The sequence below is a fragment of the Lissotriton vulgaris genome, chromosome 12 (assembly GCF_964263255.1).
Source record: "Lissotriton vulgaris chromosome 12, aLisVul1.2, whole genome shotgun sequence".
NCBI classification, from domain to species: Eukaryota; Metazoa; Chordata; class Amphibia; order Caudata; family Salamandridae; genus Lissotriton; species Lissotriton vulgaris.
The window spans coordinates 709,152,943-709,297,121 of record NC_141700.1 but is presented as its reverse complement, the minus strand read 5'-3'; the positions used below and the strand labels follow the sequence as shown (position 1 = coordinate 709,297,121).

Below are 144,179 nucleotides of genomic sequence, written 5' to 3'. Positions count from 1 at the left end.
GAAACATATGTCAATGGCCGTTATATTAGCACCTCCGAGGCCGTGTGGCGGCTTCTTGAGTTTAACAGCTATGTAAGTGTTAGACCTGCACACCTTTAGTGTATGAATCATTAAATTGTTTATTCAACTGATCGTAATCCCTTTGGGGAGCTGCCCTGCTGAAGGTTGTGCCCACAACCAAATCTATAAACTGCCCTGTTGAGACCTAGACACAACTAAGTCTGCAAGGCGCTCACCCTATAAGTCCCTAAGGTTTCTAGTGTATTATGTTCATTTAATCACATTTTTGACGTAGTACTCATTTGAATAAGGTGAGTAGACAAAGTGTTTGCTTCATAAGTATATCTTATTGTATCATCATTACGCAGTATCTTAAAACAAACCACGGGAATACAACAAAGTGTGAACATTGGTACAATGTTCTGTGAATAAGTTACGATGATATTGAATCGTAGCCGTATAAGTAACAAAGCATAGTGGGACCAGATGTTGTTACCGGAAGGACTATTGTCGACAGAGGTCAACATACGCGGGTCAAGAAAGGTAGGCTTTAATGGCGATGCGTTCAGATAGAATAGTTTGAAAAGCCAATATCAATGTATCTAAGACCCACTATATTACTTGTTTGTTGCAGTGTTTATCACCTAATTGAATTAAGAATCGGCGCGGGGACAGCGGTTTTTATAATCGGGGAGAGCGTTAAAGACATTAGGTAAGCGAAGATAAGCTTGCGCTTTGATTCTTACTTTGCAAACTACCTAGCTTGTGAGCTTATTAAGATTTTGTCTGTTTGTTACAGGTATGGGCACTGAGTGTTGCTATAAAGTTGACAGGGTCCATTGAACATCGGTCCGGTCGAGCTTAAAAGTTTTCTGGTTGGGGTAAGATATGACGAAGCATATAATAAACACACACAGTGTGAATTTAAAGAGCAAGGGTTTCAGGCGAATTGTCTTTGTTTTTCCCAGATCTGGAATCGGCAGTGAGAAAGGGTCAAACAGTCAAGAGTAAAAAACTTTTAACTCGCACAGAAGCCCGGCCCCACACACACTAGGCTATGTAACCTCTTCCCGCCCTTTCCCCCACTGTGATGGACAGCTCACTCGAGGGACCTCGGCGCCTATGGGCGCGGTGGCAAAGTTACAGACACACAGGGTCACTGAAGACAACTCTTCTGGGCCTTTACGCAGTTGTAGTGCAGGAAAAGCACGATACATTTACCCAACAAGGTGGCACTTACTGCTTTCTCCTCATTTGAGGCTCTGATCGGTCTCTGACCCTTTATAAACAAGAGGCATGTGAACCCGCACAGAAGCCCGGCCCCACACACACTAGGCTATGCAACCTCTTCCCACCCTTTCCCCCACTGTGATGGACAGCTCGCTCGAGGTACCTCGGTGCCTATGGGCGCGGTGGCAAAGTTACAGACACACAGGGTCACTGAAGACAACTCTTCTGGGCCTTTACGCAGTTGTAGTGCAGGAAAAGCACGATACATTTACCCAACAAGGTAGCACTTACTGCTTTCTCCTCATTTGAGGCTCTGATCGGTCTCTGACCCTTTATAAACAAGAGGCATGTGAACTCGCACAGAAGCCCGGCCCCACACACACTAGGCTATGCAACCTCTTCCCACCCTTTCCCCCACTGTGATGGACAGCTCACTCGAGGGACCTCAGCGCCTATGGGCGAGGTGGTAAAGTTACAGACACACGTGGTCACTGAAGACAACTCTTCCGGGCCTTTACGCAGCTGTAGTGCAGGAAAAGCACGATACATTTACCCAACGAGATAGCACTTACTGATTAGCCAGTAGAAAGTACTCCAGTTGAGTATAGTGCAATTGCCAAAAAATCCACGATTTCGCAGGGAAATCTGCGAATTCGCAGATTTTTTTGCGAATTCGTGAACCGCGAATTCGCTAAATTCGCCCATACCAGCCTATAAAGAACTCGGTCTTATTGAAGACGGCGAACATTGGAAGCATACGTTGGCAGATGCTGCACTTTCTGATTCTCCATCAAAACTATGTGAGTTGTTTGTCACTATTCTGCTATTTTGTCACCCATCGGATCCTATGGTTTTATGGGAAGAATTTAAAGATAATCTATGTGAAGATATACTACACAGTATGCGTCAACACTCGCATAATAACTCTACGCCAATCACCAATGAAACCATTAACCAGGGACTAATCCAAACTGAAGACACGCTGTATCTATTAAGCGAAAAATCCTTAACTGATTTCAGCCTGCCAGCAACTGTCAGGACAAACCTGCGTCCATACCACAATACAGATAACGGGGATAATATCCACAACCTACGTGAATACCTTGCTCAGCACTTGCCTAAATTAGTTCCCGATCACACACTCGCCTACAACACCATAGTTCATAGTGTAGAGAACAACGAAGGAAAATTATTATTCTTAGACGCCCTGTGGGGGACTGGAAAAACGTTCCTAATAAACAGCATACTAGCTAAGATTCGCTCTTCCGGATTATTGGCTTTTGCTGTAGCCTCTTCTGGAATAGCTGTAACTTTGGTCACTGGAGCGAAAACCGCACATTAAACCTTTAAGCTACCTTTAACTGTTTCCCTTGAAAAGGATTCTATCTGCTCAATAGGAAAAAACTGACCTTAAGGCATGCTTCTTCAGAATGTGTCTCTTATCATGTGGGACGAATGTACCATGACACACCGCTCACATATAGACGAAGTCGACAAAACTCTAAAAGACATCGAAATTCAGCGAAAATCATGGGTGGCAATACTTTTGTGTTTGCTGGTGACTTTCGCCAAACTCTTCCTGTGGTGCCGAGAGGAACGCGTGCTGATATACTGACAGCATGCTTAAAAGCATCACACCTATGGAACTCTGTACAATCTATCACCTTATGCACAAACATGAGGACACATTTAAGAGGTGGAGATACACAATTTGCAAATCTTCTACTACAACTGGGTAATGGAGAAATACCTAACACAAATGGCATAATTAACATACAGGACTTAGGTAAGCCACTCCATACCTTACATGACCTCATACACCATGTATACCCAGACATTCAGCATATTCTAACAAAGGAATACAAATGGATTTGCGAAAGAGTGATAGTTGCACCACAAAACTCTACTGTAAACCAGATCAATGAACACATCCTACAACAAATCCCGGGAGAAAACAAAATCTATAACTCCATTGATACAGTATTAGATACTCAGGACGCCGTGCATTATCCTCAGGAATTCTTCAACTCACTTAACCCTTCAGGACTTCTCCCTCATACACTCCAAATTAAGGTTGGAGTTCCTGTCATGTTATTAAGAAACCTACATCCACCTAATCTCTGCAATGGGATGTGCCTCCTTGTCAAAAGTCTTTTGCCATATGTCATTAAGGCAACTATTCTCTCTGGCCCTGCTGCAGGACAGTTAGCTCATATTTCATGAATACCCATGATCCCTACTGATCTACCTTTTTAATTTAAACAGTTGCAGTTCCCTATTAACATTGCGTTTGCTTCCACCATAAACAAATCACAAGGTCAAACATACAAAGTCATTGGGATAGACTTACGAGAGGACTGCTTCACTCATGGCCAGTTATATGTCGGCCTCTCTAGGTCGGGGAATGTCGAAAACCAATTTATTCTCAATCCCGAGTCTCATGAAACAAGAAATGTAGTATACCATGAAGTTTTACAATAAATTTGACTTGCCTATTCAAACTATTGCAGACAATCAGTTTCATACGTCTTTATTTCGAATGATTTATCATAAAAGACAAACATTAAAATACACCTTGTCCTCTTAAAAACACATCTCGATGAATTTAAAACATTTCAGTAATACAATAAATGCATACAAAGCAGTACATATCAAATGGTAGTGCAAAGTGAAAAATTTATAAAATACAAAAAGTGCAGAAAGGGTGCGGCTATCAGTGAAAAACAGCAGCTAGATTCTATAAAGGGTTAATGGTAGACTCAAGAGATGTTTTTCAACAGCTCAAACAAATATTATTTTAAACCTTATCTTTATGGTTTGCTCTAATAATCCACATCCAACCCAGGAACTTTGCTACTGCAATTACTACTGGTTCCCTAGTGTCAGTCCTAATAATCCTTAATGCCTCCAGCCCCACCCGCGTACCCATATTTTTACAAACCGGTTTAAGCCGTTTAGTTCGGGGTGCTAGATATGCAGGACATACAAAGAATATATGGCAAATTGTCTCCCTCTGGTCCTAACACCAGGGGCAAGAATCATTCATCTGTCCTTTCCAGTTTTTAGTGAATGATCTTAGCCAACCCTCAACTGGTGGTAAAGCTTCCTGTCACTGCTCTTATTAATAATGTCCCAGTAATCTTCCAGGGACGGATCGATTTTGTGTTCCAGGAACCTACCCGACAGAGAAGAGGTGTTTATCTGGTTAAAATATTTTTGCCAAACAGTAAGCCAGTATAATTCCTTAAAAACCTTCTTTGGAGGGAAAGGGTTGTTAGCGGGATCGGTCCACAGGTTGCTCAGCCCCATATTCTCTAAAAGCAGTCTTACTTTTTTGAACCACTGTACCCGTGCCCACCAAGGATCTAACATCAAGAATTTCTTTGGCAAAAAGTGCCAGTTCGGGGGTAGTCCAAATTCTCCTCCATAAAGCCACTGGTCTATAATGTGCCACGTCATCTATTGCGTGGCAACCCAAATAAAATAAAAGTGGCTTCAAGGGGCTCGAACAAGGGAGACCTACTAAGTTTCTAAAAAATTTGTTTTGAAGTCTAACTAACTGCAAAAGGTCCGCAAATGCCCAGAGGTCCGCACCGTACAAAATCGCTGAACTTATCTTGGCGTTATAAATTTTCATGGCAGGACCTATCCTTTTAGTTAGAGAGGATCTCTGTTCTTTAATTAAACACCCCGATAACTGTGCAAACTTAAGAGAAAGAAGATCGATCTGGGGTTTCCAGCTAAGCCTTTTTTCCAAAACAACCCCTAGATAAGTCATAACATTAACCTGCTCTAATTTAGAGCCATTCATTGTAACACGTCCAACCACAGGTCTATTTTTGGTTAGAACCATTAATTTAGTTTTTGATACATTGACCTGTAAATCAGTAATTTGGCAAAATTCCTCAAATTTATTTAGGGCAGCCTGGAGGCCCTTCTGAGTTTTTGACAGTAAAAGGGTGTCGTCTGCGAACATGAGTAGCGGAAACCTGATACCACCCAAAACTGGGGCATCGGTTGCAAATGATTCGAAGTACTGCACGACCCTGTTTATGAACAACAAAAACAGTGCCGGTGCTAGTACACACCCTTGGCGCACACCACGAGTCACAGGAAATCTCTCCGTGGCCTGCCCCTGTTTGCCCCACCGGACCTGTGCAAAATTTGCTTCATATAACTTTATCACTATGTCTAGGAGTTCCAGTGGCATCCCCATATTTCTTAATGCCCCATAACTTAGCTCTGGGCACTAAATTGAAAGCAGACCTGAGGTCTACAGAGGCGGCATATATAGTGCCACCCCCCAAACTAACAACCCTCCAGTAAATTAAAAGAAATCTAAAAACCTGCTCAATCGTACTGATACAGGGTCTGAACCCGGCCTGTAGGAGAGACAAAACATCCTCAAGTTCCATCCAGCTCTGAATTTTTACAAGCACCATCCTTGCAACTATTTTCTGGATCGCATCTATCAAGCTTATTACAGAGCGGTCTCCCTTTTTGAATATGGGCAAGATCTAAGCACCATGCCAAAACTCAGGAACACGTGCCCCCCTCGCAATGGCATTAGCAAAAAAGTAATATAGGGCACCCAGTTAGTTAAGTCATATTTAAAAAGATCTGCAGGAATGCAGTCCATGCCTGGGGCTTTTCCACCTTGTACCTTTCCTAATGCATCCTCTACATCTTTCTTGACAAGGTATGACGGGGGGCATTGGCACGGGAGAAATATCACCAGGGGGGGTATCTATGTCTGCTTATAATCCTCTAAACTGAGACTGAAAGTACTCAACCCAATCCGCAGGCGTCACATTATTATCAGGGACTTGAGAGTAGGCAGAGTTTCCCCATTTAACTATATACCAGAACTTAGTCTGTTTTTTTAACCTACTATCCTCTAGGAGTTCCTGCCAGTGCTGGTCATCCCAATCCTTTTTGGCCTTGCTTTGGACTTTACGATAGGCCAGCCTTGCCTTCCTAATATCCAAGATATTTCGAGATTTTATAGCTAACACCAACAAGCCATAAGTTTCTCGACATAATTTGTTATACCAGGATTTCCCTGGCATTTGAGGCGGCAGCTTAGTGGATTTACTACTTTTAGTAAAATAAGATTTCAACTCCACGAAAAGCTGTTCATGGAGTACAGTTTTTGCTTCGTCACAGAGGACAGACTCCCTTGAGTTTTGTATTGATTGTTTAATCGTTGTTTGTTAATTCAACAAGTTCATTTACATGCAACATTCGTTGGAAGAATATTTCATTTCATATCCTCATTTCATAATATCCAATTCACATTTATGTAAAAAAACATAAATGTGAATTGGATATTATGAAATGAGGATATGAAATGAAATATTCTTCCAACGAATGTCGCATGTAAATGAACTTGTTGAATTAACAAACAACGATTAAACATCAATACAAAACTCAAGGGAGTCTGTCCTCTGTGACGAACCAAAAGGTGTGCCTAATTTCAGGGAGGTTCTAGTCAGATACATACAATCAGGCAGGGGGCGCGAAGAGGCACACAGCTGAACGGTGTTACGGGGCTGCTGGTCCTCGCAGTCCCGTCCCGTCAGTCCACTCGCCACTGCAATAGCAAGCTTTCCAGAGCCCAGAGCCTCACAGGGCACGAGTTTGCAGCAACCAAATGAAAGTTTTAAATTCCAAAGTCAGGGAACAACCTCTGCGAGCGGTTCCCACGGAGCGGGGCCGCGAGAGGTAAAATACACTTCCAGGCAATAAGGCAGGGGCGGGAAGAGGCACACAGCTGAAAGGTGTTACGGGGCTGCTGGTCCTCGCAGTCCCGTCACGTCAGTCCACTCGCAACAGCAACAGCAAGCTTTCCAGAGCCCAGAGCCTCACAGGGCATGAGTTTGCAGCAACTAAATGAAAGTTTTAAAATCCAAAGTCAGGGAACAACCTCTGTGAGCGGCCCCCGCGGAGCGAGGGCCGTGAGAGGTAAAATACACTTCTAGGCAATCAGGCAGGGGCAGTAAGAGGCACACAACTGAACGGTGTTACGGGGCTGCTGGTCCTCGCAGTCCCGTACGGTCAGTCCACTCGCCACAGCAACAGCAAGCTTTCCAGAGCCCAGAGCCTCACAGGGCATGAGTTTGCAGCAACCAAATGAAAGTTTTAAAATCCAAAGTCAGGGAACAACCTCTGCGAACAATCTTTTTCATACCCGGACAACGTCGGGACGGGCCGCTAGTTATTACTAAAATAAGTGCTTTAAAATTCCTTTTCTAATATTTATAAAGCTTAATACTCATACTGTGACCTCCTAGCATCAAAATTTAAGTTGTGTTTTACCACATAATGAGGATATTTGCATATGGAATTTCAGGCGTAAAAAACTCATTTTTATAACAGTATATATGATTATTTTTGATTTCTCACTCCTGGACTGTCTAGAGAACATTTTGAGGATGACTTTTATACAAATAAATTATAGGATATTCATTTTTAAGTGCCCCAAATATCAAAGTCGAAATTGGGCAAAATTAACTATTTAAACATCATTTTTTCCCATTTAAATTAGCATTTAAAGTGCTTTAGGCTTCAGTCAATGAATACATTTAGGAATAATACAAATAGCTGACTGCTATATTGTTAGACAAGTATATTACCCACTGCTTACAATTGAAAATATGTATAAAAAACCAGCAGAAGTTATTAAACTGACAAACAGGGTAATGGGTCAGCTTTCTGTTTTCAGGGTGACTTTGAATAGGGAAAGCTGCATTGAAAATTTGCACATAGAATAGGACAGCTGGGAAGAGTTAAATGTCAGTTCTATATTTAGAAGCATAGCATGGCTACCAGAGTAAAGTTTGCTTTCAGATTTTGACATCTGAAACTTTTGGAAAGACAAGATGGCAGCGCAGGGAAAGAAGAAGGAGTTGTGCTTATTTATTTTTGTAGGCAAAAGCAAGTTTTATGCACTCATATGAATATACCACAATACAATTGTATATGTGAGCTTGACCATATATACAGCACTAATGCTTTTAGTTTGGTGCTTACTAGGGCTGAGCTAATGGGATTTAGTTTGAATTCATGTGCCCTTATGTTACATTTGTACATTTTCTAAAAGGATTGGGGTTTGGGTATTCATATTCTTTACCTCCTCAAAAGTGCTATGTACCTCCTATAACTTTTTTTATGGCCAGTTGATACAAATAGGGGTTGATAGTGTTGACAGAAGTGAAACCTGTATCAGGTTTCCTACTGTCAAAATGGGGGAAGGAGGCTAGCTCCTCTACAAAATAATGCTAGGTAATATGTATGTTGATCTCTCCTTTTCTCAATTATTTTTAGCCTGTCTAAATTGTCTGTGAAATAGCAATGAGACACTTAATTGACTATTCAGTAATACTGTTTTAAACATTGTTAGCATTAATAAAATAAATAAAATATATATGTTATGTTACTACCCGTCTTGTTTGATGAAATTATGACAGGATCAGTAGTCTAGATTGTTGTTCCCTTATTTGACCTTTAAGTGGAGCTAGATGTGGGTAGTTTTTGTTCTAAAATTCATAGGTGATAACACCATTATTGTATGTTATTCCATCGTACATAGTTTTGCAAGGGCATTGCTAGCTTTTTTATTAGCTAGTCCGTGTAAATAAACTGTCAGTCCTTATTAGAGCTGATGTTGCATAGTTTGGATCATGAAAAGTAGAAGGTAGGGAAGATGCCCATGTGATCCTTAGCAAAAAAATTTTTTGAAGAAAATGTTGTTTTATAGATAAGAAACCCTGTTAAATTAGCAGTTTTAGATTTTCCTGCTGCTCCTCTAACATGAGAGCATGGTCCTAAAACGTACAATGGAGGTGCCTTTTATTAAGAAGAAGAATTTTAGAAGTGTCTGCAGTCCTGTACAAGTAATATAAAGTTTATGAGCAAAAGTGTAGAACATTTCCTTTTTTTTAGGGTTTTCAGATTAGCACACAGGAATACACCAATGTAAGGATTTAGAGTATGTCTGTGTTGTTTTTCTCTTTCCTCACAATTTAGAAAATGAATACAGACTTCCTTGGCTGCTTGGGATTGGGTGATGTATTAATCTTGTTAGTTCACCAAAGAGTTCCTTTTATACCTGCCAATAGGTCCAGGCTGTTTTTTTTGGTTACTCTCTCATAAATAAGATGAAAGTGGTTCTAGGGGTCCCTTGAGAATATATGGGGCGTCCCAAGACTAGGAAGTATTCTTACACTTTCCTCTCTGTTGATAGACTGTTTCTGTGCCTTGTCTAAAGACCTTGTGTTCTGTCCACCAATTTATATTTTCTGCCTTACAACCATTGCCAGAGGGGCCCGGACATCAGATTCAGCCTGGAGAGTCAGCGTCAGCATCAGTCCAGCTTGAAGCCAAAATGAAGGTAACCAGCATAGGCATTGCTGGCATCTAGGACCTCAGTGAAGGCGGAAGCCCTGTGATCAAGTGTGTACCCCTGCCACTGTCTTGGGTGAAAGACAGGGTCACAAATCATAAAGGAGAAATGGTATTTGATGACCAGCTGAGAGTCACAGACCGACCAGAATGGCGAGGAGGCTTTGCTTGAGGTGACCCCTTTTGAAGCAAGGGTTGCTTCAGAAATCCTAGCATCAGGCCTCTGAATCCTGGTCCTAAAGTGAATACAAGTTTGCTCCTTTGTTTGTTGGTCAAGAGGTGCCTGAGCACACTGGATGCAATGTTTTGCCCCAACGAATGTGCAGTGCGCTAGCAGAGCAATGCAGGAGTTAGGGAAGGACTTGAGATTAGGGTACAGGTGCTGTGTCTTTGATGCCTGTTAGATTGAAGTGAAGAAAACTGGTGCACTGCCTGAGACACTGGACAGGATCGCTAAGAGCATTTGCCTGGTGGGTGACTGCCCTATCCTGAAAGAAGAGACTTTTTTCCTTGAAACTGGGCTTTGATTCTTGAGTTGCGAGTTGTGCAGCTCCACCGTGGAAACAACAAGAGCCTGCCTGTGAGGCTCAAATGGACACAGGGAGAAGACACCCCTCTGGTTGGTTGTACAGCGGCTTCAATTTCCCCAAGGACTTCTTCTTTTTGTCAATAATGTACCCCTTTAGTCATCCCATTTTTGAGGAGGGGCAGCCCTTTGCAGCTCTTCGTCCTAATTCCTATGGCCCTATGTGGTCCCAGATATGATTGATGTTCTAGCCCTCATAAAAGGAAAATGTAACAAGTCAATTGGAAAATGTTTTTTTTTTTAGTCCTCATCATGCAAAGTTTCAAATACTAGAGTGTTTATAGCAAGTTAAACCACCGAGAGAGACCTTTCTGGCTAACTGTATCTTCCATGTCCCTTCCCCTGCACTAGGATCACTCCTTAATTCTCCTGGGGAATCCTTCCGGCTTATTGGGCATCTCTTAAGCAGCTTGCCCACTCCATTCGCAGACCATAACCTGGACCCACTACTCGAAACTATTGATGTAATTATTCATTGGACCTCTTAGTTTGCCGAATCATGGTTTCTTATGCTCTTTCCGCGCAGTACTCTTCCCAGTTATTCCAAAACTCCAGCCTTTTACTGTGTTTTCCTTCTTTATCCAATTTATTTATTCTAATAAGTAAATTTAACCACTCTTCTACTGTGGGGGGGAGGGGGTTAACCCATTTTATGCAAATTTCACGTCTAGCTGCTAACACCATCATAAATAGTAGATTCCTAAGCCTTTTATTAAGGCTACAAACCCCCGGATCCTCTAGTTTCACCCCAAAAATAATCAAATGGGCACTCACCTGTATTTCTTATTTGAGGACCTCGCAGAGGATCTTACCTACATTATCCCAGTAGGATCAGAGGTGCGGGCACTGCCAGAACATAAGGATATCATCCACTCTCTCTTCACTGCATTTGGGCCAACTCCTTATTCTACCTTTGTTGATTTTCGATAGCCTCTTGGGTGTCCAATACGCTCTATGCAGAGTGTACAAGAAGTTTTTTTCCAATGGTGCAGTTTTAATCACATCCCCACATGCAGCCACAGATACATGCCATAGTGCTGCAACATCCTGCAACGGCAGCGCCTTCCCCCATATCTTGTTTGGTAGGGTGAAATCCTCTCGTCCCTCTTTGATACGCACCCAGTACCAGTAGGCTACTTCTTTCTTCTCAAATCTTTGTCGGATCTTGGCCTCTAATTCTACATTTCCTGGTCCATCTCTTCCTAGGGTGTTTGCCCAGCTTGCTAACTGGTAGTACTTACATTTTGATAAGCTTCCATTTTTTAAGTCTACATGTTTTTCCCACTCAATAATATACAATCCAGTTAGTACTTGTCCCCATTCCACTATTCCATTTTCTTTAGATGGAGCTGATAGCACATCCTTTAAGCATTCGGGCGTGCCGTCAGAATCCCAAAATCGGGCACAGCTACTATAATAGGTGATCTTCTATAGGTGTCTTATCTGGACCCATAGTCTAATGGCTGTTCCCAGGATTTTCAGTTTAATCATTTTGAAGTATTTTGTTTGACCAAATTTGTACAGAAAGTATTCCCCTTCTGGACCTGTCATTGCTTGCATGTAGTCTGGAAAGCAGTTAAGTGTTTTAAACAGCACTCTAATATTCTTAAAATGGAACGCCCTATAATATTGAAGAAGGTCTGGGCTAGCTACCCCTCCATGTTCCTGTTTCATCTTCAGCTTCTTCCCTGAGAGTCTGGCTCCCTTGGAGGCCCAAATAAAGGTAGTGATTTTGCCCTCTATTTTAGCTATCAAGTCTTTTTTTAACTCTAATGGTATTGAGTTGAAGAGGTAGGTAAATTTAGGTAAGATCATCATTTTGACCAGATTGGAACGACCTATAAATGACAGAGGGAGAGCACTCCAAGCATTAAACATTTTTTTTGACCTAGGACTGTACCTTATTAAGGTTTATCTGTGCAATCCTATTGATCTCCTTCACAATTAAAATCCCTAAGTATCTGATTTGAAGTTTTTCCAAAGGATAATTAGCCTGTGTGTTCCAGGACATTATCTATGTCTTTTGATGGTTAATTTGGTAGCCTGATATGCATCCAAACTGCTGTAGTGTACCTATTATTTCGAAAAGAGAGCCTGTCAGGTTGTTTGTATAGATCATTAAGTCATCTGCGTAAAGCGCGACTTTCTTTTCCCATTTCCTACAGATAAAAAGAGATATGCGTGGGTTGGATCTTAAGGCACAAGCCAGGGGCTCAATATAAAGATTAAATAGTATAAGAGATAACGGGCACGCCTGCCTAGTACATCTTTATATGTATATTTTCTCTGTTAGGGACCCGTTAACCAACACACATGAGGTTGGGGAGCTGTAAATAGCTCTAACTGCTCATGAGAAATTGTTGCCCAGGTTATAGGCTTCTAGTGTGTTGTGTAGGAAACTCCACTTGACCCTATCAAAGGCCTTGGCAGCATCAAAGGTAACAATCGATTGGGGAGATTTTTCTTCTGTAGCAAGATATATGGCTCCTATCAGCTCATGTGTAAGTTCCTGAATCTGCCTGCCCCTTCTAAACCCTTTCTGATCTGTGTGAATCAGATGACCTGCACATGTTCCTAATCTCTTTGCCAACAGTTGCGTAAAGATCTTATAATCACAGTTTAACATAGAAATCGGCCTATAGGACTCACAGCGTTTAGGATCTTTCCCTGGTTTCAGTATTATACAGATGTTAGCTTCGCTCCATGATTTAGGAGGTATTTGTCCTGTTAAAAAAATATCATTAAACAGGTTGGTAAGTTCTGGGACCAACACCCCTCGCAATGCTTTATAGAGTTCATTGGGCAAGGCGTCAGGCCCCGCTGCCTTTGCGCTTTTTAGACCTTTAATCGCCTCTTCGACTTCAGATTCCGTAAATTCTACATTTAGTTTCTCCTTTTGATCTTCTGACAGAGTTTGTTTCACCCATTTCCTGAGGTATTCTTGAGTTAGGGCCTCGTTATTCATTGTATCGTCCCTATGTAGTTCTGAAAAGAATTCGAAGAAGGCGTTCTTGATATCTACTTCTTCCACCAAGGGTCTAATACTGTTTGCCTCTTGAATGCTTGAAATTTTGTTTTTAGTTAGGTCGGTCTTTGTTTTCCAAGCTAAGAGCTTGCCACACCCCTCCCCATATTGATAGTGTGCTAACTTACTCGCTTCCCACCTCTCCTTGATTCTAGAATCTAAAACATTTATTAGATTATTTTTTGCTTTTGTCAGTTCCTTCCTAAATGTGTCTATTCTTTCAGCCGATGTTTCCTCTTTAATATTCTATTCCCCCTGTGTATTTCCTCCTCTAACCTCTCTATTTCCTTCTTTTTTATTTTGTTTCTGTGAGCCGTTATGCTGATCATTTTGCCTCTAAGCACCGCTTTGAGGGCCTCCCATCTAGTCTGGCTCGAGGTCTGTTCCTGGTTTAATTGGAAATATGATAAAGTTTTATCACTAAGGACCTCTACTATTTTGTCCTCTAAAAGTATTACTTTATCTAAAGTCCACCTTGGCTGAGTCCGAAGTTTATCAAACTCAATTACCAAAGTTACCGCAGAATGGTCTGAGAGATGCTCAGGTAAATGTCTAAGTTTTTTAACTTCCCCTAATAGTGCTTTATCTATTAAAAAGTAATCGATTCTAGAAGAATGTCCCAATCTTTTATTTTTGTATGTGAACGGTTGGTTTATATTTTCTCCCTTAACTCTCCATACATCCAATAACCCCAAATCTTCTTGATAAGTTTTAAGCCACCTCCTTATATTAGGCAAAGTGTGTCTGTTTTTTGGAGGACTCCTATCCAATACCGGATCTAACAAGATGCTAAAATCGCCCGAGGATAATAGGCCCTGGTGCATCTAACAGGTGTGCATAAAGCTCCTGCAGAGCTATGGGATCATCGATATTGGGCCCGTAATACCCTTCAATCACCAGTGTTCTACCACCTATACGTGTATTTACAGCTACCCATCTCCCTTTTACATCAGCTTTGTAAGCTTCCATAGTCGCTTTTGCAGATTTTGTTAAAATAATGATTACACCTTTAACACAACATGTTTGTTTCGCACATATATAAAAATCTACCCAACGGCATCCTTTTCATTATTCCTTCCCATTCAGATAACAAGATGAAGAATAATTATGTCCCACTCCTTATTTTTGAGGTATGATAAGATCCTCTGCTTTCTTGTTCCAACTCTCAAACCATTTAAGTTCCATGAAAGAATTTTAATTCCCATGGATTAAGGTGGAAGGGCACTTGCTCTATTGGCTTTGCGTGATTCGGACCAATATTTTTTAAATGTTTTCCCTAATATGTTCCCACGCCCTGTGCACCATATTTTATACAATGACCGTGTCCCCCCTCTCCTCCCCAATGTATCCCCCCCCTGGAGAACCCTCCCTTTACTCTTCGGCAGGCCTGTCCTACCTATTCGAGAACCCTACCCCATGGGCAGAAAATCTACATATTTTACAGTCCGGCTTTTCGTACCTTAATCGTATCTATCAGTGCTTCTACCTCTTGTGTCTCTTTCAGGTTATACATATGGTTATCCCACATAATCCTCAGTATTGCAGGGAATTTCATTTGCACATTGTCCCCTAGGGATTTTAACTCCTGCATGTATTGACCTAACTGCCACTGGCGATCTTGTGTTGTTTTAGAAGTATCAGATCTTATTCTGACTGACCACTCACCCTTTTTGTAAGATCCTGCACTTATTACCTCCTTAAGAATTCTTTCTTTTAGTGCATAAGTTTGAAAGTTTACAAGAATCTTCCTAGGGTTTGTCCTGTGTTTATTTTTCGTGAAAGGGTCTCTGTGAATCCTTTGTATATCATCGGAGAGCTCTTTAGTTTTAATCCAAGGAAAAAACTCTTTTAGAAGATTTATCACAAAGTTCTTTATGTCACCAGTCTCTTGGCCCTCTGGAACAAGTTATTTCGTCTAGCCTGGTTTTCGAATGACTCAATTTTGTTTCGAAGTTCTTTTTCACTAGTCTACAAAACCCCTGTGTTTTTTTCGTTACGGGTGAGCCTCCTATCTAGCTCCTCCACATTAGTTTCCAGAGTAGTGACCCGTTCCATCATAGAGTTCATCTTGGTCTCCATTGTCTCACATACCCCCTGAATTCTAAGATGGTTTATTTCTGATTTTGCAAAGCTCGACCTCATTTCCGTGATCAGAATTTCCATTAATTGATCCGCATTTTGGGCCCTTTCTTTTTTCTCCTTTAAGGCTGGGGGCTATATACTTTCCTGCATATTATCCTCACTTCCCACTTCCTTATCGTGCTCTGATGCCACCAACTCACTAAAACGGTTGGGGCTATGCGGGATACCTGCCGTTAGATTTCCCTCGGCCATTGTGGGCAATTCTTTTTCAGATTGAGTGGTCAAACTCTCTTTTTCTGGGCTTTGATCTCTTAATTCCTTTGGGAGGGTGTGTTTTACCTTAAAGTACGTACGAAGAGAGGGAGTAATTTTAACCTTTTGTGTTATGGCTTTAGACCGTATTGGAACTATTTATGACTCCAGGATTTGTGGAGGCGACACTACTATGGTTTTTCCTTTGATTTTCTCCCTTTTCTCCTTTTCCTTTTGTAGTGTTTCAGAGTTTATTGCGCCTCCCGAAAAGTTCCTACTCCTTAAACAATATCTTTTCCCTCTTTTAGGCAGACTGTCTACAAGGTCAGTAACACTGGCAATAACCAAGTTATCAATGGCAGTAGCCGAGGTTCTACCCCCTTCCACACCCTCCTTTACAGGCAACTCCCCTACCTTTACTATGGTACTACCCAGAAAATAATCAGACTTATCACTTACTTGAGTGGCCACAGGGGCCTTCTTTGATATTTTCGAGGTCTTATTCCGTGAGGGATTAGCAGCCCTGCTGCACTTTGATATTTCTCTTCTGCCTGTCAGTTCTTCCTTTGTCTCCTCCTTTTCAATGGCCCCCTTCTCTGCATGAGTACCAACCCCCTTGCTCCACAGTGTGTCCCAGGGTCTCTCCACCCCCCCCGAGGGTTGCCACAGGGATTTTGCCCGGAGCATGGAGCCGAGCCAACTCCACTATTGCTCCACGAAAGCCGTCTCAAGAGGCACTGCGGCCCCCCTCTGCATCCTGCGCCGGTCACAGCCGAGTCAGGGATCAAAGCCGACTCCCGGAAGCGGGCACGAGAGAAAACACACTGCGAAGCCAAACCCGAGCAACTAAGCCTCCAGAGGACAGACTGCGTAAGTTTCCTTCCCTGCGCTATATATGCTATTTTCCGCTACGCTAAACTGCACCGTTACTGCCGAACCATCATTTTCACTGCCGTTCTGCTATCTGCCCATGCGAGCCCGGGAGCTCCCGACCGGCGTCTCTATCCGGCGGCCATGTTCTCCCTATGGAAAATGTTTTTATTAGAGATGTCCTGTTATCTATTTTAAAATGGATGGTCACTGCAATGTATAGAAGCCCTGAAAATGCTTACTAGATGATTTTAGGATTTGCTTGTGCTTAGGACTAGAAAGATGATAATTCTGTTTGTAATAGTGGTCATTACTCTCTCCTGCAATCTGTATGTTAAGTATGACCTGATGCTCTGTTCCCTTTGTATTCCTGCTTATTCCCGCTTAATGAAATGTTTAGAATGGAAAATGCCCACCTAGCAATGAATTAGGATATTGATAAATTTATGAAAATTAATATGCAAATATTTTCTATGTTCCTACTGGATCATAGGAATGTCTTTAGCTCATGCTAAAAGGATCATCTGTTAAATATTGGAGGGATTTGTTAGCATGAGCTAAAAGCCATTTTGTATTTCTAGCAGCCATTTTATTTTGCCATGTGCTGCCGTGTGCTCACCATGTGCTCTGTCCTCCCTCAGTATTGACTGCTCTTCTAATCTGCCTAGAAACGAACTATATTCAGCATCTTCCAAATTCGCACATGCTCAGTTGAGATTGTAGCTGTCCTTGCAACTGTTCCTAGTATGTAAAAGTCAGGATGTGTTTACCAAAAACAGCCACTGTTAGCTCCTCCCACTTTGTTGAGTAATACACAAGCTAGCAGAGGCAGGCTGGATGGTTAGGCAAGAAAATACCTACTTTCTAAAAGTGGTATTTTCAAACACAGAATGTTAAAACCGACTTCACTAAAAGAATATATTTTATCATTTTGAGTTCAGGCATACTAAATTTGAATTTCTATAATTTTCCCTGAATCAGTTAGTATTATGAGATGTTATTATCAAACTGCCCATTCTGGTCTATGGGGAACAGGTAGCCTTGCAATAGTGAAAAACATAAATGGCTGTAATTCACTATTAAGACAAGCCACACACACCAGGGCATGTCCTACCTTATAGTTACAATGCACCCTGCCCTTTGGCCTACCTTAGGGGTGTCTGATATGAAGCAAAGTGACTGTTTAGGGACTGGCAAGTGGGTGCACTTACCAAGTCGACATGGCAGTACTAGACTGCCCATAGGCTCTGCAGTGGCAGGTCTGAGACACACTTTTACAAGCTGCTTCTGTGGGGGGCACAACTAGTGCTGCAAGCCCACCAGCAGCATTTGAGTAACAAGCCCTGGGCACACATGGTGCAGTGTAATAGGGTCTGACAAGTACATCAAATAACCAAGTCATGGAGTCACTAATCAATACATCAATTTAGCATAGGAAGCACTTGCACTGTCGCACTGAATAGCAGTGGTGCAGTGCCCAAAGCATCTAAACCAGCAAAACAGATCAAAAACAGAGGAGGCAATCCATAAAAAATGGAAGGGAGATTCACACCAATGATACCAGGTCTAAAACATGCCCCTCCAGCTGAAATGTGGGGAGGACTACCCTTCCCCTTGGGAGTTCTCTTCACTAAGGCTGAAAAATGTGGACAGACCATCAGCATTGGCGTGTTCTGTACCAGGGCGGTGTTTCACTGTAAAGTCCATTCCCTGTAGGGCAATGGACCATCTTAACAACTTTGGGCTCTCACCCCTCATCTGCATCAACCATCTGAGGGGCCTGTGGTCTGTCTGAACCTGGAAGTGAGTCCCAAACAGGTATGGTCTCAACTTCTTCAGTGGCCGGACCACAGCAAATGCCTCACACTCAATTTTACTCCACCTCTGTTCCTGTGGAAATAACCTCCTACTTATGAAGGCTACAGGTTGGTCTAGGCCCTTCTCATTAATCTGTGAAAGAACAGCCCCAACACCGTGCTCGGAAGCGTCTGTTTGAACAATAAATTCCTTAGAGAAGTTGGGAGCCTGAAGCGGGTGCTGTGCACATGGCAGTCTTCAGGGCTTCAAAAGCCTTCTGACAGGTGTCAGTCCAGTTCACTTTCTTGGGCTGCTTTCTGGAAGTCAGCTCAGTCAAGGGTGCAACAATATTGCCATACCCCTTGACAAACCTCCTGTAGTACCCCGTGAGTCCTAACAAGGCTCTCACCTGTGTCTGAGTCATTGGGGGTTCCCATGCCAGGATGGTATCAATCTTGGGTTTTAGGAGCGCCACCTGGTCGCTCCCCACCTGGTGCCCCAAGTACACCACGGAACCCTGCCCGATCTGGTATTTACTCACCTTGATTGTGAGCTTTGCCTTTCGCAGGGCCATAAACACTTCTCAGAGGTGGCGCAGATGTTCTTCCCAACTGGTGCTGAACACTGCAATGTCATCCAGGTAGGCGGCACTGAAATCCTCCAGTCCAGCCAACTCCTGTTTGGCCAACCTCTGAAAGGTGGCAGGAGTATTCTTCATCCCAAAGGGCATAACCCAGAATTGGTAGTGCCCATCTGGTGTGGAGAATGCTGACCTCTCTTTGGCCCCATCAGTCAAGGCGATTTGCCAGTACCTAGACATCAAATCAAACGTGCTGAGGTACTGTGCATCTCCTAACCGATCAATGAGCTCATCAGCTCTGGGGTTGGGGTGTGCGTCAGTCCTGGTGACTGAATTGAGCCCTCAGTAGTCCACACAGAACCGTAGTACAGGTGTGGCACCAGGCGCTGCAGCTTTTGAGATCAAAACCACTAGGCTGGCCCAAGGACTGTTGGAGGACTCAATCACCCCTAAGGCAAACATCTTGTAGACCTCCTCCTTGATGTAAACTTTGACCCTGTCAGTCACTCTGTAAGCTGTGTGCTTCACAAGAGGACTGTCCCCAGTGTCCACATCATGGATGCACCACTCAGTGATACCAGGAACCAGAGAAAACAAATCAGAGAATTGCCCCAACAATTGGCGACAATCTTGCTGCTGTTCAGGGGTCAGTGTGGCAGAGAGGCTGACACCATCCACAGACCCATCTTGCTCTGTTGCAGACAGGAGGTCAGGAAGAGGCTCTGTCTCCTCATCCATTCCATCATCTGTTGCTAGGAGCATGTCCACTTCGGACCTTTCTAAGTGGGGCTTCAGGCGGCTAACATGCAGGACCCGCAAAGGATTCCTAGGAGACCGCAAGTTCACCAAATAGGTGACATCACTCTTACGCTCCACCACCTCAAATGGTCCGGTCCACCTGTCCTGGAGTGCACCAGGCTGCACAGGGGCCATGATCCAAACTTTCTGTCCCGGTTGAAGCTCAATCAGAGTGGCATTCTGATTGTACCACCACTTCATTTCCTCTTGGCTGGCTTCCAGATTCACCTGGGCGAGTTGTCTAAATCGCCGAGTCTGGTTCCTGAAGACCAGCATGTAACTGTATACATCCTGGGGAGGTTTCCTGGGACATTGCTCCCAGTCTTCCTTGACCAGACTCAAAGGTCCTCTTACCAGGTGTCCATACATCAGTTCAAAGGGGCTGAACCCTAGGGACTTCTGTGGCACCTCACAGTAAGCAACAAGAAGGCATGGCAAGAGGATGTCCCACTTGGGCCTCATAGGTTCTTCAAGACCCATAATTATGCCTTTAAGTGTCTGGTTGAATCTCTCAACCAGCCCATTACCTTTGGAGTGGTAAAGAGTGGTGAACTTGTATGTAACACTGCACTCCTGCCATGGGGACTTCATATAATCAGATATGAAGTTGGTACCACGGTCTGACACCACCTCTCTGGGGAACTCCACACAGGAGAAAATCCCCATCAGTGCAAGTCCCACCACGGGGGCCGTCACAGCCCTGAGCAGGATGGCTTCCAGGTACAGGGTATCATGGTCCCCCAAGACCAGGATAAACCTGTTGCCCATGGCTGTTTTGGGGTCCAGTGGCCCACAATGTCAATGCCCACCTGTTCAAAGGGAGTACTGACTATAGGGAAAGGTTTGAGAGGAGATTTTGTCTTCCTTCCACTTTTCCCACTTTCCTGGCAAGTTTGATATGTCCGACAATGAGTGTCTGAACTTGTCCGCATCTGGGGCCAATAAAAGTGGGAGAGAAGCTTTCAAAGGTCTTGTCCTGCCCCAGATGTCCAGCTAAAGTCACATCATGAGCCAAACCCAGTAGAAAGGCTCTGAAGCGCTGGGGTACCACCAGCACATGGGCTAACCCAGGCTCAGCATCCTTAGGCTCGCTATACACGAGGTTGTTCTCTCAGTAGATACAATGTGATCCAGACTGATTACCTGCTGCCTGGTTTGTGGCCTGTTGCCCCAAACCCTCAAGGGAAGGGCACTTCCTCTGCTCTGCACAGCATTCCTCCCTGGAGGGGCCTACTTGCTGCCAATGGGTCATCTCAAGTAGGTCCCCCAGTTCAGCAACTTGCTCCCCTGTAGGTTCCAGGGAATCCCTCTCAAGGTCTGCCTCCTCCCGGACCACGGGAACAATGGGGGCTTGTTTGCCATGCCCCCTACCTCTTCTCTTTAAAGCTGGTACCTGGGCCATACATTCAGGCTCCAGGATCTCTTGCACACCCTTACTGGCTGTCATAGACCGAGTGGTTACACACGCCCACTCAGGCAGACCCAACATCTCCAAATCAGCCTTCTTCTCCACCTTATCCCCAGGGGAGCTTTCTAAATCATTGCCCATTAGACAATCAACAGACATGGCTGACCTCACAGCTACTTGGAGAGTACCTGAGACCCCCACCATTCAAAGGGAACCTGAGCCACCTTGCAGTGGCTCTCTGTGTTGTCACCGGCAACAACTGGGGAAAATACATTGGGGACCACCTGCTCTTCAGACACCAAGTGACACCTGATAGCTGTCACAATGGCGTTGGTGTCCCTAAGAGCCTCCACTCTATGGCCATTGATGGTCACCCACTGCATTTTTTAGTGTCAGGCAGTTGAGCTTAGGGACCATCTCAAAGTCTCCAAAAGAGGCAAGGGGCATTTCTGTGGGATCCCACTCACCTTGGGCACCCATCTCCTCCCCCCCAGGGCTACACTCAACATCTGACAAGGTGGTACATGTGGTGGCACATACTGACCCTTTTGGGGACACTGGGGATCATACCAACGGTGTCCCACTTGCTTACACTGGAAGCATGTAGTGGACCCTCTGTGAACAAGTTTACCTGTCGGGGCTCTGACTTTTTTTATCAGGGGGAGGCTTGGAAATTACTTTAGGCCATTTCTGGAACTCCCTCTGTTTACCCTTGTCCCCCCTTCCTTCTGCTGGGGACTCTGCCCACCTTTGGCAAAGTCTCCTACATGACCCTTGTGGACACTGGTACTGACCCAGCGGTCCGCCTCCTCAGCAACCTTCCTAGGTTTAGTCAATTTGCTATCAATAAGGCTCTGGCGTAGCTCTGGAAAACAATTAGCAGACACGTGCTCCCATGCAAGCAAATGATAGAGCGCTTCAAAAGTATCCACTTTGCTACCCTTCACCCAACCATCCATAGCTCTGCAAAAGAAGGATACATATTCTACTCAAGTGGTTCCCTCCAGCTTCTTACAATGCCAGAATCTCTTTCTATAGAGTTCTGGGGTCAAACCATACCTTGTGATCAGGTCTTCTTTCATGTGGGCATGAGACATCCTATTTTCACTGGGCAGGTCTAACAAAGTATCCCTCCCCTCACTCACAAAGCGGCCCCACAACCCAGCTCCCCAATCCTTCTCAGGGACCCGGTGGACCAACATTGCTATCTCATAGGCTGCAAACCACTGCCCAATATCTTCATGTTTATGGAAATCTTTGATAACATCTTTGGGGATACATACCCTGCCTTCTAAAGGCACTGATGCTACGCTGCCACCAGAGGGATTGATCTATAAGCCCTTTGCCTTGATCTCTAATTCCCTCAACATCCTCTAATGCTCCAATCTCATTCTCTCAATTTCCTAGGACAATCTGTTATTCTCTAGTTCCCTCTGACTCTCCATCTTAAGCTTAGCCATCTCCAGGGTGTGCACCCTGTTTCTGTCCCTGTTTTCCAGCTCTCTGGGGGACAGGCCTTTTGAAGAGATGCTACTGCCAGAAGGGGACTGTACCCCTTCCCCAGCTTGAAACACTGGCCTATCCAGTTGCTCATCTGCATTCCCAGCTGGCCCCACCACCAGTTCAGGGGCATTTCTTGCTTCGACCCAGGCCCTCGGCGCCTTTTGGTAGTTATCCTTTTTGGAAATGCCTGTGGTAGCAACTTTCAGTTTTCTGCAGAGATGCTTGAGCTGTTTCAAATTGCAAGTTTCCAACCTCTCTTCCTCAAAATCGAGATTCATAAATGCAACAGATGCTAATTTTCTCATGGCAGTAATACCTGGCAGTTCTCAGGGAAAATAACAGTCCAAGGAAAAACAATTCTACCAAAAAAAGTATGTGGTTGCGTTTGGTCTGCACTCACTAGTAGTGTATACCAATCACTGTATATGATTCACAAATGCAAGTCCAAAATCCTTACCGCTGCCCACCAAGGTTAGAACTGGGGGTCTCTAGTTGGCAATGGTATACACCTTTGACCAAATAGGGACCCTTGCTTCTAAGTCATGGAAAGAAGAATACACTACTGGATAACCCCTGCTCACCCCTTGGTAGCTTGGCATGAGCGATAAGCTTATCTTTGAGGCAGTGTATTAAGCATTTGTGAACACATACAGTAATACAGTGAAAACACAACAGATGGAACCGACACAGGTTTTATAAAAATAGGTTTTTCTTTATATAGACTTATCACAAGACCATAAACGGCAAAAACCCACAATACTGTACTCAATAATAATTCTTCAAGATGGTAGAAATAGTTTAAAAATAAACCACTTAAAAGCAGTCTTTAGCTACAGATAACCACAACAGGAGTTATCACGACGTCAAGGTCAAAAGAAATCCCAAAGTACGGTGCCGGCCGTGAGGTGTGCGGCGTCGGACCCCGAGTCAAAACAGACACACAAAGAACAATATCTGGGAAACATGAAAACAAAGACAGCTCACGGCATCAGGGAGGTGCAGCGTTGTTGGCGCATTGCGATGTCGGTTCTTTGCTTCAGGGGAGGTGATGCGTTGGTGTCCTGGATGCTTGCACAGGCTGGGTTCCTGACCGGAGAGGAGCTGATGTCACGATTGCGCCGAAACCATGTTTCCTTGCAATGTCAATGGATTCTTGACCACCCATGCTGATGATCGGCTCCGCGATGATGTCGGCTTCGGAGTTGATGCGGCACAGCAGCAGGAGTCGTGCCGGCATCGCAAGTCGAAGCAGTGCTCACGGCTATGGCAGGTTTACGATGTCGTTCACTGGCGTCAATGTTGCACGGCGGTCAGCGTCGGGTCTAGGTTGCAAGTCGGAGCAGTGCTAGCGGCTTTGATGCAGATGACGGCTTTGCTCGCCGGCGTCGGTGTTTCAGTATTCCTTCTGTAGCAACTAGAACAGCAAGTTCCAGATGCTGGCAAACAGAAGGGGTGAAGTCTGGCATCCCTGAGACTCCAGTCAGGAGGCAAGCTCAAATCAAGCCCAGAGTAATATTCTGCAAGATGATGAAATTCCTTTAGAAGTTCCTTCTCCTCTCCTTGGCACTAAAGACACCACTGCAGGCCAGCCCAGCAACACAGCACACTGGCGGGGGGACAGTACAACTCCTACAGCTTCCTTGGTTCTTCTCCTTGGCAGAGCTTCGTCTTGTTCTTCCAGAAGTGATCTAAAGTCTAGGGGTCTGGGTACCCATATTTATGCTAGCAAATCCTTTGTCCTCTGAACGAGGCAGAAGGTCATGTACCCAGTCCAAACCAGTTCTTTGCAGTCCTGGAGCACTTTGTTTACATGACTCCTGCTTTCCTTTAGTGGGGGAGGCCCGGTTCATCGGACACACCACCGGAGGTGGAGCCAGCATTGTAGAAGGCAGGCACAGCCCTATTCAGACCCAGGTACTACTTCTCCCACCCATCTGCATTCAGATAGGTCTATTCAGCCTTGTGTTGACTCACCCTGTCTCCTGGAATCCCGCAGCCTCTGTCACTCACAAAACCAGACACAAAACACACAAGCTAGCAGAGGCAGGCTGGATGGTAAGTCAATTTTATCATTCTGTGTTCAGGTATACTAAATTCGAATTTCTACCATGCTCCCTGTGTCAGTTAGGATTATAAGATGTTATAATGAAACTGCTCATTCTGGCCTACAGAGAACAGGTAGCCTTGCAATAGTGAAACATGAAAATGGCTGTAATTCACTATTAGGACATGCCACACACAAGAGAGCATGCTTACCTTATACTTACAATGCACCCTTCCCTTGAACCTACCTTTGGGGTGGGTGATATGAAAAAAGGTTGGGTTTAGGGACTTGCAAGTGGGTGCACTTACCAGGTTGCCATGGCAGTACTAGACTGCCCACAGGCACTGCAGTGGCAGACCTGAGACAAGCTGCTTCTCTGGGTGGCACAACCAGTGCTGCAAGCCCACCAGCAGCATTTGATTTACAAGCCCCGGGCACACATGGTGCACTGTACTAGGGTCTGACAAGTAAATAAAAAAACCAATCATGGAGTCACTAATCCATACATCAATTTAACATAGGGAGCATTTGCCCTGTGGCACGGAATAGCAGTGGCACCGTGCTCAAAGCATCTAAACCAGCAAAACAGATTAAAAACAGAGGAGGCAATCATTAGAAAATGGAAGGGAGACTCACGCCAATGCTACCAGGTCTAACACGGAGTATTTGTTGAGCTATATAATCCCTACTTAATAAAATAAATAAATGAAAATATAATTTGAGATGAAACATTTTCAAGGAAATTAGCAAGGAAAGAAGGTATGAGCATAAAGCTCAACCATTAAAACTGTTTACTATGTTAGCAGCCTTTTGCACTGTTTTTGTAATTGCATTTTAAGTTATTTATTGTATATTGTGCACTGATGCTTTTTTACATGTAAGGAAAAAAGAGATACAAGCAAAAGAATGAAATGGAAGATGTGGCGGACCAGCTCCTTTAGAGAGCAATGGCAACAAAATAGGCTAAGCAAAGCTTTCTCTAATGTCCTAATTGTTTCTGTGCCTTTCATTGAATTTGTGATTTGAGCATTGTGGACAGAACACCATGGTGCGACAAAAGTCCAGTTTCAACTTCCGATCAAGTCCAACCTGCCTCACTCCCTCTAGGTGGGCAACATGGTGCTAAATTTCTAAATAATAAAGCTGCCTGGATCAGAAGGATTCAGAACACAAAACAATGAACTACCGTACACTCCTACTACTCATGGAGTACCGAACAGTCAACTCTTTTATCTGTCCGAATGAAATTTTTAGCAGACCATTCCTGTTTCTTTAAAAGTTAATCAAAATAATTTTTTGGGAACTGAAAAAGAAACATAGATTCACACATGAATTTACATGTATATACAATTCACAATAACATACACTTAAAGACAAAAATGGACTTAGACACTGTGAAAAAATTATTAGCAACAGCTTGCAACATGACAAAATCAGGAAATCAATTCATACATTAATCAAATGCAAAACACATTTTTAGAAAAATTTACATCATATACCAAATTAAGTAATAAACCTAAACATATCCAATGTTATAAATCACATATGTTATTCCAGCTCCAGCATCTAAAGTGTATCTGAATAGTGTATCAATTCTTTCTCCAATAGCTTCCTTCAACACTCTCCACATTCAGAATTAACTAAATGCCTCCCAAAATGCCAACGCGTTTCAAGACCCAGGCGAATAGCACTGGGACTATCATCAGGGCTTCATATAAATGGACCAGATATTCTGTTTTCTAGAGTTGGAGCAGCCGCTCCAGCTCGTTTACTCCAAGAGTTTTGGGGTTTTCTGCCACTGGACTCATTTATGTTACTGCCTATGAAGAAGCTCCCTTAACTTTGCCAGTATACATTTCTTCACCAATTCAAAACTCTGGGTGCTATGAACTATCCTTTGCTCAAATACAGGCGTGCTTTCCCTCACGGGAATTATTTTTCACTCAAAAACGAGAAGGAATATTCAACTCGTGCACCATGCTGGTTGTGACTAAACTCGGCATCTCGAACCAGAGCACTTCCTGTTTGGAGAGCTATTGTTCAGAAGGATGGCAGTGCAGCCCTACATTGCTGAATTTAGTAGCCCTTGCTTTCTGTTATTTTCTGACATAGCACCTGGTCAACACCATGCAAGCACACAGCAGATGAGTAGCTTGGCAGCTTTGTTTCTTCTTTGCTCTTGCAGGCTCATCTGCACATGACCCTGTCCATGCTCTTTGCTGTGGAGGAAGTTGTGTTGGCAGGGTGTTGTTTTCTTTTGGCTTGAGTGTGAGTTGATTAAATTCCTTTCCTGACTGTCCCCTCAGAATCCCCCCCAAACATAATTTGAGCTTTCTGAGCCAAATGGATTATTGGTATTAAGGACTACTATTGAAGTTAGTATACAATTCCTCGCCATGCCTCCATTCACTCGTATTCCATGAGGGTGGAGGGCCAGCCTGGGAGTGCAGTGTGTCTGGTCCCAGCAGCAGTGGCAGAGAGCACACAGTAATAAAAGAGCTGGCCAGCCAGCCTTTGCCCTGACAATGGACCTGAGTCTAAGAGAGACATAGAGATCACAACCTTCCTGCATATCAGCATGACAATGCCACCAGCATCTAACAGGCAGACAGGCAGACAGGCAGACAGAACTGGCCTTACAGTAGAGCAGTCTTGTGACACAGCCCTGTAACCAGACCAGAAGTTCAGTCTAAGAGCAGGCTTCTTCACTGGCAAGCACCAAGCTCATCCTGCCTGCTGTCAGCACAGTACAGGGCAGAACAATATGCAGTGGCCAACAGAGTGAGAAACCGCTAAGGAAAATGGGGTAAAGGGGAAAAGAGGAGTGATTAAGACACTAAATATGGCTACCCCTTCCACAGACCTAGAATTATTTCAATTCAATTCACAGGTCAATATTTTCAGAATTGAGGCATTTGCAATTCTAAGTATTAATAAAATCATTGTTGTTATTCATTGATCTGATTCTGCTTATAATCATTGGTGCATCAATAGACCTGGCTTGCTTTAGATGTATGTGTATTGCTTCACGATGTCTGGATACAGTGAAAAACTCACAGCGAGAGACACACAAACACTGGTCATTGCTTTGATTTACTAATGAGAAAGTGTCACACATTTGACAGTAGAATGACGCTCATAGACAAATAGAAACCATAGAAATGTCATATAAGCGTCTTGAAGACTTGCCTGTTATGAACTGACCATTTCCAGAGAAATCTTACTGCCATTTGGATGCCAAAGACTTTTCTCTCAATTTTTATCACCCTGAGGAAGTCAGTTAGAGATGGGGAAATGGAGAACAGCTGTAAACTACCAAGACCAGGTTACTCCAGTTCATATAAAGACAGGAAACTGCCATTTTTCTAGGGGTGGAGCCACAGTCTACTTCACCAATGGAAATCCTTGACCCAAAGGTTCATACACCAAAAGGAGAGCCAGTTCACAGTTGCCGTTTCTATGTCCTATTTATGGCAAGGCAATAATCAATAAAAACCCACCAGGTAAGCAGAAATGTAGAAGGACAACATGAAGGCTGTCTGCTATTAGGGTGCAGAGGTTAAATCCTCTACCAAACCAGCATTCTTATGGGCTACCCACCAGAAGGAAACATGACTACATCTTAAATTTGTGTGCAAAGATATGTTTTCTGTGGCAGAAACTCAGATAGTTGAATCCATCCAAGTGACCAGAACCTGTGTAGAAGCCCCTGACAAAGTGGCAACTCTTGTGTTGAGAGGTGTGAAGTTCTATATAACCTTGACTTAGAAGATCATTCTCTTCTGAAAAAAATCTGATTATAATAATTTTGTGGGCAATATTTTCTGTGTCGCTATGAGCCACTGCTATAGTTTGTGCAAAAGTTATTTTACCTTAATGCCAGTTCAATGGCAATCAAAAATATAATATATCAAACAACAAGAGAGTGTTAACACAAGCATCAGAAACAGTAGGCAAGCAAGATTCTGTTCAAAGCCCAACTGAACCTTAGAAAGGACTGTTATTCCAGCAGGAAAATAGAGTGCACGTGCTCAGAGGTCTAGCTAAAAGGACCCTCAGGCCCCAGTATAACACTGGTAGCCAGTTGTCTTCATCGGGTCCTCCTTAGTTGCTAGCAACTAAGGAGTCCTCCTAGCAGCAACTGCTGGAATAACAGTCCTTTCTAAGGTTCAGTTGGGCTTTGAACAGAATCTTGCTTGCCTACTGTTTCTGATGCTTGTATTAACACTCTCTTGTTGTTTGATATATGGATTTATAAGGGGCATGAGAGTGTTTCTTCTGACCCTTGCTCTCTTTTTGTTGGAATTAATCAAAAATATAATGCACCTGTCAAAAGGCATTACAAAACACCATATATATTTGATAAGCTCTAGAAGTAGGTATGAGATTCTTCAAAATATTTTACACCATTTGATATGGGCAATACATTTTTCAGAAATCTTGTTCCTTTTGATTGCATATTCTCTTGTCTGAGAATGAAATGTGTCAGTATTTTGCCTGAGCAAGAATTGCTTCAAGAGACCTCTTCTGTACATCACAGACCATCTCTGAATCAGTCTGGAATATTTAGAAAAGAAGATGTGATCTGAAGCTATATGAAGTTGGATAAACCTAACACACATTTCAAAATAACATTTGTAATACAAAAAAAGGTTTAAGAGGGGAGTGATTCATCTATTATCTAATTATAGATCAGTGTTTGGATAGAATTGATTATTTTAGTTTATTTCTAGTATTTCAGATCCATGAGTGTTACATAGAAAGTTCAAATCCAAGGTCCACAAAAGGACGGGCTCCTGCACACTGAGTCCCTTCCTGAGAGTTTGTTTATGGGTGGGAATGTGCTAAATGTGCAGGCAGTGATTTCCCCACATTCAATTTGTGCTTAGATAAACACTCGGGCATAACACAGGCCCTGCACCTCCTAAGGGGAAGTAGTCTCCCTCTTTAAATAGGAACTCCCTCAGCCCAGGGCCCATGAATACCCATGCAGTATATGTTACTCTCAGGGCCCCTAACTGCATTCTACATGGTGGACCCATATTTTAGCTTTTCTTCACTGGATAAAAGTGATATTATTGTAGACGAGATCCTGTTTTCCCCATTTAAAGGTGAAAAATAGCACCAGCTTTTATTGCATAAAGACTGGGTCTATTTTCCACCTTTAAATTTGGAAAAAGTGGTAGGAATTACATTTCTGCATTGTGTTCTCCATTTAATTCTGAATTCACTATTATTTCATTATTACTAGTTGTGGTAAAGCAATTATCAGAATGTGACCTGCAATCTGTCAATGGGGGTTGCACATTTCTAGTATGGGTTCAATTGGCTGATGTCAGTGACTGAAGCTTCCCCTTCAAATAATTTCTGCTGTTCAGGTCAGGCCGGATGACAATGATGTAACACTTGGGAAGAAATATGCAAACTACAATTCCCATTGAGGATGAGATGATAGCGAAGACCTCCACAGCAACCATGTACTTCCCTTTGGTGTTCTGATAGGATGGAAGGAACAGTGTCCAGACGGTTAAGAAGGTCACCATGCTGAATGTGATGAGCTGAGCCTCATTGAAGCTGTCAGGCAACTTTCTCGCTTTAAATGCAACCAGAAAACTGGTGAGGGCCAGAAGCGCCATGTACCCCAGGACACACCAGAAGGCTGTGGGAGAGCCTTCATTACATTCAATCAGAACCTTCCCTGTCTGGGACTTCATATTCTGTTCAGCATAGGGATGGGATGAGGACAACCAGACTGTGCAGATCAGTGTTTGAATAAGTGTGCAAACAAAGACTATCATTGTTGGTATCTTTGCGCCAAGTCCACTTCTCAAGGGCGTGTTTGGATGGGTGGCTTGGAACGCCATCAGCACCAGGACAGTTTTGGCCAGCAAGCATGAAATGCACATGACAAAGAGGATGCTGAATGTGACCTGGCGAAGCATGCAGGTGATGTCAGTAGGACGTCCTAGGAAGAGAAATGTGCTTAGAAGGCAGAGTGACAAGCTAATTAGAAGAAGGTAGCTCAGGCCCCGATTATTTGCCTTGACTATTGGGGTTTCTCTGTTATTGAAAAAGATGGCAAATATTGTGATGACTACAATGGTACTGGATGTGGCCACAGAAAGCAAGATGAAACCCAAGAGCTCTTGGAAGGAGAGGAACTCCACATATTTCAGGACGCAGCGATCCCTTTTCTCGCTGGACCACTGGTCATCTGGGCACTTTATGCAGTCAGGTGAATCTAGAACAAGAGACAGAAATTCATGAAACAGGATCAGACACACCAGCTTGAGTTTTTTGGTTGCGGGTTGGAGTGGAAACATTTTACAGTCATCCTTCCATTATGGTACAGTTAAACTGTTGCCAACATCTGATTATCTGAGTGAAGAGGCATGTGGAAGACTTTCGATCCATGCCATAGTTCGAGCTGCATGGCAAAACATACGGACGAGAGGTCAACATTTTTTACATAAATAGAAAACAGTTAACATCTTTTACATAAATGGCATTTGTGTACTACAGCAGGCTTCAACAATGAGTAGCTTGTGAGATACAGGTAGCTCCTCAGTTACCTATAAATAGCTCTTCTGTATGTAGATCAGCCCACTAAGTTAGAAGCTGTGGAGTTTTTTAATTAATATATGCATACCATAATTAAAAAGAGTGTATTAGAAATTATTGTTGAAGAAAATGGTTGAATTTCCAACAGATAATCAAAGCCAATATTTGAACGACAAGTCATGTGGCATTGAAGACTTATTACTCGTATTATTACCTTTGTACCAGGGGCCTTGTAGCTGTGGCTGATATGTGTTACCCATGTAGAGGCATTTCAGATTGATAAAACCCTTTAAATATTACTACTGGCAAGCCTTCCTGATGCACTGAGGTGGTCACTGCTAACAATATTGCATGGATGGCCACCAGTATTTATATCGAGCAGCTGGATGTACGTGGACCCACCAGCACTTATTTTTGGGGACCAGCAGTTATTTTTCCTCAAAAGATTTTGATACAAGGCAAGAGAGAGAAAAGCACAACAGGGAGAAATAATGATAAGTAAGAATATGTTAAAACAGTGACAGAGAGAAAGCAGAGATGAAAAGGACCAACAAGTGTGAAATAAATGTGCAGGGAATGGCAGGTGATGGATTAAAAAGAAATGAGGTGGAATTAGGACTACAGAGCCCTAGCATTCGGGTAACAAACCTTTGAAACTACCAGTCATGGGCTTCTGAGCAAGAGTTTGGGCTCCACACTTTTTCTTTTACAAATGAGGAACTGGTGGTGTTGAAGATTTTTATGTGTTCATACTTTTATGCATCATTTACTGTGTGCAGAATGCATTTTCACACTCACTTTCCCATATATTCCTACAAACAACTGTTCTTACAATACGAAACAGGCTCAAGCATGCTTGCGATCACTGAATGGAGATGTTATTTCTGACCACGCATAACGGTCGCCAGTAGGTAGTTATAGTTAGAACCTTGTTTCTATTCAAAAAGCATTTTTTCTTTTGCTAATTTCTTTGGGCTGTTTGACGAATCTTCACAAAATTTTCAAAAGAAATGGCCCACTCAGGTTAGCTTGTGTCTTGAAAGTTTCGGGGTGATTCGTCAAGTGGGGGCCAAGAAAAAAGGGGGTCCCAAAACATGTTAATCTCTATAGGAAACTTTAGACACGGATACAGCCCGAACTGCTGAACGGAAAGACGCCAAATTTGGCAAAAGGTAGCTTTTGGTCCAAAAAGCACGCTTTTTTAAATGGTGTAAATCCGTTCAGTAGTTTTTTAAAAACTTAGACATTTACAGATATTGATATTTGAGAATTATGAGATCTGATTGGCTGAACCCTCCTGACCACTAGCTTGACTCTGATTGGTTGCCAACACTTCAAACCAGGAAGTGTTGGCAGCCATCTTGTGACTCGGTAGAACCGAGTCACTAGAAAAAAGATAAACAAAGGATAAACAAAAAGAAAAGGGGGCAGGGTAGGAACACCCTGTCCTCCTATGCCTGGTCAGGGGGTCCCATAAGAAATTCCAGGGCCCAAAAAAGCATTTTTGTAAAAATATTTTCAGCGGGATTCCTGAATCCTGCAGAGATAAAAAAATAAAACGCGGTCTACCGTGCTGCTTTTCTTTTAATCCCCTGGGTGGGCCTGGTCCTGGTGGTAATGTGCAACTGTTACGCAGGAATCCATGGGGGCCCCCGTAGCCCCGGGGACCACCGCCTCGCTGGGGCTTTTATTTATTTTGGTTTGGGGGCTTCATGACCCCCCAAGTCTTGGGGACCACCACCTCCCTGGGGCTTTTATGTATTTTGGTTGAGGGGCCTCGCAGACCCCCCCAAGCCCCGGGAACCGCCACCTCCCCAGAGCTTCAAATATTATTAGAAAGTGGGGGGCTTGTGTCCTCACACACTGCCTCAGGGGTCACCACCTCCTCGGGGCACTCATTATTCAAATATGGGGGTCCATTGCGGACCCCAAGGGACCACCACCTCCCAGGGGCTACATACATGTTGAGAGAGGGGCTGCGCGGCCCCCCTCCTGGAGCCCTCCGTGGCCTTGGGGACTGCAACCCCCTAGGGCTAGCTTCAGCAGTGTCCCAGGATACCCACCCCAAGACAATGCTCTTTGCTCATGGAAGCGAGAGCAGGAAACTGTTTGAGATTGTAGCTTTTAGTGATTTTTAGTCCAAGTGTAAGGTTGCTGTTGCTTGGCCAAGTGAGAAACCTGCTAGGGTTGGGCATAAGAGTACGCCTTCTAATGTGGTGGCTGACACATACAAGCAGGAGATAGAGCTTTTGAAAAAGAAGGTGTCAGAGAGACATTAACTGTGCAAACATATCAAGATCCTACCAAGAGCAGAAAGAACCAGTACCTGCCTACTATGAGACACTTATGCAGATCTTTAAGTAGCATAGCAGAGTCGAAGATCCTGAGAAAGATGGAGCTGTTGGATTTGTTTCTGCTTTTATCATGGGTTTGCGTCCTGGGCATAGTTCTCATATTTAACGTCTGTGAGCTGCTTAACAAAAAGTATAGATGAAATTCTGAAATTTGCCAAATACAGCAGTAATTAGTTGGATGCATAGTGGGCAATGCAAATACAGAAGCTGATGGATGCCCAGACTAAGCAGTATGAGAGAAATGGTAGGAATCAGTTGATGGGTTCTGACTTGGGTTATGTTCAATACAATTCTGGAATGGATGTATAGTCCTCAATGCAAAGTGTGAGAATGGGAAGTGGAGTGACGCAAGTGCAAGGTCATGGAAGAGGGATGGTGAATAATTTTGGAATAAATGCTATTGTTGAGATGCTGACAGAAAAGGCAGGTAAAAAGCCCAGACAAATGCTCTCAGACATCGAGAATTTGATGTCACTAGCAGCACGAACCAGGCTATGGTAGAGTGGTGTGAAAAAGATATTATTAAACATCAAAGCCAGTCTGTCATCATACAAAAGGGTGAATGAAGATATATTGAAAAAATTGCAGGACAGTTTGTCTATGCCTTCTAAGGCAACACTATCCACATAGGAGGCTAACACTTGACTGCTTTCTGAGGGCTTGGAAAGCCCTCAAATATGGCTCTCTAAAAGATCTGTGCCCCTAAATTAATTAATGGCAGGAGCTGCTATTATCAACCCTGCTGCTAATTCAATACTTAGTGCTTCATTAGAGACTGCCACTGATCCCAGCTCTTGGAAGCAGGCAAATATTCCACCACTTGTGAAAAAGCCATTGGCGGATCCTACTGTCCCAGCTAACCATAGGCAGCTTTCCTTGCTGCCTGCTCTATCTAAAATACTGGAAAACATTTGAACAAAACAGATCTCCAACCATCCAGAAGTCAACAATCTGCTACACTTGAACCAGTCAGGATCCAGACCCCATATTAGTACTGAGAGAGTATTGGTTGAGGTGTTAGAACATATCAAAGGCGTTGTTGATATTGGGGGAAATGCTGTATTAATCATGTTAGATATATCACCAGCATTTGACACCATTCCCCATGCTATGCTGTTGTACAGGCTTCAGACTATTGGGGTAACAGAACTGGCCATGGACTGGCTTGCATCTTTTCTGTCAAACAGGAGCCAACATGTTTGGATTCCCCCATGTCACTCCTTACAAATTGTCTGTGGGAGCCCTAAAGCAATACTCTCATTATCATTCTTCTGGTCAAACAAGCACAAGACCTGGAAGCCAAAGTGATCTCCTATGTGGATGATACACAACTGCTGTTCTTGTGGGGCAAGGGAGAGGAACTGATGGGCATACAGATTAAAACATGTTTTACAGTTGTCTTCCACTGGCTAGCATCCTCCCAACTCAAATGCAAGAAAAAGAAAACATGAATGCTCTTCTTTGGTAATATCACTTCATACTTCTAATGGACTTTCTGACCTGATGATGCCACTCCCCAGGACTTCAGAATGGCCCAGTCCTTTGAGCTGCAAGTCAAAGAGTTGGTAGAAACCTGTTTCGGCATCATGCGGCCCCTAAATACATTTGTTCCTCTGCTGTCGCTAACAAACTTTTCATTCAGACACTGATTATTTCAAGAATCAACTATAGCAACGCCTTGAACTTTGGGTTCCCAGAATAGCAATTGGACAAACTCCAAGTGGTCCAATATGCAGCCGCCAGCCTTTTGTTAAATGTACTGGTGAGAACACAGACTGCACCCTACTTGCAGACCCTTCACTGGCTGCCCATTAGGAGGAGAGTTACATTTAACGCTCTCGCCCTAGTGCATGATACCTTATATAAATCTGGGGCTTCTTGCCTCAGAGCCAGATTTGGGTTCTACAATCCTCCCAGAAAGCTGAGATATGGCAACAAACTTCTGTCAGCAATCCCTAAAATTCAGTGAGTAAGGACGGGTGGTCCCTCAAGTAACCGGGCTCAGGTGCATTGAAACGGCTTCCCCTTGAGATGCTTGCAGTGAGCAATGCTGCAATGTTTAAGAAAAAGCTTAAAACCTGGCTTTTTGTGGCGGACTAATTCAGCTGTTCTTTCTGACCTATGCTTCTCGCACCAGGACACTCCTTTAAGTAGCTGTGCGCACTATATATTACTGTCATCATCATCTGAAGAAAAGCATTGCTTGTCATTTCTGTGATAAAATCAGGCCTGGAAGAGGGATTGTCGACAAAATCCAGATCATATTCCATTTGATTTTCTTCCTTTGCTCACATACAGAGAAATGTACAGTCAATGGTCCAAGTTTCACCTACTCCTGTGCAGACCATGCATGACCCGAAACACGTTTATATAATTATGCCAATAGCCCCAGTGTTGCAGCCAAATAATACAAATAAAATGACATATAATCCAGGGTACCAACAGAATCCATTGATCCTGAGTAACTATTTTCCTCAGTTTTCTCCTGAAAATAATTACCAATAATGGTGCCTGAGGGTGGAGGGGGGGGATTGATTACTTGGAGCATTGCTGGAGGTAGACCAAAGTAGCAAATACATTGATGAAGTCAATGGACATTCTGTTTCTATGATGATGACTACAGGGCTACCTATTCCACAGTTTGTTCTGTGGAAGCTGTTCCAGACCCATCCCTCGTGGGAAGAGAAATCCAAGTTGTAGGAATCAGTAATAAACAGGTTACTGATCAGGTCAAAGTAGATGTTCATGGTAAATATTATCAATGGAAAAAAAATAGTTCATTATGTATGAATCAATTTGTAAACTTGTTGGGCAGAGACTTGCTTTGTAAGATGAATTGTATGAAATATTGAACACCGGATGGTGCTGCAATTGAAACCAAGGATGAAGATTCTACCTATAAAATTAAGTACAAAAATTCAAGAATTAAGCTGTTCCCAGTTCTGAATAAAGATGATGCATGTCTGGATTTAAACACTGCTATCAGAAGAAGATCTGTGAGAGAAGAAATGAAGCATGTTATTGAAAAAATAAGTGAAGAAGGAATTAATTAGGAAGTTCTTGGTAGCCCTTGCAACTCTCCTGTGATGGAAATTAAGAAATTTAGGGCCAGATGTAGGTACATTCAAATTTGCGAGTCCTTAATAGTGAATTTTACTGATTCGCTAATAAGGGCTCGCAAAATTGAATGTAGGTAGGAATCGCTAAAATATTAGCGATTCCTTAACATTCCTTAATAACGAATCACTAATTGAGATTCGTTAATGAGGAATACCTACCCATTCATTCCAATGGGCTAGGAGGCCCATAGGAATTAATGGGAAGATATTCACTATTTGCGATTCGGTATTAAAGAATCGCAAATAGCGGGTGCTAGGGTGTCAAAAGGACACCCTATTGTGCCCCTGAAATGTGCATGTGTGCACATGTGGCGCACATATATGCCCTAAAGGCCACATGCACTTTTAAAAAAGCAAACAAAGGAAATCGCTAATTACCACCAACTTGAAGTTGGTGGTAATTAGCGATTCCTTAAGGCTGAGGTACACTTTTTTTGTGCTACTTACTTTGCATTTAGGGAATCGCAATTTCTGATTCCTTAAATGCAAGAGTAAAATAAGGAATCGCAATTTTGCGATTCCTTATTTTGCAAGTAGGTTTAAGCTCACCTACATTGCTCTCAGCCAAATACCGGTTGAGAATTTCTGCGTTACCGCTTGGTATTTGACCACTCACATCTGGCCCTATGGCCCTATCTTGTAAATAAATAAATAAATGTGTTGTCAGTCAATCAATAATTCTTTATTTTGCTACATTTTCATAGCATGTAAAGCCCATAAAACATGTTTGACATTATACATTATATTTGGGCTAAAAAACATGATTAAGACCATTGTTAAAAGAAATTATTAATAGTACATTAAAAGCCCTCCGACATCCTATTTGTAAAGAAGTCATCCAGACACAGTGAATATAATTTAGTAGTATCCTTTAATGGAACCTGTACATCAGCTTCCATGTTCATCCTAGTACATCAATTGAACCCCCTCTGTGCATTCCTTAATCCTTAACATTCTTTTAGAACTAATGGCATCATATACACATTATTACATTCTCCCCCCTCCCCTCTAAAACAAATAAAACAAAAATAAATGATGTAGAAAAAGTAAATAGATCAACATTGTTCAATTATTCTTTCCGGTCTTCTTGACATTCTTTCTGATTTTCTCCGTATCCATTCATCTTGTCGATCATTTGAGTGTATAATTCCTTGTTTAATATTTGGTGTAACTTTTCTAAAAAACATACTTGTTTCTTGTTATTGTTCTATTATCATTTCCTGCAGTCATTGCTGTACCTTGTATTCTTGTAATTTCCAAAGGTGTAGGGTGAAATCTGGTCTGTGATTTTTTTACTTGACTTTGATACTTTTTCCTTTTTCTGCGTAATATTTAATTTTTTCTTTTGCTTCTTTGTCCTTTTCTAGCACTTCGTTGTGCACTTTTGGAGGGATTGAGGGTAAATTTGGTTAACAAGTTCACCTTGATTGCCCAAACATTAAATCTGAAGGGCACTTTCCAGTTGATACATGTGGAGTATATCTCTTAAAACTTGACATAACGCTTGATTTATTGAAATCTGTGAAAGTTTCGCTCTTTGTACTGCTTTTTTATTTCATCAGTGTTTCTACTATTCCATTCGCTCTAGGCCACATTGGAGTTACCTTTCTATGTATTATTTCAAAATAATTCATACATTTTCGGAATTCTTCTCCGCTAAACGGTGGTCCATTGTCGAGAATATTTAATCTAATACTGGAAGTACCATTGAAGTGGATGTAGAAGATATTAATTTTACAATCGGAAAATGAGAATACTCATCTACTAATGCTAGCAAATAATATCCAGAGTCTAATGGCCCATAACAATCTGCTGCTACATTTGACCATACAGCATCTGGTTGATCTGACATATGTAATTCTTCATCTTCTTTTTCTTTTACAGTGCATTGACAGACATAACAAGATTGAAAAATTTCTTCTACTTCTTTATCCAGCCTTGGAAACCATCCTTTTTCTCTTAGAACAGTTTTTGTTGCTGAGACACCTCAATGACTTTCGTGAGCCAAATCTATCACACGACGTTGAACACTCTCTGGTATTATTATTTTAGTTCCTCTGAGTTGTTTTCCTGATGAAGTTACAGACAGTTCTGAACTTGTGTTTTTGAACACTAATATATCATTTTGTTTTACATTCCTTTGAAACTGACTTTCATTGGTTATCAATCTCCACTTGTTTTCTCTCAGAATGCTCTGATTCAGGTTAACTCCTTTCCTTCTCTATATTTAATGCCACAATAAGATAGGTGCTAAGCGAACAATATTTGAGAGGTATGGAGCATCAAGTTCAGTGTGACAGTTATAGTTTTAACTGCTTTGAGGGAGTGCTAACATCCTTTTATAAAAACCATCTTCTATACGCTGCAGGTAGCCTATTTCCACCATTTGCCAGACCCTTGCCCCATAGGTAGCAATGGAAATTGCTTTAGCCATATACACATTTGTTATTACCTCGATGGACTTGGACACAAGCATCTTAATGAAACTAAATATGTCCATGATACATTTTTCCAATAAAAGAGCTCTGTTAACTATCAAGTCATTCCATGTATGTTTTCTGTTGAAATGAATCCCTAAATAAGATAATGTATCTACCACCTCCACCCTACGGGTATCTATGTGGAATACTGGGATTTTTTAAGGACGAGGCCCTGCCATGAGGTTGAAAGATTTTGCTACAATTACACAAAGATCCAGACTTTTCATAAATCTGGTATATGCCTCCATGAGTTTCTGCAGCACCATCCCAGTTCTAGCTATTAGCACAGCAGCATCTGTATAGAGGAGTATTGACAAGGGAACTGAATTTGAAAAGGGCACATCTTTAGTGGATCCAGTCAGAGCAGCCTCCATCACATTGGTATCATCAACAGTTCGGGATCAGAATTGGGAGCTAGGTAGATCAGTACCTCTGTCAGCTTTTTGGTGACAATCAATGGGACAAACGTCTCCTTGTTAACCTTATTCCACTTTAAAATAAAAACATTACTCCATTCTAATAGTGGCTTTGGGACTTTATCCACTAAAAGCTTATATTTATCATCCCATTTAATGGAGCAAAAAAGGGTGGCATGATTGCTGAAGTTTGATGTTTCATTCTACGTGGGTAATCTACCCACAAAGAATTTCAGATGCCACAATGAAATTGATTATCAATCTGTTATCCATAATCCCAAATGTATTTGCTAATAGTACTTTATGGGGATCTACCTTATTAATTATTTCAAAGTTTCTGGTTATTAGCAGCCTTTTAAGTGCATATCCATACTCATTGTGTGTAAAGTGGGGATACTTCCTCCTCTCCATCAGCTAGTTCACACACTGGCTTTGGCATCTTCTTGCAGCTGTGAGCATTAAAATCACCCAATCATAGTAATTAAGAGTGTTAGGGTGTACTGCACAGATAGAATCGGTCTCCTTTTCTGGGGGTAGGTATCTTGCAGTGGCCAGAGCAGCTGCCTCCAGAGCATGAGGGTCACCGCTTGAACCCTGGCGCCGGCAGCAGCTCAGCTCAGCTCAGCTCAGCATCATGTGACTCTGGGCAATAGCTCACTTAATATCACCGAGGGCTCCCAACTCCTTGAAACTGTAATGGGTGATATGTTAACGCTTTACCAGTATGGATTTATTTATTTTGAATAATCCAGACACCAAGGCCATATTCTCCCCAAAGTTGTTGTTATAATTGATGAAAATCCAGTCTCAATCATTAAGGCCTTTGCACAAGACAATGCGGTAATGTGGAGACTTTTTCTTTAAACTTTATAACCTTTAATCTTACTATATTCACTAGCAGGGTTAAAATACTACCTCTTGTTCTACCGGGCATGTAGGGAACAGCTGGGTTTTGATATGAACAGTAACCATCCATGTAAATCTGGCCTGTTTCCCAAGCTTCCTGGTAACACAGGATGTCCTAGTCCCCTACCAATCTCATCCAATCTGGATTTCCCAGGATCTGCCTTAAGCCTGCTACATTCCAAGTAATATTTTTAGCAAGTGTGTATCCTCCTCCAATAACTCTACCCCATTATGTGTCTTAGTTTCACGTAACTTATTTGTGTATCAAACCATATATCTGTTACCCAATCAATCACAAGATTCCAAGCCCTCCAGAGGGCCAAACCAATTATTTACCCTTGCTTCAAACGTAACAGGCCGGTACTATGCTGAGAAAAAGGATGATGGGTAACAATTCTACCCCATTCAGACTCAGGGGCCTTAGGAGTTTGTAGAAGACCGCAATTGGAGGGCAAAAATCAATGAATCAGATGAGAAGGTATTAGGGATCAACAGTCATTACAATTTACACCTATACAATCACCCCCTATTGTTTAGGGTCCATGCCCACCCAAGTCACCGTCCTTGCCATGATAATATGTCTGCTGAATTTGTGCCCCCCTAGCAAATCTGGTCAAACAATGAAGGCCTTTTCCATAAGCTGCTCTGTTTTCTCTGTTGGAGACCGACTCAACTCAGGGGTATTTGCTAGTATTAACTTTTGGGTCATCTTGCCCCCTCATCGCATCTGTGTCCTATCACCCTCAAGCTCTCCATCTCACTCGCCCATGCCCCACTGACAACATCTGTCAAATCTGGAGGTCTAGGAGCTGCTGTCACCCATGCCAATGTACTGTCTATAGCTGGATTACCCTGTCTCTGTAGGGGACGCGTTGGTTGAATGAGCCATAGTGGTTCCCTTTGGGTAGCAGCGTGTCGGGGTGGGGTAATAAAGCACCCCTCCCCCTTATCACCATACATTAATATAATTTTCCTCTGCATCTGAAGGTGGGGAAGGGTTCTATCACTCCCCCAAGTCCACCCTCTGTTCTCAATACACTATATTCTGGCACTGATATTAATGGAGTCATCAAAAGATACTCTTTATCCTCACCCTGTCCCTATCCGGTCCTTGTATTTGATTTCACCTCAACATGATTGTCAACCCCGCTATTAGTGAGGGAGGATAAGCTCTCTTCAATTTTGTTCAATCGACAATAACTCGACCTCTCACGCCCAAATCCGAAAGGAATTTTCTCTATCTTCCCAGCACTGGATCATGAGTGCAAGATTCATCATTTACAGCCTAAAAACAAAACTAGCCCGCTCCAACACTTTAAAGAGCTGTATATGGTCATTGTTCAGCAATCCGGCCACATCATGGAGCAAATATTTGACCTTCTGTCTGGAAACTTTAAAGGCTAATGATATATGGTCAATTTCACTGCCCATAGAGGCAAAAATCAAACTTTTAACTAAACAAGCAAAAATTATTTTCTACGACCACGATGCAAGATTAATATTAAAGCTATTCCATGGCAGCTGGGCCTCTAAACTCTACACCCCAAAAATATTGCCGCTTTATCTCTCATCGTCTATGAAACCCTATGTAAAACATCAATTAATGAGACTACATTTTGGCCTAATCCCACTGATGACATACAAGTTCTGCCAAGGATATAAGAAGGCCGCCTCCACCAAATGCCGCTTTTGCAACCAGGAGGAGGAAAACCTGATTCACATTTTGTGCATTTGCAGATGCTTACTAGCCCAAAGAACTTTTTGGCTCCGCCTGATTTGGATTTTTCTCAACATCAGGACATGCCAAGAAGCATTGGAAGCATGTATGAGGGGCGACTCACCCCAGATGGCAACGCGCTTTGTAACATTTATATCTGAAATCAACCTTTTGCTACCACCAGATGATCAAGAATGAACTCTAATTCCTGAAAATTGATCTCTTTTCTTTTATCCTATGTGTCTATTGTTTCTTTATTAGAATTGATTAGTGTATCTCACTAACCTTTTAACTATGACTGTGCAAATTGCAATGATTTTAATTAATTGTGCAAATAAAACATTTTCTTACCTACTTACTTGCCAGTCTATGAAGCATATTATAGTTACAATTGGATCTACTATTCCTTCTTAAAGATTTTGTACCCAAAGTCTTAGCTGCTTTTGTGGCCTTATTATTAATATTGTTTGCCCCTTCCCTTTTTTTCTTAACTGGGCGGTGTATTGGGGAAGGTAAATAAGCACCACAGGGACTTGAGGGATGAATACATGACCTAATGGGTGAACCCACTTGCCTTGCTGGAACAGCAGAGTTCAATGAGTCTGATGTTTGGGGCATCATGTTAGCATCCACAAATATTCCTACCTAGTCTAGGTAAAGGCGACGTTCACCTAATTTGATCTCTTTAGTCAACACATTGGCAGCCCTCATCAAGAACAATTCAAAAGTGTTAATTTTGCCCCATGTTCAGGTTGTTTAGCTTTCCCTTTATCCAGTTGTTCTTCCTTGCACCAATTCCAGCAGCATAGAGGTGGGGCCTTGCCTGGCCTTTTATGGCTGCAGATAGGCGTGGACGCGCTTGCCCTTGGCTTTGCCTGAGCACACGCATGTTCGACTCCACAGGTTGGCATTGCGCTTAAACGCGTATGGCAACTTCACAGGGGATGATGGAAAGTATAGTGTTTTCCCAATTGAGCGAGTAGTCTTTGGCGGTACACCTTTTCCCCCTTTCTCCAACAAGCAAGGCAACTTCATTGCTGCTGGTTTGTGTAGCGCTTAAATGCATGTGGCAACTTCGCAGGGGATGATGGAAAGCATAGTTTTACCCCTGCGGTGGAAGCAGTCTTTGTGGCACACCTTTTCCCCCTTTCTCCAACAGGCAAATAGCCAGATATTATGTACTTGAAAATGAGAAAGTGGTTCAAGAAACAGAAGGATATTATATGATAAACACAGAAGATGTAAGTTGTTACTTGTTTAGTCTTTTTTTTTACTGAATTGAGATCTAGGCGGAGGCTCCAGAAGCCAATCAAAGAAAATTGGAAATGTTAGGTTACAGGATAAATTATCAGGTTTTATATGTCACTCCTTGGTACAAATATGTACTGCCTAACACAAGGTTGAATCCCATGGGCAAGTATTTGCACAATTACATGCTGTGAGATGTTGCATGGTAGGAATGTTTAATAAGTTTTGTGTAAATGCATAATTTAGAAATGTTACTGAGGATTTGTATAGTCTCCTTTTTACATGTCAAAAAATAATCAAGGACATAAGAATAGCATTTTAATGAGTCATGCTGCCAATTCAGAAGGTACAATTCAAGACTTCAAGCAGATTTTGTTGAAATGTCAGTTTAAAAGGGTCCTCAATACGTTCTTGTGATTCTCTGCTGCTTTGTATATGGATGGAGGCATATTCTACCTGGAGATCCAGCAATCTGACAGTTGCCAAACTTTTTGAGAGAATTAATACCAAGGTTTGACTTGCCAATCTATAGTGAGACAGATCGAGGCTCACACTTTAAACTGTTGATTTTGCTATTGATTTATACAGCTTTCCATATTGATCAGATGCTCTATTTTAGGTATTGTCTTCAATTTTCAGGAGTTATTAGAGAGCAAATGGAACCATTAAAAACCAACTGGCCAAAGTACGTACTTCCACTGGTTTGAATTGGCCAGATTATTTTCCTCTTGTTTAGATAAGCATCAGGAGTACAGTACTCCTGTCAAAGAAACATGTCCATTACCCATGAAGTATTGATGGATGGAGCAACAAGATTGGCTTATCCTTTTTGAGGTTGACTTTCAATCACTGACCGCATCATTTTAGATTATTGTAAGGGTCTGGCTGATGTGAAATCCAATTCTCACCAGGTGAACTTGGCAACAGCACTGACAGAAGGGACTAAATGACACACATTGAACCCAGGTGACTGGATTGGTATCAAAATACAGGTTTGTAAGTTTTGCAGTGAGGAAAGGTGGTGTTACACCTTAGTAAATCATATTGGTGATTAACAATGCTCTCAAGTGTGCAGACATTCTACAGTGGGGCCAAAGTACTCAGACAAAAAGAATAAAGGCGGTGGGTGAAGAAGGGGTGAAAACAACCTCTTACTCTCAGCATCCAGCTCACAATTACAGCATGGATCTGGAAGGGGTGAGAAAGAAGTTGAAAGTGAACCCAGTGAAGACACTGATATCGAAGTCCTTATTAACGGGAGTGAAGATACTGGTGAAGGGACCAGCAGTGGTGTCAAGTCTCAAACTAAGGACCAGACGGAATAGCAGTTACAACGTCAAAGTCATAGGCATGAGTGCAACAAGAAGTAGTCTCTGATTCTATCAGTGATAGGCTCCAGTTGAAAAAAGAGTCACAAGTACCCCTAAAGGAAGAAAACTGTTCACAATGAATGGTGTTACTGATGTTGATCAAAGTTCAAGTCTATTCGTGAGTGGAAAAGATTCAGCTGTAGTCACAAGTAAAGACAAAAGGCCAGATATAAAGAAGCTGCGGATAAGAACCTGCAGCAGAAAGCACTGGCCGAATGAGAGACGAAAGCCAAGTCATGAAGAAACTGAAGGAATTGAAGTTGATTCAGGGAACAGCGAAAGTGTATCACCAGCTGCTCCAAGAACAGCAAGAAAGAGAATTCCAAATGGAAAGTAAGCTTCATCACAGTGGCTGTATCTAGCATCAATATCTGAGGAAGAAGGAGAAACAGAAATAGAGATCTATAGTGCAATACATCTTTGCCAACACATCTTTGAAATTGAACCTGAAAGTGATCGCAAACAAGAAGAACCCCCTTGAAAAATCTTGGGAGACTGTCAAAAACTTTTTTAAAAGTGAGAATTTCCAAACAAAATATAGAAGGAGAAAATGGTTTCTTTGAGAGCATGACCTGGATGAATAAAAACCTGAAAAAAGAGAAAATACCCCTTTGAAGTTTATTTTTAATTATTGTTTTCATAGAAATAAGAAGAAAGGAAGACATTTTTATTATATTTTTAAAGAAATGTTTTGAAAACTCTTGGACTCTCATGATAAAATGTTGTACTTAGTCGTAATAGAAATTGGTAAGGAGAAAAATTATTAGTTTGATTACCTTTGTAACAATACTATTGTTTTAGTTATTATGTTGTACCGCCTCCTGTCTCCAGTGGGATATGACTTCACAAAGTTGAATTAACTAAAGTACATTATGAAAAAAAACATAGCAAACTAACATGTAGGGAAAGTTTTGTTAGTTTATTTCATGATATTATGTATACTACAATATTGAATGAGTATAAGTTGAAATTATAGATGTTAAACACTGGTATGTGTCTACGTTTCTGCACTCTTCTGCAGGTAAAGGTGCTACTTACTTACAACTGCCAATGGCTTACAGTTTATCATGCAATATGTTTGCTAGCATTTTTTAAAACATGACTTTTTGTCTCATCTGTCGGATCTCAATATCTCACTCGAAGATCTACCTGTTTTTTAAAATGAAAATACTAATAAGGGTCTTAAAGAACAAATGACTTACCTTCAGTAAAGCCTTGTCTAGTAGAGACTCAGATTACTTAGCTTAGAATTATCCCCAGACAGCAGACTGGATCTGGAAATTCTTCTTGAGCTGTACCCCTGCGTGCCAATAGGTGGCATTGTTCAGCTCTTTATGGTATTGTTGGCATCATCCCCGCTGGAAGTGACATTTGCGGTGCCTACATAGGTGCCACCTACGCACACTAATGTCAGTCACTTTTTGCAACTTTCAATGCATGAAGCGCGGAGTCACAAAGTACACTGACCATTAGTGTAGAAAACTAGATCTCCGAAAGGGGAAAGCCCTGGCCCTATAAATATGTTCACAAAGTGTAGAGTATAGATGGTTTGGTTGATTTCCAGGACCAGAACTCCACGAGCTAAAGAAGTTGTACCAGCTTTGGCTCTGGTGGAATAAGCACACAAACCCTCAGAGGAGTGCTTTTTAGCCAATGCGTAGCAGATTTTTATACATTGTGAGATGGTCCTTTTCTGTCCCTTCTTCACTCCGACATACCCCACAAAGAGTTGATCATCCAGCCAGTACTCTTTTGTGCAGTCAAGGCAGAATGACAATGCTCTTTAAGAGTCCAGACAGTGTAGTAGCTCCTCTTCTTTGAAAGGAGATGGATGAGCATAAAAAGTAGGCAAGGTGATGAATTGGCATATATGAAATGAAGTTAACACTTTTGGAAGAAAGTAGGCTCTTGTGCGAAACACCAGCTTGTCAGGATAAATGGTGATGTAAGGAGACTTGGATTACAAGGTCTCAAGCTCACTGACCCTTTGGACAGATGTTATTGCAACCAAGAAGGCTGTCTTATTGGTTAGGAGCCTGAAGAAGACAATTGTGCAGAGGCTCAAAGGGAGCGCATACAAGGAAAATGAGGACTAGATTGAGGTCTCACTGAGACATGACAAATGGAGAAGGTGTAAACAAGTCTTGTATACCTTTCAGAAACTCATGTACAATAGAGTATTTGAAGAGAGATGGGTTATCAAGCAGCCTTAAAATGCAGAAGTGGCAGAGAGATAGGAGTGCCCGGAGCAGAACCCTACTGGGCAAGGGAAAGGATGACTAGGAGAACCAGAGAAAGGTGGCAGAAAGAGGATTAATTTGTCTTTTTGTACACTATGCCAAAAACTTTGTCCAATGGCAGGTGCAAACCGTCTTATAGGAGGGATGCCTGGCTGCCAAGATAAATCAGGGTAAGGAATGGCTACAAGGGATTTTGTTCATAAACTTAGTACATATGGTTTAACATGTATCACTCATGGGTTGATTAAGTAATTGAACCCTATGGTATCCACAGGATATTAATTCATTATTGTCTTATTCCAAAACATTCAATGAAAATAAACTGGAGAGAAGAAAAGAATGAAGTAAGCACACAGCAAATTAATTTTATCTGAACATTTTTAGTATTGAATTGATCAAAGAGTACAAATCATGGGGATAAAAGGAAACATATCCAATATTGGCAGTTATGAATGGATGTACATACAAATCAACAAATCGATTCATAACATATCAGCAACTCCATAGATAAAAGAAGAAGACCAAGTACACTGGTATACAGAGGTGTCCTTCAAGCATTAATGCTGTGGAAATGGTGATTAGGTCGACGTTACGGTCTTGCTTGTTGGCATCAATAAGACTATCATCAGGACTAATTTTTCAAGAAAAGCACTTTGGAAAACAGGGCGGGATTAAAACCTGGTCGCCAACTTCAGTATATTTCAACTGGAAGATCTGCTGTGACTTACGATGGTAGCTGTAACTGCGGATAAGATATTTCTGCTAGAAGCCTTGTCTGGGTAGACAGATATTTCGTGGTATTAATCTCACAAACGTGGATCTCCTGCTCTTTAAACCTTCACTGTAACGGGTACAAGTGTATCCTCACTGAGACATGACAAATGGAGAAGGTGTAAACAAGTGTTGTATACCTTTCAGAAACCCATGTACAATAGGGGATTTGAAGAGAGATGGCTTATCAGGCAGCCTTAAAAAGCAGAAGTGGCAGAGAGATAGGAGTTCCCAGAGCAGAACCCTACTGGGCAAGGCAAAGAATGAATAGGAGAACCAGAGAAAGGTGGCAGAAAGAGGATTAATTTGTCTTTTTGTACACTTTATTTTTCGTGAGAGCAAGACTTACCCAGGTGGCAAGATGACCATGACCTCAGACTTTACAACTGCTCCTCAACAGGGATCTCTATTGTTGCGGTGACACATGTCGAGATGCTAGAAGCTTAAGGGAGAGCTCCCTCAAGGCTTTTGGATTCATGGTGTGGTAGTCAGGACAGGCCTTCAGGTCAAAATCCCATTCAAGGCACTAAAGGCAAAAAATATGCAGGTCCGTCATCAACATCTGCCAGTGACAGACGACGCAGGGCTCGAAGCTGGACATTTTTGATTACGTATCTGCCAAACCAGGAGGTACACTTCAAAATACTTCAACAAAATGTTGAAAAAAAATTTAGGGCCTGCTTTACATTTCGTCAGAGGGGTTACTCTGTCACAACGGTGATGGAAAACTTGTTTCAGGAAATATAAATCCCATTATATCCTATGGGATTTATAATTCGGCAGACAGGTTATCTGTCACTGGTGTGATGGAATAACTCACCCGCTGAGATTTGAATCAGACCCAAAGTCAAAAAATGACTGAGGTGTGACTCTTCCCTATTCTGACTGGTGCAGAAAAAAAAGAAGTGATTTCAGCACACCTGAGTGGCACCTATACAGGAATCACAGCCATCACTGCCAGTTTGGACGATGCCAAAACGCCACGTGAAGCCGGTTAAGATCACCTACCGGCGTGCCGGAGTACTGCTCAGGAAAAATGTCTGGATCCATTCTAACAACTAGGGATAATTAAATGGTAAGGAATCTGTGACTAGAAGTCTCTATCAGATTATGGTTGTCTTTTAAATACAATTGCATGAATTAAGAATCAATTAAAAGTACTAAACAGGAGTATGTGTATTTTGAATAATGAAGAGCATGAATTTTGTTAAAAAGAATACAATGGGGAGGGTTAAAGGTGGGAGAGATTGGAGAAATCAAATAAAGATAAGAGAGCCGATTAAAGCTGAAGAATTTAGATTCAGAAATTTGCATCCTAAATTGAGAATGGAGCATGAGAGAAATTGTGAGCTATGTATGATGTGTTGTGAACCCGATAGGATTGGGAGAATTGACTATGGGGTAAAAGTGAATGTGAGAAAAGGTATGATGTAAATGATGGTTTTCTGGTTTGTAAAAACAAAAGCCGATTCTGAGAAGGATCTATTATGTGTGTGGTAAAACTTATTTTTTCAATTTGCTGTGCAATTGGTTTGGATCTTTCTATCTTGCTTTATTGTTTCAAAGAGTCTATCTTGTGAGTGGAGTAAATGATGCAGTTGGTTCGAAGAGTGTGAAACAACAATTTGGACAGATAGTATTAGATATATGAGGAACTATTAATCCACCAAAGGTATAGCTATTAATGACATGAATTTTAGATGTATGTCTACGCCTGTGGACTGGCTTGCTTCTAATACCATTAGAGCTTGGACTCAAATTAATTCTTAGCTAACTGTAATGCGGACCATAATTATGTCAAAACGCATAGTGCTAGATATCTGTCTTGTGAAGTAAGGCATTGTTTGCAAAGTATACAGTGTAAAAGCATGTTGCCCATTCCTACCTGATAACAGCAGGATTATTACTGCTTATGTACAAAACGGTACTGACATTTATTGTGACATTCAAGCTTTAGAAGTCCACAGCATGTGGGAAATTGTAGGTTCCCGGGTTAGTGAGATAGGGAAGAGTTTTAGCAAGGTTGGTGATTGGATTTATAATTTGGCAGAGGGAACATTGAGACTAATCCTAAACCTAAAATGGAGAATGTTAAGGATTGTGTTCACAGCCAATGGAAAAATCTACCAAGAAGAAACAGAAAGTGGCGCAAGCTGTGCTGTAATTTGTGGTTGTATTAACTATATTATTTGAATGTTGTCGTGATTTTGAAATAATCAGAGGGTGAAGTTGTAGAATATTTTTATGTGCTCATATTGTTGTGCATCATTCACAATATACTCAATGCATTTTCATAATCGGTTTCTCTTGTACACTTTTATATACTTATATAGCGTTGTTGCTTTGAATCAAATCTTCTATGATACCTAGAAATATGTTTTTCTGATATATGTTAACCGCCTCAGTTTAAATACAAAAAGCATCCTTTACCCAATGGAAGCTAGCCATGTCACTCACGCATCTCCCCCCTGCCCACCTTCTCTCATAGCAAACTCTGCAGTGAAGCTGACATTTTCTGATTTATTTCCACTGTTATGGTTATTATGCTCTCAATGAACTCTCCTCAGTTCAATCACAGCTCAAAACATTCCTCAGGGTCTTTCTGTTGGTTTACTATGCCTATTAACACATATAACCCATTATTGTTAATGTACCTAGTTACGTCTAGCATTTCTGGATGACATTAGCTAAGAGGGTTCGTGTGAGGAAAGTGGTTTATTATGTGGTGTGGTCATGGGACTTCACTGTGTAATGAAGACACAGATGCATATAGTCCGGTCAGGTTAGTTTCAAAAACCGTAGCTCAACCATCAGTATTAGAGCAGTAAGGCTTTATAATTGGAATAAGTGTAAAGCATTAAGAAGTAGCAAAACAGCTGAAGAAGAAGAAAATACAACACAATCAACTCTGACACCAATTTATAAAAATAGAATGCCCAACACAATAAATCATTGTAATCTACTGCAACTCACGGTTTAGGGTTATCCACAACATATAAAATAAAAAAGACTATAAAGTAACTCTTCTGGTGACTTTTTCAAGAGAGAGCAAGTCGCTGTTGAGTAAAACAATGAAGTTGAATTGAACAGTTACAATGCTGCTGATAATAACAGTTGCATCGCATCTTAAGCAGTTTCCAGTTCAATTCCCAGCTCTACGGGGGAACCTCCATAGACTTTAATGGAGTGGTCCTGATGCATGGAGTACAGGACACTTAGGATGCAGAGGATACTGAGAATGTGATGAGAGTCTTTCTGAGGCAACTGCTAGGTCCGTAAATATAGTGGTTGACTTTGGCCACAGAGCATGATGTTCCTCCAAGTCTGAGTAAAACCTAGTGAAAAAACAGTTGCCACTCATCTACTGTTCTCCAGTTAAAGCAGAACCACCATCTCCCTTTAACTGGTTTTACCTTCCTTGATGGATTACAAGACTGATCTCTGACAACTCTCCTGGATCTAGCAGACGGGTGCAACTTTTGAGAGTTGAGAGGATCTCCTAGTCTGTGCTTCGGTGGTCAGTGACGATCAGGCTTTCTTGACTACCAACTCTCCAATGCATGATTCTTCAGCTTGTGTGGCCCTCTAGAGACAGGAACACTGCCAACTGACTCTTGGAGTCAGTTCTGTCTTAGGCCCGGGGACAACTTTTCCTCCAGCAGGGCACCACAGGCACCGTCTTCTCTTTACCTGTCCAAAAAGCAGCAGGTGCAATCCAGTCTTAGGTGCAGCCTCTTCTTGCTGGGTCCAAGAAAAAGCAGGTTAGTACTTCTTTGGTCCTTTCTCTAGTTCAGAGGTAATCTGACAGTTGGGTGCCAAGCTGCCACTTTTATGCCCAGATTGTGCCCTTGTGATGCAGCAACTACTAGCCAATGGGCTACTAGGTCTCCCCCCACCTTGTGACAACTTCTTGTAAAGTGTGGCATCTAGCTAGCACAGAATGCCCCTTTTGTCACCTCCCAAATCAAAGAACACTTCTCTTGGTGTTTGGAGCTCCTTAGCTTATCCCAAAGGTGTGGCTACCTAGGGGTAACATGCTGAAGGGAAAACCAGTTTGGCAGGATTTTCCCCTACTCTGTCCCTGATGCCAGTCTGTCTGCAAAAACAAGAGAGCAGCCACTCTTGTGTATGTCCACCATTTGCCATTCAATGTCGACTACCTCTTTGAAGCTGGCCTTTTGAGCTCCCAGTTTGTTTGGCCTTTCTTCCAGGGAGATGTCACACTTCTTCCAAGGGCAGGTCCTTTTTGTTCTCTTGTGATAGTCGGTCACATACACCCCAACCCACAAAGGAGAGAAGGCTGTCTCTTGGCCCACAATCAAAAATAGTCACTGAAATACTTTGAGCAACAAAGTGGCAAACTTATAAAGTTACCATTTGTTCAAATGTTCCATTAAATTAAACTTGATCATCAAGTCTGGATTAATGTCAGTCAGTCAGATTAATGATAGGATACTTTTGCTATCTAAAAGTATCATATTTAGTAGTCCCATCTTGAAGTTAGCATTGATGAGTTGTCAGTGTTTAACACTGTACTTGCCAGTAGGGCTACTGGCGTTTCCACAAAAAAGTGACAGTGAAGGGATTTTACTGCAAGGATAAGTAAAGTTAGAAAACATTTGTCCAACTTTTTTAAATAATGCACCTTGCCTTTAGGGCTCAATAGGCTTGTCTTAGGGGGTGACGCATAGATATTGAAAAGGAGTGCTTGAGGTTTGCTTTGCTTTAATTGGCAAAGTCAAGTTTGCAGTTTAAAAACACTCTGCCAGCTAGCAAATGTGGGCTTGGAGTCATGCTTTGCTTTTTCACTCTCATTGTGGCACAATACATGCTGTAGTCCACGAGAGACACCTTAACTTACTTGGCTCTGGGGAACCCCTGGTACCACATAACAGGGACATATAAATAAGTTAGCTTATTCCAATTGTGGGTCAGCCAATAATACATACACATTTTAAGGTTCAGAGCACTGGCACTGAGGCCTGTTATGCAGACTCAGTGCACCTTCAGATTTGAACAACCAGCAGCAGCAATCCAATAATTTAGGAGCTGATGAGGCAAAAAGATGCATTTCCTTAAAGTGCTGTATAAATATACATGGAGTGGGTTAGTGCTTAGGAGATAAGACAATGCAACTTTTGTTCATGTGCTCTGATTTAGTGATGAAATGCTGCTTTTGCTCATACCACAGTGAGTCTGTAGATTCTGTAATTTCATAAGCCAAAACAATTTATGAAAACTCTTATATTTTGGAGATGAGCCAGAAGACTTTTTTTTTCTAGTAGGGATGCTGTCCATTACTCTCCCAATTTTTGCTGTCCACTGGTACTAATAATAATTATTTGTTTTTGAATTCTCTGTATAACTATATATTTTTTTCTGACTTTGATACATAGATGGTTCCTTAATTTGGGTTTACATTGCCCAGTGAAATTTGGGTTGAACACTGTCTCTGATCCAGTAAATGTGAGTACTCTGATTGAGGTACATTTTGAGGTATGTAAATGTTGGTGTACGGTTTTGCTCCCATAGTGGCAACTAACTAAGGCCCCCATTAGGATAGCGGGTGGAAAATCACCCCAACCGCCATCCAACCGGCGTCCAAATTAGGATCAACCGCCACAAAAGACCGACTGCGGCGGTAGCGGGCCTACCAAAACCGCCCGACGCGGGGAGGTGACACAAAAAACGGACAGCGGAGGTTGAAAAATCAGCGGAAAAGCAACAACGTGCCTCAAGGATAGCGGATACACCGCACGTGAAAATAGGATATCCCCGAGGGTCCCGCGGTCGGAACCGCTGTTTCCGACCGCCACGGTCGCACACAGGAGTGAATGGGAGAGATAGCGGAAGAGCTGCTGCATAGCCACCGCTGCGGAAGATACAATAAAAAAATGGCAGACTGCAGTGATGTCAAACATTGCACAAATCAAAGTAGCCATGCCCCCCAAATACATTATAAAAATACAAATGAAATAAATGAATAAATACAAAAACAAAAAAAAAAGCACAGGACAACTCCCACAACACACCTGAAAGCCAAATTCCACGTGGACACACCGACATACCTGAGTATAAAACCAGCCCCTTCGCTGACCACAATCCTTTGCAACACTCCAGAAGAGAAGGCCATACACCACATCTGACAGGAGAGGCAACAGAGCACAGCACACTAAGCATGGGCTGAAAATTCGTTCCACTCGCGGAATTTGCGGATTTTCAGCGATTTCGCGATCCGCGAATCTCGCCAAATCGCGGTAAAATCCCCGAATCAGCGGGACAAATTTTCAGCCAAGCATTTACAGGGTTACAGCAGCAGGTGCAAAAGTTGAAGCTAATTTTTTGTAACCTTTTACAAAAGGGTTACAAAGAAATTAACTTCAACTTGGGCACCTGCTGCTGTAAGCCTGTAAGTGCTTCCTGGCGCCTCGTTGCCTACTTGCAACTATTCTCTGACCCTGCTCTGACCCTTGAAGCAGGGTCAGAGAATAGTTACAAGTTGGCAATGAGGCGCCTGTCACGAAAATTAAACCTCAACAGGAAGCACTGACAGATATAAAAACAAGCATTTGCAATGCAATAGGTCTCGCATTAGGAAAGTTTGAGGTATTGGTCTTGTAAATGACAATTTTTTTTATTTATGTGTTGGTTTTGAAAATAGCTAAATTATTAGCTTTGTCATTTAAAATGCCAATAGTTATAACTTTCGCAAATGTGACACCTATAGCATTTGTAATGCAACATGTTTTGTATTTACGTGACTTAGATGTATTGATACTGCAAATTACAATGGCTTTTAATGTTTTAAATAATTAATACTTAAATAAAAGTGATTTTAATTTATAATGGCAATAGCTAAACATTTGTAAATAACTTTTGTGAAGATTATGTTCAGTGTATTTTATTCTGACGAAAATACAAGAACAGCAGTGAAATATTAACATCTTTTTGTGACATTTGTAATAAAGCTTGAAACATTGAGAGAACATATGTGAACCAGTTGTTGAATGGTTGCGCAGATTGATGCTGGGGTGGCGCTGAGTGGTGCTGTGGTGGTGCTGAGTGGTGCTGTGGTGATGCTGAGTGGTGCTGTGGTGGTGCTGAGTGATACTGGGATGGTGCTGAGTGATGCTGGGGTGGTGCTGAGTGGTGCTGTGGTGGTGCTGAGTGATGCTGTTGTGGTGCTGAGTGATGCTGTGGTGGTGCTGAGTGGTGCTGTGGTGGTGCTGAGTGATAATCTGGTGGTGCTGAGTGTTTCTGTGATGGTGCTGAGTGAAGCTGTGGTGGCGCTGAGTGGTGCTGTGGTGGCGCTGAGTGGTGCTGTGGTGGTGCTGTGGTGGTGCTGAGTGATGCTGTGGTAGTGCTGAGTGATGCTGTGGTGGTGCTGAGTGGTGCTGTGGTGGTGCTGAGTGATAATGTGGTGGCCCTGAGTGATGCTGTGGTGGCGCTGAGTGATTCTGTGGTGGCGCTGAGTGGTGCTGTGGTGGTGCTGAGTGGTGCTGTGGTGGTGCTTAGTGATGCTGTGGTAGTGCTGAGTGATGCTGTGGTAGTGCTGAGTGATGCTGTGGTGGTGCTGAGTGATGCTGTGGTGGTGCTGAGTGGTGCTGTGGTGGTGCTGAGTGATAATGTGGTGGTGCTGAGTGATGCTGTGGTGGTGCTGAGTGGTGCTGTGGTGGTGCTGAGTGATAATGTGGTGGTGCTGAGTGATAATGTGGTGGTGCTGAGTGATGCTGGGGTAGCGCTGAGTGATGATGTGGTGATGCAGAGGGCAGAAAGGCACACAAAGCAGTATAACAAAGGGCAGAAAAACAAGGGAAAAACGAGTCTAACAGAGGGAAGAAGGGCACAAAAACAAGTCTAACAGGGGGCAGAAAGGCTCAAAAACGAGTCTAACAGAGGGCAGAAGGGCACAAAAAACGAGTCTAACAGAGGGCAGAAGGGAAGAAAAACAAGGGAATAACAGAGGGTAGAAGGGCACAAAAAACGAGTCTAACAGAGGGCAGAAGGGTAGAAAAACAAGGGAAAAAGAGTCTAACAGAGGGCAGAAGGGCACAAAAAACGAGTCTAACAGGGGGCAGAAGGGCAGAAAAACAAGGGGAAAACGAGTCTAACAGAGGGCAGAAGGGCACAAAAACAAGGGAAAAACGAGTCTAACAGAGGGCAGAAGGGCACAAAAAATGAGTCTAACAGGGGGTAGAATGAATCCCACCCTGCGTGTTTGTCCACGAAGATGCCACCGTTTTATGCAATACCTCTACCCAACTGGAGTACTTTCTACTGTCTAATCAGTAAGTGCTCCCTCGTTGGCTAAATGTATAGGGGCAGATTTACAATAACTGGCGCATCCCCAGGGATGCACCAGTTATTGTGCGCCGCAGCTCCGCCACCCATGGTCCGCCGCATTTACAATGAGCGCTGCCACCTGATCCAGTCTCCCTTCCTGATTCGACCCGACTCACTTTCCTGACGTGTGATTGATACAACAGCCTGAAGATAATTGATATTCTCGCCGTAGAAGTGGACGCTTCCCGCCACCTATCGGCATTTGCCCCGCCTGGACTTCCAGCCATTCCAAGTAATTCGCTGTTCTCCACGTGCTGCCCGGATCTGGACCTTATCTGGCCTCACCCCAAGTTAACCCCTTCTTATTGATCAGATAATCAATGATCAATGCACTGTACCCAGCCCTGTATGTCCTGAAGATGATCCTCATTCAACCGGATCGAAACGTCGTCGACTAAACAGCCAGACTCTAGGCGCCCCCTTACAGTGGTTCTCCTTAGAAAGATTAAATTAGGACACCATAATTGAACTGGAAACCATTGTATTTTCACTGTATATATTTGCACCTTGCACCCTGCGCCGCTCACGCTGTATCTCTTGTCACTTGCGCTGCCGTAGTGTCACTCAGATGCGTCACGTTGTTAATACCCAGCACCATGGCGCATCTTTTGTGCTGCCACTGCGTCACAAAAGTGACGCAACTGCGGCGCAAAAGAGGTGCAAGCGGCTTGTAAATCTGCCCCATAGTGCTTTTACTACACTGTAGCTGCGTAAAGGGCCAGAAGATGTGTCTCCAGTGACCATGTGTGCCTGTGCCTGTGTTACAGGCACACATGGTCACTGGAGACACATCTTCTGGCCCTTTACGCAGCTGCAGTGTAGTAAAAGCACTATACATTTACCCAATGAGGGAGCACTTACTGGATTAGCCAGTAGAAAGTACTCCAGGGCAAATCGCAAAAAAATCTGCGATTTCGCCCAAAAATTTGCGAATTCGTGGATTTTTTTGCGATTTTGCGGGGAAATCCACGAATTCGCGGAATGCGAATTCGCAAATTTTGCCCATGCTTACAGCACACACACACAACCACCACCACCATCACTACCACCATCACACCAGCACAAACAATCCCCCAGCACACAACACACCTCACACACCAACACCACAACCGCCACCCACACACCTGCACCAACAAACACTTCAACCACCACACACCATGACCTCACAGAGGATGCCCAAATTCACAGAGGGTGAGTTGACAGTCATGGTCAATGAGATTGTCAGAGTAGAGCCACAACTGTTTGGTAGCCTGGTCCAACAGACCCCATTAGCCACAAGGACACAAATGTGGGAAAGGATAGTACAAAGGGTCAATGCAGTAGGGACCACCCCAAGATCCAAGAAGGAGATCATGAAGCGGTGGCATGATCTCAAGAGGGTTGTCAAGGAGAAGAGGAGCAAGAACTGGGAGCTGGTGAACGTGACTGGAAGTGGCCTTCCCATCCCACTGAAAACATTCTCACCATGGGAGGAGAAGGTGCTTGCCATACTGCATCCTGAGAGTCTCACAGGAGTACCCAGGGGAACGGAGGCTGGTAAGTACAAACAAATGCCAAACGACACACTGATAAGTACTTCCTTTCACAACCCAAACACCATTGCACTGTTCACCCTCACCTAACAGGTAGCCAGCCATATTCACTGTGAGGCCTGTTTGGGGGAGGAAGGCCTGTACTGCCACTCCCAGCATTCCCCTAATTCACACTCCAGCAGCATGGAGGCCTCACCCACCCATTAGCATGAGTCAGCCAATGCACTGTCCACCCTCACCTAACAGGTAGGTAGCCATCTTGTTTGTGATGTTTGTCCAACTTCCTTGGGAGGCCTGTTTGGGGGAGGGAGGCCTGTATCACTACTCCCAGCATGCCCCTGTCCCACACTCCAGCAGCATGGAGGCCTCACCCACCCAGGAGCATTTGTCAGCCATTGCACTGTTCTCCCTCAGCTAACAGGTAGGTAGCCATCTTATATTGGAGGACTGTTTGGGGGTGGGAGGCCTGTATCACTACTCCTAGCATGCCTCCTGGCCCACACCCCAGCTGCATGGAGCACTCCCTCCCACCCAGGAGCATGTGTCAGCCATTGCACTGTTCTCCCTCAGCTAACATTTAGGTTGCCATCTTGTATTGGAGGACTGTTTGGGGGTGGGAGGCTTGTATCACTACTCCCAGCATGCCCCCCTGGCCCACACCCCAACTGCATGGAGCACTCCCTCCCACCCAGGAGCATGTGCCAGCCATTGCACTGTTCTCCCTCAGCTAACAGGTAGGTAGCCATCTTGTATTGGAGGACTGTTTGGGGGTGGGAGGCCTGTATCACTACTCCCAGCATGCCCCCCGTCCCACACTCCAGCTGCATGGAGGCCTCAGCCACCCAGGAGCATGTGTCAGCCATTGCACTGTCCATCCTCACCTAACAGGTAGGTAGCCATCTTGGCTTGTGATGTTTGTCCAACTTGCTTGGGAGGCCTGTTTGGGGGTGGGAGGCCTGTATCACTACTCCCAGAATGCCCTCTGTCCCACACTCCAGCTGCATGGAGGCCTCACCCACACAGGAGCATGTGTCAGCCATTGCACTGTCCACCCTCACCTAACAGGTAGCCAGCCATCTTCACTGTGAGGCCTGTTTGGGGAAGGGAGGCCTGCACTACCACTTCCAGCATGCCCCTAATTCACACTCCAGCTGCATGGAGGCCTCACCCACCCAGTAGCATGTGTCAGCCATTGCAATTTTCTCCCTCAGCTAACAGGTAGGTAGCCATCTTCACTCTTCTTGATGTGTGTGTGTTGGACCTGCATCCCTACACACAGCAACAATTGCATGCAATGCATTGACACCTGACATGTATGAGTAAAAGATGTTGCTCTCCGCCATGAAATTAAACAGTGTTACAATGAATAACACTAGTGCTGACTTCACAATTGTGTAGTGTACAGACAGTTGATGACATGCAGTTGACACAATACTTGCACAGTGCCCAACACTGACCATTACCAATCTAATCCACAGGTGATGAAGAACTCACTGCTGAGGACCACAACAACGACCAGCAGAGCCAGCCTCCACCCCCAGTGCATGGACTCTTGGATGTTGACTCCCTGGACAGTTTGGACGATGAGCTCCAGGCTGGCCCATCTGGTGTGCCACAGGCCCAGAGGTCCCAAGACCCATCCTCCCCACCACCACGTCTGCTTCAACAACAACAGCACAGCAGACCCCTGCAGTCACGGCCTCTGCCTCCACCTCTGCCACTACCACCACCACCAGTACCACCAGTATCACCTGCAGCACCCTCCCTGTCCCAGGGGATGACCAGGCCACACCAACAACTGGGGAGGGCAGGGAAAGTGTGTGTGTACCCAGAGTGGCGAGGCAACAGGTCCTTGACAGCAGGGCAGGTGGGAGGACCAGGGTCACCACCAGACCTCAGGAGGAGTGGAAACCATTCCTGGATCACTTTACCAGAGGGGTGGAGGCATACCAGCAGGTCCAGGGACAAAGTGGCCGGTCTGATGAACTATTACGGGAGCTCATCCTGCTGATGAGGCCCATCGACAACCGCCTAGGCCAGATGGTGGACCTCATGGGCCAGCAAGTGGCTTTACTGAGGGACAGGCCAACGTCCCAAATAACACCTCTACCCCCCTTTGTTGTGCCACAGGATGACAGTGCACCATCCTCCTCTGTGGCCACAGAGAGGGGTGAGTCCTCAGACGCCGCTGGCCAAGCAGCAGCACCCCCCCAGAGATCAAGGGGGCGTCCAAAGAAGAGCCTGGGAGTCTCTGGAGGCAAAGCACCAGCCACACACCAGTCACGGAGCCAGCCCTGATGGCAACCCTCTTCCCCACTGCATTGACTCTTTGAACTGTCCTTCCCCGCAGTGCCTTGTGAATGGCAAATGTCTGTTGGACTGGGTCACCACATCCATGCGGTCTCTACTCTTGTATCTCATCTACCATGACTGTCAACTCACTGCTCCATCACCACCTACATGTGAAAATGCCCGCACCACTCACATGACAGCTTTGTAAATAAAACACCTTACTCACTACAATTTGTGCAGTCTGGTCTTTAGTGCTATTTTCACTGTCTCCAAAATGACCATGATGTATACAAAAGATGTACATTATGTAGGCCAGGATGACTCCGTAGCACCTATGGAGACACAACAGAACAACAGTCACTGGCGGCAGTCTGCTATCACAGACATAACACAACACCAAACATCAACATAACTGTACAGGCAGACAACACAATGTGCAGCAAGTATCAACAAACAGAGTCCGGCATATGGTCACATGTGAAATTTCACTGACACATTTTGGCACACAGGTCACTCCACATGTGCCTGTCTATTACGTCCGCGCATAGCCCTTCACAACAACAGCAACCACACCAGACAATGTACAAGTCATACCACATCACCCACCTTCAAGTGAAGTAGCGGTCGATGAGCTGTTGGGGCAGGTCAACTCCTTCCTGCTCTCCGCTGTCCTCATTACTGGATTCAGGTCCTTGAGCAGGCGGTGGCCTTGGTTCCTCACCATCGTCCATGAGCAGGGAGATCCCCTTGTGGATGGCCAGGTTGTGCAGCATACAGCATGCCACAACAATCTTGCAGACCTTCCCAGGCGAGTATGCCAGTGCACCTCCTGTCCTGTCAAGTCAGCGGAATCTTGACTTCAGCACGCCAAAAGTCCGCTCGATTACACGTCGGGTCCTGCCATGGGCCTCATTGTACCAGACGTCACCCGGGGTCCTGAGATTCCTTAGCAGGCTCAACAGCCATGGCCGACTGGGATATGCTGAGTCACCTGTGAATTACAAACACCCATTGCAATGTTGCACAGCCAGAGTGCAGCAGGTAACACACAGCACGCCATATCAGTAGGCATACTCAGCCACAATCCAAGCACGCTCTGGATGCAGATTCTCCATCATCCGGGGCACCATGATGTTCCTCATGATGTACGAATCATGTGCAGAGGCAGGAAATCTTGCACACACATGGGAAATGGTCATGTCCGCAAGACACACCACCTGCACATTGATAGAATGATATGTTTACGATTTCTAAAAATGTGCTCAGTTGCCTGTGGTGTAACCAGACCTATATGGGTGCAATCGATGGCACCAACAACATGGAGGATGCGCCCAAGGGGATAGAAGTCACCCTTCACACCGGACAATTCTGCTCCCCTAGGGAAATGAATGTAGCGATTCTTATATTGCATCATGGCTGCAAGAACATCCCTCAGCACCTGGCTGAACATGGGCTGCGACATCCCTCCTGCTCTGGCCATGGTCTCCTGGAAGGAACCAGTTGCAAAAAAGTGGAGGGCTGCCATCACCTTGTATGTGGGTGGGAATGCTGTTGGATAGTGGCGGCGAGGCTGCAGGTGTGGCTTCCTTCAAAAGATCACACAGGGTCTTCAGTGTTGGTCTGTCGAGGTGGAATTTCCGAATGATTGCTACATTTTCCATGTCCTCGAGCACTGTCAGGTGACGTAGGAGATTTGGCCTCCTCCTAGTTGAGATATGTAAATGTGCAAATGTCAGTGACAACCATCATGAGATGGCCACAGCATTCACCATCAACGATGTCATGGCAAAACAAAGACTGCCCAGAGAGATGCATGGCACACCAGGTTACATGGGTGGCCAGTTGAGACACACAGAGGGCACACCTCTCCACTAACAATACACAAGTGCCGCTAACAACACATAAGTCAATGTGAATTCTCACATACTGAACCACACATTTCACATTTGCACGTCCGGTGCTGTACCATCCGCCAATGTGTCTAAAATGACCATGACTGTATCATACCCATCCTCTGTAACTGTCACACCTCAATGCATCATGTACACTCTACACACATCCACAATACAATGATCACAGTAGACTGAAAAATTTTAGTTGTGTGCATGAGCTTATGTGAAAGCACAAGTCTGGTTCGATACCATACAGTGAGACAAGCCTTGACAAGCTCAGCACTGACCCACAACACATTGATTTCTTCAACATCATTGACACCAGCTTAAGAGTGTCAAGAATCATCAACCATCAAATGCATAAGTGATATGGCAGGGATCCCAGACCAAAGTGCGTCACACAGAACGTGCGTCCACATGTGGATGATATGGAAGAATGGCATTGTGTGTACAAGGATGTGCCCTTCACCATGTTGCTGCTGTGTACTGATGCAGTGTTCACAGTGTACATGGCCAGTAAATGTTACTAAAATGGCGGTATCTACCACGTGGCCCCGGCGGCATGACACCAGCACCACCCCCTTCACAAGTGCGGTAGCCATTGGCATGGAGACATGTGTAGATGGCTGTGGGCATGATCCACCACCCAAATGGCGGTAGCTACCGCCTGGCCCCGGCGGTGTGACACCAGCACCATCCCCTTCACAAGTGCGGTAGCCATTGTCAGGGAGACATGAGAAGGTGGCTGTGGGCATGATCCGCCACCCAAATGGTGGCAGCTACCGCCTGACCCCGGCGGTGTGACACCAGCACCACCCCCTTCACAAGTGCGGTAGCCATTGGCATGGAGACATGTGTAGATGGCTGTGGGCATGTACCGCCACCCAAATAGTGGTAGCTACCGCTTTGGCCCCGGCGGTGTGACACCAGCACCACCCCCGTCACAAGTGTGGTAGCCATTGGCAGGGAGACATGTGTAGATGGCTTTGGGCATGATCCGCCACCCAAATGGCAGTAGCTACCGCCTGGCCCCAGAGGTGCGACACCGCCATGGAGAATTGCCTACAGCCAATGGCAGCGATTATCGCGGTGGCATGATGCAGATTTGAAAATCGCGGAAGGTGTGCACCGCCACCGCGGAGGTGGTTATTGGATGCTTTTGAAAGATGCACCATCGTAGTAGCGCAGCCCGGGCCCCGGCGGTGCATCACCACCATGGAGCATTGCCTACAGCCAATGGCAGCGATCATCGCGGTGGCATGATGCAGATTTGAAAATCGCGGAAGGTGTGCACCGCCACCGCGAAGGCGGTCATTGAATGCTTTTGAAGGAGGCAGACCTGGAAAACCAATTGTAGCAGCTTTTCAACTTACAAACGAGCCCAGGGTGCTATAAATCTGGTGGAGTGTGCCTCACATTTCCACTGCTCACAGAGCCTGCTGCCTGGGACCCTCTCCTGCAGCTGCCTCAAAAGCCTGCTGCCTGGGACCCTCTCCTGCTGTTGCCTCAAGAGCCTGCTGCCTGGGACCCTCTCCTGCTGCTGCCTCAAGAGCCTGCTGCCTGGGACCCCTCACCACTCACTTCTACCACAGGTGTTCCATGTCCACAGGGATGGCAAGGACAGAGAAGATCTGTGCCAGTCCATTCACAAGTGAGGAGCAGGAGGTCCTTGTAGCCGAGGTGCTGGCACAGTACCCAAGGCGGTTTGGTGGTCCCAATGTAGTGGTAAGTCACCATGAAGGTAGCTGTAGGGCAGGGGGGTGTCAGACGTGTAGTTGTGCAGCTGCAGTATATGCCTGGGGGTGTGGAGTTGTGTCAAACACTGAAAGACAAGCTGTCTCCAGGGCGAAGGACTATGTGTACCCCAAAGTCACTCTTTTCCATGCCTGTACTTGTATGTGTGAGTGGGGTGTGTTACACTGACAGCCATACAGAGCCACCGGATGTTAGCAATGTAGGTGCCAGGTAAGTAATTGGTTGTGTGAAAATTTCAGTGTGCCCCTGTTGTCTGACTCAGTGTGACCCAGGGAGTAGGTCCAGTGCCTGCCCACCCAAACGGGAAACATCACCAGACTAACATGCTCCTTGCTCCAGTTCCTTCAAAGTGAATAGTAGATATGGCCCATCTGTGTCCTGTATAATTGCACACTTACACACTTCTGTTGATGCATATTGTGTTGATGCATCCTGCATTTGTGAGATTGTCATGGACCCTCAATGCCCCAATGTGTGCATGCAATCACATCTGTTTGGGCCATGCAGAGTGCCCTTGTGAGGTATGCCCCAGTTTTGGGCTGAGGGAGGTTACAATTGGTCCTGAGTCTGTCTTGCTACTGTACTGATAGATGTTGGTACCTGCCACTGTGTGACTGGTCATTTCCCCTTCTTTTCTCTCATACCTGCAGCTCAAGGTACACCAGCTTAAGGCCATGTGGAGGGCCATTGCAGCAAAGGTGCGAGCTCTGGGGGTATCGAACAGGCGACGCACCCACTGTCACAAGAGGTGGGACGACATCAGCCGGCTGGCAAAGCAAGTGGCAGAGATGGCCTTGGGGATGTTACCACGCACAGGGCGTTTGGCACGGCGCAGCATGACTCCACTGATGGGCCGCATCCTGGCAGTGACTCAGCCAGACCTGGATGCACGTCTGACGGAGCATCGCCAGCAAGGCAGGGGTGGTGAGTATCTGGGGAGGGTGCCTTTTGCTGGGAGTGGATGCATGTGTACTGTGCCTGTGGCAGCAGGGACCCATGTGATATGCGTGTGTTGCTGTGCTGTGCTGTGTCATGTGAGTGCTGCTGGGATGTGTGCTTGTATGAGGCATTGGGCCACCCTGGCCCTAATGAGCTGATCCTCCCTGCTGTACTTTTGCATTGCCAGATGTGTTAGGCTCCACATGGTCATTCATCATTGGGATAGTGTGGGAAATCTATTATAGGGTGAACAGCAGTGTTCACTTTCTGAGTGTGACTTCATTAATGCCTACTTTACATGCACCATCATCGTTGAGGCCCACACATCTGAAAACAATGTGCCCCAGATTACCACATGGTGCTTGCTATGGCCTACTTGGCATTGTGGACTGTAATGTCATTATAGGTGTGTGTGTTGTCCCCTCCGGTTCCGTGAAGGTATGTCAGTACCAACATCATGTCCATAGTTGAGGGCAGGGCAAGTTGTGTGTGTGGTGCACTACATCTATGGGCATGGTGTAGTGCTGTGTGGCATCAACATGGCTCACTCATGGCATATATTCTGCGTTACAGGCACTGTTGTGGTCTATGTTGTGTGTTGCTGCACAGTGATTGCAGGGTGTGGTGGTTACCATGTAGATTTGGGCCTCTCCTGTAGTGCATTGATTTGAATTCGTATGACCAGATGATGACACTTACACAACCCTGTATCTCTCTCTCATGCAGATTGACAAGAGACCACTGAGAAACATGAGCCAGAAACCAGTGGTGGCGAGAGTAGCAGAACAGCTGCAGCGGAGTCCAGTGATACAGAGCCCACCAGCGCATCTGAGGGGGACCGAAGTATGCAGAAGGAATCCGTGGCTGAGACACAGAGTACCACATCATCTGATGCCAGCATGGATGCATCCATGTTGGCAGGCACAGGGGATGGGGAGTCTGCATCATCATCTACCACCCAGCGGCCAGTGCCCAGCCTCCCATCCACTTCCTCTGGTGCTGCCCGTATCCGTGTCACTAAGAGGGGAGGGGATGAGTCACATTCACACCTGGCACCGCTGCCCCTGCACCTGTCTCCCCTGCTGCCCTCAATGCAGAGTGTGTGGAGCTCCTACGCCAGCTTTCTGTGGGCCAGACAGCTCCGCTCAATGCCTTCAGTGACCATGACAAGAAATTAGGCCAGGTGGTTGCAGACATGGAGGGCATACACTCTGACGTGGGTATGCTACACCGTACAGTCCAGGCGTTGTCATCCACAGTGACGTCTGCCTTTCAACAGGCACATGCTCCCATTGCAGCTCAGGTGCCTTTGTCCACCCCCCAGTCAGTGGCAACATCAGATGACAGTGACCACGGTTCACCAGCATCACCAAAACGTTAAAGCACAAGGAGCACACAACAGACACAACCCAAGCACACTCACCCACAGACACCATCCCCACTGAAGAGCAGGGCCAGCCCAGAATGCACAGACAAGAGCCAGTCAGGGAAAAGCAAGGCCATAAGAACAATGAGGCAGACATCAGGCTCAGATAGCGCAGAGGCATCACAAGCAAAAGACTCTCCTGTCACTGAGAAAACACACAGACCTACCCATGCAGTGTCTATGCCCACTGAAGAGGTGTGGCATATCAGGGGTACACCTAGGAAGAGCACAGGGACACATCCACCCACCACATCAACTCCAATTCCAAGTCCAATGAAGCAGGGGGAGGAGGGCTCTGTAGAGGCCACCCCTGGCAAAAAGGGAAAGGAGGGCACTGTAGAGACCACCCCTGGCAAAAAGGGAAATGAGGGCACTGGAGAGACTACCCCTGGCAAAAAGGAAAAGGAGGGTACTGTAAAGATCACTCCTGGCAAAAAGGGAAAGGAGGGTACTGTAGAGACTACCCCTGGCATAAAGGGAAAGGAGGGCACTGTAGGGTGTACACCTGGCAAAGAGGGTAAGGTGGTCCAGAGGCGTTGCCATACCAAGCGTTCTGCAGGATCCCGCATATCACCAGAGGTAGTGCCAGTGTCTGCACCTGATGTGGGACAGTTGGTGTGTGTGCGCCTGTTGTGTCATCACCACTTCCCATCAACCCCAAGACAGGGAAGCCATTTCATATTCCCAAGAAGTGGAAGGGCACCCCTCAAACCTCTCCCACCCACACTGTTTCAGAGGTCTGCATGACTCCACCTCCATGTGCCACTATGCCACCTGGTCCGCACAGCCCTCCAGCTTGCCATGCCACTGTTAGCCCCACATCACCTGGGGCTCTGTCACCTCAGTCAAGTGAGCCTGCTGTCCCCGACACACAACCAGGTCCAAGTCCGCATGACAGCCAGCAGTGAGTTGACATCCCCCTCATACGCCTGTGCCTCATACAGGTGTGCTACTCCTGACCATTGTTTACAACCTGGGTGTGTTGCTGGCCCTGTTGCTCTGCTGTGCTGTACTCTCCCCCATGCAGCCTCTCATGTACTTGTTGTCTCACCTGTGCCATGGACACTGGCCCTGTTGCTCTGCTGTGTTGGGCTCTCACCTTGTGCTATGGACACTGGCCCTATTGCTCTGCTGTGTTGGGCTCTCCACTTATGCTGTGGACACTGGCCCTGTTGCTCTGCTGTGTTTGGGTCTCCCCTTGTGCTATGGACACTGGCCTTCTCGTTTGTATTTAACCTGTGCATGGTATCTTGCATATGATCATCATGTTGTGCCTTGCTGTTGTCTACCATTGTTTTACTGCTACAGCTGTGCAATATGTGAATAAATACAGTTACTCATGTTGTGTGTTTTGTCAGTGTCCTTGCTGATTAAAGTTATTTTTGTGTTTGCATTTGATTGGCTGTGCCCCATGCTCTATGTATCACTTCAACATTGCAAAGCTCTTTGCAAACATCAGATTTCTAGACAGGGGTGACAGCGTCTTCTGTCCGATCTGAACCTGATAATAGTGTAATCTGTGATGACTATTTTACCTGCCATGCAGTTTTCTTCTTGGTGATTTGCTATTGTTGGCTACACTGTTCACATGGAAGGTTGGGGGACACTGCCAGCACAAGGTGTGATGCTGTGCAAAGGTTTGGAAGCAGGCTGGGATATGTAATGAGGTATGTGTGCAGATTCCTTTATGTGTGCCCAGCCGTGTATGTGTATGGTCATCTTGTGTTGGCCCTTAGCCCTGGTACCACGGCCTACATGAGATGCGTGGTCTTGGGTGTAGCAGAGGTGTGCAGTGTGAACGGTGTAAGTTTGTAGTGGATGTGTGTGTGCCCCGGGGTTGTGAGAGACACACATGTGTCACCCAGGATGTGTGTGCCTGTTGTTTGTTTTGTCTTGCCCTGTGTATGAGATAGTATGCACTGATCTGTTTGTTGTTCACTGTGCTGTGTGTTGGTGTCTTCATGCTGTTGTGTGTGACTCCTTCTTGTTGTGATGGTAAGTTAGAAGTGTGCAAAGTGTGTGAGTTGCACATCAGTGTTGTGTTTGTTTGATCCTCTATGTGTCTTGGGTGTGTTTGTGTAGACTGTGTGATCCAGCAGCTCTACACTGGCATTGTGTTTGTATTTGTCATGCATTGCAGGCACATGGTGGCTTTTCTACTCCTGTATGGCATGGTATGTGTGTTGTTCATTAATCCCCTATGTGTGCCACTTGTGCCTGGCCATTGTGGGTCTTCCCTCCCTCTATTTGTGTGTGGTACACCCCTTGCACGTCTGCTATTGACATGCAGGGTATTTCACTTAGATGTTAGCTGTCCCCTTGGTTTCCATTTGTGTGTGCCTCCCCATCACTTCATTAGTGATCTTGTGCTTTGTGGTGCAGTTCTTGGGCCATGTGTGCTGTCCTTGTGATATTGGTCATTCTACGGTGGTCATGTGCACTTCAGCTGTGTGTGCTGCCCAGTGCTCTGGTGGTGATGGCTTGGCTCTTGTATCCCACAGTGGTGCATGTGTAGTTGTTTAGTTGGATGTGTGTGTGTGTTGCTGTGGTATTGCTTCACTTCCTGGGTGTGCTGTTGTATTTGTGATGTGCTGGTTTGTGGTGTGTTTATGAGGTTGTGTCAATCATGTCTGTGTGTGGCTATTGTGCTTGTTAGGCACACACTGCTTGATGTGCATGCAGTGCTGTGTGTATGTGGTCTTGGCATTGCCTGATGTGGATTCTCTGCTGTCCTGTGATGTTTGTTGATTAGTGTTTCCTGTGCATCTGTGGTTGGTTTGATGTGGCAGTGTGGGTTTGTCCTGATGCAATTCTTGTGTGATATGTGTTATTGTGTGTGTGTTTTGTTCCTGAGTGATGATGTTGTGAACTTCTGTTTTGTCTGTGCTCCCATTGCCTTTCCCCAGTTTGGCTGACAGGGTATGTCTGTTTTTGTTGGTGTTAAACATGTGTTCCTGCAGTGTTTGTGTGTTATTCTTGTGCAGGCATCTGTTGAGGCATCCCTGTGTCTGTGTTGTGTTTGTGGCTACACTCAGGGTGTGTTTTTGCTTGTGTTTTTGTTTGTGTGTGTATGTGCTGGCAAGGATTGTGGGCCTTCAGTGTGTGTCGCACTGGTGTTGTTTGTTCCTTGTCAGCCACTCATGTAGTGGCTCTCTCCCTGGTTGTGTGTTGTCTGGTGCAGGGATTTTATTGTGCTTGCTTGCTGCAGTGCTTGTTGGTATACATGGGGGTGCACAGGATAGGCACCTGGCCTGTGACTTGATGGGATGTGTTGCTGTGTGGTTTGGGGTGGTGTGGCCCTGTGGTGGCTGTGCCCTGCCCATGCCTTGGAGTGGCCCTACATTCTGCATAGTGCGCATGTGTTGACCACGGCGGTGACGTGAACAGGAGCGGGACTTTGCTGCTGGTTGGCGGTCGATGTGTGTTCTGGCTACTTGCCTTGTTGTCAGGTGGGTCATGTGTGGGTGCCCTTGTGGATGTGTTGTGACCCCCAGCAGGGTGTCTGTGTGGTGATTGGACCCTGTGTTAGCCTGTGTGTTGTATTTGTGTAGTTGAGTACCTGCGGCGGCATCCGCGGCAGACCATCTGAAGGTAGTGTTGTAGGAGGTACATCACCGGATGCATATGGAGGGCTGGGTCCATGGCGTTCATGACAGGGTCTCGGCTATCTTGCGCCACTATCGAGTTTCCACCAGCTCAGGTTGGGCGGTGTCTACGCTGCGGTCCGTCTGCTTGTTTGGGCAATCCTAATTTGTTGAGTGGGCGGACGTCATTCCGCACGGCGGAGAGTCTCGATTGGCTCATACTGCCGCGGTTGCAGGCGCACTTTGATGGTGTTGTGCGGCGCTCCGTGGCGGATGGGAAATGACCTATGTTTTGATATCCTAATGTGGCGGACGCGAGTACCGCTGCTCGCGGGCGGAAAAAACTGTTTTCGACACCCGCCACCACTGCGGTGGTGCCACTGCCCGACATCCTAATGGGCCCCTAAATGTTGACTGATGTGGTCCCTATTACAACACTAATAATATTAGTGCCTTAGGGTGATTTTCATTGAACATAAGTAGCTCTCATTACAGAAAAGGTAGTAGAACCCTAATGTAGGGGGTCTATTAGTGTGAGCAAATGTCTCTCTGTGAGTAGGAAATAACCAAGGTGGTCGCTGGTAAAGAGAATCACAGAAGAGCAAATCCAAGTCCTAGAAATACATAGTAGTTTAATTCACAGAAATGCGACAGTTGAGCACACCTTCTAGTCCATGAGAAACAAGCATCTATAAACAGATAACCTGATAACTCCAGAATACCTGCTAACATTCCAAGTATTGTACAAAGACATTAAATGCACAGTAAGCATTGCATAAGATATTGTGGGGATGCTACACTCCATTATTCGTGATGTGGATTAAAACTGAAGACAGTTTCTATACCTTACCTTAGTAAACCTGCCTGCTAGGAAGCACCCAAACTTTTCCATTAAGATTAAATGCAAAGGTTAATTGTTTTAACTATCACATTTTTATTGCAAGCATTTGCTGCCACTTTTAGGTTGTGGCATATTTTCTTTTGTTTGTTTTTGTGGCATATGTTTACAATAAATAATTAAAAAAATATTTTTAGCACCAGCTGTCCATGGCCTTCCATATTGGCATTGTCAATGTTTGATTAAAATTGCATCTATATTTGTCTTTCTGTTTTTGTTTGCAGCCACTTCTAAGGAAAAACTTCACATATTTCAAAGTCACCCCTCTGCCTGTATCATTTGACAGATTAAAGCTCATTCTTAAATGAGTGGAAAGTTCCAAATGTCTACGTTACAGTGGGAGTCTGGGAATTTTCAATTGAATGCAGCTGGAATTTCAGTTGCAGACCAATAATACACCTGGTACCGAATCAAAATTTGGAAAGGGCACCAACAACATTCCTCTTCCAAACTGCAAATCAGTATCCAGTCATAAGCCCATATTTTCAAGTTCATAAAACAGCCACCCTTATAAGATGTTTTTTAAACTGTAGATTCCTTATAAAATCTCACTCAGGAAAATCTCTCTGTCACAGGAAGGATGTGTAGAATGCATAATTCTGGCCGTGACTGGGCCCCACTAAACTCACTGGTGTGATTGGAAATCTCCCCCTCAGAGCATGGGATGCAGTCGTAGCAGCAGACTCCTTGGCCTTCTCGAGTGGATTTTCTAAATCCAACTGTGCACATTTCACTGCAGGAGGACTGAGGAATCTGGTAGGATAGAAAGACATCACTTGAAATGACATGAGAATGTACAGTTAAATTTGAATGTGGTTTATACAGTGTCTTCTGCTGAGACCATGATTATGGTTCATGTTTCATCTTTGGTTTTTCCATAGAAACAAGCTTGTGTAAACCTCTCTTCTACAGCAAGAATAATGTGTGTGCATTCAGCGACTATCTTATCAGCACTTGTCAAGGAATGTTGTAAAGAGTCTTTGGCCCAGCTTAAGCCCACTGTCAAGCACTTTTGCAAGTCAATGCAACTCAATTTATTACTGTGTACATGTGCCTTTAAAATGGTGAGTAAACTGATGCTGTCTTTTGCATCACAAATTAAGACATGCGATTACCCAGGCAAATTGTTAGTAAAGGTGTACTCTCTTGGGAATGTATTGATAAACTGCATTTTGTAGTACTTTTAGTAGAAGTACTCAACCACTCACATACTTTGAAAATGCAATTCTCAAACCTACATGTGTAGGTCCAAGCCTCCGCCTCTCCTATCTCTTCTATGTAGATATCTCCACCACGACTGAAGAGATCTCAGCACAGGTATACCTTCATCTTTTAAGTGAATAATGAAGGGAGAGGGAGGAGGAGGGGTTTAGGAAGGGAAAAACACCCACCTATAAAATAGTAATAGACCCTCAGCACCCCACTTGAAAACCCATTTGTACTGAAACATCTTCCATAGCAAAATTGGAGGCAGGGGCTTGGAGCTTATTGGAAATAATGCTAAATATGCATTTTTAATTAATGCAAACAAAATGATATTTAAGTACAAAATAAATATTATGTTACTATTAACTATTGTAATAATCATTTTCATTTGAAAAATAAATGGAAGTATTTTTTTTAAATAATTAAATGCATTTAAATTAATTCGATATATAGCTTCTAGTAATATTGACTCCATGATAAATATCAACATTATGGGGCCGATTCCGATTCGGGAAAATGCCTCCCGAATAGCCATACGGAGCTTTTTTCCTGTACGATTCGTATGGAGAACCATACCCGTACGTAGGACCTAGTATGATGTGTACCCAAAGCAGTTCTCCGTACGAATCGTACTGAAGACCATACAACTCACTGATCCATACGAATTGCTTTCGGAATGCGCAGTATGCGATGTTCGTACGGATCAAAGCTGTATTTTCCGACCCAGCAAGTACGAATCGTATCGACAACACTCTGTACGACTCTTTTTCTACGGAAGCTTAAAACATCTGTAAAAGCAGATTTTGCCTCGAAATGCGTACGAAACTGACCCCCGGGGTACGGTGCGTACATCCCTGGATTTCAGGGATACGGTGCGTATGTCCCCGTGCATACACCCAATGACTGTTGTCGTACGGCGCATAGGGGTACGGTTCAAACCCTCCAAGGCCATAGGTGTACGGTGCATACACCCCGTGCGTATACCCCTTGCGATTAGGGGTACGGTGCGTATGTGAATGTGTGGCTCTCCGTACGAATTGCCTATATGCGACGTGTTCCATAGAATCACGTATTCATTACCCGGTCCGGATCGTACTTGGTGGGTCATACGGCATGTTTACAAATCGTACGGTTCAGTGTGAGAGTCTAATTAGTACGGATTTAGATTTGTTTTTCGTACGGTTCGCACGGATTTGGACGTATTTCTATCCTACGGATCGTACTACGCGATTCGGACAGATTTGTACGATTCGTACGGAAACGGCTTCAAATACGAATCGCTGTATGGATTCGTTTCCGGAATCGGAATCAGCCCCTATATGTGGATTTAAAGAAAATAAATCTTAAATTATTTAAATATACTTTAATATATCTAAATTAATTAAATATTTAAATTCAAAATTAAGTAAAAAGTGCTGTAGCATTTTGGGTTTTTGTTTTACATTTAATACAAATATACACCATCCATTGACATTATTATTTAACATAAATACATCTTTCATATTTATTTAAAATGTAATGTACTTTATTCAGCAAGATTTTTTTGAGGATTTAAGAACAAACAGACAAAAAAAATAATTGAACAACGTAAACATGTAGGTGGCAGAAGCTAATCATGAGTAAATAATTCCTACATCTTTGACTTTCCTACAGGAGCAGCAGGAAACTGATAGTATTAGGTTGTACATCAATAGTTTTCATGAATATTTTCGATAATAAAATAGAAACAAAATCCAGCAATTTTGGCAGGAGAAACTCAGCCAATAAAGTGTGATGTCAAGGAATCTTGATGCATCATGGCTGTATAAAGAGAGAAAAACCAGAAGAGACAGTGTGGGAGAAAGAGAGACAGGTAAGGGGAATAGGGCAATAGGGGACAGACAAGACCAAAGGAGTTGTTTGTCACCAGGGTACGAGGAGAGAGTGAGTTAGACGATCAGTCCAAACCAGAAGAAGCAGCAGTATTTTGATTGTCTTGTAAAATAGATCTAAAGTGTTACAAATGTTCTGAGAGATGGTGGGGTGGTCTGTGAAATTTTATTAGGAGATGTGGGTATTACATATGTATGTTACTCAAGTTCACCACCAGGTGTGGAAAGAGACAGGCTTGGACAATTTAAACTGTCAGTATAGCAGTATGACTCTTTGATTAATTGTTAATAGTCAAGGACTGCAAAATCAACATCCAAAAGGTCCAAACAGGGTGAAGCTGCATGCGATCACAAGAACATAATAAGGAATATCAGGTTTAAACTTCCATTTAGCAAATATATAAATTAATATTTAATACAAACATATGAATACTACTGTTTTTAATTTGGCATAATTGACAAAAGAAATCCTATACTTTACCATAGGGAGGTCCTCATTCCAGTGCCAAAGGACACAAGTGAAAAGTTACTGGTAATAACTTTACACTGATAAATTTGGTTCCAGTGAGGTGTACATGATGGCTGTTTGTTCCACACTCTCAGCACAAGATGACATTTGGTGAGGATCCCAAATCTTTTGAAGGCCATAAAAACATTTGCCTCTCAAAGTAATTATAAGCAACAATTTATTCACTTAGGGACCTGTTGACATATTTGGAAAATGGTCTTTTGCTGTAATGAACTTCGTATTACAAACAGGAAATGTAACTAAGCAGCCATTAACAGTAATTGCAATAAACTGTAGTCAAAAGTAGATTGAAAAAATAGATATAATCAAATTAAGCATCTACATATGTGCAACACTATTAAGCAGTCCACCAGAAGTTGCAATATTTGCCTCCATTTAAAATATAGGCCCTGATTACGATTAACCCCGGATGCAGTGTGCGTAGCGAGGCTACGCGGAGGTCCAGAGAGTTGAAAACAAACTCTGCTACGCTATGCTACCCGCCTCCACCCCTCCAATTATAAAAAGTAATTAAACATGATTAAAAAATAAACTAAAAACCACTTACCTGGCTTGCAGTGTCCCTGGGCTGCCCTCCTGCTCTTCTTCGCCATCTCCCTAATCCTTGTGAGCGCTGTGCATGCCCGCGAGCCTGTGCATTTCTTGCAAGAAATACGCGGGTGCAAGCGTCTGCGCAGTTTTCACAAGGATTACCAATAGGACAAAGAAGAGGGGAGGGCAGCCCAGGGACGCAGCCTGCCAGCAGGGGCTGGCCAACTCCGCTCCACTGCAGAGTGTGAGAAGAATTGCCTTCTCCGCAGAGAAGGTAAATCTCCGCACATTCGGCGGGCGAAGCAGAGGTCTCCGCCCGGGGTTAATTATGATGCCCATTGGTTGCGCGTGAGACCAACATTGCTTCAGAATGGAAGCAGACTGACTAGTAGTCGGCAGTTCCATCTCACAAATTGGGATGCGACCGCCCATGAAGCGGTCGGAACCATACATTTTTCCGATGCATGTTGCACTACAGCCTCAAAAGGGATGCAGCACAAGACACATTGGAAAAAAGGATGTTTGCAAACATGCATGCACCTTGTGACAGGAACCATGTGGTGTCTGGTGCACAGGGTATGGATGTTTGGGGGGGACCACAAGTGCCCCCCGGTCTCATAGTGGAAACCGCGGAAGGACGGTGCTAAGGGCCCCCAAAGTAGGCTTCCGACAGTTGTTCAATGGCAGTCCCTCCACCCGCTGCCTAAGACCACCGTGCATCATAATGTGGGGGTCAAACTGTGCCACCAAATGTCAGTTGGACGGCAACCATCGGCCTGTCAGTTGCGATCCAACTGGCATCATAATGAGGCCCTAAGTTTCTGAATTGTTTCTGAATGTTTAGTGGTTAAAATGTATTTCACAAACTCCATCATATTTGATCATATCTTACAGAGATCACAACCTTAAATGGGGGAGGCGTTTACCGTATTTGCCCCAAAAGATGTTTTGACAAATGTAACTGCTAATAAGATCATGGAATGTTCGGAGCTCTATTTTAGACAATTAAGTAGCTACGGGCTTATAATGGCCGGTATAAACCGGGCGCAAAAACATTCCAATGTTTGTCTTCATGTTTCTTCTTTTTTAATTAAGAACAATCTGCCCTAAGTGGGTAGAATGTTCCAATAGCCTTATAGGGCTTCTGCCTCGGGCCGTACTACTTGTTAAAGGCCCTCTCCCTCGGTATAGCCTTTCATCTGCAGCTTGGACCTATAACTAGGGTTCAGGGCCTTTACCAACTGGTACTGCCCCCAGCAGTGGGTTAAAAGGCTATATTGTGCATCTTTCAATATTGTAATTAGGTACAAAAAAATAAAAAAAAATTGCTTCGTAGATATATATATATACAATATTCTTCCTTTTCCTATACACAACTAAACAGTCATTCTAATACTCTTACAATATTTGTTATATTTGTCCTGTCGTACACTCAAAACTGATGCAGATTACCTCTCTGAACCCCAGCTTGTAAGGCAGAATGGAAAGAAGGGAGGGGAGGAAATGGGAGGTAACAGGGACAAGGCATTTGGCCTAGGCTTCTCCACACCCCGAAAGCACACATTGGGGGCTACTAGGCTACTATGTAAAATGATTAACAATGGCCTGCCGGTGATCTACACTTAGGGCGATTATCAGTTTGGGAGTGTGGTGGTGGGACTGTCCCGCTGCCGCACCTCCAAGCCCGCGCGAGGACCACCCATCGTATTATGATTTTTTTAGTCCCTTGCAGGCATTCCCATTGGAGTACCTTTACAATAGGCACCACAATGGGAACGTCAAAGGAAGTTCCAGCATGATATGGACAGTGTTGTGCACCACTTCTAACATCCACATGGAGTGAGGTGCTAGTGGGCCTTGTAAACTCCCTTTTCTTTTCTCACCGCCATTATTTTCATGGAGGAAAGATCTCGATCAAATTAGTGGCAGTGTGGAAATTTCTAATATGCTTGGCGGGACTGCGTCGGTCCCGGCATGCTTAAACTGCCTCAAGACCATTGCACCACTGCCAGGGAATAGTGGTGCTATGGTGGAGTCAGCAGGCCAAGTGTAGCATGACCGCCACGGTCATATTATGGTGGTTGGAAGACCGTCACCACCCCCTCACTAGGAACCTGGCAGTCCGAGGACTACCAGACTCATAATTAGACCCTAAGTGTTCTTTTTCTTTCCTTTCTTTATGTTGCCTATCGCATGTGTGAATGTCTTGAGTATGAGGAAGCACCAAATATACAAATTACAGAGTGCACCCTGTTTTCAGGAGGTTGTAGGAGAAACATATATAAACAATGACGAAGACAATACATAACATGGTGCTAGTAACCAGGTCTGGACACGAGTTTCAATGCTTGAAACCTGTTTCTACAATATCATAGCTGAAAGATCATGAACTCCGTATCTCAGCTCCATTCTCTGAAAGGTTGTTAACACGTAATGCTCCATTGGATGATTATTCCTTTGCTTTCACTCATTGGAAGTCTCACAAGCATTAGCAATGTATTAAAAATAATAATGCTGAAAGAACAATGTTGAATATTCCACATGAAGGCCTCACGAAGCGTTCTGGGCTAAATACACGTTGGGTGTAAAGTCCTGTTTCTGATGGGATGCAAATTAGGAGTAATGTAGTAAACTACAGATTATTACTTCTACAAGTTGCAATATTATCTAATCAAATGATCCAGCAAATTCACCTTGAGGGACTAAAGGACATTAACATAATATAGTAAATTTAAAATGTTGATATTTCTTTATGAAAGCACATCAGTATGGTAAGGTTGAGCGCCCTGACTACACTTTGGCGAAATCACTTCGACCGCAACTGGAAAGTGACTACATATCAGTGTTCACCCTTGAGGGCGGCGTATGATACTCAGACAGAGAGGACATCCTGGCAGAGTTGCTGTGATACTATACTCAGCTCTATACCTCCAGATACTTCAAGGAGGATAATAGTCTGACAGACTATCTATTTAAAATTGCCATGGCTTGGTTGTCTCCAACACAGCAACAGTTCCTTAGTGAACCAATTTCAGCTGAAGAGATGTATCTGCAAGGCTGCATAATCCTTGGAAACAGTGGGCTCCCTCCCACGCTACGAGAGGCAATCAGGGTCCTGCTGTTCAAGCCTGGCAGGGAACCACTGCATTGTCAGTCTTATAGACCACTGTCCTTATTGAATTTTAATAATACAATTCTTGCGAATGTATTGACAGGTAGACTTTCACTCCTCCTTGAAACCATTATCTCCCCACTCCAGTTGGGTTTCGTCCCCCACCACTCTACCTCTATAAATGTACTTACACTGATCTCGGGGCGTAGAGTATCCCCTGATGTCCTTGTAGGTATGGCCTTACTCAATGCGCAGAAGGCTTTTGATTCTCTTGAGTGGCTTTTTCTGTGGGTAACGCTTTGGTAACTCAGTCTCCCATGCTACTTTACATCTCTAATTCAGCTTCTTTATTCTCTTCCAATGGTCTGCATTCAAGGAAGACACTGACGAACATGTGGTCTCAAAACTGTATCGTACGTGTTTAGAATTGTTGCCCAATGCCGATGGCCGAATGCTGGAGGCTCAATCGCAAGACCTACAATGTTTCATGCTAGAAGACATTCGGTTTTACTGTCGTTCACAGACTAAGCTGGTCTCCCCAATTATAGACACAAACTGCTACCCTTAAAAATATAAAGACATCAGTTGAAACTCAAGTTAAAGCAAATATTGAGAAAGAAAATAGAAAAAGAATAGTAAATCTGTTATACATGAAATGATTAGGAACGATTAGGTCAATCAGGGAGGTTGGGGAACTTCTTGCTGAGTGGGCAACAAATGAAACGATTTTTTAGCAGAGGCGTCAAGGTACGTTGTTATAGGGAGCCATAAAACAGTGCGTTTCATCGCTAATTGAGGAGGAAAAACAAAGGCAGTATCTAATCTATGGTTGTGACAGACATTATACCACCATGCTTTAATCGATATCTTCGTAAAATCTTTCCAATTAGCAGTAATTTGTTGGAATGCAACTGCTATCAGTAAATCAATAATTCGTATATCAAAAGTAACCTGGTCCCAGCACGGAGAGAGACTACCAAGAAAAATATGAGTAAAAGTAAAAGGGACTTGGGTATGAAAAATATCATTGATTTGGGACCAAATCCGCTTCCAGAAGTCCTGAATAATAGTGCAGGAGAAAAGCATAGTAAATATTTGCTCAATATTTGCTTTAACTTGAGTTTCAACTGATGTATATATTTATTGTATTTCTTTTTTTAAAAAATTTTTTATTTGATTATGTATGCAAAGATTCTCCAGCTCATTTTGCTCCTCTTCAGGATTATTTGTTTTATTGTATTGACACCTTTTTATCTTCAATAAATTTTATTCTGAACTTAAAAATATAAAGACATTGATAGATGGCTAAGATTGACTCCACCTGCCCATCGACCTGCCCCAAGTGTCATGCTGCTGATGCGGACCTTCTACAATTGGCTTGGTTGTGCCCCCACATAGGTAATTACTGGACTTATATCTTTACACACATTTCCCAGATGGTGGACACGACATTGTTGCCAGACCCCCGGCTAGCGCTACAGGGCTGCGTGCATGTTATCCTAAAGTGGACCCGATTGTTTGTTGCAATCTCACTCCTTTTTGCAAAGTGCGAGGTTGCCATTCATTGCAGAAGTACACAATCCCCTACTATAGTACAATGGCTTAAGAGCCTTGGCTTTTGTGATGCAACCAGTGAACTGCATGCCCAGACGCAACTGCCAACGTGGCATTCTTGAGATGCTTGACAGCCCCTACACACGTATCTACTCGACGCCAATACGACTGACAGCAACTGACACCACAAGACATAGGCCTTTGCAATGTGTACATGTAACCAATGCCACTATTGTGTACCCCAACAACCGGTGCAATGTCTAGAGCACTCCCCCTCTAAATCCGCCATGGTCGTTGCCATACCTAGATGTTTCATAAATATTACATGAAAACTCAGCCAACAGAAATCCCCTCACAGATAATGATTTGGACAGCATTGCATATTATGATTTCTCATTATACTGTATAAATGTATAATTGTACAAGTGTTTCAGTTAATTTTAGCCACAATTGCGATATGTACGAATTGTCAATATATATGGTGTGCATACTATATTGAAAATTATAAATAAAAGTTTACAAATTAAGATATTCTATGATAGCTTTGGTCAAGAAGTGCTTCCAATGTTTTTTGCAGTACCTTAATTGCCTTTTGCCTGATTAATTCACATCATGTTCTTAAGGGGATATTGCTTAACACTGCAGTAAGTATATATTCAAATGTATATTATTATTACTAAGGTATTTATAAATAATATTTTAAACTCCTGGTTTTTTTGTTGTTCCATGCATTTCTTGCCTTACAATAAAGCAGTCTACATTTGTTACCTTTTAACTAAATTAGGTACACCTATGTTCAACGTATTTCTATTTATAAAGAAGTAGCGTATGATAAATTTAATTTGTATTTTTTTTTCGTTTCCTCCTTTTTACTTAACTTTTGTCTTCAGCTGTCACATTATAGAATATGGCAAGGGGATGTTCAACATATATGTGTGTAAAAAGTGTTTAATTCAAATGGGTACACAATCTGGACCTCAACAATGTTGTACATGCAAAAATTGTTGAATATCGTACCTTGTAGAAAAGTTAAAAACATGGAAGTTGCAAATAGCAAAATATACATGTTGAAGTTACTCAGTCTGAATAAGGCATTATAACCACAGTAAAAAGATGGGCGCTCGTATAGTCTTCTCAATATAAAAACTGTATAAAAACTTTGGATGCTTGTTTTTGTAAATTGTGGCACTGCGAGTTCCTTACAAACACATCCTTCCCAATAAAGGCATCTTAAAGAAATCAATATGGGCAGAAATACGAATTGATGCAACCAGTGGACTCATCTGTGATTTTTAAAATTGATGTATATATAATGCTTGGAAATAATTTGACATTTTCATCATGTAATAATTTTATTATCTTTGATTAGACTGTTGGCAAGTGTATTTGCAGGGCATTACTGTCAATGACTCTAAAAGTTAATTCAAAATGTTCTAGATTCCTTTCAGTATATTCCGGAGAGTCACCATCTCATCAGTATATATCTTGTGCATTATTCACAGGATCATATAGTATCTCACTGACTAGCAATGTTGTCTTTTGTTTACTGTGATTCAATTTTGCATTGCATTCATTAGGTCGAATGTTGTAAACATAAAGTTAGCTGCAAGCACTAAATTGATCGTAATAGATTCACTAAATTAGCAATTTACTGATTTTGTCATTGAACCAGACAAGGGTTTCGGGCACAGATATAATCTAAACATGTTAACCCCTTAGCTGCAGGGCAAATTCTGCCGCGGTGCGAGGGGGGAAGGGGGGCGGGGTTGGGCGTGGCGCTGTGGTGCTCATGACAGCTCCCGGCCATCATAAATCACGGTGGGCGTGTGCTCATGACGGCCTGGAGCTGTCCGAACTCCACCGACTGATTAATTCTCTCGCACAGGCGGGGAATTAATACCGCGTGGGTGGAGGTGACTCATGACGGCCGGTAGCCGTCATGACCACTCAAGAAGTTAAACTAAAGTACACATACATCTAAAACATCCACTAAGGATTGATCACTCTGTTCACCTGGTCATATCCGCCCAGCTTGATTAGGCTCTTGTTCAAGGTCAGCACTGGCTCTGATGTATGTCCTGGCTGATAAGTTCCCACCACTATACTCTCTGCCACTGCTTCTGCATTTAATTTCCAGTTCACTATTTCGTAGGCTGGTGGTGGGTTTCCACTGGCATCAAAAAACACATCATCACCTGTTGTGCTCCGGAAGTGAACTTTTCTGACATAATGAAGCAACTGTGAAGAAAAAAAGAACACCTTAAACCTTGGTATCCACATTGCAAGATGAGTTTACCAAAGCTTCACAAACAAGTTCACAGAAACATAACCTCCCCTGTGTATGTCACTCTGCTTTTGAGTTCAGCATTTTCCATGCTCAAAGATCTTTGTGGTTGCAGGTGCTTGCAGACAAAACATTATAGTTTTCTATCTGCCCATTATTTATCTTCACTTTGGGTGTATAATAATAATAATAATAATAAAGGGATCTTGTCATGCGCGGACTTAGCCCAATGGGCATCAAGGCGTGTATATTATGGGGGCAGGTAAGTAACGGCCAATATTGACTTGTCGGTAAAGAGCACAAGTTATCTTGGTTTGGTCAGTGAGATGACTGCACTCTTAGGGCAAATGCATTATATTTCCTGATTAACAAAGCCTATAATTGCTTTACATGATGTCTGCAGGCATTGCATTTAACCGTGATGTCACTTTTCTCTGTGTTTTATTGTGAGCTGAGCTGTTTTACATTACTGCCCTCTTCTCCTTGTTTCATGCCAGAGGGCCTCCTGCGAGTTCTCTTCTAATGATTTGTCTCAGATGAAAAAAACTAGTTTTACTGCCCTCAAAGTAAATATAGATACCTATGCCCAGAATTACTAAGATTTTGCATTGCATTGTATCACTTTTGCAGAACAGCTCCAATAAAAATCCTTTTTGACGTTTACTAAGCCATTCAGAGTCACTCTGTGTGGCTTTGCATGGTTTAGTAAATATAAAGTAATGCAGGACATAGCACTGACTTGCGTTACTCTGCATTCGGTAGGTATTGCATGGGTGGAGCATAGGCATTTCAGTGCACTCACCCATGTATCTGATGCAAACCCAGATTTACAAAGTCTTGTAAACCTTGGTGTGTGCCACAGTGGTGTGCCTAATTGACAGATGTGAAACAAGGGGAAATTTCTTTATTTCTTTTTTTTACTTCCTCTTTCCATGTGCGCTGCATTCTGGAGCAGAAATAGACAGAGAAATATACTTCTAAGAATAGTTTTTGAGCAGAAAAGTATTCCTCCTTGCACAAAAACAATCCTGAGGGTTACACAAGCACACTTGGACCATGCAAGGATGCCCGCATTGAACTAGGCAGCACACACTAAGATATGGAGCAGAAGTGCTGCATGTCTTAGTAGGTACGAACGAGAGGCGTATTGCTAACTGAGTGGATTATGGCATACGAAAGAGGCTGGATCTATTTTGCTGAGAACTTTTGTACTATTTACGGCATACCGTTTCGCATATTAAAGACTTGACATAAAATCAGATAGCCGAGTCTGGTCAAGTTTACTCACTTCCCACTCACCTTCGCCTTACTCAGAACCACCTAGCATTCAGAAAGCGACTTAAAACTTGGTATTCGACAAGTAATGCCCCACCCTTCCCCAAGCGCCTTGAGACCCTATGGGTATGTAGCGCGCTATATAAATTTCTTGACTTGACTTGACTTGACTAACCGAGGGGGTAGGTGCAGGAGTTCGATTTTCCTTGATTTCGAGAGGTAGAGGACGATATTGTCATCCTTTGTACTAAGAAGTGTAACAAAACCTAATGTTGGTAATTTTGTACTTGTTGCCCAAAGTCCTGAGAAGGCCTTAAATTGTTTTGATAGACCGAAATGCGTAGACATCTACCATTATCCGACACCATATAAATGTGGAATTGATTGTGAAAAATTCTACAAGAACTTGTCAAAAAAACAAAAAAAAGAAGCATAAAGTTATTTCAGCTTCCTAGGCTCTATGGCTGAATGGTGATTGTGAAAAAGGAATTAAGGCTAAAAAAGATTATGCCATGAACTTCCTTATGTAAAAGATTGGGCTTCATTTCAACCCAGGATAACAAGGGTTTAAAAAGTGTGATTTTCATGCGTATTTTTTATGTCTTGTTGTACAGTGTATATTATGTGGATTGACATTTGACGTCTGGATAACCTAGTGTAAAAAAATCTGGTTGACTAAAATAAGTAACCTAAACCAATTTCTTGTGTGTGTGTATAATTTTGTTGGTATAATGTTTTCTGATACCGAATAGATGAACAAAGAATATTAGGTGGTAGATTTTTTCTGTGTGTAAATTAATACCCCTGGAAAGACAATTTGTAGTATCTATCCTTTGACTAGAAGGTTCTTAAGAAGAATTACCAGAGGCATCACTGTATTTATTATTATTTTTTTTTTTTGTCTTAGTAGATACGGCACACTTATTTAGTCTCTTTCATGCAATGCAGTTGCCTTGCTGTGTTGCACTGCAAGAAAGAATAGTAATTCTAGCCCATAGTTTGTGCTTATTGAAAAACATATTCACTGCTCAAAGCAGCATGTCTATATTAATCGTGAGTTACAATTTCCATTGGTGATTAGTTTGATTGTTGTTTGTATAGTTGACCTTTTTGGAAAGGTAACATAACTATGGAAATATTTGTAACCGTTTTTAGAGTCTTTATTCCTGCCCACCTTCACTCAACATGGAAATTGAACTATCACAAATTCTATCCGTCCTCTCAATCATTTTTACCCTAATTAAAGATGTTTTCCAGCGTAAGTGCATTCATGGGTATTGAGGTGAAAATGGGGGAACCAAAATTTGAGGACGAGTGCAGCAAAGATGACAATTTAAATGCCTCCAAACGAAACAAGCCCTTGAGTCTGCCCGCTCATCTGGAAATTGAACTTTTCATTTTTAACATTGTTGCTATCTACAAATATCTTCTTTTACTTCTAAATTGGTAGGCAGAGCATTACAACGGAATGCTGAATACACCCTAGCTTGTCTTCCCATATCGCTTTTTGTGATAGGATCAAGAAAAAGTGTCATATGACTTTGGGCCTTATTATGAGTTTGGTGGTCCATAAAAATGCCTTACCTGCGGTCCAACCACAGTGAAATCGGTGGTCCAACCACCATATTACAAGATGGGGGGTTGCTATTACAAAGATCGCAGCTGAACCGCTACCACTGCCAGCACGACATATCAACGGGGTCACCGATGGGGAAAACCAGATGCTGTAGGGCAGTACAGAGGAGTTCCAATGACACCCATATTACAAGTTGCTGGTCTGACAAGCCAACCACGGCAGTGTGACCCCCAGCTTCAAGTCGGCAGAAACAAAGGATTTGGGGTGAATACTCACCCCTCTCCTGTTCTACCCATCAAAGTTTGCTTGAATTCCTCTCTCTAGGTCCCCCCTTCACTGCAGCATCTTCACCCCGAAGAATATGACCCTGTTTGTGGTGGAATACAGGTTAAGTCCATTTTGTACCATATACCTATTGCCTGGACTGGTCACATATGGGCCAGCCTCTGGCAATCACTAGTTTGTATTTTTCCACATGTATCATGCATAATTGTACATTTGACACATGTGCAGTCGAAATGTACACACAGGCATCGATAGATATGGAAAACCATTTCCCACCACCGCAAGACTGTCCAAGCCAGACCCCGGATCCCCGCAGTCAACCCATAATACGTCAGTCAGAGGACCCCCTGTGTCATGGTCCTCTAGCAGCAGTGGCCACAGTGTTCAGGCGGTCAGACCACCAAACTCATAAGGTTAAAGGCTGTGTAAAGTCACGTCTGCTTGTATGGTCCTTTGACATCACAATAGGCTACTTCACTGGAGTTTTGTAAGCCCTTCTTAGCAATTTAGGGCCTCATTATGATGACGGTCGGAAAGCATTCCGATCAACTCTGTCTTGGAATCGTTTCTGACCGAATTGCATTCTGGGAATCCGACAGAGTAATGCTGACGCTTCCGAACACCATTCGTTGGGACTCCCGTTGACTTTAATGGAATCTTGTGCTCCAACCGACAACACAGGCTCCCATTGAATAAAGGGGCGGTTGTGGAAAACCTTTACCCCTGTGGCAGGCACCACATGGTGCCTGCCACACTGTGCATGGTTGGTAGGAGGGGACCGAGGCCACAACCAGAAGCCTCCAGGTGAAGAGGGGACCGCTACAGGCCCCCAAATTCAGATTCCGACAGCCGATCCATCTCAGACAAACCACATTGGAAAGGCTGTCTGAATCCAACAATGTAATGCGTCGGTCATGAATGCGGTCCATAGAGCCGTACGGGTTGGTTCAGTCTGACTCGGTTTCTCTGAATGACGGTCAGAACCAAGTCGGAATGACCGAACGGTTACCTAACATCCTAATTAGTCGGTCGAAAATGTTTTAGAGTCAATCAGAAACAAGGCTTCCAACACGGATTCAGACTAACCAGAGCCTTTCTGACCAACATTGTAGTTGGCCCAATAGTTTCACTCAGAGCTATGGTTATGCTTAGAATCTAGCTTGTAAGAAAGCCTCTTATCAGTTTAATTGTGAATATTCCATTATCTGTTTTCTAATCGTGCATGCTCAATGCAGACATTTTGATTTCATTTCTGAAATTATTTTTGTATCAGTTCTGTTGAACTCGACTGCTCCTCAAAGAGCGAGTTAATGAAATGGTGCTGCTGAGGATCAATGTAGTCATCACTGTTTAAGTCTGGCTTGAGAGCACAGCAGTTGCTAGACATTATGGGGCTTATTACGATGTTTCCGTAATTGCCTCTGACCAACTCCGTCTTATTCTCGGGACTGACCAACCTAGGGTCTGCGGTTCCGACCTCCTGATTACGATGTGACTGAACACTGTATGGTTGGATTCTCACTGTTCTCTACAGGATCTTGCGTTACTGCTGTAAAACGGCCTTAATACAGGGTCCTATAAAGAACTGGGGGTCGGGGGGTGTAAAACCCTGCACTGTCACAGAGTGCATTGTTTTACAGGGGGCTACCCAAGGTACCACATCGACCACCGACCATAGATCGACTAGGCAAGGGAGCCTTGCTTGAGGCACTCAAAGTCGCGTTCCGACAGCCTTTCCATGTCGGAAAGGCCGGCATGAAAAGGCAGTGCCATACAGACATCGTAATCCCAACAGTGGGAACACTGGCCATTGGGGGTTATGGTGCGATTTCGTTTGACAGAAAGCTCAGAGAGCCAGTCGGAATGACCGGCCAGTTTATGTTCCGACCACCGATGTCTTAATTGGCCGGTTGGACCACAAACCGACAGAGTCGGTCGGAAGGCCTGCAACTGTGGTCGGAATTTTGTAGGGTGGTAGGGTTTTTACTGTAATGATTCTTGTTAGGCCTTCTGGAACAAGATTATAATGTTGGAAAGCTCTATTTTCTACATATTTTTACTTTTATAATAGTATGCAAGAGGTTTGCCAGTTTGGCTCACTAACAAAATATTGCCTCTGAAATTATAGCCCTACTAAAACATAATGACATAAATATTGTTGTCAAAAGTATCATCATTGTATACTTGTAATGCAAATAAAAAATATATCGGAAAACAATATTGTTGTCACTAATATTATACAAAATACTGATTTTCAAATACATATAAATATTATACATTAAATATATTAAAAAAGTAACATTAATTTAATACAAATTAAATATATTTAATTAATAAATCAATAGAAAATAACTGATATACTTATAAAAAGCACACACATATATTACCTACTGGCGGTCGCCAGTAGGTAGTTATAGTTAGGACCTAGTTTCCATAGGAAATCCGCAGCATTCTATTTGGACTAACTTTGGCGCCGGTGGATGAATCTTTGCGAATTTCTCAAAGAAGATGGCCCGCTCCGCTCCTTCCCTGAAAGTTTGGGGGGGATTAGTCAAGTGGGGGCTGAGATAAAACGGGGGTCCCAAAACGTGTTTTCCCCATGTTATTTTCCAAAGGACGATTAGACACGGCTACAGCACGAACAGCTGAACGGAATTATAAGAAATTTGGCAAAAAGGTAGAATCTGGTTCGCAGATCACGCTTTTCTTTAAATGGTGTAAATCCCTTCAGTAATTGCTGAGAAAATTAAAGTTGAAATCAATGATATATCTATAAGCGCGCACCCGTGATGGCACACACCTGTGCGCGAGCGGAATTTTAATTTGCTGTTTTACGGTTGTCAACATTCGATTCGGAGGAAATCAGGAAGTGTTGACCGCCATTTTGTCAGTGCGAGTCAACATATTGTAGAGAACAAAGGGGCAGAACGTGGTAAGGGGGCAGGGTGGAGACTCCCTGCCCCCATAGGTTTTCTCAGGGGGTCCATTAGGGACCCCCAAGGCCAAAAGAAATATTTTATTTTATTTTTACAAAATCGCGCGGTGCGCGCACCCGGTCGCGCACCTCGATGTACAAGAGTGTGAGAAACTATAGTGGAGATCGTGGAAAGGGGGCAAGGTAGAGACTCCCTGACCCCCTAGGTTTTCTCAGGGGGTCCATTAAGGACCCCCAAGGCCAAAAAAAACATTTTTTTTCTAAAAAGTTGCGAGGTGCGCGCACCCGGTCGCGCACCTCGATTTACAAGAGTGTGAAAAACTATAGTGGAGATCGTGGAAAGAGGGCAAGGTAGAGACTCCCTGATCCCCTAGGATTTCTCAGGAGGTCCCTGAAGGACCCCAACGGGCAAAAAAAAAAAAATTTCAGAAGAAATACTGCGAGGTGCGCGCACGTCAACAAACAAACACAAAAAAAATATAGTTAAATAACATGTTTGAGAGTTTAGATGTTGGTTGGCTCTAAAAAGAGCCGTTGTGTTTATAAAGTGTTTTGATACCTACAAGTAAGTACTGATGCAGAGTCGTAAATTCAAAAGAAAGACTCTGTTCCCGTCATCTGTGAAAGGTAAACCATCTCTTCTATAAATGCCTTGCATGTTGTAACGCAAGTTGTTGTGGTATATAGAACCCATTCCATAATCTCTGAGGAAAGCAGAAACAGACTTTTTCACATGTTTCCTTGCTTTCTCAATCTGTGGACAATATTGGTTGGACCTATTCCATTTTTGTCTTTGGCATATATTTGAATATACCAAGGCAGTTTGTGGAAAAAGTGACATCAATTGCCCAAAGGTTTCCTTTAAAAGCATTTCCAGACCTACCCCAGTCAAAGTGCCCAGGTCATTTCCACCACAGTGCACAACAATGAGGTCAGGGTGTGGCAGATGTAAAAAGGATTTTACCAATGGCATCAATTGGTGACATTTTAATTCTCTCTGGCCAATCCACATAATATCCACATTTGGTAAATCAAGGTTGAGAAAGTATCTATTTTCTGCATATCTTTTACTCCAGAAAATATATGTATGTCCTATAACCCAAACTTTTAGCATTTTGAAGGCAGATCCAGTAGTACTCAGATGGGCTCTGGAAGTGAAATGACAGTTAGAAGCTGAGAGTTTAGAAAAGAACGTGGATGAGGTTCAGTGCAATTGAAAAAATAGAAATGATTGGTTGTTTCTTACAATTCAAGATTGAAAAGTAGGGTGCATGCTAATGTTTTTTTAAAGGAAAAATGATATTGGTTGAGAAAAAATCATCATAACTAACAAAGCAGTGGATAAGCAGGTGTATTTGAAGGTCAAACAGCCTTGCTGGTTTTTTTTTTTGCAACATTGAGGTATGAACTTCTGACCTGTGTCTTCAGCCAGGTACAGTATGAGGTGTTACCAGGGTAACAGGCAGAGAGGGCAGAGGGGGATGGTTGAACTGTATGTGACTTTGAAAATATTGAAAGGTAGAACCAATTGAAATGTTAGTTTTTTGAATTTGTGTGGGAAGAAATGTGATTGGTTATGTACATGAATGGGGGTCTGAAATGAGAGGGAATCTGTGCTATTATTCTGAGGCTGCAGTGACAGAAGCATTATTCAGAGATTCTGCATAAGAAAATTCTGGTTTGTGACTGCCACTGTTCTAAATCTTCAAAAGCATTTTTTAAAGGTGAGCCTCTAACTCTTTTTCACTGTATTTCTCCTTTTATTTTGCCTTAGTCACTATAACTGTTTCACTCCCTCACAGTCTGTCACTATCCTTATTTTTCTCTCACTGTTTTCTTTTCTTTCCACTACTCTTCCTTTTCTTTCCTCTCTGTTTCTATAAATGATTTTGTCTCACTTACTACTTTTTACTTTCTCTTATTATGTTTTTTTCCTCACTCCTCTTCCCTCATCCTGATGTCTAATCCCTCACTGTTACTGCTTTTCATTCACTCTCAGTACTTTTTCCTTATTCTCTTTCCTCACTTTCTTTCCTTCAACTCTCTTTCCTGACTTCCTCACTTCATCTCAGTTATTCCTTTTCATTTATTCGTTCTCTTTACTTTTTCCCTCTTTTTCTTCCTTACAACTGTTAGAATTGTCAGATTGTCACCTTGTAGTTTTGCAACCATTTTTTAGTATACTGTAGAAATGCCATAGAAAATGTTTTAAGAGTAGATAGTAATTATTTTAATGATTTGCAATCAATAGTATCATGTGTCTAGGATCACACTGTGAGTGAAGCTTGATTTTAAATGAATCTGGGTGAATAATTTCTTTAGTTGATGTGTTTAAAAATATGGGAATACATGTATTCTTGAAGTCAGTTAGGCTTTAGGATATGTACTGCTAGAGAATCTTAGGCAGCATGTCTGTCAGGCCTCTTAGTTCCCAAGTAGGCTCTATGCTGTGCAATAAAAATTCAGGGTGTGCTGTTGAAATGAAAAATGAATGTTATGTCTTGCTTATATATATATATGGCCTGTTTTTGCTAGTAGAGACAGTGAGATGGTATGAGCAGAGACACACATAGTGGAAGCAGAGACAGACATGGTAGATTACATGCAACATCCTGGGCATGTGTCTAAGATCACACTGTGAGCGAAGCTTGATTTTAAATGAAACTGGTTTGAGTGTTTTGATGTTGTATTTATATTCATAATAAAAAACATAGATTTTCACACATATTTTATTTAGGGGTTAGCATTTAAAAAACCTTGCAAATTCACTAAAAAAACATAGGTTTCACACATGTTATAGTTAGGAATTAGCATTTAAAAAACCTTGCAAATTCACAGAAAAAACCATAGGTTTCACACACGTTATAGTTAGGAATTAGCATTTAAAAAACTTTGCAAATTCATTTAAAAAACCTTAGGTTTCATATCAGTTATAGTTAGCCGGACAATTTACTCATACAAAACCATTGAAATTCCCACGTTATAGTTAGTTGTACTCACTATAACTGGCGCGCCCGCAATGCACTGCTATTGACGTCACATATTACATCACTCATGACATAGTCAGTGACATCACTCATGACATCACTGATGACATCTCAAATGACATCACTGATGACATCATCCTTGTGAAAGACTGGCAGACCCTCTCACAGTGTAATATAAGTTTGAAAACACACATTGAAAAATAGAATCAAAAAATTAAAAAACAATGGAGAAACTAATTCCAGTTAGAACAACCTATTCAAAAATTGAAAAATCTACATACACATTTACTCATTCACCAACATTTCTATATAGTTACTCATACACATACTCAATCATCATATGTACTCATTCACCTATACATTTTGTTACACACCGACACTCATCCTTAGAGTTACTCACACACATACTCACACATGCAAATAAATTATAAAACAACCATTCACTTTTTTATACAGCTATACATACACCACTACTCTAACTTCTACAAAAACGTACACATACTTTTTTTCTAAAACAATCACTTATAGGAACAAAAACCTATTTATTCAGGAACTCTTACAATCTCTCACTCTCACACATACTTACCTATATGCATCAATTCTCACATATACTAATTTAAAACATATGTAGTTACTCATAAAGATATGATTGAGACAGTCATTCACTCACTAACACACCCATACAGACACTCATGCAACCATAAAGTCCTGCACACATGCTGTCTTCAAAACATATACAAACAGTAAGCCACTCATTCATTCATCTATGCACAATGTAATACCCCCCACCAAACCATACAGACACTCATACTAATACTCAAAAAACAAACTAATAACCCATACAGACACTCATGTAGGTACTCACCAACCCAAGCAGCCATCTATAGATAAAGTGAGACCGTGATACAGATATTTACAAATTTAAACAATAATTTCTAATACATGTATTTAGTAAGATACACTTAATAAGTCAGTTATACAATCAATTAAAAAAAAACATCCATTTGGACACTTATTTAACCGTTTGTTCTTCCATCGACGTTTAGGTACACATATATAAAACATATTTTTTTCAGAAAGACACACATTCACTGGATGATGTCATCAGTGATGTCATCAGGGATGTCATTTGAGATGTCATCAGTGATGTCATTAGCAGTGCATTGCGGGCGCGCCAGTTATAGTGAGTACAACTAACTATAACGTGGGAATTTCAATGGTTTTGTATGAGTAAATTGTCCAGCTAACTATAACTGATATGAAACCTATGATTTTTTAAATGAATTTGCAAAGTTTTTAAACGCTAATTCCTAACTATAACGTGTGTGAAACCTATGGTTTTTTTCAGTGAATTAGTATATATAATTACATAGATATATAATTAATAATATTAGTAAACAAATATTTCAGTTCATATTATACCGTAATAATTCATTTAAAATGTAATAAAAAATACCCCCCCAAAAACAAATATATAGATAACCAGTAACCTCAAAATATTTTAAAACATGCAAATGTAATTACAAATATTAAAATAAATAACACACAATAATTACAATTTATTAAAAATATATTAGAGATTAAAAAATGATACTTATAAATATTATTATTTAAAATACACAAAAACAATAATATGATTTAAGTAAACAGAAACTAAACTTTCAAAATCTACAAATTATAAATATACTATTCAACTATTCACTCTCCAATTTAAACAACACCACAAAAGGAGGGTTAAAATGTAATATTCCCGGGGGTGTGGTTTCGGTGCCGCTTCAAGATGGCGGGCCTGCACTGAGCTCCGATGGGCAGGAGATCTTATCCGATGTCGGAGACCACTCCAGCGCTCGCTGAGGGATGCGACTTTACAGCGTCTCTCCCTCTTCACATGGTGAGTCGCTGGAGTTCTGCAATATCACAGTCGCCACAGAGGAGAGGTCGTGTTCGCCATTTTGAATAGTGGGTGCGTTCCCCTTTTCTCTTTTGAAACGATCTAAATATACCGTGCTCATGTTTCTAAGAGCTATTGGAACAACACTATGCTTCAGGTCTCATGAATTTCTAATCTTTCTCTTCCCTTTTTGTAATTTTTGGAGTGACCCTGTGCAATAAAGCCTTATTCTTTATGTTTCCGAGTGACTTTTACTCTTATTTGCTCTATGGAAAATTTTCTTAATTACATTTAATAGATTAATGGCACCAAGTTTATAGACACTGCAGACATTTTTTGATACCTCATTATATTACTTGAGAGAGAGGCTGTCCTGCGGTTTTCTCTTTTTATATTCTCCTAACTGCTAAAGTTAATAATCCTCATCGCAGGATTGAGTTTGCTTTGCAATATTGCAGATTCTATTTTTTGATCTTCAACATATATAGTGCTTCATATAGGTTCCTCCTCCAGTATAAGGGGAAATTCAGGAATCTTAAGTGATTATTTTCTTCCAAACTCATTACACTTTCAGACTCTGACTCTAATGACAGCGACATGGAAGACAACCCTCATCACAAACCTGAATCTTTATCAGGTACCACTTCATTCAAAATTGCACCTTTCAACTAAAACGCCTGTGAGCTCCCCCAAATGAACAAAAAAGACCCTTGTCTCTAGTGCATTCTCTGTTTCTATGGATCTGATTCTTGAAGAAATGTGTGCATTAAAACCCTTCACAGAGGAAAATATTAAGACTGCAACTCCTGGATAACAAACGGTCTTCTCTGGAATCACATGTTATCATTATAGGACAATCTATGAAATCTGCTCTCGCATTTCCTCGCTGGAGTCAGAATTAGCTCTTCTCAAGAAAACACACTAAAGTCTTGGAAAATCGAAATCACAGGAATAACCATCTTATTTATGGTCTCCCTGAAAATATTGAGGGTTCTAACCTGACATTTTATTTTCAATCTTTTATACCTAAGCTTCTGGACAAGTCTACCTCTGTCCCACTTAACATACAATGGGCTCACAGGCTTGGCCCCAGAGTTCCAACAATACCTTGTGGTGTCATCCTGTTCTTCTTGCAATATACTGATCTGCTACAAGTCATGTCGGCTGTTAAATCCCAACAACTAATTTTTTGGGAGGGTCATCATTTGTTCTTCTCACATGATGTAGTTAAAGCCACTGCAGATTGCCGGAAAAAAATCTTGATCTCCGTCCTCAACTAAGAACCATAAATGCCAGATTATGGCCTAATCCAACCTTGTCTTTTTAATGTCACTTACAAAGAAAAGACCACCACTTACGAGGATCCAGCAGCTTGAAAGATTTTCTTCTACAACTTGGAGCAGATGGCATGGGCACTACGAAAACTACTTCATTGTAATTTTGTTAGTTTTTTGCCTGCTCTCTTTTATGTATAATTCTCTGAATGATATTATGTTGGAAGCTGGGTTTCTGTTGCAGTAACCCCCTACTTTTTGCCATACTACTGATGCACTCCGACTTGATGTGCCCTGGGTTTCTGCCAATGAAGTTCTCAGGGCCTGTGTTCCTTCCCCAAAACTGTACCTTGACTCCCAATTGGCACCTCTCTGGCCACATGTCAGTCCCCTGTAAAAGGTAACATGGGTACCATGGGCACTGTGACTAGCGAAGGCCTCTAAGCCCTGCAGCACTAATTGGGCCACCCTTAGAGGCCATGTACCTTTATACATACACACTGCCATTGCAGGCTACGTGTTTTGTTGCAGAACAAAGTGAAAAGTCGACATAGCACACATCCCTGTGTGCCATGCCTACAACCCACTACCATTGCATAGGTCAGCCACCCCTCTAGCTGGGTCCACTATACCAGTGGTGTGGGTACAGGTGCATGAGCCTGGTACCCCTACAGTGTCTAAGCAAATTCTAGGACATTGGAAGTACAGTAATGCCATTAAGAGTATATGGTGCTGGGAGTTTGTCATTATGAACTCCACAGCACCGTAATGGCTTTATTTAAAACTGGGAAGTTTGGTATCAAACTTCTAAGCACATTAAACCCACACTGATGCCAGTGTGGGATTTAATGAAAAATGCACTCAGAGGGCATCTTAGAGATGACCCCTGAAAAATTACCAGCCACTGGTGGGTTACCTGACTTGTACACCCCAGGCTGCCACCACAAGACATGTTTCTGAACCCCTATGGTGGGAGGCTTCGCTCCCTGAGCCCAGAAACAAAGCCTTTCCTGGGTGAAGTGTTAACACCTCCCCCAGGCCAGGAAGAGCCATTTGTGGCAGGGAAACCTCAAAGGCTTTTCAACCTTTGTAATGCTACCCCAGCCTCTCCTGCTATCAGGAGCAGGCCCCCATCCTGTCTCCTCTCCTTTTCGGCAGGAAGACAGGTGGAAAAAATTAGCCAGCCCAAAAGGTGTGCCCATCTCTGCCAACTCCACCACTGTGTAGTCACCTTAAGACAGTAGCCCATTGGCTACTTAACTCGGGACCCCTCAAAATACCCCCTAGATACAGTATTTAGGGGGCAGCCTTGAACCAAGAAGTTAGACAAGGAACCAAAAGAAGAAAAAAAGAAGAAGGACTGAACAGACATGCTGAAGCTAACAAGAGGAGACTCCCACTGACTTGGCCCAAGCCCTACCAGCCTGTCCCCACCTCAAGCCTGCGGAAGTGAAACTCCAGTGTGCCCTGCAGCCAGCAGCCTCAAGATCCATGAGGACCTGCCAAGCCTCCAAAAGAAAAGTCTCTGTCTCCCGTGAACATCGGATTTGTTCACCAACAGATTCCAGGTCCAGCAATTTCTGTGAGTCTGCACCACTCTGCACTCGAAACCCACAGCCCAAGTTTGAGTGGCCCAACACCACAAGGAGGTCTCCCTGGTGATCCTGACCCATGATCCTGTGACCCCTAACCTGCCTCAAGCCTCCAGCTGATGCCTGCAGCCTCAAACCGGAAGGTCCACCCAACTGCGAACAGGAGCTGGTAAGAAGTTCTGACCCTAAAAGGCACCCCTACACCCGATGCCCCACGGCCTTAGGGTGGCACAACCAACGGTGCCTAACCTTCCCCATGCATCCCAACTTACCTCTCCAAGCTGTGGTCACACCCAAAAGAACTTTGTTCCCGAGCCTGCAGTGTGTTTGCATACAGGAGACTCCCCATTGAAAGCTACAGGTGCTTGATGCCAAAACAGCACTCTGCACCCAGCCGCCCCAGTACGGCTGGGGGTGTACCTTTTGTGCTGGCTTGAACCCACATTTGCCCTGGACCTAAATCCAGGAGCGTTGCTACCACAACCCAGTGGCCTGCTTGTAAGCAGCCATCAACCAGAGGCCCTCTATCCCCAATTGGATAACACTGGGTCTAGGCACTCTGCCCGACCACCCTAGTGCAGCTGAGGGTGTAACAAGAGTGCATCCTTGACCTGGGGGACCTCTGAGTCTACCCCCAGAATACCAACCAACTCAACCGAATACTTACCTTTGAACCGATAACCCTATTTTCCTCCATAGGATAACATTGAATATATGAGGTTACAATGTAAACAATTACAATGCCTGCCTTCACAATGCAGTTTTTACATCGCAACTACCATTACAAAGCACGATTTTGCAACACATGTCATTACAATGCATTTTTAGAAAGTACCATTACAACACATACCATTACAACGCCTACCAATACAACGCATACCATTACAACGCATAACACTTTTGGTGCAACAGTATGGTAAGTGTTGGATAGTGTAGGGGTAAACATTACTATTCCCATTCCAGTGAGTGCTTCAGAAGGGTAAGTGTTAGATAGTGTGGGGGTAAAAATACTGTCCCCATGTACCCCAAAACCAATACCTACCCTAAAACTTTACTTACCTTATAATACGTTGTAATGGCATGCGTTGTAGTGGCATGCGTTGTAATAGCATGCGTTGTAATGGCATGCAATGTAAAGGCAGTAGCGTTGTAACAGGTGCGTTGTAAAGGTAGTGCATTGTAATGACTGCATTGTAATGGTTGTTTCCGATAATAGTGACTGTTTTTCTGTGAAGGTTTTCTAAGTGTGGAATTGGTAACTAAATACCAAAAACGCATTTACTTACCTGTTTACAGGAAATGTCCCAGTGCAGTCTCCAGGTATAGCGCACTGTGTAAGAGAAGTAATCTGTAAAGTAATCTACTTGACATTCTACTAAAAAGTCAATACAAAGTATATGTACAGTATATCAAAAGCATTGCATTACTAGTGGCACTACTGTAATCAAATCAAAGTGCATATACAATGGCAATTCAAACTGTTTACAAACTGCATTACTACTGTAAAGTATTTATTGCTTACCAGTGCCAGGCTTACTTGGCCCAAGAAAATAAAATAACTAAAAGAATATTTTTTTTCAAAACCAATTGGTCTGAAGTTCAGTCTTTGGGTGTGTGATATTATTTGCTAATTGAGTGTATACAACACATGCTTAACACTACCATCTGATAAAGCCTCACTGCTCGTCCACACTCCCACAAATAGAGAGTAAGGTGCTATCTACTTTTACCTCTGCCTCCCTTTGGGGTTCCACTGGACTCTGTGAACACTATACCTCACTTTGGTATGGTATATACAGAGCCAGCTTCCTACGTGTTGTATTCTAGTTACATTTTGATGTTGTACTTTCTCATATTATATTGTCTCTCTTACTTCTAATTACAGGTGCATCTCTCCCTCCTTTTTCCTCATATGGCCTCATCAATATGTTGATGTCCTTATTCAATCCAAAGCTGCCCTGTCATCCGATGGGGCTTGAATGTTGTCGTGGTCGTTGCATGGTGTCACCACCCCCCTTTAGCTTTGTGTTTTGTAGGTATGTTTTTCAGTCGTCATTTGTATGACCGTATTGTCTTTTTGTTTCTTGTTGCATTTTCCCTTTTTTAATGTTTCTTTATAGGGTCCCCCTTTATCTTTTCTTCTTTCTTTTAATTACTCCATTGTTCCCTTTCTCCTTTTTCTTCATATCAAACAAAAGTCCTATCTCTATCTTTTTACCTTTTCATATTTGTTGTATCCTAATATTAATTTACCACTGTAAGCTTATTGGTTGTTCATGTTATTGTCTTCATGTTACATTCCGAGTTACTACTTGGAATATTAAAAGGCTAGTTAACCCTATTAAAAGACTATGGGTGTTATCTCATTTAGCTAAATTGAAAACTAATATTGCATTACTTTAGGAATCACATCTTGCTGAATCTGAAGCTTCCAAGTTGAAGACATGGTGGGTAGGTAATGTGTTCACCTCTTCGGCTGTAGGTAAGAAAACTGGAGTCTTTCAGTTTTTCATCATGAATCTGACTCTGAACGTCATTGGGTTATTGTTAAGCTTCTTATTGATAATGTACCCTTAGTTATTTTTAATGGATATGGTGCAGTCTCTGTTGATAAGGTATTTTGTATAACAATTTCTGACAAACTGCTTTTATATGATGATAACTAAGTTATATGTGGTGGTGACTGCAATCAAATTCATGACCCCATATTAGACAGACACTCAACAGTTAAGTTTGTTCATACTAAAATGCATTCACAATTCACTTCCACAATGCGCCGAAAATCATTAGTCGATATTTAGAGACTCTGCCACCCAGACCTTCAGGAGTATAGATTTACTCAGCCCCACACAACTCACAATCCCGTATAGATGACCTATTTCTGAGTAAATAATTACCTCAACATGTTCTTCAGTCTATAATAGGTTCTATTTTAAAATCCGATCATGCCCCAGTTTATGTTGATATTGAACTGATACCATTCGCTCCACATGCAGGTAGATGGCGCTTTAATAGTTCATTACTCTTGGACCCGAAATTCTCCAGCCAATTCAGTTCTTTTGCTTCTGTATTCTTTGCCATTAACTTAACACCAGACTATTCTCCTCTAATGATCTGAGACTCTTTTAAAGCTGCCACTAGAGGTTTTATATTACATTTTGTTTCACAAAAGAAAAACATCTTTTGCTATTTTGATATTGCTATTCAACTACTTAATACAAGTAAACAGCTAGAATATACTTATTATCATTCCAACAATGAATCTTCCTTGAAAAACCTTATCAAAGCTAAACTTACTTTTAACAGACTATCTACGGAAGCTGCTTCTTCCTATTTACTGAAAGGCAACATTCGCTATTATGGAGGTCAAAATTAGTTGGGGAAATTATTGACTAGTTATTAAAAAATAAGGAGAGACAGAACTAGAATAGGAACTTTACAGGGTAATGCTGGAGTTCCTCTTTTTAAAGACAACAATATCTTAAATGAATTTCCTTCTTTTTATAAAAATATTTATACCCAAGAAACACAACCAGTACATCAGATTTGTTCTCTTAATTCCAATCCATTACCTCTTCTCCCTCCCACCACTTTGATCTTGACTCGTTGGGAACCGATATTTCCCTAGGGGAAATTACTCATGCAGTCTCAATGCTATGGCGAGGGAAGGCTCTTTGGCCTGATGGGTTTACTATTGAGTTCTCTGACAACTTTGCTAATCTCCTCCTTCCCAATCTTCTACTTTTTATTTTTTTTTAATACCAATGGTGCATCTTAAGGTACTTTCCAGGAAGCCATGATATGTTTAATTCCAAAGGATAATAAAGACCTTTCTTTATGTAAGAATTATAATCCCATCGCCTTAGTCAATACTGATTACAAGATCTTTGCCAAAATTCTAGCATTACGCATTGACCCTGTCCTACCTGATCTTAGAGGTCCTGAACAATCCGACTTTGTTAAGGGACGACTAACCTCTGACAACTCTTGAGTCTATTCTAATATCCTCAGCAAGGCGTCTTCTTTAAATGATCCTAATACTTTGGACCCAGAAAAAGATTTGATAGGATTAGATGGGATTTTATGTTTCATGCTTTAAGTTAAGGTTGGTTTTCCACATAAACTGATTGCTTCAATTTCCCTAATATATTCAGGTCCCAGGGCCTCAATTTTTGTTAATGGAAAAGTTTTGGATTACTTTTCTATTCTGACAGGGTGTCCTCTATCACTTTTATTGTTTGTCATAGCATTGAAACCCTTTCTAACTAAAATCAGAAAGGATGTTCGTATCACTGGTTTTAATTTGGTCCTCATCAGGTTAAAATGTCTGTATACGGTGATGCTATTCTTTCATATTGTTTTAATTCAGTAACCTCCCTCCCTCCTTTCCTTCAACAAGTTGGTACATTTTCTTAGTTATCAAGCTATCAGCCTAATACTGATAAGTGTAAAATCTTACCTCTAAATGTTCTATGTCAGAATTTTTTTATAATCACACTGGTTTTTCCTGGCAACCTTCAACACTAAAACACTTCCGGTTCTCTCTGACTATCCCTGAGACTAAAAATTACACTTTGATCACATTATCAAAACTTTAAATGATACTATTGCACTTTGGCACCCTCTTTTCCTCTCTTGGTGAGGGCAAAATGATTCAAATAAAATGAAGCTCTCCCCTCTAATGTTATATATTATTTTCATGATTCCTGTTCATGTTCCTGGATATTATTTTAAGAAAATGGACTCACTCTTAACAAAATTTCTTTGGAAGGATAAACCTCCTCGAATAGCTTTATACTCCCTAAAAAAAGACAAGCCCAATGGAGGTCTTAAGGCCCTGATTTGAAAACTTATCACTCTGCTTTTTCCCTAAAACAGGCTACCAATGGCTCTCTTCTAAGCTCCCTTTGCATCCTCAATTTTGGATAAATATAGAGATATTGTTCATCTCCCGCTTTCATTTTCAGGAAATCCTTGCTTTCACTAATAATATCTCTTCATTGCGCTCCCCCACCCCCATTATATCCCATACTCATAAGCTTTTAGGTCCTTCTTTCACCATCTTCATACCCTTCTGTTATTTCCCTCATCAGCAACCCATTTAGTACAATAAACCATTACAAATTATGAACTGTACAATATATTGGAGATCTGGGAGATCTAAGGGCTTACTTTGGTCATCTGAACTCTTGAATGAGAAACAACCCTTATCATTTACTGATCTCCAAACAAAATGTTTACTGCCTGCTACCTTCAGTTCACAATATGACCTTCTACTTCCCTCCCTCAATCAATATCTTCTTGCACTACCAAACACTCCCAATCCCCTATAGCATGCACTACACTTTTTCCTATAGAAGATACTTCCCCCTCCGCATCAACTATATATAAGTGCTTACTACTACCCTCAGGTAAACTCAAGTCGAAGACTGAATTGGCCTGGGAAAAAGACTCAATACAATGCTGGCGAACTTGCTACATGGGATAAATAATGGCTTAAGCTTAATAAGACCTCACTAGCTGCAAACACTGCACAGATCCTTTATTTTGTTTATCAGCGCTTGTTGGTTTCTCCTGAGACATTAGCATCTTTCTCACCAAATATATCTTATACATGTTGGTCCTTTTCCTGCTCTATTACTGATTTAAAACACATGTTAATTGAGTGCCCTAATATTCACCAGTTTTGGCAGTTAGTTTGGTCCCAAATTCAAATGATTTTTAAAGTTAATATACCCTTTTCTTTACTCAATATTTTCGTAGACTCCTTGTCACCCCAATGGCCTCATTCAACCTCAAAGCTGTTAGATTTACTGTTAGCTGTTGCTTTTAACTTAATAACCTCAAATTGGAAACAAGCAGATAAAGTTATTTTTAGATCTTGGTGGAAAGCTGTGTGTTTTCATCATAGTCTAGACACTAATTATGTTTCCCCTATGTTTTAGCGATTAAAAGAGACATTTTATGGCTATCACTAACTACATATTTATCTTTATCTGCTTCTTCTGCTGTAAAAGTTATTACTGTATCAGATGATGTACGTAAGCCACGGTAACTTCACCATGTTGTCTTTTTTTAGAATATTAGAAGCTGTTTTATGCTTAGATATTCATTATTTCGAATTGAATAGAAAAATGACTTTATTTCGCCAGTTGATAAAAAACAGCATACAAAGTATTCTACATAGAATAAAACAGGACTAAAAATGAGAATACAAGTAAAGCTATAAAATAGTTAACATAGTACAAAAGGAACAGGGTTTGCAATGTAATAATTACAATTAGCGCTTGTGTCTCTTTATAGCAGATTTAAGAGACAGAGCCAAATAGTAGCAGTAGCAGTTAAACGGATCAGTTAGCTATTTTAAAAAATAAAGGGCTGGTCGACAGTACTTCAGCCCACATGTACGCAGGATTGGGCAAACAAATCTCTTCCTCTCCTCACTATAACATTTATAAAAAAATATCAAGTGAAGATCACATTGAATAGATGAGGAGTTGCATGGGCAGGGGGACAAGGCATTAATGGAATACATTTTGGCAGGATAGCCAAGCATTAGGACTATATAATTTATTTGAAACCTCATTAACAAAAATCTATAGTAATGGCTAGTCACAAAGGATGAATAGTTAAGGCCATGTGAGTTTATTTTGCGGTCTAAATGCTATTATCTCACCCTTGGTTTAGAACAGTTGGCTTCCCATCTCATTTCTCTCTGTTTTATAATTAAGTGTTTTTTTTTTTTATTTGAAGCCTACAGATGATGGTACAAGTCATTGGGTCATCAAAAAGCTTGGGAAGCCAATAGCATACAGACTGGTCTTAACAAATTGCAACCATTTTATTCTGTGTGCGCCATCTAATCAGAGTTTCCCTCCTCTATTCTGAGTGCCACAAAAGGGAGGGGGTAACATAAATCTGGTGCAAGATATAAGGGACATCTAATTCAATATGGCAGTTGAAGGATGAGCAGGATTGGGGAATGCTGCTTGGAGACTAAATACATATGCTACTCCCCCACTGCTGCTCCATATGTTGCAAGTGAGACTGTTTTCGCTTAATATATATTTTTTATGGTGTCTATCGGTTTAGACTCCAGTTTGGTAATTAAGCTAAAAATTGCCCCTATGCTTTTTTTCCATCATAAGGCCTCTATTATCCACCATATTGTGCCATTTATTTTTTTAATTAAAAAGCACCCCTAAGTAAGAGAATGATTCAACTACTTCCAATTTCCTCCCTCCTATGTTTCAGTTGGGTAGTTTTCTTGATCTAGCTCCTGTCACAAGCACAAACAGCTTTGTTTCATTGACTTTCTGATCTAAATTATTCATGAATCTTGCATTGGTGTCTATAAGTGTCTGCAACGCATTGCCAGTCCGGGCCAGCAATACTGCATCATCTGCATGAAGGAGCAGTAGCACATGAACAAAATTAATAATGGGAACATCAGTGGTGGACCCCCTCCAATGCAGCCTCCACACCATTCGTGTACAGGGAGAGTAGAAAGGGGGCAAGAAAACACACCTGCCTGACACCGGAAGCGAGGGGTAATGGTCTGGAACACCACCCCCTCCCCCCTTTCTACCCATATGCACGCAGGCCATGGCAGAGGAGTACAGCTCCCAGATAAAATTAATTATTGTTTTATCTACGCCCTTATTGTCCATTATGGACCATATCTTCATATGGGCCGCTCGGTCAAAAGCGGCCGACAGGTCCATAAAAGCCATGTAAAGATGGCCTTCTTTAGCTGCTGTATATTTGGCAATCAATGCGTTTAAATTAAGGCACTGATCCACTGTCCCTTTGTTATTTCTAAAGCCGTACTGGTTTGAATTAGTATCCTATTTTCCTCAGCCCAAGCCTCTAGCCTATTTAACAAAAGACGAGAAATTCATTTTACTGTACTATCTAACAACCATATTGGGCAGTAATATTTTGCTGGTGCTCTGTCCTCCTTTTTTATAGATTGGTATGATCCCAAACTTTTTCCAGGAGAGGGGGACAGAAGTTCTACAGCGTTGAAGACATTAGTGGGTAGCGGTACCCAGAGCTCGTGATTCATTAAAAAGAAGTCTATTGGCACCCCGTCAGACCCAGCTGATATTTATATTATATTTTTTAAATGGTTGTACTATTATGCCTACAGTGTTTAATCTCTTATCTCTTTTACTCTCTTTTTTTGTGGAGTAATGATATATTTTTCCCTTCTCTTCTCCCCGTCCTTCCCCCCCCTTTCCCTTTTATAGTCCTATATCGAATATATTTTCCTTTGCACACAGCAGGTTAGCAATAACCATTGTATACCCGAGTTTTTATTTATGATCTCTATGTTAATTAGGATTTATTATATTTAATATATTGCTGTTCATTTTTTAAATTTAATATTCACACTCCAGTGAGTATAAGAGTAGAGAAAGTTTTGGATTAAAGAAGGGTAATATTTACTATTCCAACTCCAGTCAATGAAAGAGTGGAGAAAATGTGGGATTGCCAATGCGTAAAATTTACTTTCCCCAGTCCTGTCAGTGGAAAAGAAAGACAAATGTTGATTGTGGAGGGGTAAAATGTACTATTCCCACTCCAGTCAGTGCAAAAGTAGAGAATGTATTGGATTACGGAGGCGTAACATTTACTATTCCCACTCCAGTCAATGCAACAGTAGGGAAAGTGTTGGATTGCGGAGGGGTAATATTTACTAATAATACTCCAGTCAGTGGGAAAGTAGGGAAACTGTTGGATTGCAGATAGGTAAAATGTACTATTCCCACTCCAGTCACTGCAACAGTACTGAAAGTGGTGGAATGCTGATGGGTAAAACTTACTATTCCCACTCCAATCAGTGCAAAAGTAGGGAAATTGTTGGATTGTAAAGGGGAACATTTACAACTCCCACTGCACTCTGTGCAATATTACAAACAGACTTATTCACTTCAACAACTTAAAATAATTTTAAAAGTATAATAAAAAAATAATTATAAATATAAAAACATATATATCATTGTTTAAAAAAAATAACTAATTACCTATTTTGTACAATCTTAATACATATCATAAATTAAGACAAGTACTATGTTTATTAAAATACCAAACTCTATTTTCAAATTATTAACAAGCAATAAACATAATGGTATTTACAATTAAAAATAACAATACAATTAACACATACAATAATACATTCCATAAATTAATAAAAATATGTACCTGTTTTTATATTTTATATAATCTCCTACAGCTCAACAAACTATGCAATACACATAAAAAATGCTTGTTTCAATTTATATTGTTTTCAATTTTATATATTTATAACTCTATTAAAATAATATTAAAAAATAACTAATATTAAAATTATTATATTTAATTACTTTCCCACCCTTTATCCACACAAAATGATACAACTCACACCTAACATATAAATATTATTTGCATCATGTACATAATTAATTATCAATTAAACTATTAATATTATTTAACTAATAATAAATTAGTTGTATTTTATTCATGTGATACAGTTAACCCCTCTAAATGCAACAGCTCACTTAAAATATGTACCTTAAACAATATCCCAAGTACACATTTTACATAATTAATTATCATTAAATTCATTATTATAAATTACCATTATTTATTAATGATTAATCATTATACTTAATTCCCTAGACAACCTTTGCCGATACAGAAACAGCAACACACACCCAAAAATAAGTATATAAAATAATCTATTACACAATTGACATAATTCCTTATCAACAATGTTAGTAATATTAATTAAACATTAAATATTAAATAATTATAATTCATTTCCTTTTCACCCTACACCCCTACAAAACCCACAACCTGCGCTTTTTATTCATTTAATTTTAAAGGCATATAAAGCGCTGGACTCACCCCCCTGGGGGTTATCTCTGCACTGCGGACAGGCAGAGCTAGGGCTACAGAGAATTAAGCCACAAAGAGTAGCGTTTTCAGGAATTTCCTGAAGCGCACGTGGTCCTCACAATCACACAAAGTGAGGGGCGAGGAATTCTACAGCCAAGGAGCCCTATTAGAGAAAGCTTTGCCACCAGACCGCGCTTTCTTAACACAGGGAATAGTGAAAAAGTTTTCATACCCGAGCGTTAAACTCTGCTGGGTTGGTCAGGAATACTTTTCTGAGCCAAATAGCTATGTCCTTTGTCTTTTTAAGGCTTTATGCACCGTAAAGCATACTATGAATATGATTCTCTGGCAGATGGGCAGCCAGTGGAGTTGCTGTAGGAGGGGAAGGGAGGCTGTTCTGGGAGGCATATTGGTAACCAGGCATGCCGCTGTGTTTTGTACAACCTGTGGACTATTTAAGAAACAATTGTTGGCTGCGTCCAAGTGACTCATAACCAGGGCCTGGACTGAGGTTTTGCGTACTGCCAGAGGAAGGAGGGAGAAGACTCTGTGTAGCAAGAGTAGCATATGGAAGCAGGGTCCGAAGATCGCACTAACTTGGGGGCCTATTGGGATGAACAAAGTCCGCCCGTCATCCTAGCAGGGATTAGGACCGCCCGCCATAAGGGTTCGGGTCCCATGGGGGGCATTAGAATGTGCCCACCACAGTGGCGGGCACATCCTGCTCTCAGCACCGCCCGCCACAATGCTAAAAATGCATTTCAGCATTTGCATAAACAAAGTGGCAGGCACGGCACGCTGCCTGCTGCTTTGTTTATGCAAATGAAGGGGGTTTCCACAGGTACCCCCCGTGTGCAACCCCCACCCCTCCTTCACTCTGGGGGCCTGTAGGGGACCCCAGAGTGAAGACCGCATGCCTTTCCGTGGCGGCATTGCCGCCATGGAAAAGCATGTCTGAAAGCCCATGCTAATATGGCTGGCAGTGTCTAATGGACACCGACACCATATTAAACATTTTCCGCCCCGGCCGCAAGGCGACCAGAGCGGAAATGCGGCGGACGGTCTTTCCGTCCGCCGCAATCCCCCGCCATTCTAATAAGGCAGAGGGGATTCTGAAGAGGATGTCGGGCGGATTGCCCCCGCCAGGCCGGCAGTGGCTACCGCCAGCCTGGCGTGGGCAATCTGTCCGACATCATAATAGGCCCTTTGGTTTTGCATAGACAGTGTCTTATTTAAGTAAACACCCAAGCTTTTTACCACTGTCTTGGGGTTGGGGGCAATCCCCGTGTCCGCTGGGCACTGGAGTTTTAATTTTAATAAAAATGTATTATACAAATAACATCATTATCAATAATATAAATAATACAAATTTAAAATGAATTAGTAGTTAATTTACTTTCCACACAATACCCCTGCAAAATCCACAACTCACAATTAAAAGTCAATGTTAATAAAATAATTATGTAATTAAGATAAATAATTATCAATTCAATAATTATTAATTTAAAATGAATTATTAATTCATTTTAATTAATTTACTTCCCACCCTATACCCCAGCAAAACTCAAAGCCTGCACATAACACTTAACATTAACAATAATTAATTGTACAATTAACATAAATATTTATCAATAAAATGATTAATATTGGTAAAAAAAAGAAATCACACCATGTACCTCTTTAAACACACAACCCGCTAGAGTGCTAAACATCACAAAAATTCATTATTAATTAATAATAAATAAGTTAGTACCCACCCTGCACCCTTTTAAACCCCACAACCCACAACAGTACTAAAAACAATAAAAAAAGTAAGATTTATAAATTACTAAAATTGTAAAACTCTATTAAAAATTATTAACTATAATTATACAGACAATTTATAACATATACAAATAAAATATATACTAAAGTACTTAAAAATAATTTTAAACAATATTATTAACAACTATATTTTGTAATCTATATTAATGATTTTGATATTGTTAAAATCGAAATTACATACCTTAAAATTTGATATTCTTGACAATGATATTCTTGCACATGATATTTCTGTATCATTATCGTTTGAAGAAGATATTTCTATATGATGATTTCTTTTTTAATCGGCATTTTGTCTGAATACCTGACATTTTAAGTGCATGTGTATAAACCCGTGTTGGGTAAAGTTTAAAGCCAAGATTAAAGAGTAAAGGGTCATTCGGTCCATTGGTTAACTTCATGTCAGATTTCACAGGTTTGATCTGTTTATTATAAAACTGTAATTCTGTACTTTTATGCCTGTGTGATGGATGGATGACTTGTAGAAAGCATATGCTCATTACAATAGGCTTGAGTTAGTTATGGTGCTAACCAAATTATGAAGGCTACATGCATGATTGTTTATTCTGAAAAGTTAATATAAAGGCAGAAGGCCTGACATATTGATTGTGAAAAGCCTTGTAGGTTATGGTGACAAGCCAATAATAACAGATATAGGCTTGATTGGTGTACTAGGAAATGTTATGCCCCATGCTGTAGGTCTGGCATGTTTATGATTAAAGGTTTTTTCAAAGGCCTGGCATATTTATTCCCTGAAAGATATGCTAAAGCCAATAGGCCTCTATCAGTGGATTCCTATTACATTATGTTATCTACTGTTAAAAAGGTATTTGATTACAATTAATCTCACAGGGTTTGGTGTTGGTCACCCACTCTGAAAAATCTTGAGTGAAATTTCAATGAGGTGACTCTTGTTAGACCCTATCCAGAGGAGTTGTATATTGTTTTGCTAACTATAACTTTGTACATTTCTGTAATGTTATAAATGTGCGTCTCATGGTGGTGAGGTTTATGCACACATCAGCGGTGTGTAGTCAAAATATCAAAGTTTTTATATCAGCCTACACTAATATCGAGTTTTTAATATTGTAGGGACAATATATCGAAGTCAAAAATATCGTTGACCAGAATATCGACTGCAAGGTAAGTAATATCGATTTTTTTAATATCGAAAAAAGTAACATTGAAGTAAATATTATCGTCAGCAAAAATATTGCTGTAAGTAATATCGATTTTATTTAGTGTTATGTATTTTAGTATGTATTTTATATGTATGTTTAACATTTTTTTTATGTTTTTTCATTATTTTTAAATATATATAATAAATGTTTAAGAAATAGTAATTTTGTTTAAGTAAATGTAGCATTTTAGTATCAGACCGGGTTGTGGGTTTAGAGGGGAATAGGATGGGAAGTAATTTAATTATAATTAATTAATTAATATGTTTTTATTTATTGGTATTGATTGTTAATTTACTGGTGATTAATTTGTATTAAACGGGTAATTTACAATAGGGTGGGAAGTAATTTAATGTTATTTAAGTAAATATTAATTTAATAGGTATTTATTAATACTTTTTTGTTAAATAATTATTAATATGTTATTTATTTTACAAAAAATATTTAATTGATAAGTATGTTAATATTACCCCTATGCTATCCCACATTTTCCACCCTGTTACACTCACTGGAGTTGGAATAGTAAATGTAACACCTTGGCTATCCAACACTTTCCCTACTGTTGAACTCACTGGAGTGGGAATAGTAATTTTAAACCCAATGCTATCCAACACTTTCCCTACTGTTGCACTCACTGGAGTGGGAATAGTAATTTTTACCCCTACGCTATCCAACACTTTCCCTACTGTTGCACTCACTGGAGTGGGAATAGTAATTTTTACCCCTACGCTATCCAACACTTTCCCTACTGTTGCACTCACTGGAGTGGGAACAGTAATTTTTACCCCTCCGCTATGCAACACTTTCCCAACTGTTACACTCACTGGAGTGGGAATAGTAATTTTTACCCCTACGTTATCCAACACTTTCCCTACTGTTGCACTCACTGGAGTGGGAATAGTAATTTTTACCCCCACGCTATCGAACAATTTCTCTGCTGTTGCACTCACCGGAGTGGGAATAGTAATTTTTACCACTATGCTATCCACCACTTTCTCTACTGTTGCAGTCACTGGAGTTGGAATAATAATTTTATTTCCTCTGATATCTATATTTTTCGTATTATTTCATCTAATGTAGTCTATAATTAATTTAAAAAAAAGATTACAAATAACTTTAATTGTTTTAATATGTTACATATGTTTATTTAATTTCTATTTATATTATTGTTTTATGTGTATAGATGTATATATATATATTTATAATTTTTTTTTTTAATTAAACAATGTATAAGTTAGTAAAATACATATTACAATATATTAATAAGTAAATATATTATATATTATATGTATATGTTTAATGTATTTTTTAATTATATACAGTACTAATAATTTTTAAGCGTTTTAAAAAAATGTTAACTGTTTATTTTAATTATATGTATTATTTACTTGTTTGACATTATTTTTAACGATATTTTTGACATCGATATTTTTTTCAATATTTTTGTACTTACCATACTGTAGATAGGATCTCGATATTCTTGACTTCGATATTTTTGCTGCGATATTTTTGTAGGACGATATTCTGACCTTCAATATTTTGTCAGTGATTCCACATCAGCAGGTGTCAGTTAATTACAGTGTTGAGCTATTGGTAAAGGCTAGCGGCTTTTTCTTTTTACTGGGAAATGTTATGCCATATTCCTTGGGTATGATTCGTTTGTAATAAAAAGTTATGACAGTGCAAGTAGTCTTACTTATTGTAAAAAGAATGTTAAAGGGAATAAACGTTTACGGGTGGGTTGGTATTACACTGTGATAAACCCTGACAGCAGGTATTTTGTTTTGGAATCTCACAGGTCACTGTAGAAGGAAAGGGTTTTAGTGTTGGTAAACCACATGAACGGACCATGGGGATGCATTCTTTGTGCTATGGTAATCCTTTTTAGGCTCTATCACTAAGGATTTTATATTTGTTTGACAACTGTATGTTGTACATACTTATAATTTTATTATGCTATAGCTGATGTTTGCCTTGTGGGAAGGCTTATGAATGAACACAGTTGATAGGTATTACTCTTCTATGGAATGATTTTGGTGTTGGTTACTGCCACTGACAAACCCTAGGGGTATAAGATTGGCCCTGTAATCATTCTTGCTTTTCTACGCTGTTTGCCAAAGCCTGGTAATAAAACAAATAATTAAATGATAACTACATCCATGTGTTTATAGATATATAGTCATATAAAGACAGAGAGGGCATTTGTGTAAACTCTTTACAGCTATTGGTCGGTCTGAGTGTATTTTACACTCAGCTTCCATCCATGCGAGTGAATTCCATATGGTGATGGTTTTAAACACTTTATTTTTCAGTTATAGAATAATCGTCACTTTTCATTACAAACAGCCATCCGACATGTCAAACAAATCGTGCCTGACAGGTACATACACAGTGATGTGCGTTAAAATACTCAATATCATAGTCCAGACCAGCACTGGGGAAATCCAGCCACAACCTCCGCTCCCCACCCTACGTCACCTGTTACAGAATAAGGAACCCGACTAGCGCCATCTCCCACGTGCAGCGAATTAGCATGGCAAAAGCAAACCTTTCGAGACTGAAATTGAAGTCATATCACAAATAAAGGAAAAACATCCCCATTAACCTATCCCCTCCGGCACCACCCCCGCATCCACCTGTGAGGCAGAGGCCCGCACTGCATTCTCAAAGTTTGATCTCAGCGGCCCCCAAATGTCACGCGGTCGCGACCTAGCCGGCATGAGACCAGCGTATATTTCAGTGTTGGTGTTGCAGTGTGCCAGACTTCCCAGCCAATCCTGCAGCTTAGGAGTAGACTTTGTGCCCGAGTGTAAGGCCGCCTCCCGTTTAGCCAATAGCAGCCCCAATGATGCAAGCTTCCTGACTTTCTTAGGAATCTGTATAGTGTATCCTAACAGGGCAATCTCAGGAATGGGGACCATTGGCAGTCCGATTATCTTCCTCAGCGTCACATGCACCTCTGACCAGAATGATTTCAAGGGGAGCATGACCATGCTAAATGTATGAAGCTGTTTATTCAAAAATATTTTATTTGCATGGATTTAGAAATTTGGAATACAATTCAGACAAATTTATATGACAACAATGAAAATGACGACACAGGAATGAACTAAAACATCACACATACCGTCATTCATAAATCTTCACTCATATCACAATCAAACAACTCACATTCATTCATTCAAACAATGTACTCAAAACAAACTGGAGAATTAATGCACCAATAAGTCGAGTACTTGGTCTGCCACAAAATCAAAAGCAATATATATTATTCAAGAAAATACACCATATCTGATTCAGTTGAATAACTAAATATAGACATATACAACAAAATTTGGGTGTATTATTGTCAATACAAATGCGGAAACAAATTGGCAAAAGGGCAAAGCCAGCAGACCCATCGGCCTACGCGTTTCGAATCCCTATGGATCTTGGGATTCTCCTCAGGGCCAATCAACTCTGTAAAAAGAAACAAAAAAAACATGTGTCTGACAACTCAAACCAAAAACCAAATGAGCACTACTACACCTTTAAGGAAACACTCCAGCTTACAGTATAAGCTTAGCAAATAAGAAACGTTCATGAGCAGGAGCTCCTAAAAACAAAATAGAGAGGAGAACAGAAAAGAGAAATAGAAAAAGTTGTGAGTGTACCCATAGGTTAGCCTTCTATATTCAGGATAAATTCATGTTCACTGGCGGCTTACCTCAGTGAAGTCCACCGTGTATCCTAATGATGCAAAAATATTCAATAAATGAGCACTGGTCCCATAAGAGCCAAGGTGACCTAACAAGGGACAAGGTTGTGATGAAAAAACGACAAAACAAGCAAGTTGCATAAAGTTATCCTAAGCCAGAGAACAAACCCCGCAATAGGTCAGAACCGGGTCAATAAAAAACACTGGGTCGTTAAAGCAGGAGGTCTCTTACCATCAATCGCCAAAGAGTGCGTCAGGGCAAAGAGATGCTTTCAGTTCAGAAGACGGACGGGGCGGAGGTGGAGTCGCCAGGCTGAAAAGCACAAGGGGGTAATGAGAAAGGCTTGTGGGCACGGCACACGGGCCCGGTACAGTTTGCTTAAACGGGTGGTTTCATTTACCGAGTATGGATAAATCCAGCAGAGGGAGAACGGTGTCCCGTTATGGATCCGGACCGGAAGACGCTACAGCCAATGCGCGTGCGCACCCGCCTTCGACACCGGGTAATGTAGTCCAAGCGTGGTGCATGCGTGATGAATCTATATGTTCGAGTACATTTACTCGCCCATTAATATTGATACGATCAAGGGTTGTGAATGAAAATAAAGAACCAAATAGCAGCCCCTCAGAGTCCATATATAGGAGATAAGTGAAATATTTGTAGTCGGTATAAAAAATCTCAACATAGGAGAACCCAGTCGGGATCCTGGGAACTGTAGTCCAAGTTAGTGCATGTACGCAAAATTACTGTTTGCACAAATGAATATGTGACTGAGTTCAGTGCTTCACACCCATTCAGGCACTATAGATGAGTTCCAAAAATGGGTGGTGGATCGAGTCAACTCCTATGCATGCGATGACCAGGGGTGTGTCACTACTGTTGACACAAGTTCATGTAGCTCGAAAGCTATTGAGTTAAATGGCACAGTAATCAATTGTAAGTGATGAAGCTCAAATGGGAAGAGTAGTGAAACAGGCATCCAAGGCTAAGGTACTGGAAACTAAAACCACCAGAAAGAGGGACAGAAAATCAGCGTTAAAAAAACTGGTATTACCGGTCATAGTTAAACGAACAAAAGGATCAGAACCACAATGACGAATACAAGCCTATTATTATTCTCTCATCTACCTCTGGTGTGGACACACTAACCTCCCACCAAAACCCGACCAGGACCGGGTTGGAAGTATCACCGCTCCCCCGGTGAGTTACTTCGCCATTTTCTGTGTTGCTCAAATATTCTATTCAGAGCACCAGGTACTAGTAGCGTTTTTTAGTGCTCTGACTCTACCCTATTTATTTTTCCTTTGCCACAGATACTACGATTTTTTACTCCCCGACAGGTACCCCTTTCTCCTTATTTTTTATTCATTCTGTCGTTACTTCGACCTTTCTCTCTCTGGCTGTCTTTCTGACACACGCTTTGATTATGTTAGGAACGATCAAATGTACGACTGTCTGCATTATGTTAGTCACAAACTTACGGTAGACCGCATTGATAGTCAAAACTTGTAATTTGGTTTTCATAACCATATAATCAACGAGTGTTGCAGCAGCGCCATTGATAACCTGTTGATCCCCTACCATTTTTAGCAATGGTGTCGTTTTTTATCCCTTTCTCCCTCCTTCAGGTGGATGCACTGACAAGCTGAAATACCTACTTTACATATATTATTCCAAACACGGACAAAACGCATAATTTGAAAATGCATACTCTGCCCTTGTTCTTTTCTTTCTAGGTGCAGGCTATGGTGCTTGACTTTATTAACGAATACAACCAACATTATATTGTATGCTCTAGGTTATGTCATGAGATTCAGTCAGCCATTTTTTCTTTGCACTGGCTTTCACTTCACTTCACTCACTGTTTTAATGCAGCATTTCTTATGTTTCTTCTGACATTCCATGACAGGTACAGCATTCAGAATGATTGCTCACTAGTTATGCATACCGCAGCTGTTCATGTTTCTTCCCTCCATTCTTGCTCTTTTTCCTCCAATTGTCAGGTGCTCTGCACACTGTTTTAGGCCGTGCTTTCGCACATCCAGTCACCATTCACTATGAGGGCACCAAATTGTGTTTTTTCCACACTTTAGGTGTTTGTTATCTACAAACCTCACAGTCACTTCAAGTGTCCTTCAAGTGTCCTTTTTTTCCCCCCCACTCTCTTCTTCAGGTTTTCACTCACACTAGGTTTCTCTTTTCTTTGGATTTCCAATTTGTTTTGTGTTCTTTCGCATTCTTATTGTTATCAATCACAAACCCCCTCCTTTTGTATTATCTCCAGCCCTGAAGAGTCATTGGGTTAACTGCCCTTACTGACGAAACACGTGTCTGCTGGTTTCTCTATTTTCGTTGGTCTCTCCTGGACAGGAGGCCCAACCATTCACTAATTAAAAAACGAAGACTGAAAGAACATCGTGTGTGAGCTTATCCTTGAACGCTTTACCATAATCAACTATACCCTTACAACTGTTGTGTGCGCTTGACTGGCTGTTGTACTTAAACATAAGGGTAGTTCTACACCCTTTGGTTGCAGAGTTTTAGGGTTCTCTCTGTACAAGCAGCACCAACCAAAACTACTTACTTGTGACCACTCTACCACTACATGTTGTGCGCCATTCTATTCTGAATACGAATAACCCCTTGCTGAACTGAGAACCACAATGAACGACCAAGTATACTGTAACTAACTACAATTTATACATTTCTTATAGCTCTTCGTTACCTGACTCTTGCCGTGTCAAATTTGACGATCAGAAGGGCCTCTCTTCGGGAAAGATTTAACTCTAAATCCCCTCCACGAGGGTCTCTTTCAACTTTAGAAATGACTGTCCATTTAAGATCGCTGACTAAGTGATTTTGTCTTATCCAGTGGTTAACCAGGGGTGCAGTCTCAACTTTGTTCTTAATTCAAGATTTGTGTTGAGAGATTTTGTGGCGAATTTCCAGGTTATTTTTGCCGATGTAAAGGTGTCCACATGGGCATACTACTCCGTAGATGACATATTTAGATTTACAATTACTAAAGGAATCGTGTTTCCAAGAGATTCCCCTGTGTTGAAATAGTGAGCCTTCCATAGTGAGATCACAGCACACACATGTTCCGCATTTGTGGTGACCAACAATGGGGGTCAGGCCCATTAGATGTCTTAGTGTTGGCTGTATCTCTTTGGGGGCTGCTGCCCTAACAACCTAATTGGAAATCCTGCTTTCTTTTTTGAAAGCAAACAAGGGTGGTGACTGTAAGCTGGTGTCCGAGTTATTCACTAAATACCAATTTTGTCCAATGACTTTCTTAAGTTTATTAGAGTTGGGACAGAATGTGGTGACACAGACTAGTCTTTGTGTCTGTGATTTACTCTTGCGTTCTAGTAAGCATTCCCTTGGTGTCCATCTAGCTCTTTTCATGGCGTTTCTGACCAATTTTTTAGTGAAGAACTTGGACACCAGCTTACAGTCAACACCCTTGTTTGCTTTCAAAAAAGAAAGCAGTATTTCCAATTACGTTGTTAGGGCAGCAGCCCCCAAAGAGATACAGCCAACACTAAGACATCTAATGGGCCTGACCCCCATTGTCGGTCACCACAAATGCGGAACATGTGTGTGCTGTGATCTCACTATGGAAGGTTCACTATTTCAACACAGGGGAATCTCTTGGAAACACGATTCCTTTAGTAATTGTAAATCTAAATATGTCATCTCCGGAGTAGTATGCCCATGTGGACACCTTTACATCGGCAAAACTAATCAGGAAATTCACCACAGAATCTCTCAACACAAATCTCGAATTAAGAACAAAGTTGAGACTGCACCCCTGGTTAACCACTGGATAAGACAAAATCACTTAGTCAGCGATCTTAAATGGACAGTCATTTCTAAAGTAGAATGAGACCCTCGTGGAGGGGATTTAGAGTTAAATTTTTCCCGAAGAGAGGCCCTTCTGATCGTCAAATTTGACACGGCTGTGTCAGGTCTCAACGAGCTATCAGAAATGTATAAATTGTAGTTAGTTACAGTATACTTGGTCGTTCATTGTGGTTCTGATCCTTTTGTTCGTTTAACTATGACCGGTAATACCAGTTTTTTTAACGTTCATTTTCTGTCCCTCTGTCTGGTGGTTTTAGTTCCCAGTGCCTTAGCCTTGGACGCCTGTTTCACTACTCTTCCCATTTGAGCTTCATCATTTACAACTGATTACTGTGCCTTTTTAACTCAATAGCTTTTGAGCTACATGGACTTGTGTCAACAGAAGTGACACACCCCTGGTCATCGCCTGCATAGGAGTTGACTCGATCCACCACCCATTTTTGGAACTCATCTATAGTGCCTGAATTGGTGTGAAGCACTGAACTCAGTCACATATTCATTTGTGCAAACAGTAATTTCGCGTACACGCACTGACTTGGGCTACAGTTCCCAGGATCCCGACTGGGTTCTCCTATGTTGAGTTTTTTATACCGACTACAAATATTTCACTTATCTCCTATTTATGGACTCTGAGGGTTTGCTATTTGGTTCTTTATTTTCATTCACAACCCTTGATCGTCTCAATATTAATGGGCGAGTAAATGTACTCGAACATATAGATTCATCACGCATGCGCCACGCTTGGACTACATTACCCGGCGTCCAAGGCGGGTGCGCACGCGCTTTGACTGTAGCATGGTCCGGATCCATAACGGGACATGGTTCTCCCTCTGCTGGATTTATGCATACTCGGTAAATGAAACCACCTGTTTAAGCAAACTGTACCGGGCCCGTGTGCCACGCCCACAAGCCTATCTCATTACCCCCTTGTGCTTTTCAGCCTGGCGACTCCACCTCCGCCTGTCCGTCTTCTGAACTGAAAGCATCCCTTTGCTCAGACGCACTGTTTGGCGATTGATGGTAAGAGACCTCCTGATTTAACGACCCAGTGTTTTTACTGACCCGGTTCTGACCTATTACGGGGATTGTTCCCTGGCTTAGGATAACTTTATGCAACTTGCTTGTTTTGTCGTTTTTTCATCACAACCTTGTCCCTTGTTAGGTCACCTTGGCTCTTATGAGACCAGTGCTCATTTATTGAATATTTTTGCATCCTCAGGATACACGGTGGACTTCACTGAGGTAAGCCGCCAGTGAACATGAATTTATCCTGAATATAGAAGGCTAACCTATGGGTACACTCACGACTGTTTCTATTTCTCTTTTCTGTTCCCCTCTCTATTTTGTTTTTAGGAGCTCCTGCTCATGAACGTTTCTTATTTGCTAAGCTGGAGTGTTTCCTTAAAGGTGAAGTAGTGCTCATTTGGTTTTTGGTTTGAGTTGTCAGACACATGGTTTTTTTGTTTCTTTTTACAGAGTTGATTGGCCCTGAAGAGAATCCCAAGATCTATAGGGTTTCGAAACGCGTAGGCCGAGGGGTCTGCTGACTTTGCCCTTTTGCTAATTTGTTTCCGCATTTGTATTGGCAATAATACACCCAAATTTTGTTGTATATGTCTATATTTAGTTATTCAACTGAATCAGATATGGTGTATTTTCTTGAATAATATATATTGCTTTTGATTTTGTGGCAGACCAAGTACTCGACTTCTTGGTGCATGCATTCATTCTCCAGTTTTTTTTTAGTACATTGTTTGAATGAATGCATGTGAGTTGTTTGATTGTGATATGACTGAAGATTTATGAATGACGGTATGTGTGATGTTTTAGTTCATTCCTGTGTCTTCATTTTCATTGTTTTCATATAAATTTGTTTAAATTGTATTCCAAATTTCTAAATCCATGCAAGTAAAATAATTTTGAATAAACAGCTATTAAATTGCATACAGTTGTATTGAACTGAGGTCTATACATTGGTCACCATTTTTGCTTTAAATATAGTATCAGTATTGGCATTCTCCTTTGTTGTTTATGATACCATGCTCAGCCTTACTGATTAGAGCCAGCCCTTCCTTTGTTATTAGAAATGTATGAAGTCAGCATGCGGTGCATTACATTTCATGCAAGGGTGTGGTCGCCCAGCGTCTATTCTGTGTGCCAAAGCTGGGGTAAAATAAGCACGGCGGAGAAATTTAAATTGTAACAGCTTAAGGCAACTATTAAGTGAGATGTCTTTGGTGGCCCCGCAACACTTGGCAAACTGCTCGTCTGTGATGGTGCACCCCGTGTCCGCCTCCCAGGCATGTCTGAGGCCGGAGTCGTCCGATGGCAGCATTTCGGCGCAAGCCTTGTACATTTCAGAGAGAAGGTGCGTACCGCCGGGGGACTCCGATACCAGTGTTAGTGGAGGGAAAGAGTCGGTCTCAGTTGGGTATGTGGGGAAGGCAGCGCGCATCCAAGAATGAATGAATGAAACCCGATTTATATCGCGCTACTTAGCCCAATGGGCGTCAAGGCGCCTAATCCAAATGCCTGTGATATCCCCGGAGCAAGCTTACTGACTTAATGCGGAATCTTGTCATGAAGTTACAATCAGTCAACCGGGCGTTCTCGTCTAGTGAGAACACATGGCCCCCTGGGAACAGATCTCCCACCTTTGCAACATCCAGCATAGACAATGTGTTCTGTGCTAGTCTCTCCCCAGTGATGGGAAACCATCTGGCGTTGGGTAAATGCAGGGCAGAGGAGTATAAGTGTGGGGCGCCTGTACGCTTTTTCAGCCTACCCCACGCCCAGGCAGTTGTGGACACCGTCTGTATGTCGTGTTTGTCGTGTGGAAATCCAGTTGGAAGCACCTCGCATAATGTATCAGGGAGTACCAAGTCAGCCTCTAGTCTCAGGAAGGGTATGCTTGCATCAGGGTCAAACCAAGCGAACACATAGTGACACCACGCTACAAGATAATAAAGATGGAAGTCCGGCACATTGGACCCGCCCCTTTCGTATGGCAGCGTCATTGTAGTCCAGCGAACCCGGGGTTTTCTCCCACCCCATACCAGCCTGGTCATGAGTGTCTGCAAGGTGCGGAAGAAACCATCAGAGAGAGGGATAAGGATGTTATTAAAAAGGTATAAAAATTTTGGAAGTACTACCATCTTCAGAATGGCCACCCATCCAGCCAGCGACAGGGGCAAACGCAGCCAACGCTCGACCTGGTCCTCCAGCTTTTGGAAAGTCTGCCCATAATTCAAGCGAATCATTTGAGTGGTGTCTAAATGAATATGTATACCAAGATACTTTACCGAATCCTGGTACCATTCCAGGTGTAATTTGCATTCCCAATGGGTAGTGCTTGTTGTGAGTGGGAATATGATTGATTTGTGCCAATTGATACTGAGTCCCGAAAACCGTCCAAAGCGGATGATCTCCCGGATAAGAGGGGACAGGTTGATGCGTGGCTCATGGACGTAAAGGATAGTATCATTGATGTATAGAGAGATGAGTAGGGGGCCAGTATTAAACTGTAGTCCCCTATGTAGATGACGTTCCTGGAGATGTCTTACCAGCGGGTCCATGGCTAGGATGAACAAAAGTGGGGACAGGGGGATGCCCCGCTTGGGTCCCACGGTACAGCCGGAATGGCCAGGAAAGGGTGTCATTCAGCTGCAGACATGCCGATGGCTGACTATATAACAAGGAAACCATAGAGATGAAGCCATAGGGAAGACCCATGCATTGCATCACCTCCAAAAAGAAAGGCCACTCCAAAGAATCGAATGCTTTTTTGGCATCCAATAACACTGCGGCCGCAGGGACCTCAGGCTATATTCTGTGCAGAACGGCAAACAACGTGCGGAAGTTCAGGGATGTGGATCGCCGGGGAACAAAACCAGACTGCATTGGAGAAATAATGTATTCCATTAGTTGTGAGAGTATTGGCTAGTACTTTGGCTAGGATTGTATAGTCCAGATTTAGGAGGGACAGCGGTCGATAGGAACCGCATTGTTTGTGATCTTTGCCGGGTTTCGGAAGAAGTATGATATCAGCTTCCTGCAATGTGGGAGGGAGAATTTGCATCTCTAGTGCCTCCGCGTAGACCTAGATTAACTGAGAGGCCTATATCTCCTTAAATTCGTAATAGAAATCCCCAGTGAAGCCGTTAAGCCCTGGGGCAGAGGAACTCCGCAGGGAATCTATGGCCAGTTCGTCATCCGTGACTGATATTGGCTCAGCCATAAAGTCGAGCATGTACTTTTCCAGGAACACCAGCGCAATCTCATCTAAATAGGCAGTCTGGGCAGCGCCGTCCGAGTCAGCCCATGAGGTGTATAGTGTGGTGTAATAGTCCAGGAACTCATCCCTAATGGCCACTGTGGTGGACAGCATGGCCCCAGAAGCAGAGTGTAGCTCAGTAACGCAGGATTGGCTGTAGGGTGGCTTCAGCATTCGTGCAAGTACTCTGCCTGGACGTTCGCTCTCGCCATACCTGTGCGCTGCCTGGTATTTCCCCATATATAATATCTCCATCTCTGCCATATCCTTGTACTCCATCAGTAGGGCGAGCCATGCCACTTGGTCGTGTGGATTATGAAGGGAGAGGAGACGAGAGTCCAGCCTAGACATATCTCGCTCAATGCGGGCCAACGTGTTACGGAGATCACGAAGTACTAGGGCTTGTTTGGAGATGCATACTCCCCTAATGACTGCCTTGAAACCCTCCCACAATACAGCCGCTGTGTCCACCGAGCCCGTGTTTATTTTGAAATAGTCCTCAATTGCCCAGCACAACTCTGCCTTAAATACTTCGTCTAGGAGGGCCCTGCTGGGGAACCTCCATTGTCTTTCGTACCCCTCTGGACATGGGAGCAGTAAATGCAGGGTCACTGGGGAGTGGTCCGAGTATGTGCTGGGGAGTGTGGAGAGGGAACTTAACCAGCCCACAACGTGGGGAGAGAGGAGCCAGTAATTTATCCTAGTCCAGGTGCTGTGTGGGCCTGAGAAATGGATGTAGTTGGTGAGAGTGGGGTTGCGCTGTCGCCAAATGTCAACCAGTGAGTAATGTGTGCAAAGGGTCGTAATGGCACGCCTCGTCTGTGGTTTAGTGTCTGATGCGTTGGTTGAACTATCCAGAATCGGGTCCATTAATAAATGTAGGTCCCCCAAAGGAAGTAACGCTTGAGGATCACGTTGTGCAATCCGGGCCTCCAGGTCGTGAAAGAAATCTGGGTCGTCGATGTTAGGGGCATAGATAATAACCAGGGTAACTTTATTGCCGTACAGGGTCACTGTGACAATCACAAATCTACCAACCGGGTCAAGGGTCATGGCAACAAGAGTGAAGGGGATCCTCATGTGTATTAGTATAGCAGTGCCTCTAGCATAATTACTATCATTGGCGAAATATCTGTGTGTGCCCCAGCTGGTGCCAAATTGAGCCGAATCTGTGGGGGGGGGGGGGTGTCTCCTGCAAGTATATTATGTCAACCCTGTGTCGAAGGAGGTAGTGAATCACCTGACATCATTTATGGGTATTATTAAGGCCACGGACATTCCAGGTCATCGGGGTAAGGGCTGAAGGCCCCTGTACATTACCTAATCGAGACATTAAGAACTTGTGAAAAGATAGTCCTGCTGTGGCTGCCATGCGACATTAACACAGTGAACAATGTGCAAATAAAGTGTAAATTAGATCATTCATGGTGTGCACTCTTCCCTAAACCCCCCCACCCTTCCACCTACCAGCCCCAAGTTGGCCCACCCCTAACAAAATAACGTACTCGGGAATCCTAATGATCGCCGGGAAAGTAGTTGAGGGCCAATAAGTGGGCCTCAAGAGGTGAGAACCAATTGTACAGATACACCAGAGGGGGTGGCAGCCCAGGATCCAGCCGGCCTAATGCCGCAACAGTGAGAAATATCAAATCAAACAACAATTTTCCCAATTAAACAATGCAAACTACATATGGTGATGTGTAGTTCTTTCATTCAGCGCCAGTGTTCGAAAATAGGTCCGCACTGGTGTCCGAGCCACTGTGATGTGGGAAGTGAGCGCACTTCCCGGCGAGTTCTGCGAGGCACGTGTCTTGTGAGTGCGGCCTCGGTAGGGGTATCAAATATTCGTGATCTGCGTCCCACATCCACCTTCAGTCTTGGGGGTATAGCATGCCATATTTGAGTCCAAGATTCTGCAACGTAGCCTTTACCCCCAGGAATTGTCATTGTGCCTCTTGCACCATTTGAGTGAAGTCCGGGTAGAATTACAGTTTAGACCCCTGCCATTCAATCGTGCCACATTCTCGTGCCAGGCGGAGCGCTGTGTCTCGATCTTTAAAATTCAACAGGCGTGCTATGATGGGTCTAGAGGGGAGACCCGGATTTGGCCTAGGACCCAAACACCTGTGAGCCCGCTCAACAACAAAGCCAGGTGTAAATGCCTCACTCCCAAACAAATCTGTAAGTAGCTGCTTGACAAAAAGGACCATACTCCCCGTTGACGTTGTCTCCAGAACCCCCATAATGCGGACGTTGTTGCGATGCCCACGCGCCTCCAAATCCTCATATTTTATAGCCACTTCTTTGAGTAGACGCTTTGCCCTTTCCAACCGCTTTAGTGACTGTGCTGTCCCATCCTCCAGGTTGGAAACGCAAGCCTCCGCGACGTCTAGGCGTCTGTCGTGACCCTGCACTTTGGCGCCTAAGGATGCGATCGTTTGATCTAGGGAATCGAAAAGGGAGTCAAGCACCTTAAATCCCGCTTTCATTTCTTGCAGCAATGCAGCGACGGAGGCCTCTGGGGCCTCAGGAGGCTCAGTGGCGGGACCCCTCTCAGACATGCCTGTAGAATTCGACGCCATGTTGTCGCTCACTGGTTCAAAGGGCAAGGTTCGCTGTTTGGGGTCCTTGCGTCCCATACCTTGAATGGGGATTAATGGAACAAAAGGGGGGGAACCAGGCGGAAATGTGGAGCCCTAAATCAGTGAGGCAAACGCCTATGTATGCAGGCCACAGGCACCCAGAAAGCATGAGGGCAGAGGGCAGAGGGCAGAGGGCGCAGGAAAACCAAAGGCCGGGTGAGAGCGCAGGCCCACAGTTCAGACAAGAGAAAATGGCTCCGAGCCTTGGTGATATTGACGTAGTAAGAGCGAAGAGAGGGCGTCCCAGCGCATGTGGGGCACAAAGGATGAAGTCACTGATGCTTAAAATCGGGCAACACAGTGCCAAATTTCTCCGTTAATCACCCCAGGGAGAGTTGCTGCAAGCGCGTGATGCAGGTGGATCCACCATTGTTATCACAATGCCAGCTACGTTGTTCCAGGGTTTATTGCGGGCAGATGAGGCCGTTGTTAAGCGTTGGGCAACCGCCGTGCGCACACCCGCTCCTGCCACGGCTACCGCAGTGGCAAGCCAGCGCCCCGCCCCCCGTGGCCGAGACCGGAGGGCCCTATCCTCTCACAGGCTCACAGGAACAGAGAGGTGGGGGCGGAACCGCCGTGTCAGACCGGGAAACAAGGGAGGGGGGCAATGCAGTAATCGCGGGTCTGACTCACCAGTCCTGCCGAGTCGCAGCCCTGCCGAACTCTCCAGCGGCAGTGGGGGGCGCACACTTCGCCCAGGAACTCCAGTTGCAGCATTGCCGGCCCTACCCACACCGCATTAGGATCGACGATACTCTGCATCAGATGGGTGCAGGAACACGGCACCCAGCTCACCGCTTGCCTCTCCACCTCCGATGACTGACATACGGTATTGTAATGCCGAATGAAAGTATAGCGCAGAGAAAATTGTTCTGAAGGCGGCTGTGCTCCGGAGCTTCACTCTCGGGCGGCCATCTTTGCCGCCGGCTTGGCCACGCCCCATATGGTGATGGTTCAGTCCATATCAGTCAATGGATGTCTTGCCCAGTGAATGACATGATCATGTATGTACATCCAACTGTAAATGAGAGCACTTCAGAGTCAGGGTTGGTTGTCCAGTCATTTAGTTTTGAATTTACTCCTTTTATATCCCCACATTCATTTCATTGCTTCTCCTCTTTCATTTTAATGCCTCTTAAGAGGATAGTACAGCTTTTGAGGCAGTGTTAGCAGGTGGCTTGCTTACCGCTCATTTCTTAAGTAGTGCCCTGCATCTCATGTGTCCAAGGAGACCATTGTGGAATACTGTTGCCCATAGTGTACCATTGTTTTACCATTCCATGATTGCCAACATATTAATTCCAAATGTGGCGGCCATGCTTGAACTTTAAAACAACAGTATTCTTTTTACAATACCTTTGCAAGATGGGCACTCACTGCTATGTTTCGTTTAGTTACTGCAAGCATATGCCCGCCATGTTTAGATGGCAGCCTGTTTTTTTTTTCTAGCTTTACGTCGTATATATTTGTAAGTTTCTGTGTGTTTTTTGAGTTTGTGTCCGATGATAAATGCAAGAATGAGTCACTGGATTTATAACCTGAAGCATGACTGCACAGATGAGTGCAGGTATAATGACTTGTTGAGTGCCTAAACCCATCAATGTCCCAAAGGCACTCTCATTCAAAAGAAAGACCTATTGGCATTGCCAATGCTTCTTTTAAGATTTATTGGCATGTGTAATTTAGGTTTTATTATCTTTTGTGATTGACTCTGGATGTAACTGTGTTTTGCTTCATTATCAACAAGTTTGGCACATCTCCACGGGGAACAGAGTTTAGATCTCATGCGATACATCACATGCCATTACAACCTGGTTGTTAGAACTTCCGCGTTGTTACATCGTGAACCATTACATTGCAAGTCGTTACAATGACTTGATGTAGGGGGCAGAAGGTGTTGGATTTACAATCCAACACCTTCCCTGCTGTTACACAACTGGAGTAGGGATAGTAAATTATACTATTCCTAAGTCCAGCGCGCCCCTACAGCAAGTCATTGTAACAACTTGCAATGTAATGGTTTGCGATGTAACAGCACAGTTGTTGAAATGACTGTGTTGTAATTGCATGCGATGTATCACATGCGTAGTGAAGAGATATATTCAATCTCCACAACATATTTATAGACCTAAAGTTGGCATTATTCTTGGAGGGGTATTGATGACTGGAATCTATGACCATTGTTCCATGATGTAGTACTCAGCGTCCACGCTTGTGCTATTTCATGATCCTCTTGAGACAACATCAGGGCCCTGCTGGACAACTGCAAAACCACGGCCCTCGTCCTCCTGGACCTCTCGGGTGCCTTCGACACCGTCTGCCACCACACCTTGCACACATGCCTCTACAGGGCGGGGATCCACAAAGCCCTGGACTGGATCACCTTCTTCCTCACTGACAGAACCCAGAGTCCGCCTCCCTCCATTCCGATCCGAAGCCACCAAGGTCACCTGCAGCGTACTGCAAAGATCATCCCTCAGCCCGACCCTCTTCAACGTCTACATGACACCGCTCACCAACGTCATCCGATCTCACAACCTCAACAAAGACTCATACATCGACGACACCCAGGTCATCCTCTCCCTCACCAAAGACCCTGCCACCGCCAAAACTAACTTCCACGCAGGGATGAAGGCTGTCGCCGAATGGATGAAGAGCAGTTGCCTGAAACTGAGCTCGAACAAGACGGAGGTCCTCATCCTCGGCTCCAGCCCATCTGCCTGGGGCGACTCCTGATGGCCAGCCTCGCTGGGAATTGCACCGACACCCACCGACCACGCACGCAACCTGGGGTTCACCCTGGCTGGACTCTTCTCTGTCAATGACCCAACAAGTCAACGCCGTCTCCTCCTCCTGCTCAACACCCTCCACATGCTTCACAAGATCTACAGATGGATCCCCACCGAAACCAGAAGGACGGTCACCCAGGCTCACTTCACCATGAAATGAAATTAAAATAAAATTTATAAAGCGCTACAGTTGCCCTCAGGCGTCCAGGCGCTGTGACTAAACAGGATTGCCCTCAGACGAATAAACAAGGATTCTGGTTATTGGAACAAAAAAGTTTTAAGTTGCTTCCGAAAACTGGTTAAGTTGGAATTGCTTCTCATGTGCAAGTGAAGGGTGTTCCATAATCCTGATACATTATACGAGAAGGAGCGTACTCCCGCTCTGGCTTTAAAGATTCTAGGAGTCTTAGCCAGAGATGCAGATGAGGAACGAAGCGCCTTATTGGGAAGATAAGGAGAAATCAAAAAGTGGTTGATTTCTGGTCCCATTTTCCAAAAAGCCTGATGGGCAATACACAGAGATTTGAACTTTACTCTGTCCTTGACAGGCGGCCAGTGCAACGTTCTTAACCCAGCTTTTATAGATGTTCTTCGTGGGACTCCAAGTAACGCATGAGCAGCACAATTTTGAGCGAGCTGAAGCTTTTTTAGGGTATAATCCGGTGCTCCAAGATAAAGGGCGTTGTTAAAATCCAAACGGGATTGGACAAGGCGCCGTAAAATTATCTGCTTGGCCTCAAATGGAAGAAGGGGAAGGATTTTTTTGATCACCCTAAGGAGGCCAAAGCAGGTGGCCTGTGTGTTGAAGCTCATTGACTTATCTAGCCATACCCCGAGGCTTTTGATGTTGTCTCTCAGGGCAGGGACCGTCCCCATGCTCGCGGGCCATAGCAGCTCCAAAGTGGAAGGAGCCGCCGGGCCCAAAAGCATGAGCTCGGTCTTATCGTCGTTGAGCTTCAGACATGAGCTCATCATCCAGCTCCTCACCTCCTCCAAACACACTGCTAGGTTGGACGGTGATTGGAGGCCACTCTTCTGCACATGGGAGACCACCAGCTGGGTGTCGTCCGCATAGGTAACGATGTTAATACCATGCGGACCACCAATCTCAGCCAGCGGCCTCATATATGCATTGAAGAGCGTAGGGCTCAATGATGACCCCAAGGTCTGCTTGCTGAGACGGATGTGCCATCAAAGACCTGGAAGGTTCTGTCAGATAGAAAAGACTTGAACCAGACCAGGGCTTCTCCAGACACTCCTAGGTCGGCGAGACGGTTCAACAGAATTTTATGATGAACCGTATCAAAAGCGGTACTCAGATCGAGGAGGATCACTGCCACTGATCCCCCCGATGCAAGATCCGTCTCGCCTCCTCAGTCACAGCCAGTAGCGCAGTCTCTGTCCCATGTTTTGGGCGAAAGCCCGCCTGGGAAGCATCGAGGAGATGATTTCCCTCGAGGAATTTCATCAAGATGGTATTAATGTGCTTCTCCAGGATCTTAGATACCCATGGGAGCAGAGAGATTGGGCGGTAATTACTGGGGTTGGCTGGGTCAACGGCAGGTTTTTTGAGTAAGGCCCGTACCATTGCATGCTTCCATGCCATAGGAACCATCCCACTCAACATGGAGGAGTTCAACAACTCCATGATAGTGGGAAAATGGTTTCACTAGCCAACCCCAGCGAGCCCGGGGGAGCAGGATCACACGGTGAGCCAGATTATATTTGCTGTGCTAGAGAATCCAGTATTTCCAAATTCAACAGTGGGAAGGAATCTAGCTTATTGTGAGGGAGAATTACTGTGTCTGAATCTAAGTCAGAACGTTGAGTAGATAATTCAGTGGCTGGATCTGGGAAGGAGAGATCAATTTTGTTTATTTTTTGAAAAAAAAAGTCAACCAGCTCATGGCAGATCCTTCTCCCATCTCACCCTCAAGAAATGGAACACCCTCCCCTTCCACCTGCGACAGACCCAGGTCCTGCTGACCTTCAGGAGACTCCTCAAGACCTGGCTGTTTGATCAGTAGCTGCCCCCTACCCCAGCACTTTGAGACAATGACCATCAGGCTGGACTACGGTAGCGCCCTCTAAGGGGGAACCACAGCCAAACGCCAGGAGAGACTCCAACGCATACAAAACGCCTCTGCACGCCTCACCCTCGACATCCCCCGCAACTGCCACATCACCTCCCACCTGATGAACCTGAACTGGCTTCCCGTCAACAAGAGGATCACCTTCAAGCTCCTCACCCATGCTCACAAAGCACTCCACGACGCTGGATCAGCATACCTCAACAAACAACTCACCTTATACACCCCCAACAGCCAGCTTCGCTCCGCGACCTCGCCCTCACCACCGTCCCACGCATCCACAGAACAACCACCAGTGGCAGATCCTTCTCCCATCTCACCCTCAAGAAATGGACCACCCTCCCCTTCCACCTGCGACAGACCCAGGCCCTGCTGACCTTCAGGAGACTCCTCAAGACCTGGCTGTTTGATCAGTAGCTGCCCCCTACCCCAGCACTTTGAGACCCTTACGGGTGAGTAGCACGCTTTACAAATGCTTGATTGGTTGATTGATTGATTGTATGCACACTTTTGTTGATGGATGCTGCTTTTGACTATACCAGGTTCTCAATCTGTTTGTTTTTCATATGAAATTATATATTATCAACCCTGGTGACTGGCCTAATCTCATAATAATAAAAACACTTAATGCCTTACATTCTTCAGTCCTCATGCCTCTTTTCCCTCTCCAATGAACATCTGAGCAGAGCAATGTTATATTTAGGGGGGTGTCTGTTCCAGTATTAAAGACATTATTTGATTTATTTAGCACAGTTACTTAAAACCATTGCCACAAAATATCTCATTACATTTCAGCATTTTTTTTTAAATGATAAAACAGTTTACTAAAAATCAGTTAATTGCAAGCTAATTGATCTCTGCAGTACATTGGTAAAATTAGCATTTATCTATCAGTGTCCGACTTTTACTTTATAGCTATACTGATGTTCTAGCCGGAGATCAGCATCTCGATATAGTGGCATTTTCTTCTCCACTTGTCTCAAAAATTTTACAAGGAGGCACTTCAGCTGCGTGTCCTCAGGTGCAAAGCATGCCAGCACAGCCTGCCTCAATGTGCGGATAACTCTTTGATTAAAAAGTGGTTTTAAAAGCTGTTTCCTTTCCTGTATTAGTTCTTTGCACATACAGAGAAGGTGCAGCATGTCTTCTTGCGCTGCACCACACATGCAATAGATGGAATTGGATTGGTTGTTCAGCCAGTGCGGAAAGTGCTTTGTGCATGGTAGCAGGCCAAATCGGTATTTTAAGAATATGTTTTTAGTGGATTTGTCAAACCCCAGGGCTGAATATTTTTGAGCAGCGAGGGAGGAATAGGAGCTCAAGATCATCCAGCCATGTGACCTTCTGAATAGGGCTGCCTTGTCTTCGAGCCAGGATTGACTCTATACTATTTTCTTTGTTACTTTTTTTAGAAGGCAATGACTTGTCGAAGTTTCCTAAAGTTCGATGAGACCTAAAGTGGTCAGACTAGCTACTTAGTATTTTGCCGCTGGTGATGATTTTTTCTGTTGTAGTTCAGACCACAAATGCCAATTTAGGGTTCCTGGTTTTAATTTTATCACTTTGTCCCAAAATATGACTATTGCGCCTTTTCTGCAAGGGTCTGTTTTTGAACACCAAACTCGAGGCTAATCTGTGCTGGAGAGACTCTTGTTGGTAGACCAAAAATTATTCTATACACCTTTGCGACCGCACCATTCAGGAGCTTAGAGTCCCTTCCGCTCTCTGCCTCGCTCCCATAAGTTATTGTAGGTAGGAGTTGTGCCCTATTACTTCAACCAATGGGGCAAGTGAGGGGCCGTTCAGTTTGGAGATACGATTTCTCATTGAGACTGCTAGGTCTGCTCCCTTCCTTTTGATTATGTCCCTTTGGGCTACAGAGTGCCCGCCTATGTCGATGATCAACCCCAAGAATGTATTCTCTATTGCTGAGTCTATGCGGGTCTTGTCCCAAAACCAGACAGGTGTTTTCTTACAGTTCTTTTTAATTTGCATGGTTTTGGTTTTCTCCAAGTTAATGTTTAAATTATTTGTCTCGGAGTACTCAAATGTAATGTTAAGAAGATGTTGTAAACCCACCATTGTTTGACTAATCAAAACTAAGTTGTCAGCATAAAGTAAACATGGTAATACTAGATTCCCGATCTTTGGAGAATGTGAACTGCTGGCATTTAGTAGCGGGATAAGGTCTGCAAGAAACAGGTTAAATAAGGTCAGGGCCAGCACGCAGCCTTGCTTAAGGCCTTTTGTTGTTGGTATCTTCCTTGATAAAGTTGACCTGTCCCCCAACTTTACTTAAACTCAGGTCTGAGTATGCAGATTAATTAGCAGATTTATCAGAGCCTGGGGTATTCCCCAGCTGGCCAGTTTTGACTAAAGTCTGTTGCGAATTACGTGATCAAAATCCGCCCGGTAAACGATAAAACACAAGTACAATGGCATTTTTGTAGTCTCAGCCTTATCGATTAACAGAGCCATAGTTGTTATGTTTGTTACAGTCCCAACAGATTTGGAAAAGCCAGTTTGGTGAGGGGGATGATCCGGCCCAAATTGCAGTTCGTCCAGCAGAGTGCCTGCAAAGAATTCTGCCTCATTGTCCAAGACATTCGTATGACACCTTACTCAACATGTTTTGATAAAGCCAAACCAAAGATAGCATATAACCGCGAGGATTATAATGCACTTAAGAGTATATGGTATGGCAATATCCCGGAACAGCTTAGGGAGTGGTTCCCGACAGCTGCAGACAGGCTCAGCTCATGCTAGAGCACCATCTCACATATTTCCAAGCACTCTGCCTCCAGGATTGATGAGGCCTTCCATAGGAGTGGCTGATAGGAACATATGTGTCCAGTTTAAGGTTAGATACAGGGATACTATATCTAAGTAAGAGGTGATTACACCAACTTACCCCAGCTGAGTGATCAGCCAGTTGTGTCAAATATGGAGGCCAGGCCAGGGGTGGCAAAAATACATGCTGCAGCCCCTGGTAGGCCTTGGATGCACCTATGCCCTGGGTACCTAGGGTACACTGTTACAGGGTCCAACAAGGTGAACCAGTTCCAATTCGTAATGCACCTAGAGTGCATTGGCAATAATTTAGAGAGAGAACAGCAGGCTGTGGGTCTGATTAGCAGGCCCACAGCCACATTAAGTCATAAACCAGTGAAGCAAAAAGCAAAGATTTGGGTTGACCATAGGATAGCAGACCCTACTCTCCTACACAACTGCCCCCCCCAAACGCAGGGACATTAGACTAACCTTGACCAGTTGTGTCTTCATGTTCTAAGTGGAAGTACCTGGAGAGACCATCTGCGTTGCCATGGTCAGTCCCTGGGCGGTGCTCCACTGTAAAGTCCATCCCCTGTAGGAAAATGGACCACCTGAGTAGTTTGGGGTTTTCACCCTTCATCTGATTAAGCCATAAGAGGGGCTTATGGTCGGTCTGAATCTTGAAGTGAGTGCCAAATAAGTATAGTCTCAACTTCTTCAGGGCCCACACCACAGCAAAGGCCTCCCTCTCAATAGCTGACCAACGTTTCTCTCTGGGGGTCAGCCTTCTGCTAATAAAAGCAATGGGCTGGTCCTGGCGATCTACATTAAGCTGTGAAAGCACTGCTCCCACTCCCAACTCAGAAGCATCTGTTTGGACAATGAACTCTCTTGAGTAGTCAGGACTCTTCAGGATAGGTGCAGAGCACATGGCCTTCTTCAGGTCATCAAATGCCTTTTGACAGTTTACTGTCCACTGAACCTTTTTGGGCATCTTCTTAGATGTCAGATCATTAAGAGGAGTCACAATGGACCCATAGTTCTTACCAAACTTCCTGTAGTACCCAGTCAGGCCCAAGAAAGCTCTGACCTGAGTCTGGGTAGTTGGAGGGGACCAGTCCTTTATGGTCTGGATCTTACTCTCCAGTGGTTGAACTTGGCCTCCACCTACAAGGTGGCCCAGGTATACAACCTTGCTCTGCCCTATCTGGCACTTTGTTGCCTTGATAGTGAGGCCTGCCTTTTGCAGAGCCTCAAGCACTTCCTTCAGGTGGACCAGGTGATCCTCCCAGGTGGAGCTAAAGACAGCAATATCATCCAGATATGCTGCGCAAAAGTCATCCAACCCAGTAAGGACTTGATTCACCAACCTTTGGAAGGTGGCAGGTGCATTTTTCAAACCAAAGGGCATCACCACAAATTGATAATGCCCACTAGGGGTAGAAAATGCAGTTTTGGCCTTAGACTCCTCAGCTAACCTGATTTGCCAGTAGCCAGCTGTCAAGTCAAATGTGCTCAAATATTTGGCAGAAGCCAACTTGTCAATGAGCTCATCTGCCCTTGGAATAGGGTGTGCATCTGTCCTGGTGACAGCATTGAGTCCTCTGTAATCCACACAGAACCTCATCTCTCTCTTGCCATCTTTGGTGTGAGGTTTGGGGACCAGAACCACTGGGCTAGCCCAGGGGCTCTCTGATGGCTCAATGACACCTAATTCCAGCATCTTTTGCACCTCAGTCTTTATACAGTCCCTGACATGATCAGGTTGCCTGTAAATCTTGCTCTTTACAGGAAGACTGTCACCAGTGTCCACCACATGGGTACACCAGTTAGTCTGACTGGGTGTCAATGAGAACATATGCCTGTATGCCTGCAGAACTTGTCTACAGTCATGTTGCTGATGTTCAGTGAGGCTGCCATCTAAGGCCACACCATCAACTGAGCCATCCTCAGGGTTCTGAGTGAGCAGGTCTGGGAGAGGGTCACTCTCTTCCTCCTGTTCCCCATCTGTAGCCATGAGCAAGCCCATGTATGCCCTGCTGACATATGCCTTTAGTCTGTTTACATGGAGCACCCTGTGGGGGCTGATGGGAGTTCCTAGGTCCACCAAGTAGGTAACCTCTCCCTTCTTTTCCAGAATTGTATGGGGTCCAGACCATTTGTCTTGGAGTGCTGCTGGGGCCACTGGCTCCAACACCCATACCTTCTGTCCTGGCTGAAACTCAACCAAGACAGCCTTTTGGTCATGCCAAGCTTTCTGTAATTCTTGGCTAGCCTCAAGGTTTTTGGATGCCTTTTCCATGTACTCAGCCATCCTGGAGCGGAGACCAAGTACATAGTCCACTATGTCCTGTTTAGGCTTTTTGAGAGGTAACTCCCATCCTTCCTTCACTAGACATAGGGGTCCTCTTACAGGGTGCCCAAACATCAATTCAAAGGGGCTGAAACCAACCCCCTTTTGAGGGACCTCTCTGTAAGCAAACAAAAGGCAGGGTAGAAGGATGTCCCATCTGCGCCTGAGCTTTTCAGGTAATCCTTTGATCATACCCTTTAGGGTCTTGTTAAATCTTTCAACAAGCCCATTACACTGTGGATGGTAAGGAGTGGTGAACTTGTAGTTGACACCACATTCCTTCCACATAGCTGTCAAATATCCTGACATGAAGTTGGCACCCCTGTCAGATATTACCTCCTCAGGAAACCCCACTCTGGAGAAAACCCCAAGTAAGGCCCTGGCCACAACAGGAGCTGTTGTGGTCCTAAGTGGAATTGCCTCTGGGTACCTGGTGGCATGGTCCACCACCACCAGTATGAATCTGTGCCCAGATGCTGTAGGGGGATCCATTGGACGTACAATATAAATCCCCACTCTTTCAAGGGGAACCCCCACCACAGGTAGTGGTATCAGGGGGGCCTTTGTGGTTCCACCTGCTTTGCCACTGGCTTGGCAGGTTTCACAGGAGCGACAAAACTCCTTGGTGTCTTCAGACATGTGTGGCCAGTGAAAGTGAGGGACAAGCCTGTCCCAGGTCTTATTCTGGCCTAAGTGTCCTGCTAAAGGAATATCATGGGCCAAGGTAAGAAGGAAACCCCTAAATTGCAGAGGTATAACCAACCTCCTGGTTGTACCAGGCTTGGGGTCTCTACCCTCTGTGTAAAGGAGTCCTTCATCCCAATAAACTTTATGGGCACCTTGAGCATTCCCAGCAGCCTCAGCAGCAGCCTGCTGTCTGAGGGGTTCAAGAGAAGGACAGGTTAACTGAGCCTGCCCCAAGTCTGCCCTCGAAGGTCCCCCTGTCCCCAGGAACTCAACCTGGTCAGGTTCAAGTTCTTCAGAGACAGTTCCTTCAGGGGTCTCAAGATCAGTTTCCTGTGAAGCCTGATCCTCACTTGTAGGCAGTTGGGAAGGCACAGCCTTTACCCTCCTGTTCTTCTTCTTGGAAGGTTCTTGGTCCATTGTTCCAGGATCCAAGACCTGAGGTTCAGAGAGGCACTTTTTGGCCTGTGACCTGGTCACAGCAAGGACATGTGATGATATCCCTAGCATCTCTGCATGAGTCCTGTACCAAACATCTGACCATAGAGAGCTCTCCAGGTCATTGCCCAACAAACATTCAACTGGGAGATCAGTACTAACCACAACTCTTTTTAGGCCAGTTACCCCTCCCCAGGAAAAGTTAACAATTGTCACACTATGTGTAGTAGTGACATTGCTGGCATTGGTCACCAGGTAATTATCACCTGGTATGTATTGTCCAGGGTCCACAAAGTTAGGTGTCACCATAGTGACACTGGCACATGTGTCCCTGTAAGCTTGAGCCACTTTGTTAGTCTGTCTGTATTTGCCCAGGTTACTGGGACTTATGTCAGGGGTCAAATCTATGTCCCCTTCACAGATCAGAACAGCCTGTGTAAGGGTTCTGACTAGGTCAGAATCTCCTTCAGTTCCCAAGGTGATACCCACTACCCCCTTGGTTTGTGGACCAGCACTGCTAGCTGTACTAGTGGGTGCAGTTGCCTTAGGGGCTGCAGTGCTGGGGGCTCCACCCTTTTTACACTCACTTGTCCCGTGAGAGGTGTTCTTACAAGTTTTACACCAGGGTTTCTTCTGACCTTCTTTCTTCTTCTTCTTGGAAGTTTGGGACCCACCCTCTGTATCAGTTTGGGGCCATGTTGAAGAGTTCTGGTCTTTAGCTTTCTGCTCCCCACCCTTCTGGCCTGTTTTCTTCTGGTCACCACCCTGGTTCTGGTTCTGGTTCTTTTGCTTAACTCTGGTTCTAACCCGTTTATCTGCCCTCTTTCCCAATTCTTGGGGAGAGGTCAAATCTGAGTCAACCAAATGTTGATGCAACTGCTGGTTCTGACAATTATTTAAAATGTGTTCTCTCATCAGCAAATTATACAATCCTTCATAGTCTGTAACCTTGCTTCCCAGCAACCATCCCTCCAGAGCCTTAGTGGCACACTCAACAAATTCAGACCAGTCCGGAGTCTGTGTCATCTGGGTATCTCTGAACATTAACCTGTACTGTTCAGTGGTTAAGCCTAACCCATCAATCAGAACACTCTTCAGGACCAGGTAGTTTCTAGAATCCTCATCACTAACTGTGAGGAGCCTGTCTCGGCCTCTACCTTCAAAGGAGAGCCACAAGATTGCTGCCCACTGCTCCTGAGGGATCTGCTGTACTCTGCAGGCTCTCTCAAGTGCAGTCATCCATTTGTGGATATCATCCCCAGCTTTGTAGGGGGGCACAATCTTACTCAGGTTTCTGTTATCAAAAGACCTGTCTTTATCCTTGTGGATATTGCTGCCACCAGTGGGTTCTATTACCCCACTCTCTCTAGGCTGTCTTGCTCTAGCAAGTTTCTCTTGGGCCAGGGCAACCTCTAATTCTTGTCTCTGGATCCTCAATTCAGCCTCTCTCATTTTGGCCTCATGTTCCCTTCTCTGAGGGCTAGTCATCTCCCATCTGGAGTGACCATGAGAACCTCTAGAAGCATGGGAGTTGTTAGAGTCACCTGAGTGAGTCCTTCTCCTCCTAGGCTTCTGGTTAAGTCCACCTGGGGGTCTGAATGGGTTGTTGCCAGATTCAGTCCCAAATAGGCTTAAGTTAGCCTGGTTCAGTCTGCTGACCAGCACCTGACTAGTTCTGTCATCATCTGACTCACTGCTCCCCCCTTCTGTCTCTTCTTCCTCTTCCTCCTCCTCATCTACCTGAGGAGCTCCAGTGATGGGGGCTTCCTCATCTACCAGGATTATAGGGACAGGGGCTTCTGCAATGTCATCCTCTGAAGGATGGCCTCCTTCAGTATTCCCTGTGGGGTCTGCCTTAGAGGACTTTAGAGTCTCAGACTGGTCCAAGATCTAGGTGGTCTGTAGTAGGGGAAGGCCCTGTCTTCAGACCCCTTACGACACAAAGCTGTCTTAATTCCTTAAAGGAAAAAATAGCAAATTTGGATGGTGCCCTTGGAGGGTCACTCTCAACAGAGACATTCCCAGTGGAACCCTCTGCTCCAGACATTGCTCTAGTGTGGGTGGATATGTTGCAATCTACCTACACTGGTGTTTACCTACTAAACCTATCTAGTAGTTGTAGTCAGGGTGTGCTACTCCCTTTCCTCTACAACAACTAAGTTCAGTAGAACTTAAGTATACTAGTCTTGTTTTATATGTACCTAACAGGTACCTGTGTGATCTTTCAAATGATAATCTCAAAGATTGCAATGGTAAAACAACAGCAAGCTCAGATCCCAATCCGCTGCTCACCAATGTGAGAAGTTGGCCTGGTATATAATGCTCACTAATTCTAGTGATCACTTTGTACCATGCCAAGCAACCCTTATGATGATTGGTTGTAAGTCAACCTTATAGACCAGTTATCCTAGTGGTAACGTTGACAAAGCAGTCTTAGGCTAAACTCTGGAAGGCATGTGAAGCCAGCTGTATTACCATACACAACCCCCTTGAATACCAAATGAAAGGACACCACACAAATATATATATTGAAAATATATATAGATTTATTAACTACAAATATCCCCTGGACTCGTTATGAGCACAGAAGCACAAGCGTTAAACACAAGACAGTTTAAAATACACAAAAGTTGCACAAATATGGATGAGCCCTAGGGGCCACCTAAACCATATACTAAGAAAGTAGTATAAGAGATACCAATTGAAAAGGAAACAGGCCTAGGGACTTGGGAATCGCTGGAGCTGATCGGGACTAGCAGTGACTAAGTCAGGAAAGGCCCGCGGGACTCGGGTGCAGTGTTTAAAGTGTACGCACTCACCAATGCAAAGTCTATGGTGCGTAAAAAGTACAAAGTTAGTTAGTTCGGAACCTTCCGAGTGACCTAGAAAGATGAAACTTGAGACACAGGCCCTAGAGATGTCTACCAGTGTAGGAACACCGGCGGAGCTGAGTTACCTCACCCACAGGAAGCGGGTGCATAGGGTCGAAGTTGTGTCGGGTTTCGTCACGCAGGTCGATGGTGCTTGGAGCTGAGGATGCTGCAGGCGGCTCGATGTGAAGAGTTCCGGTGGATCCAAGGGTGAATCTGAAGTTGTGAAGACCTGAAAGCAGAGGGGACAATGTTCAAAGTCACTAGCCAGTGACTACCGTGGAACCAGACTGGAACCAGGCGATGTCGGGTGCAAACAGGCATTGAGGTGTAGCTTCTCTCTGCAGCCACGTGGACACCGGGGGTCAAGGACATCCAGGAGTCTGTCACGAGCTGTCCCACGTAGGCTTCTCGCTGTTGGCGGTGTCGGCAACTTGATCGGAGCAAGCAGGCCTTGGCTAATGCAAGCCACGCAGAAGTTGAAAAAGGCTTCTTACTCGGACCAGCAAGGTCAGAGCGGGTACTCCTTTTTACAGGAGCGAGGGCAAGTCTGGAGCAACCAGACCCGCAGTGTAATTCTTTAGTTTCGTCGCCAAGATGGCCGCTGGCCGCGTGGCTAGTGGCCGGGATGGCACGTCGAGTGGCACAATGCAAAAGGGCCCCACACAGATCGTGGAGATGCTGGGGGGCTGATCTTCGGTGCAAGGGCGGCTCGGTGGTTGGGGGTCTCAGTCCCCAAAGCACAACATCAAGGATTCCTCTGATGCTGCGCAGTCAGCTCTTCGGGGGTCTTCCAAGATGGCCGGTCCCAAGTCTCTCGGTGCCTCCACAGGTCCCTTCTTTGCAGGGACTGTGGATCGGGCTGTGAAAAGTCTGGGAGTTGGGGTCTTGTCAGGCTCTGGGCTCGGGCTCCGGCGGGAGGCGGCGGCAAAGCAGACATCAATTCGCTGGTTGGTACCTGTATTCACAGGGTGGCCACTCCTAGGCCACAAGGGAGATTCTCTTCAGTCTTCTGAGCGGCAGAATGTTGAAGTCCAGTCGTCTTCTTAGTTTCAAGTTGATTCAGGATGATCTGCTGTGCAATGGCGCTGCTCCCACTCTCATTCCCAATCTGAGGGGTGGATTTCCTACTAGGTCCCTCCTCTGGGTGGGACCAGGAAGGGGGGTGGTTACACCCCCTCTCCTTTGTCCAGCTCCTCGCCAGAACTGGGGCTGGAAAGCCCCAGAACCGGTTTGGGCTGGCTTATGCACAGGGACACCTTGTGTGCCCCAGGCATGTCTCAATCTATTCAGCCCTGTCCTACCCAATACACAAAACCCTGTCTGGGGTGGTGCTCGCACCTCCCAAGGCAGGAAACCCTTTGTCCAGGCCCTCCTCGCTGGAAGGACTCCCAGCAGCAGGAGGTCAGACTCGTGTCTGTGGTGGCAGCATCCATTTTGTGATGCTGAGGCTCTGGTTAACTTTAACCGGGGTTAAGGCTACACACATGTCGTGTACATCTAGAAGGGTGGAAGGCTATCCCCGTCGACAGAACTGTCGAGGGGATAGTATTCCAATTCGTATGACACCTTACTCGACATGTTTTGATAAAGCCAAGATAGCATATAACCGCGAGGATTATAATGCACTTAAGAGTATATGGTATGGCAATATCCCGGAACAGCTTAGGGAGTGGTTCCCGACAGCTGCAGACAGGCTCAGCTCATGCTAGAGCACCATCTCACATATTTCCAAGCACTCTGCCTCCAGGATTGATGAGGCCTTCCATAGGAGTGGCTGATAGGAACATATGTGTCCAGTTTAAGGTTAGATACAGGGATACTATATCTAAGTAAGAGGTGATTACACCAACTTACCCCAGCTGAGTGATCAGCCAGTTGTGTCAAATATGGAGGCCAGGCCAGGGGTGGCACAATACATGCTGCAGCCCCTGGTAGGCCTTGGATGCACCTATGCCCTGGGTACCTAGGATACACTGTTACAGGGTCCAACAAGGTGAACCAGTTCCAATTCGTAATGCACCTAGAGTGCATTGGCAATAATTTAGAGAGAGAACAGCAGGCTGTGGGTCTGATTAGCAGGCCCACAGCCACATTAAGTCATAAACCAGTGAAGCAAAAAGCAAAAATTTGAGGTGACCATAGGATAGCAGACCCTACTCTCCTACAAAGTGCTTTTGCATCTTGTTTGTAAAGCGCAGGTGGTATTTCATTGTGTCCCGGCATCCCTTCTTATCTTGCCTTCTTGATGTAGCTTTTAATTGTTTTAAGGTAATCATTTGAGGGTATAACTCCTGGTAGTTCTGCTTTGGTCTATTCCTGTGCTGTTGCATTTTCCTCATTGGGCTGATGCTTAAAAGTGGTAGACCACTGTATTGTGTTCATGCTAGTTTGTGTGTGCGATAAGATTTTTTCTTAGTGAAAGTGATTTCCAAGGTAGGTAGCCCAATCCTCAGCGGATATATTAGCAGACAGACCATTGTGCATTGGGCAGGTGAATCTTTTTATTGTCTCCCAGAATCTCGCACTTTCATTCCGCTTGGAATCTGCATGCAGTTTCGCCCATAAGGAATCCCCATTATCTCTCCTGGCCTCCCATATTGCTTGCTTCAGCTGTGTTTTCTGCTGTCGTAACACAGCTAGTTTTAAGATGTTGGTTGGAGACCGCTGCACCTGCCGCAATGAATAATTAATAGTATTTTTTATGGATCTTATCTTACTCTTTTTCATCATAGTGAGGTTGGAATAGCCTTTATAGCCCTGGTGAGACCTTGTTTTAATTGGGGCACCAAAGATTTTGCCAAGGCATTCGTATAATTTATCAATTCCTTTATTTCATTGCCCCCTTCACGCGATAAGAATAAAAGTGCTGCAGCTTGCCGGAAGTTTTCTTTTGTCGCATGCACACATTTTATTTTCCTGTAATTAATTTTGGTGGTTATGCCTGGCTGGCCCTTCCATTTAATAAGTTTTGGCATATTTGTACGAAGTATGAGCTCCTGGGACCGGTGATCGCTATCAGCTTTGTCGCCCATGCTGAATGAGAACATTTCTTTGAAAAAGGTTAGAGACACAAAGGTAGAGTCCAGCATTGAGTTTTTGGTTAATGAATAATAAGTGAATGCAGGGGGGGGTGTCCCTGCCCTTCTGCCATTCGCAGCTCTGATGTTAAGATGTTCAAGATCCTCTACAAGGTGCTGGCTAGTTTTTGTGGGTAATTCTGATGAATTGTTGCCCTATGGTGGGATATTCCATAACTGGTGTGTAGAGTTACTTCCTCCGCTATCGATGAGCCAAGTAGATGTAAATTAAAGTCCCCTGTAAGTATCATGTCTGGTGTATTAAAGACAGCGTTTAGGAAGCATTTGAGGTTAAAGATACCTTTCCTAATTGCAAACATAAGCATGCTGACCTCTTTGTCCACAGAGGAATGTTCTCTTGGTTACAGTGAGTCTAAAAGTTCTTATCTTAAGATACCATATTTTATGCTGTTTGATCAAGACTGTGGGAATATTCCTTGTCAACTGCAAGCAATTCTTGAGAGTGGTACCAAAAGCTGAGACTTTTACAGTGCAAGAAGCCTTACAAAATTTCCTGTTTGGAACATGACTGAGAAAATAGAACTGCCAGAGGTTCACTTTTCCTAGAGCGCAAATTCTTCCTTTTAGGGGACAAGAAAAGCAGACTGGCGGATACTTTTCCCATAGCACAGCTTGGTGGCCATTTTCTAAACTTGGTTTCTCCGCCATACATGCCATGATATTTTGGAAGGTTTACTATGTTATACTTCACCTTATTATACCGATAGATGAAAATTGCAAAGTTATTGTCCTTAGGTAGGTTTAACTTCCTCCTGCAAAATCAGGGGCTCAGCTGGAGGGCAATTTTGTATTATTATTTTGAGCTTAATCACTGGACAACATTTTAAAACACAGCGTTATTTACTTGTTTAATGGCACTTGTATGGAATGCTAAAACATGGGAGTAACTTGTTGAGCCAATTAGTTCATACCTTGCTAATCCTGCTTAAAAGTAGTAAGTTTACTAAAATGCATGCAAATCCTCACCTGCCAGGTTTTAAAGTGAAGCCTGTCTGCACAGCTTCCGTTCTGGAAAGGTCCCTCCCCATGAATGCAGGTGCGCAGATTATGCAGTGCATGAGCAATGGCATAGGCAGCTTTATAAGAAGTTGCTGAATTGCTCATTGCTCTTTCATCAAGAAATGCAATATTAAGTCTTGTGTCATTCTCTGTGTTGTGACAGTTGTTGCTATTGGTAGAAGTTTGGTTTGCCTCATCTTGTGGCAACCAGCAACCAAAGATATTTTCCCAGAAACTCCTTAGGAAGATATCGGTAGGGGTGAGAGAGGGCCGGAGACGAAGCATGAAATGTTGAAACCCTGGCAGCGAACGCTTCTTGAGTCCTATTATTAGGGAGCCATTAATAAAATCAAAGTACAAGGGGGCCCATCCATCACTTCCAATCCAAACTTTTCCAGTGAGATTAAGTCGTCTCACCTCCATCATGAGAGGAAGCATGGGATCCCAGCTGGAAAAAACCACAATAACCTTGGCCCGAGATTCCTTGATCACCTGGATAATGTGATTAATTCTCCTCTGGGAGTACCCTAGAGGGAGCATTTCATGAAAAGCAGCACAGACTGAATACTTGGACAACTCATTGATAAGGAGCTGGCTACCAAGTTGGCCATAGTCAGTGTCTTCAGCCAAAACACCAACCCAAGTCCATCCCAGCAAACCGATGAGATTGGCCAGCACCCGGGACTGATATTCATCACTCGGGACGGTGCGCAGGAAAGAGGGGAAGTGCTGTTTGTCACTAAGTAGAGAGACAGTAGATCCATAGCTGATCTGAAAGGAAAGCGAGCAGATATAAAATTGTGAAAATTAACATTTTTTGAAGTTTCAGAATATTCCCTCAAAATGGTCAAATGCAACAAAAAAGCTGTTTCCACTGTATAACCACGAGTCATACATAATTCTTATTGAAAACTCTCCCTACTGGTTTTAGATCTATCTGAACAGGTTAAATGTGATGCAACCTTAATTTGTCAAAGGACTTACACAAGTTTTACACTTCTTGTGGATGTCATATCATATTATGAAACTGAACCTTGGGGTTTCTCTAATTTACAATCATTATGTTCTGTTGAAAATGATCCCTTTCATTATTTCATGGATCTTCAGCCATCTCCCTCATTGATCACCTTGCATGCTGAGCTACAGAAGTCAGGTTTACCATTTTTGAACCCATCACCTAATATTTCTTACAATGCCTGGTTTGACTAGTCCTTCATTCTTGATTTAAAGGCCTGTTTTAAATGTATTTTACTACTGTATCTAATACAAATGAAGTCACAATCTGCTAGTAATTTAAGGTCAATAATACAGTACTCATTAAAACTAGTTCAAGCAACTAGACCATGGTTTACCTCAGCTATAAATTACTTGAGGGTATATCACCCTTTCTGGGTTTGATATTCTCTGTTTGTCTACGAACACTGAACATACCTACAGGTTATGGATTTTGACTTTCAAATTATTTTATTGCAACTAGTTATCCCAGTCCCATCCTACAATGTCCTAAGTTGGTAACCAATATTCACTGTAGACCATGTCTCACTTAATATGTTCTGCCTTTAATGAAGCACACAGAAGCACAGACAGGCCATTCCCCTTCTAAAGTTACATTTGATGTATGCTCTTGCAGATGTAGCATTGGAACAGAGACTCAATTTTCTGAAGCAGAATATATTACAAGGTCTCACACCTGGAGGAAATGTTTTTTTCTATTGGTAAAGTGCATTATATTGCTACTTTTCTACTTAAAATAACTTTCTGATCGCAGGTAGCTTTCACATTTTAACTTGATTATATCTGCTGTTTAGTTTTGTGTTCAGCACATCCTGGGTCCTGTGTTTTGGTAAACGTAGGGGCCGGATTCTATGTGCAGCTCGCACTGCTAGTGGAGTGGCCGGGATCAGTCACCGGGGTGCCAATGCGCTTTGAAATTTTTTGCAATAGCAAATTTTTATGTTAATCCAAAATGCAGACTTGTCAAGGTAATAGTGTATAACAATTGGTGCACTTATTTCATGTCACATGGCTCACTGTTCCCTTGTAGCACTCATCTCTCCGAGTCACATCGCAACTGGAAGGCGGGTGGTTGTAGCAGACAAAGCTTTAATGTTCTAGCTGCCCAACTACCGACAATGGTAATAAATAGCTTGTCAGTCTGTTCTTTTTAGGTCTCGCCTACGCAGCATGCAGTTCTGCATAGGAAGGAGACCTTTAGCCATTGATTCACCTTTTCAGCCAAAAACGTGCATGCTTTGAATTGCCTTCAATGGCAAAGCGTGCACGTTTGGCGATTCCCTTGCGGGAGCGAGCTTTGAAACCATATGGTTCCTGCTCGCTCCCGCAAGGGAATCTGGCACAGGCCCCCTCCTCTCTCCCCTCCCCCTGCTGCCTCCTCCTCTCCTCGACAGCGCAAGGGGCGTGTGCTTGTTTACCATGGCAGGAATCCCAGCTGTTTGTTTAACCCTGAAGTGTCCGCGGGAGCCGGGCCTGCTTGACTGGTTGGTGGAGGTCTCTAGACTGGGGTTTGACCCTCTTCTCCTTCTTCACCTCCCATGGTGCACTTAGGTCCATTTGACGAGGTGTTGAGGTGCTGGGACACTAAACTAGAAGGGCGGCAGTCACTTTATAAACCCTTGAATTGGCCTAGTACTGCCTCCTTGAATGTTTCATGACTGGTTTGGCCTGTAGGCTTGAGTCAGAAGCTACCGGCCTTCATTATTACTGCGCTGTGTGACTGTAGGCGTTTTTAACTGCTGGTTACCTTTATTGAAGTGCCTCCGGTGGAATGTTCATGCACTGGGTGGCTTGGGACTCCCGCATGCATCTTGCTGGGCAGGTGAGGTCTTCAGCACTGTGTGGCTTGTGACCCTCCGCACGTCACTCGCTTGGCCGGTGAAATGATCACGCACTGGGTGGCTTGTGATCACGCACACCACTCGCTTGGCAGGAGAAATGATCACACACTGGGTGGCTTGTGATCACTCACACCCCTCTCTGGGCATGTGAGGTGTTCGCGCACTGGGTGGCCTGTGCTTTTTAATCCAGTAAAGTTGGGGTACAGACAGCATCTAGCGCTGTCTTTTTTTCCTTGTGGTTTTCGACACGTTTAGCTTGGAGCTGTAGCCTCTTCAGGTGTAAGTCTGGCTCCAGTCTCTTGCTTTCTGGGAAATTTTCGCAACCCGGGAGCCTCCGCTCCCCCATCCCACCTCCCCTCTCCCCATAAAGAGTGCTATGGATTTTATCCCTTTTCTGCTTCTTTTCTAGAATGTTCCCAGTATCTGTGCTTCATGATTAAAGGAACCCTTGACAATGGTTGGGTGACCAAAAAGAAGGCTTCTTTCCCTATCTGTCCCTTCTGTGTTCTGCCTAAGGCTCACAAGAACCAAAACCCTCCCCCTG

At 43.3% G+C, this 144,179-nt stretch overlaps 1 protein-coding gene across 1 annotated transcript; it reads right to left on the bottom strand.

Moving 5' to 3' along the window:
• Positions 1 to 29,899: 29,899 nt before the first annotated feature.
• Positions 29,900 to 119,344, bottom strand: LOC147678065 (vomeronasal type-2 receptor 26-like). The gene is made up of 4 exons (XM_086945615.1): positions 119,333 to 119,344; positions 81,238 to 81,462; positions 71,051 to 71,174; positions 29,900 to 30,819 (listed from the first exon to the last, which is right to left on the bottom strand). The coding sequence occupies exons 1-4, from the start codon at positions 119,342 to 119,344 to the stop codon at positions 29,900 to 29,902; spliced, it is 1,281 nt and encodes a 426-aa protein (XP_086801741.1).
• Between the last annotated feature and the right edge of the window lie 24,835 nt (positions 119,345 to 144,179).

What these genes read in the sequence shown, in the direction of transcription:
- LOC147678065 (XM_086945615.1), bottom strand. An exon ending in AGCTGGGCGGATATGACCAG is followed by an intron (nt 71,175 to 81,237) that starts GTGAACAGAGTG and finishes CTATCCTACCAG; the next exon opens with ATTCCTCAGTCCTCCTGCAG. An exon ending in GGAGATTTCCAATCACACCA is followed by an intron (nt 30,820 to 71,050) that starts GTGAGTTTAGTG and finishes CTCTTGTTCTAG; the next exon opens with ATTCACCTGACTGCATAAAG.